The 144,179-nt window shown below is 43.9% G+C and overlaps 2 protein-coding genes across 6 annotated transcripts; one reads left to right on the plus strand and one right to left on the minus strand.

Annotated features, from left to right (window-relative positions):
• Positions 1-3,271: 3,271 nt before the first annotated feature.
• Positions 3,272-8,973, plus strand: LOC147897773 (glutamate decarboxylase-like). Its single transcript, XM_087379954.1, has 7 exons — positions 3,272-3,402; positions 4,024-4,228; positions 5,128-5,328; positions 7,332-7,546; positions 7,630-7,883; positions 8,083-8,135; positions 8,360-8,973. Exons 1-7 carry the CDS (start codon positions 3,323-3,325, stop codon positions 8,780-8,782), a joined length of 1,431 nt encoding a protein of 476 aa, XP_087236080.1. The 5' UTR covers positions 3,272-3,322; the 3' UTR covers positions 8,783-8,973.
• Positions 8,974-9,901: 928 nt separating this feature from the next.
• LOC147897774 (D-lactate dehydrogenase [cytochrome], mitochondrial-like) lies at positions 9,902-112,404 on the minus strand. Of its 5 annotated transcripts, none has more exons than XM_087380219.1 (18): positions 112,127-112,404; positions 111,942-112,017; positions 111,574-111,677; positions 111,421-111,469; positions 111,226-111,318; positions 111,023-111,137; positions 106,559-106,619; positions 90,996-91,032; positions 90,747-90,808; positions 90,554-90,650; positions 90,359-90,433; positions 90,101-90,209; positions 76,183-76,292; positions 75,976-76,038; positions 75,722-75,801; positions 48,291-48,421; positions 22,144-22,187; positions 9,902-10,211 (listed from the first exon to the last, which is right to left on the minus strand). In XM_087380219.1, the coding sequence occupies exons 1-18, from the start codon at positions 112,357-112,359 to the stop codon at positions 10,092-10,094; spliced, it is 1,659 nt and encodes a 552-aa protein (XP_087236345.1). In that variant the 5' UTR covers positions 112,360-112,404; the 3' UTR covers positions 9,902-10,091. The 5 variants fall into 5 exon arrangements, with proteins under 5 accessions (XP_087236345.1, XP_087236347.1, XP_087236344.1 ...); XM_087380218.1 differs by lacking the exon at positions 9,902-10,211 and adding an exon at positions 20,025-20,813; XM_087380221.1 differs by lacking the exon at positions 48,291-48,421.
• Positions 112,405-144,179: the final 31,775 nt, after the last annotated feature.

The following is a 144,179-nucleotide window of genomic DNA, read 5'->3' on the forward strand; positions in this document are numbered from 1 at the left end:
TTCCTACCCACATCTACTTTCCTTTGCTAGTGAACTTCACACAGGAGGAAAACTTCGAGCTTGGAGCTTGATAAAGGAGCTTCAAGGTTGATTTTTCCTTTTGTTGAATCCTCATCCTATCTTTATTTCTAAATTTTGAACTACTTTGTTTTCAATAGCTTTTGGTCTTCGATTTGACTTTTTTTAAGTTTTGTGAGATCTTTCATGGTTTCTTCACAAAGGAGTATCCAAATTTCCATTTCCTCTACCTCCCTAATCTCCTCTCTTTTTCTATTTTCATGTCGTCTAACTCTTTCATGCAAACTAGTCAACAACTCTCTCGTCTTCCCTTTTCATGCTTCTCACTTCTTCTCTTTTCATGCAAAAATGAAAGGAGATTGACAAATAGGAATGGAAGAAGCAAAGATGGAGAAGGAGAAAGAGGAAGCTTGCTTACCTCTAATGACCTCTTCTCTCCCCTTTTGAAGCTCCTCTCCTCTTCCCTTTTCATGCAAGAATGAAAGAATCAACGCCTTGCTTACTCCTTTTTCAATAATAGGTTGTGCTCTCAACTCATATAGGTTTGAGGGGGCAAAAGGTTACGGGTTCCAGCCACCATTGCTAGTTGAGACAGATATCTCCTAGTGAGATGTGTTTAGTTAGTGCTCCATCATGTAGACGAGGAGAGGATGATCAAGAGACAAAGGGAGTAATCTTGCTAGAGTGGGACCACTAAGGTTGTTGAGACAGATATCTCCTAGTGAGATATCATCAATTGGTGCCCCATCACGTAGAGGAGGAGAGGATGACCAGGAGCCAACGGAAGTGCACTTGCTAGAGTGGGACCACTGAGGCTATTGAGCCCATGCATGTCACTAAAACGCAGCCTACTAGTGGGGTCACCGCAACCCTACTAGGACCATCAACGCTCCCACTCCATCAGTTATCCCAAGACCATCACACACCATAGCATGTATCTCGCAAGGATTGAACCCGAGCCAAGGATGACCGAGACCTTAAGACAAGGATGACCGAGACCTTAAGACGTGGAATCAATGACAATAGACAACATAGGTCCGACAATAAAAGAAAGGACCTTCTCACCTTAGGAGCAATGGCAAAAGCCTAGTCGCTTCATAATATATTTTGTAAGAATCTTTATTACTTACTATCTTGTTAACCAATGCATTTCATTTGATATATACCCTTCATAGCTATTCTTGCCCTTTCTTTCCTCGTGGAAAACTTTTTATTGTTACAAACTCATATAGTAAGTCATACACCAACTAAGAATGAGTATAAATTTATTAAAGCAAACTACTCATGCTCTCTTTGACAAGCTTGAGTCAAAGAGATTGCAACTTGATTGGTTTGGCAATAGAGCTAATTCTCTATTTACTCTTACATTCATAATTTGTTTCTTCCTCCAAACATCCATGCAATCAGGCAATTTGTAGTCCAAAATCATTGTGCTTTAAACCCTGTACTTCTCAAAAAGATATCACTCCAATCTCACATAGTCATTCGAAAGCACAACATCCATAAATTTGCTCACAAATTAAGTATAGTCTATAAAGTAGTTCGAATTTAAATAGTACACAACATTTTTTGTGGCATTATTTTTCCGTTGTAATTTTGCAAGGCATTTTTCTCACAAATGACACATTCATTTCATTAGACATGTTAGTCTCGTGAAGTAAATTTATATTTTGAAGCTAAGACATTACCTTAAGAAGTCCATGCATAGAACAAAATTAAACGATAAATTAGATCATTTTCATGTGTCAATATGAGGCCATGAAGCACATTAGACATTTGATCACAACATGAAAGTATTGCATGTTGCCACGCACTAGATTTTAGTTAACAACCATAAGTTTTGGCATGCCTAAATATTAATTTACAGCATCACAATTCGTTCTAAACATTCAACATGTATATCCTATAAGGCTATGAAAGACGCCATTTTTGTTCAAATGCAACGTGAAAGTACTTTGTGTTAATAAGAACTATATTTTCATATACATTGTCATATTAATGGCATGCCTAAATGTTAAATTTGGGGGATCACAAGTCACATCCAAACATGTCGCTAGAAGTATTAAGGTTACAAAGGATGTTTTTTTGTGCTAGTGCAACCTGAAATACATTTTCATGTAAGTAGCAATATTCTTGGCATGCCTAAGTGCTAAATGTACTAAGTCACTAAGCATGTGGCTAAAACAAATTACAAGGCTATACAAGACATCATTTTTGTTCAAGTGCATCATGAAAGTAGTGCACATTAACACTCACTACATTTGCATATACAAACTCTGGCAACCTGTATCTTCTTATTGCCAAATTCAAATGGGGTCATCTTTTGTATCACATTAAATCACCAAAAATGATTTACATGAATATTGTTGCACCATTTGATAATTGTACCCTCATGAAAACAAGCATTTTTTGAAGTTATGGATCATTTTCTCCATCAAATTTCCCCAAAGATGCATTGCATATTATCAAGGCATCCAATCTATAGCTTGCCTCATGCCATTTCTTCTAACATGTGGGCAATATTGGGATATGCATACCCATGTCATTGTTCAGAAAGGTCTATATCCCACATCGACTTTAGTATATACATGTCATACACATGTTTGCTAGGAAATGTTCCACTAATTGTCCATGATTTGCAAGCTCATTTTCATGCAAGATGGTTCATGCCTCTCAAAGGATGTATGAAGCGTTTAGTGTGCAAATTCTTATTAAGGTTTTCTATTAGAGTTGTTGCATTCACTTTGCTCTTTCTCATAAGACATTTGTGAGAAGTTTTGAAGGGTCTACTTTGCAAATTCTGATTCAAGGTTTTCTATTCTCAATTGTTGCGTTTACTTTGCTCTCATAAGATTGCAAATTCTGATTCAGGTTTGTTTATTCACAGATGTTGCGTTAACTTTACTCTCGAAAGACATTTGCCAGAGGTTTATCTAGTAGGTTTGGTGAAAAAGACTAATTACTTGGAATAGTCTCTTCCCTTACGAAGATCAAAAACTTATTAGAGGAAAAGCCGAAAGACTTAAGGGCTAGCAAAGGGTTGATACCCATTTTGGAAAGGCGAAACCATGAGAATGTGCCTTGCGTATGGGCTGGAATGGTATGTAAGAGGCGTAACTACGACTTCCAAGCAAAGTCGATCGATCGAGAGAGAGAGAGAGAGAGAGAGAGAGACCGACAGACAGACGTCTATAAATTGAAATGCAGACATCCTCCTCGTTACTTACACAGCAGCTGATCAACGCAAGCATCCATACAGCTCACCTCCGTCTCCCTGGCTTACAGCTTTCGTCAACAGGCCGCCATGGTGCTCAGCCCCCTCGTGCACGACGAAGCCGCGCAACCCCTCTTCGCTTCCAGATATCTGCAGTCGTCTCTGCCCAGGTGCTTCGATCTACAAATCGTAACGTGCGCATTAAAATCACTAGGATGACTACCCAATTGACGGACTCATACCCTACTTTAATTGTGTGCTTCCGTGACTTCTACTACTTTGTCTGCCATCGTCCGGTTGCAGCCTCTGGGTACGCAGGTTACAACCTTACCATTCTGGATAAGGTTACAACCTCCCTGCCCCCGGATAAGATGTATGATAAATTTACGAGCGTGACAGGGTATAGCCTAGAATTGAAGGAATTTCGACAGCCCGTGCGCCGTGCCTCCGGAATGACTCAATGCGCTGCATCCCAGTAGCGTTTCTTAAAGCATACAATAGGCGCGGATAGGGCATAGCTCACGCATTGCATCGTTTCCCTTGACGGCAGCGATTGAAGAACATCCAAGACATCTACTTGTGAATCCATACCATCATTGGTTTCAATTCGATACACCCACCCAGCACATCTCCTCTTAAGCTCTACCCCTCGTGCATCCAGGCTCGAAGTAGTTGCATTTTCAGAAGTATAGACTAAAAATAGGAACTGAGGTGCTGCTGTTCTAAAGCTAAACTTATAATTTCTTTTAATATGCCATTAAGCACGACAACAACGTCGCTCGTTTTGACAGGTTTTCCCTGCCTGACGATGAGATATCTAAGGAGGCTGCCTATCAACTTATTCACGATGAGTTGATGTTCGACGGCAACCCCAGGCTAAATCTTGCATCTTTTGTGACGACCTGGATGGAGCCAGAATGCGATAAGCTCATTGTGGAGTCCTTGAACAAGAATTACGTAGACATGGACGAATATCCTGCCACCGTGGACCTCCAGGTTTGTCCTTGTTTATGAAATTTGATTGTTGCTCTTGGTTTATCTTAGAGAAATTAGTCCACATAATAGGTCCACGAAAAAAATCTATTAATTAATACAAAACAGAGAAGGGGGAGTAATTAATGAGGATGTCCCTCTCTTAATGAGGCTGAGAGAATCACTCTAGGTAAAAGCTATGTATTATGTGCTGTCAAAGTTATTATTTAAATCCTTTATCTATAAATAGTCTCAAATATTGTGTGATTAAAAGACACTTTTTCAATGCAAATGAGTAATTTTTCTTGTGATAATCCTCTATAAATTATGTTAAATACATGCGTTAAAAATATCCTTGTGTTGCATGTATGTGCTAATCACATTTTTGGCTTGCCAAAAGAAAGGACTAAGTGAAGGCGATTCACAACAAAGCGACAATAGCCATTTTCAATTTCCAAAAGAATCTGAAATGATTTTACGATCTCCTCCACAATTTTAGCCCCCCCTTCTCTCTCTCTCTCTCTCTCATGAGCTTTCAATTCATCATCTCCGCCCTCTTTTCTGCACTGCGCATCTTCTTTGCTATTTTGAATCTAGGACAAGCCTTATAAATGATTTATAATCATTCACCTTGTTTCTACATGGCCCCTCAAGCTATGAGCGAAGGGACAAAGATACTACAACCTTGCTTTTGAAAATCACTTTAAGACCAACAACTTCAAAAGAAAACAAAACTCCCCGAATAATGTGGTATGCCATATATCCACACACACACACACACACGCACATAGAGAGCATGCCCATTCAACATTATTTTCACTTATTAATATTTGTTTAAGATCATACTCGCAATTACTCTATGTTTGACACAAAGCATTTTCATTAGAAAACACAAATCTAATCAAAGATTGTCTAAATTGTAGGACAAATGTGTAAACATGATCGCTAGACTATTTCATGCTCCACTTGGTATTGGAGAGCATGCTATAGGTACTTCCACAATCGGTTCCTCAGAAGCCATCATGCTTGCTGGACTAGCATTCAAGAGAAAATGGCAAAATAGACGCAAGAAAGAAGGAAAACCATTTGATAAGCCAAACATCATCACAGGAGCCAATGTTCAGGTACTTAACATTATCTTCCTCCATCTAATTAACATGTTTTCCACATGATTTTTATTTATGTACCCTCTAGTGGAAAGGCTCATTTATGTGAGTATGTGCAATCGAATGTGCTTGCGTGTGTGCATCCATACACGCGTATGTGTCTATTGGCCCAAATGTGTGCACGCATGCATTTGTGGGTGAGCCATGCACACGCACGCACACACAGAGAGAGAGAGAGAGAGAGAGAGAGAGAGAGAGAGAGAGAGAGAGAGAGAGAGAGAGAGAGAAGCTTGCTTCCATGTGATAATAATATGTAAAATGCGATGAGAAGAAGCCAGATGTATTCTTGTGAGCTCCATACTATCATCTATAGCAATAGAAAATACATTGGAATGAAATTTACACTGTACTATAAATTATAAATTATGCAAAGGAGTTTAGCACTTTATGGCTCTTCAAGAAATAAAATGGCAGGTGGTGCGGGGACACACAAAGTAATCATATGCTATGCTATGAATGGATATTTTTGCTTGTCAATTCTTGCACTCTAGGTATTCCAATAGAGCAATGAGCAATTTGACTAACTTGGTGTATACTTTCCACTAAGGGTGGTGTAATGTAAATAAAGGGGTCCAAAGGGTGAGTAGCTATTTGTAGTGGTTGAATGTTCATGCCAATGAAACCTAAAAGAGTATGAAGAAAATTTAAAGTAGCTTCATGAATAATAGTATAGAGTAATGTCAAGTGGTTCAAGACTCCTAAAAGTACATATATAAGCCTATGTTATGATTGGATATCTTACTTATGAATTCTTGCACGGTTAGTTATTCCCATAGAGCAACGATAAATTTCAAAGGGTGAGTAGTTACGTGTAGTGATTAAATGTTGATTCCATTGAAACCTTCAAGGGCATCTAGCAAAACTAGCTTAAAATTTTTAATAATAGCCGATAATTCATGCCACCAATAATTCATTTGTTGAGTTTGAAGTCCATTTGGGTATTGAAAATCATTAAGCTTCATCATTTTATGCCATAGCAAAGAAGTGAAAAGAAGAAGGTGAAGGTTCATGATGGTTTGGGTTTTACATATATGCTTTGGTTGGATCTCAAAAAGGGAAAACCTAGTTCCCACAATTTTTTTCAATAGATGAAAAAGTTTTTAACGTAACCAATTTGATCATGTAAAGCATACTTGATGATGACTATTAGACTTTTCTTTAAATTATGTGAATCCTTGTGCCAAGTGTGGGATTACCTACACCTTTGAGCCAAGCAAGCATCAAGCCCTGTACTCACGCGCATAACCATATATGCCTCTCCCTATAGTGCATGTGTCACAAGGGACCCTTGGATAGCAAAGAATATTATAAGTCTTTGGACATAAGAAAATCTTGTATTCTAGGCAAAAATATGGAGGTAGAGCAATAGATCAAGAGCAAAAGTAGTAGTAGGGGTGGACCATGAAATTATCACAAAGTGTCGAGGGAAGTAGAAATTTTCCATTGCTATGATAGGCCTATCCTCTCACTTTAATGTTTCTCTAACAGACACCCCAAGGTAGCGCTACCCCAAGTGAGTCTTCCATGATGGTGACTTTTAGATATAGCTTTGTGCAATAGCATGTAGCATGGCCACTATCCACCCTAAGACATTTTTCACCTCAATAATTTAGATTACGAGAAAATCATCTAAAGGCTTGATTTTCAGTAAGGATATATAATTGTATTGAGAGAGAGAGAGAGGGAGAGTGTGTGTGTGTGTGTGTGTAAAGGCTTGAATTTCAGTAAGGATATAATTGTATTGAGAGAGAGAGGGAGAGAGAGAGAGAGAGTGTGTGTGTGTGTGTGTGTGTGTCTGTGTTTTTGTGTGAGGGGGAGAGAGAGAGAGAGAATGAGGTCTTCTATAGCAGACTGTCCCTTTCTTTGCGACGGTTTTTTGTAATATAATGACCCAAAAAAAAGAGTGTGAGAGAAATTTATTGAGAGAGAGCCAACTGTTTTTTGAAATTTGCTGACTGTAGGTGTGCTGGGAGAAATTCGCTCGTTACTTTGAGGTGGAACTGAAGGATGTGAAGCTAAGGGAAGACTACTACGTTATGGATCCTTATAAAGCTGTCGGGCTTGTGGACGAAAACACCATCTGCGTGTGTGCCATTCTCGGATCCACGTACAATGGGGAGTTTGAAGATGTCAAGCTGCTGAATGATCTACTGGCAAAGAAAAACAAGAGAACCGGGCAAGTACCATTGTTGATTTTCGCAGCTTCAAGATTTTGCCATTCGGCACAGTTCCAACAATCTGTAGAGCATGTTTGTGCAGGTGGGACACTCCCATACATGTTGATGCAGCCAGCGGAGGATTCATTGCGCCTTTTCTGTATCCGGGTCTACAATGGGATTTCCGATTGCCGCTTGTCAAGAGCATCAATGTTAGTGGCCACAAGTATGGACTTGTCTACGCCGGAATCGGCTGGGCGATCTGGCGTTCAAAGGAGGACCTTCCTGAGGATTTGGTTTTTCATGTTAACTACCTCGGAGGTGATCAACCCACTTTCACGCTCAACTTTTCCAGAGGTAAGCGTGCTTTGCTTGGCCACTGTTTCTGATGTTTTTCAAGGATCACAGACCCGTACTCTCTCCACTGTGTTGTAACCGGACAGTTTGAAGGTTGATCAAGGAAAGCAATTCTACTTCACTTTAAACTTTGAAACAATCCACTCTGTCAAGGCCCCTTGACGTATAAACTAATGAGCTTGTCAATGAACCTCTGTAGGTGCAAGTCACGTTATCGCCCAATACTACCAGCTTATTCGCCTTGGATTTGAGGTTCGTTTTTCTTCCATGTGGTATGCATCATCTGCTAGCTTGCCTTGAATATCCGTCATCTAGGGTGCAAACATATTTGTGCACCGCATGCTCACGTCGATGCATCCTGATCCGTGAGATAAACAACCATTTTCTGTTGTAGGGCGTGCACGAAACCCAAGAATCTACGTAATGTAATGCTTACTGGAATGACCTTGCTGTCTGATGATTGAATACTTCCGCAGGGGTACAAGGCTGTGATGAAGAACTGCCAAGCGAATGCGCGGTTTCTGACGGAGAAGCTAGAGGAGACGGGGAAGTTCAAGATTATATCGAAGAAGGTGGGTGTACCGGTGGTGGCATTCTCGTTGGTGAAGAAGAAGGGAAGGCGGGAAGTGAGCGAGTACGAGGTTGCGGAGGAGCTGAGGAGGTATGGATGGATAGTGCCAGCCTACACAATGGCACCAGATGCAGAACATGTGAAGCTTTTGAGGGTGGTGGTGAGGGAGGACTTGGGCAGGGACCAAGCTGAGAGGCTGGTCAACGACATCACGACCGTGCTAACCCACCTTCGTGAGAAACTTGACCATGGCCCTCCTAGGCCTGGTCCCACCCAACCCCACCACACCCCCCACCGCCCCCGCCGCCATAATAACCGTGTCTGTTGATGACATCCTCGCCACGTCTTCACTCCACAAGACCAACTCTCGATGCTAGCTAGGAAGAGCATCCTAGTGCACTTGGTTGTGTTGTTCCACAAGTCACCTCATATTGGCAATTGTTTGTGTCCCAAGACCATGTAACCTAGATTCAGTCAATTCTTTGTACTTAGGTTTTAAACACTCATTGTAAGTTTATATTGTAGAGAAATGTCTTACTAGTTATTTTAAGCTGCGGATAAGTGAGAGATCCTTGGTGAATGTGATTGTGTGTATATTATCCAATGCGCTAAGTTTGTTGTATGTAAATGATGCTATAATGTGTGGATACAAAAGATGCGTAAATCATTTGATTGATGATGTGGCATGATATGGGGCTACACTTCTTCTCAACTTAACTTTATTAAAATGTCCCATCAACATCCATAATGTTGCATAGGGTTTCTCAAGGTCTCATCTATCATACCATATTTCTAATAGCATAAGAATCCATGAGGTCCAAGGATTGCAAAAGGGCACGCAAATCAACACTATTAGCAAATCAACAAGTTTGAGTATCAAATTGTAACCCACTTGCAAGTATTACCTTTCTTCACATAAAAACCTCCTTGTAGAAACTTCCAAATATATGGGCACAAACTTGCATCTTTGAGAGCTTATAGACTTTTAGCATTTTGAATAGAAATGGGTTTTGTAAAATACTTGCGAATTTTGGATTGATTTCTTGACCTCCTACATCATTTAACTATTCAACAAGCCAATGTTATCATGCAAGTGTCTTATCCCTAACTTTGACATGCTAGGAATATTCCATATAATTTCACATACTAAACAAAGGCCATATAATGCTTTACTTAAATCAACAGTATAGTCTATAATAGACTAGCTTCAAAATCAAGATGGCTCCTCAAATGTAGCAATGTGAACAAAGAAATTTTATCCAAAAGTCATTTATGCCAAGAGTAAATCCCCATGCCATAGAAAAATGACGTTTTCAACTCACCTTATAAAACATTTTTCAGAAAAAAGATAAATAGACCTTGAGACCATACCATACTTGATACCTCTAATAAGAGCCATGATGAATAGGCATATATGCTCATTGACTAACTTAATAAAGCCAAACTAGTAAGGATTGGGCACAAACTAAAAGTACCCTACCTATTTTAAAAAAGCAAAGTTGGACATTATTGAGGCATACTTCACAGTCATTAAGGAGGTTAAAGTCTACTACATTCTAGAAAATAATTCATCATCTGGTGAAAATATTAAGCTCAATCTTGATTCACATGTAAACTCCCATTCGTTTTACAAGCAATCATAAACAAATATGTGGAGGAATTACCTTTCCTGGATTCATAATGTTACTTGGATCCAAAGCTTGTTTCAAAGATTTCATCGCCTTTAATGTGTTTACTCCGAGTTCCTTCTCTAGATACTGCAATGCAAAGGCACAAATACTTCAACATTGAGTTTTAAAAAAACTACACACCACATTGAGTTTTTTTTTCGTGAGAATCTCAAGAACTTACTCAAACAAAATCAAATGCACATACATGCACCCATATATGCACGTGCAAGGCAAGAAGGCATTGGCTAATGATTTCATTGCCATAGGTTTGGGGAAATTACACGACATGGACTTACAAAATTTGAAAGTGGAAGACCGCTTCGCAAACACTCATAGACCAATTGCTTGCAAAACTTGTGCCCACATCGGAGGGTTCAAAAGAAGATGATGCACAAGTGATAGAGCTTATACTTTCACATCATGAACATAAAATGGAGTTCATGAGAACATGATAAAAACGATGAGCGAAGGAAAGGGGACGTGTCCAAATATGACACATGATAAAGAAGAAAACAAGGCCTTCAACTTCTTTAGTTTAGAGGTTATCTAGAGTTGCAAAATCACAGTACCAACACTTCATCTTCAACAAGATCCACAAGGATGTGAAACCGGTTTTTGGTAATTTTTTGAACTAGACCAAAGTACTCTAGCAAGGAAGTTGTGTTATAAGAACTAATTTCCATGATTCTATTACAATCCTCCTAGATCAAAGGGCATACTTCAAGGAAACTGGCTTTTATTCCATCCTCTTTCATAGAAAGCGAGGTTTTATTTTCTAAAACAAAATTATTTAAGGTAAATATGATAAATAATTATTTGGTCCATCACCCAAATCATTTGCATTTTTCAAAAAGTCTAACTTCAAGCTATTGATGAGATGGTGGATTGTGAAGCAATGTGGGTGTGCTTACATTGACTAAGAATAAAAAACAGAAGACGACAAAAAAGATGTGCAAGCCTTATTGTAGCGAGGCTTTATTTTATAAAATAAAATTATTTTAGGTAAATATGACAAATAATTATTTGGTCCATCACCCAAATCATTCTAACTACATTTTCGGTTGCGTTTTTCAAAAAGAACTTCAAGCTAATAATGAGATGGTAAGGTTTGTGAAGCGTGCTTACATTGACTAAGAATAAGAAACAGAAGACGACAAAAAAGATGTGCAAGCCTTATTGTACCTCCAACTCCATCCCACCTTTTGCATTTGATTCATTCTCTCATGCTCGAACCCCTCTTCTTCCCTTCCAACCACATTACCACCTATGGCTAAGTTAGCCCTACAAAAGCTTCCTAATCGCCGCTCCTCCAATCCCTCACTCTATAGCCCATATGATACAATACCCTCTAGTGTGTGGCAACAAATTGCTATACAATATGCCTTTCACCCCATAGGGTGCTTCCATGTTGCTTATTTACCTTAATTCCCATGAGTGAGTACCTGTAGCATCTATCAACTTGGATCTAGCCATATTCTACCTCCATCCTCTAATAACTACATATACCTACATGAGAGTAGAATATATCCAATCTTACAAATTAGATTTTATGAGAGAAGATAAAGAACAAAGCACAGAGAAAATGAGACAAGGGAAGAAGGGAGTTATTAAGCTACATTAAACAAATTTAAGGATAAATGAGAAAAAAAGAATAAGAAAACTTCGTAAGTAAAGCTAAACCTAGTGCTTACCAAGCTCTAAAATCCCATCTGGTAATACTACCTTTGCCCCAATGATCAAATGCTCTAAGGCCCAAAAGCAATTTGGGCAAGCTGCACCATTGCACATTAAAGATATCTAGACAATAAGCTGCTCCAAAGACAAACCAATCTGCTCCATAGGTAATTGATTATACACATGTCAAGAGACCCCAAGAATATGCCCTCAAGGAGAAAGGATATGTAACATCTCAAGTGCCATGCCAATCTCATGCGAATGGGTGATGTTATCTGTTCAAGGAGAATGAATGAGATGCTATTTGGTTCCTCTGATGAACAATATGATTAAGCTTCTGGTCCGAAGGTAGATTTGCATTAAGATATTCTCTCCACATGAAGGGCTTGTTTAATTGGAGATTTTAGCCCAACATACTTAGATGTCCATGATCCTTTTCTTATTTGAAAAGTTGGACCTCTCAAGAAGAAGCAATAGTTTACCATAAAGGGGAAGAATGAGATGCTATATTCTCTTTGACATAAAAGGTTTGGTCTAAGCTTTCTTATTGGGTCTTGGTCGAGTTGGCGATAGAGTCATGGGTTATATTCCAAGGCAAGATAGTGAGATAACTTACCCCAACTTGTACAAGGAATATGTGGCATTGTCATACAATCATAAACCAGTCTCTTTGGTGTGTCTCATTGCTTGGAGCATTGTTAACATTGTTTGTACCTAAACAAACCACAAATTGCACCCAAAAGAGACTCTAAAGAAATTGATAGATCAGATCATATGTTCAATTCATTGGACCTCATAGGCACTATCAATTACTTTTCTAGTTAATCATACTTGAAACATGTGACTACCGAACCATGCATGACACATGGCTTGAGGATAACAATCATTGCTAAAATTTACTTGGTTGGATAGTTGTTTGTAATGGGAACGGAGGTAACATAACACATTGGGACTACCTAGTAAATTTTTCAAACAATGCCGCAATTGCGTATTCAACAAATAAGATACTTTTAATGTGAAGGTCCTACCACATAATGAACATATGAGCTTCTATCCCCCCCTCCTTTGCATATTGGAAGATACAATGTGATGTCTATGTTAGAATTATAGATATAATTCAGCAGTGACCAATGTAATATAATAAGCTAGTTAGGGGCACTTTTCCCTCTTTAAGAGGTTTTTCCCCCTAACCGCAGTTAGTTCACTAACTATGGTTAGTGACTACTAAGGTTTTGTCACTAGGACAAAACCTTATCTTTCTTACTTTGAGTTGTACACTCTCACACTCTATTCTATTGCAACTACGTCTTCATCTTCCAAGCTCCTGCTCTCTTACTCTCTCTTGCTCTCACTCACTCCGTCTCCTTCATTTGGTATCAGAGCGGGTTCAAGAGCCTCGGGCTCCCTGCTCCCTCAACGTACTCCCCCTGCTCCAACTCGTCCCGTACAGTCGTACGAACTGTACGGAATTCGCCGTACTGCCTCCGTACGAGCGCCGTTCTGCCTCCGTACAGCGTTGCTCTCAGCCGTACATCGCCGCCAGACTGTACGGTTAACCGTACAGTCCCGTACAGTACCTGCTCGCCGTACAGTACCTGCTCGCCGTACCAGTCGTACAGTATCTGCTCGTCGTACCTGTGCAGGAGTCCGTACATTTCTACCGTACAGCGCCGTACAAGTCGCCGTACTTGCGCAAGAGCATCCGAACAACTCTGTCGTACTGCCCATACAAACTGTACCGTACAGTCCGTACTGTACCGTACCACTTGTACCCTTCCTAGATTTGCGTGCACTTCTGTACTTTCAGATCTGTACTTGCAGATCTACACCGGTTGCCTTCACCCACAGGTGTTCTTGGGCAGGCTCATCTTGCAGAAAACCATAGTTTGGTGCAGTTGTTTTGGAGTAAATTTGGGGCATTTTGTATATTGCAGACATTGCAATCATTGTGCAGTTTTGGAGCTACATCTGGAGCAAAAATTGCAGATCTAGTCTGAAATTTGGGGCTTTTGTTTAAAAATTGCAGATTTGGGGCTTTTAGTAATTTTGCCCCTTTCTGGCTGCAATTTCTAGCCACAAATTGGGGCTTTTGTGTTGAGAGAGCATTTTTTGGAGTATTCAGTACATACTGCCTTTCTTGGAGTGTTTGAAACACTTTTGGCAGATTTTGGAGAGTTTTTGATGCTTGGACAGATTTCTGATAGCTCAAGTACAGAAATCTAAGTTGCATATACAGCCCGTGCTTGGCTGTGTTTTTGGGAGTCGTGCATTTTATTCCCAGTAAGGGAATTCAGCTTTGTATCTGCTTCAATCTCTTTCTCAGATATGGCCCATCAAAATCAGAATGAGTTCCAGTTCGGTGGTCTTTCACAGGAAGACAAGTTGGATGGTACCAACTACTCCCTCTGGAGTTTCATGGTACGTAATATTCTGATTTCTCGCAATTTATGGGATTATGTCAATGGGGATGAAATCCGACCAACAGATATTGCACCTGCTACCCCCCTCCCCAGCAAGGAGGTGGAAGAGGTCGTGCACAGGGTGCAGCTGTAGGACAAGTTGGTGGTGCAGCTACAGTCAATACTCCAGAGCAGAAGAGATGGGATTCACGGGATGCCTTAGCCTTGTCATGCATCTCTCTTTCAGTGAAAAGATCTATCATTCCGCATATCCGGTCGTGTAAGACCTCCAGGGCAGCGTGGGATATTTTGGAAAGCATGTATGCAGCACGGAATGATGCCAGGGTATCTTTCTTAAAAAGAGAGTTGAGCAATACACATATGGAGGAGGGTGACTCCATGTCAGTCCACCTCACAAAGCTACAGGATCTCAGAGAGCAATTGTTAAACATAGATGAAATTATTCCTGATTCAGAGATGATTACAACCACTTTGAATTCTCTTCCTGAGTCTTATCTCAACTTTCACACTTCGCTGAACTTATCATTGAGGGGGGGTGCAAATCCCCTCACTTTTCATGAGTTGATAGGACTTCTGCTTCAGGAAGAGCAGACCAGGAAAAATTTGGCTTCACGTGCAGGTGAACAAGCCATGCTCTCAAAATTTAAATCAAAAACAAAGGGACAGGCAAAGACAACAGCAAACCAGCCTTCCAGTGGGTCAGGACAGCCTTCACAAAAGGCTAAAAGTGATGCAAGTAAGCCCAAAAAGAAGGGTTTTTGTCACTACTGCAAAAAGCCAGGTCATCACATAGCAGAATGCAGGAAAAGGATTGCAAAAGAAAAGAAAAACAGCTCAGGTATGGCTGTTTCAGATTCAGCCCCTTGTGCATCTGACAGTGGGGATGCTGCAGCCAACTTTGTTGGTCAAGATTATGCCTTTTTATCTTGCATTTCAGATTCTAGGTTGGCTGTTCCAGATGCTCGGAATAGTACAGCCTCTTGCAGTGATGATACATATGCATTTTTGACTTGCAGCTTTGACTCTTCTACAGATGCATCTGCTTTCAGTGTTAATGAAACACTGAACACATGGTATTTTGACAGCGGTGCATCCAAGCACATCACTTCTAGGAAGTGTCTTTTTACTTCCTTGCATCCACCTCCTGTTGGTAAGAAAGTCACTTGTGCCAACAACTCCTCATATTCAGTACGTGGCACAGGAGAGGTTGAGCTCACTGCAATTGATGGCTCAATTTTCAGACTTTCAGATGTCTTATATGTGCCTGGCATAACCAAAAATCTCCTTTCAGTGTCCACTCTTAACAGAGGAGGATTTCAGGTCATCTTTGAGGATGACAAATGTGTTGTCCGAGACAGGGAAGCTAACTATGCCTTAATGTTATCTGGTACTCTGCTGCGTGGGCTTTTTCAGCTTGATATTTTTGAGAAAAGAGCAGCCCATGCTCTGGCAGTTTCTACCCCTACAGCTGCCATGCAAAATGCAGAATTATGGCATGCCAGATATGGCCACATGCATTACAACAGCTTGATGACACTTCAAAAATTTTCAATGGTTGATGCATTGCCACCTCTTGAGATACCTCCTCCACATGCCTGTGAAGGGTGCATTTTAGGTAAGATGCATAGATTCCCCTTCAAGAAGGATGGTTCAGTTAAAGTTGTTCGCAAATTGCAGCTTATACACAGTGATGTCTGTGGTCCCATGAGGACTCCGTCATTGGGTGGTCATCTCTACTTTGTCACATTTATTGATGACTACTCCAATTTTACTTGGGTTTATGGGCTGAAAAAGAAATTTGAAGTGTTCACGGTGTTTAAACACTTTTCAGCCATGGTTGAAAATGAAACCGGACTCGGGATACAGACATTACGCACGGATAGAGGTGGGGAATACCTATCTGCAGAATTTGATGCTTTTCTCAAGCAAAAGGGTATTGTGCATCAGCTCACAGTCAGGCTGACCCCTCAGCAAAATGGCAAAGCTGAGAGGAAAAATAGAACCCTCATGGAGATGGACAGATGTATGCTGAAAAGCAAACACATGCCTCATAAATTTTGGCTAGAGGGTTTGATGTGTGCCAATTACATTTTGAACAGGGCTCCCACAAAGGCTTTAAAAACAAAAACTCCTTTTGAGGTCTGGAATGACAGGAAGCCTTCAGTGGATCACTTCCGAGTCTTTGGATGCCTTGCCTATGCACATGTGCCAGTTGAATTTAGGCACAAATTGTCAGATAAAGCCATCAAATGCATATTTGTTGGATACAGTGCAGAAAGCAAGGGGTATCGTCTCTACAATCCTGCTACACGCAAAATCATTGTAAGTAGAGATGTGATATTTTCTGAAAATTCAGCTCACACTCAGGCTGAATTTCAAATGCCTTCATCTTCAGAGGATGTCTTTCACGGGTTGCTACCCATTGCTTTGGGTTCCCCTGCTGATTTTTCTGATCCAAATCAGACTTTACAGCAACCTCCTAATGCTTCAGTTCCGCCACAGGATGTCTTGCCCCCCCCACAGGCAGTGGAACAGGTGGGGCAGCAAGAAATTGCAGACATACATGCAGCAAAAACAGTCCCAAACTGGCTGTTACAGACTCTCAGGGAGAGTAAACTTGATGCTCCGTTACCTGGCAGGACTCGCAGTGCAGCAAGGCACATGGAAGGTGCTAATTCAGTGGAATCAGCATATGCAGGTACTCTCCTTAATGAAGAGGAGCCTGCCACATTTGAAGAGGCAAAAGGCAATGTGCATTGGATGAATGCCATGCACGATGAGTTGCAGTCCATTGCTAAAAATCAGACTTGGGATGTTGTGGACTTGCCACAGGGTAAACATGCCATTGGCACACGATGGGTATTTAAAGTCAAACGGAAGCCAGATGGCTCCATTGACAGATATAAAGCCACGCTGGTTGCTAAGGGCTATGCTCAGAAAAAGGGCATAGATTATGAGGAGACATTCGCTCCTACATCCCGGATGACCACCATCCGATCAGTAATTGCAATGGCTGCACATTTTGAGTGGAATGTTCACCAGTTGGACATAAAAACAGCCTTCTTAAATGGGGACTTGCTGGAAGAGGTGTATGTCAAACCACCTCCGGGCTTTGAAATTACAGCAAATGCACTTCAAGTATGCAAGCTCAATAAAGCTTTATATGGGCTGAAACAGGCCCCTCGTGCATGGTATGCCAAGATACATGCCTTTTTGACCAGCAAGGGGCTGCACAATAGTCCTACTGAGAGCACCCTCTACATCAAGATGGATGGGGGGGAAATATTAGTCATCCTTCTTTATGTCGATGACTTACTGCTCACAGGGTCCAATGAAGAAAAAATTGCAGATTTCAAAGCTGATTTGCAAACCAACTTTGACATGTCAGATTTGGGGCTGCTTCACTTTTATTTGGGGATCCAGTTCTCTCATGAGAGACGTGGCACTGTTATGTCTCAGTCCAAGTATGTACAGAAACTCTTGGACAGATTTAACATGCAAGAGTGTAAGCCCATAGCCACTCCTATGGAGCCGGGGCTGAAACTCACAATGCATGATGCAGGAGAATCAGTTGATGCCACACTTTACAGTCAAGCTATTGGATGCCTCATATATCTCTGCAACACTAGACCTGATGTTCAGTTTGCAGTATCTCAGGTGAGCAGGTACATGCACAGCCCAAAAACTATGCATTGGCAGGCAGTTAAGCGCATCTTCCGTTATTTGCAGGGCACAAAGTCTTTTGGCTTACTATTTCCCAGGGGGGGTGACTTGCAGATGCATGCCTACAGTGATTCAGATTGGGCTGGTGATTATGACACTAGGCAGTCCACTAGTGGCAATTGTTTCTTTTTGGGTAAATCTTGCATTTCATGGCTGAGCAAGAAACAATCTACAGTGGCTACCTCATCATGTGAAGCTGAGTACAGGGCAGCTTTCACGGCAACAGTTGAATGTGTCTAGCTGAGACGTCTATTTGCTGATCTTCATCTGTCTTTGGAGGGTCCATCTCCAATTCTCACTAATAGTCAGAGTGCCATTGCAGTGGCAAAGAATCCAGTGTTTCATGCTCGCACGAAGCACATTGAGGTTCACTATCACTACGTCAGAGAGAAGTTGCATGCAGGAGAGATCAGTATGATCTTTGTGTCCACACATGACAACGTTGCAGATATTTTCACCAAAGCGCTACCACGTGAAAAGTTTGAGGCATTTCGCAGTGCCCTGAACTTATATCCGTTTGGTGATTGATCAGCCTTGTACATGACATTGGCACTGCAGGGGGGTGTTAGAATTATAGATATAATTCAGCAGTGACCAATGTAATATAATAAGCTAGTTAGGGGCACTTTTCCCTCTTTAAGAGGTTTTTCCCCCTAACCGCAGTTAGTTCACTAACTATGGTTAGTGACTACTAAGGTTTTGTCACTAGGACAAAACGTTATCTTTCTTACTTTGAGTTGTACACTCTCACACTCTATTCTATTGCAACTACGTCTTTAGCTTCCAAGCTCCTGCTCTCTTACTCTCTCTTGCTCTCACTCACTCCGTCTCCTTCAGTCTATAGATGCTCTTTTAGTGTAGGCCTTACATGTGTATTATTTTGCTTATAGGCTTTGAGAAGTACAACATGGTTCTTTACTTTTCATCAACCTAAGTACTAGAACATAACAAGATGTCCGTCTTAAAAAATAGTTCAAAGCCGATTTTTTACAAATCCTATATTACCTCCATGTCAATCTCCTACTTTCTTGCCCTACAAGCAACTACTTGATGAAGTAGGGATTCAAGAATACAAATTCCTTAAGTCTCTAGATGACCGCTTAGCCTTCAAATAACACTTAAAAAAAATAAAATACAAGTTGCATGCTCTACCCAAAGGTGACAACTTAGGAAAAACGATCCTCAATGAAAACTAATCTCTTCACATCTAGCTTTAATTTATCGCACCATAGAAAGGATCAAAGGATTACTCGCCTAGTTTGTTCCCCGCACTATGATACCACTTGAGAGAAGTATAATAGCTATCCATGAGTCCAGGTTCTGTCTTCTCCTTCTTGTCCTCTCCTACGCCTCCTTCCTCTTTTTGTTTGGCAATCTTCTTCGGAGCTCGAGATGGCTCTGGCTTCTCTCGCAATAGCACTTTCTCTTTTCTCTTGCTAGAGCTGGAGGTTCGAGCTTCTTTCGAACCTGTTCTCTCTTGCGCTTCCTTCCCTCCTTGAAGTTGTGGAACCCATGCTCGCCACTCCTTCCCTTCCTAGCCATGATTATCAATTAAGTTGTGCAAGCACGTCGCTTATTACAAAATTTGCACTTTCTGAGCTACTCACTAAGGCTCCCAATTGTCGTTCAACTTCCCTTGGATTCAGGTGAGAGCAAGGCCATGCCTTGTTATGATTATTCACATACTCTTAAACATTATTTTATAAAATAAAAATATCAAATGAATATGAATCATTCTCAAATGAGCGGGTTAACGTGCTTCCCCATTATGGTAAATTAAGTCATGTCATAAGGTGCCCATGTCAATATCCACAATCTTATTGAACCTAACACATACCCTTGACACCTTACATTGGTCTCAAATGGGTATACTGGGTTATTATCTCAGCGTATTCGCTGCATTAGAGGCCAACGCTTCCCTCTGGAAAATCTCTTGCCAATGGCGTTATTGAGATTGTGTGAGTTTCCTAGCCCTCTATACAATGTTTGGAGTGTGTGAGGACAGGTTTTCTAGCTAACCTAAACAACAAGAAACAACAAAAATAGAAAAAAACAAGCAAGTTTGGACCAAAATGGAAGGTTTTCTTCCCAAGATGGGCTGTTTGTCATTCCCAAGACCTTGAAACTTCAACCCAATCATCACTTTTCATCTTTGGGACTTTGTCCAAGGTTTAGCAATAATTCAAAGCACTCCCTCCCAGGAATTAAAGAAAAGTGGATATTTTGAGAGCGACACCATAAAGTGGAAGAGAAATGATGAAGGAAGTTCTGCAATCCATGATGATGAGGAATATTACTTTCAGGATGATATCCCAAGAACAGATGAGAAGGGGCATCCTGAAAAAAACCCCTTATCAAGGAGACTGTTTACGGGGCATGGCAAGAAGAACAGGGGTCGTATGCTTGTTCGCCACCCACATGCAGAAGGAAAGATTGATCACTTGGACGCTGAGCTTAAAACTGTTGCACTGGAATTGGAGAGGGCAAACACTTCATTAACAGATGCAATGGTTAGAAAGAGGAATTGGGAAAGTGGAAGTGTCGTTGAAGCAACTTAGAACAGAGAAGGAGGAAGCGGAGGGAAGAAACAGAGGGGGATCTAGCAGGGAGGCTGCACGGTAGGAGGGGCTAGCTCCTCGAATGCAAAACTGTGTCCACACGTGTAGATTCTTGAGGGACAACCACCATCTCGTGCAGTTCAAAACCAAGAGGCAAGGGATCCTCCTCTGTATTTAAACACATTGAACTCCCTGTGGGGTCCTCCGCCTCCTATAATATATGCTTGGCATGATTTTGACCTTCCGTCATTCCATTCTTTGAATGTAGTTCCTTGATCAACCAACATTGCCTTTATAAAGTGGTCATGCCAATTCTGCATCGAATTGAAGTAAATTTTTTAGTTTCCTACTGTTGTGAAGTATTGTAACGGAGGTATATGAATTCTATTTATTCCATTCTAACTACCCTACTTCTTGTAAAATAATTACTACTGTTAGAATAGCAAAATCAATTTCCTCTATTTATTTGACTCAATAATGAGCCTCCTTGTTGGGACAGATGAAATTTTGGCCAATTAATGCCTCGCAATTTCCCTTCTTGCTCAAGCCTTCCCACCTCACCTTTTACCTTGCTTCATTTTCACTTTGGCTAGCAGGTCATAAAACTATGGATGGATTGGGACGAGAAGTTTCAGACGGTGATTATTTGGTCTAGCTTATGGAGCTCATATGGTAGGTCCCTTAATTTTCATCACCATCTGGATCTCCCGTTCCCTCAAGGACAAAAAGCTGGTCCAACAGGCTCTTTAAAAACTACATGATAGGGTTGTATCCAGACGCATTGTTGGTCTCAAGTCAAAATCCAAGGTTCAAGCTTGAGGTTGACCACATCCAATAGCTCACGATCTATGGGAGGAGGGTCTTCCTTCTTCAGCTCATCGCCATATACAACAGTGCCATGTAGCCCACACTAGTGTATCTTCGTCCATTGATACCATGGGTTTGCAGTGCATAATATAAACTCAACACATCATGCACCAAGGTTCCCAATTACACTATACTTCCAAAGCCATTTTCTCAATAACTGGAGGCTGCTTAGAAAGATTTGGAGGGCCCCATGAAAGCAGCCTTGGTGCTCACTACAGACGAAGTACCAAAAATATGCTCATTGTTGAGGACTCAAACTCTTGATGACATGATGTTGGGGAACCTTATTTGAGGTAAGTTCCGCCTTCCGTGTGGACGGAGATGGGCCACCTAGCCAAGGGCTATCTTTGCTTCTCTAGGTGCCCTACTATGGATAATAAAAGCTGGCAGCCCCCAAGCATAGACAGGATCCACCCATCCGCCCAAGAGTATGCCCTAGCCCCACCATGCATAGGTTTCCCCGAAGGGCCAGACCCTCACAAAAACTTCCACAATTAAGGCTTGGGGTCGACAGGGATCAGGACCGACACGAGAAGGGAAGGTGAAGGGCAGGCACACAAAAAAACAACAATAGGAGGGCTCAACAGAGATAAGAATGCAGAGACTGCCTTGTGATGAAGCCTATGGTTGGACTTGGATCAAGAGTAGGAGGTTCCTGATACAAACACGACCTCTGTACTTTATACTTTTTATTAGCGTTAAATTTACACAAAGATAAACTACGCAGACACATCTAGGCATAAAGACAATCCAAAATCAAAATCTAGATTGTCTTACTTTCATTTTGCCAACTCCAACTCCATGCTCCCCGGTACATGTACCTGCAATCCAATCCACATAAAATGATTTGTCGATCATACAACACTGTGAGACATATTTTGGAGCCAGAACTGATAGAGAAGATAGTTTCTTGAATCTCGGATTTTGAGGAATTTACTTTTGCTAATCAAAGAATGGTATAAGGTGGAATTACAACTACACCCTAGTTCTGTATATAAATATTGTGTGGAATAGACAACAATCCCTGTTGGATCTCCATCTATTATACCCTTTTTCTTAACCTTGCACAGCCCCTATGACTTACATGCTTTTGAATTGTGCATCTAGGAGTTTCCTCTCTTTTTCCTGAAATAACAAAATTGCATTCCCCCCTTCCGAAAATCAAAAATGAAAAATGGTAATTGCCTTGAAAAAAATACATTTAAAAAATCGAATTGCAGGAACAAATCATGATTTATAGACTTACCTCTGATGATTATGGTAGGAATACATAGTTTTGCCCAAAACTTTACTCAAAGCTGCTACATAAGATAATTCTGTAAATATGTAGTGCCCAAGACAACATCAAAAGGTCTAGGGACAATATTGGGACTAGACATCATGATGTCTAGTTTTGCAATGAAACCATGCAAAGATGAAGGGGTTTGATCGACATAAAAAGGTATCCAAAGCTCAAAGCATCGAAGCTTGAAGCTCACCCTTGAAGCTGGTTGAATTGACCACCTGCGTGTCTTTAGGTTTTCTAGCAAGATCATGCACAAATGCTGACTTTTTTAGGTTTCTGCAGTCGGACAATTCTGTAAGTATGTTGTACACATGTGAACATCCAAAAGGTCTATGGACAGCCACAAAACTATGATGTACAGTTTTGCAATAAAACCAAGCAAAGATTCTACTCCCAAGGGGTTTGATCTGTTAGAGAAAAAGGATTGCTTGCTACAGCCAACCCCTACGCAGCCAAAACAAAACATAGTGTTGAGATCTCACAACAGCAACTTCAAATGCCAAGGAGCTTGTATGTATAGAGACAGAACACTTGAGATGGGAAGAGAATACACATAGATGTACAACCGAACAGTTTCATCTATAGATAACATAACATTCTCAAAATATGTACCATCACCTACAGCAACCAATCGCTGAGATTGGGCACCAGTCTCAGACTTCTGTTTGCTGTTCACCTGATGTAGACCTCTCCTAGATCACCACATATCTCCATCAGGCTTCAGTGGAGCAAAGATTCTACTCCCAAGGGGTTTGATCTGTTAGAGAAAAAGGATTGCTTGCTCCAGCCAACCCCTACGCAGCCAAAACAAAACATAGTGTCGAGATCTCACAACAGCAACTTCAAATGCCAAGTCACACCATGAGCTTGTATGTATAGAGACAGAACACTTGAGATGGGAAGAGAATACACATAGATGTACAACCAAACAGTTTCATCTGTAGATAACAGAACATTCTCAAAATATGTACCATCACCTACAGCAACCAATCTCTGAGATTGGGCACCAGTCTCAGACTTCTGTTTGCTATTCAACTGATGTAGACCTCTCCTAGATCACCACATGTCTCCATCAGGCTTCAGTGGATGCTCTAGGTGAGTTGCCACTGATTTCCTGTGGATCTGTGTGCCACAGTATGGCTCTTCTACGGCCTCTAGACCTGCCCCTCTATGTGCACCCAAATGGTGCAAAAGCTCCTGAAAGCTGACTGAAGGAAGTGCCCACAATGGGCCTTTATATAGGGCTCCAGGCCCTGCTTCATCTGGCCGACCAGATCAGCCCACCCACCCGACCTGTTCTGCCTGACCTGAACGGCTCATGTCGGCTGACCAGGTCTTGCCATCTGCCCACCTGATGTGGCCCTGCCTCTCGCCTATTTCTGTACCTGACTGCACTGCATAATATCTGTTGTATATAAGAACAGCTTTCCTTAATGGACACTTGTTGGAAGAGGTTTATGTCAAGCAACCTCCTAGTTTTGAGGTGTCAGGTGCAGCCCATAAAGTATGCAAGCTGAATAAGGCTTTGTATGGGCTGAAACAAGCTCCACGAGCTTGGTATTCAAAGATTGATGCCTTTCTGACCAGCAGGGGTCTCACTAATAGTCCAACTGAAAGTACCCTCTACATCAAGAAAGATGGGGGGGATATTTTAATGTGTCAAATTTGGGCATGCTTCATTTCTATTTGGGGATCCAGTTTATATAAGAGAGACGTGGCATCATTATGTCTCAATCCAAGTATGTGCAGAATCTTTTGGATCGGTTCAAGATGCATGATTGCAACCCCATAGCCACTCCCATGGAGCCAGAGCTGAAACTTATCCAGCCCTTGTGCAGCCTCTAACTGCTCCAAACGTCAATGGTCACCGTATAGCTGCAGCCTGCAGCCTGCCTCTACGCTCTACCTGCTCCAAACGTCAAGGTTATGGCTATGGCTGCTCTCTTTTCCCATTTTGCAGCAGGTATGGTTGCTCAGTGCTCTCTTCTGAGTTCTCGGGTTTAGTAACCCCTTTAGTTGATGCCAAATATCAGGGCCTCAAGTCCGCTTTTGGAAATTGTTCCTTTGCATTATTTACCCTATTTGCAGCTTGCAGATCTGCAAATGGGAAGACCAAAAGGATCAGAATGGGAATTTGTAGAGGCTTTAAATCCTTTAGGGAAGGACCAATACACTTGTAAATGTAAATACTGCCCTCATTCATGGGATGGAGGACCGACCCGTATAAGGGCGCATTTTCTTGGGCTTGGGGGCTTGGGGGTTGAGAAGTGTACCGCTCCTCCCTAATGTGAAAGATACTTGTCGAAGATTACAGGCAAAGGCAGCTCTGAAAACGGCTGCAAAACAGCTTGATGAAGATGTGGCTGATTTGCGGGATGCCTCAATGAGTGGTACTACACGTGGAAATGCATCTGCCAGTGCATATGAGCCAAAACAAAAGAAACAGAAGATGTCAAAAGGAGCCTTGGCCAAGGCATGGGAGTCACATGCACAGAAGGATGCATGCATTGCTCTATGTCATTTTTTCTTTGCAGAGGATATTCCTCATTGGAAGGTGAGGAGCCCTTATTTTTTGGAGATGGTTCGTGCCATTGGCCACGTTGGGCCTACCTTCAAGCCTCCATCCTACAATGTTTTGCACACAAAGGAGCTAACTAATGAAGCAGTATGAATAGATCAAGAGATGCTACAGTTCCGGCATAAGTGAAAAAAATATGGCTTCAGCAGAGCTTGTGATGGCTGTCGGCAGCAGCGTATAATCAATATCATGGTCTCATGCATATTTGGCTCAGCCTTCTTGCAGTCCGTGGACACAAGTGGGCAGTATAAGTCAAGGGAGAACATCTTTGGGATACTGAAAGATGCCATTCTTGATGTTGGGGCTGAAAATGTGGTGCAGGTGTGTATGGCAATGCATCTAACTGTGTGCAGGTAGGAGAATTGGTGGAGGAAGAGTGGCCTCATATTTTCTGTACTAGATGCACATGCCATGGCCTTGACCTCTTGTTGGAGGACACTGGAAAGCCTACATGGGTGAACCCAATGTTGCTACATGCTTAACATGATTGTGACATTTGTTACCCAAAAACACACCATGTTAGCAATATATACAAAATTCAGCAAGGAATAGGTGAAACCAGCACAAACACAGTTTGCTTACATGTTTATCATGTTAGCAAACTTGTTGCACGAGAGGGTATACAATGGATTGCGCCGCATCGTTGTCAGTGATGAGTATTGTAAGAAGAAGGTGTCACACACTGTGAAAGCACAACATGTGTCTTCTATTATATTGGGTGCTTCATTTGGCAGAATGCGAGACTCATTGAGAAGCTTTGTGGACCTATTTTGAAGATCCTTCGCCTGGCCTATTAGGGAAGGATTGGATGGTTGAGAAGATAGAAACTATTGATGGGATTGACTCCTCAAAGCTGGCTGATGTTAGAGCCTTGTGTGTCGACAGGTGGAATGTGATGCACTCTCCATTGCATGCGGCAGCTTTTGTTCTCCATCCTATTTGGAGAGAAAAAAATCCAAATGGTGACAAGGAGAGGCATGATGAGTGGATGGATGACAGCCACGGCACCTTATGTGATGAGTTGCATATTTACAGGTCCATGTCAGGCACATTTGCTCATGTGATTGCAAAGGATGAAAAGAGAATGCACCAAGGGGTGAAATGGTGGGAGACATTTGGGGCTCCCACGCCAAATTTGCAGCGGTTAGCTCTTTGAGTGCTCTTGCAAGGCACATGTGCTTCTCCTAGTGAGAGGAATTGGAGCACATTCTCTCTTATCCATACTAAAAGAAGGAATAGGCTGCTTCCAAAGAATACCAAGAAATTAGTATACATCCATACTAATTTACGTCTCATCAAGGAAAGGGGATTTCGGAAGATAGAAGTGACCCTGGAAATTATCAACAAGCAAAAGGATGATGATAGGCTGCTCGCTTTGCAAGCGGATATAGAGGGAGAAGAGATTGCAGCCCCTATTGTTACACTTACAGGGAGGATGGATGTTGCTGCAAGCAGCTCTAGTATTTTGGAGTCCCATGGCGAGGCAAATGAGGATGATAGTGATGAGGAGGAGGAGGAGGAAGAGTAGTAGTGTGCGGGCATTGATGCAAATGATGATGAGGATGCAGATGATGATGATGAGGAGGAGGAGGAGGAGTGTGCGGGCATTGATGCAGATGATGATGAGGATGAGGATGAGCAAGAGGATGACGATGAAGATGAAGATGAAGATGAAGATGCAGCCTGAGGCTTGATCCTCATCGGTTGTGAATTGTCATGCATTTCAGGCTTTATTTCAGGGCTGTGGCAGCCTTTCCTTTATGATGTTTTGCCTTTCATGTTTCGGTGTAGTTACTAGTACCTACTTCCTTTGATCATGATGTTTTGGTGTAGTAGAGATGATTGATCTATGATTTATGATTCCATCATTTGACACTATGTATAAAAATCTAGAATCCAGATGACTATGGTCTTTGGAGGCTAGAGTCTTTATGAATGATGAATCATGACTCATGAGTAATGACTTTAAAATTAATACAAATTTCAAGTTTCAAGCTGACTAGCACTTTTGCATTTTGCATTGGTGTGCATACTCGTCTAGTAGCTCCACCCTCACAGTTTGTTTATATAGGATTCTCACGGTCTCATAGACCCATCGATCTTCCGAAGACTTTAATAAACTCTCTCTCTCTCTCTCTCTCTCTCTCTCTCTCTCTCAGCAGAGGGACTGTAGAAACATCTAGAGGCTCTAGAGATGTTCCGCAGAGAGAGAGACTTGACTAATAACCTTGGGAAAACCAAGGTTATGATCTTCGACACCTCGCAAGCAGTGTCCCGTCACCATAGTTTCACATAACGTGACGAGCCTAAGGAGATAGTGCAGTCTTACACATATTTGGGGGTGGTGTTCACCGTACTAGGTTTCACAATGACCCATGCATATTAGGCACGACTCACACGAGGATGGGCTGCTCTGGCCCCCGACTAGAGAGGCGATGCTTCCAAGCACACTTCCAGTGCCTTCTAACAAAGGGTTGGCTTTTTGACACGCTGGTGAGACCAACGGCCATGTATGCAGCACCTTTCTGGGGGAGTGATATTTCAGCGACAGAGTGGAGGAGATTCGAGAGGCTATAGGTGATTATCGGATCCAAGAGGATTTGGAGTAAGCCCTCAATCCCCAATCAAATTATACAGGCAAAGTTCGCCATGACCCCCTCCAGGTTGATGCAATCTTTCAAACAGTGGCGTTCCTCCACAGAGTCTGGGCCTTACCCCAGTGGAGATTACCGAGGTTGGCATTGGAGTCCTCCAAGCGACTAGCAAAGAGCGGTGTTGATACTACATGGTATGCATGGGTATCCACATGGTCTGTTAGTCACCACATTCAAATGGACACACTTCCCCCCTTTCATGCACCACCCAAGACGATCCCATGAGATGAGATCAACCGTATCATACAGTTGGACCTCCTCCAACTCCATACATCTAGGGCAAGGGGAGAGAGGAGTTCCCAACCAAGATCTAGTTCTACCATGGCCACCTCCTGAGGGTCTCAGAGCATGGTCTTGTCATCAGACCTCAGTATCTCAAGGACAAGAGAGTCTCACATGCATTGAGGATCGTCATCAGTCAGTTGCGAGCCTCGTCATATCAACTAAGGATTGAGGCAAGGAGAGCCACGGGCATACCCAAAGAGCAGAGGACTTGCACACTATGTCAAATGGAGAAGATGCACCCCTCGAGGCCTATCAGATTGGGTTGAGAGCACGATAGGAGTGAAGCAAGGACGCCCCCTCTCACTAGTAGTATTTGGACTTTATATTAGTGAGATCACGACTTTCATTGACCACTTAGGAGGTGAGGGATCGTTACTGTCCGATTTGATGATGCAAATACTACTATAGATGACATGGTCCGTCCATCCTCTTCACCAGCAAGCCTACAGAGACACCTAGAGGCCATAGAGGTGTTTTGTAGAGAGAAAGACCTGACCGTCAACCTTGGCAAAACTAGGGTTATGATTTTCAAACCTCATGGCCAGTACTTCACCAACACAACTTCAATTACAAAGAGGAGCCAGTGGAGATTGTACAATCTAGAGACAATCTTCGTCGCGGGGCCAATCTTCATGATGATCCATGCAGCCAAGGCACAACCTACACGAGGACATGAAGTTCTTGCTCGACTAGAACGGCAATCCTTTTAGGCACATTTCCAAGACCCTACGACAAAGTGCTGGCTATTTGATACACTCGTGAGACCGACAGCAATGTACGTAGCACCCTTCTGAAGGAGTGACCTATCAATGACGGAGTGGCAACGTTTCGAGAGGCTACATGTGATTATGGGATCCAAGATGATTCGGAGTAAGCCCTAAGTCGCCCACTAGATCATGCAAGAAGAGTACGCCATGAGATCACTCTAGATTGATGCAATCTTCCAAATGGTCACTTATCTTCACAAGGTCTTGGCCTAACCTTGAGGGAGACTACCGAGGTTGGCACTGGAGTCATCTATACGACTAGCTGAGAGTGGGATTCGCATGGCCTGGTATGCAAGCATATCCAAATGGTTTGGCAGCCAGGATATTCTGATGGACAGTCTCGCTCCCTTTCAAGACAGCTTGGATTGCCTTGAGCCCTTGGGCCACGGGATGAGATCAATTGTATTATATGGTTAAACCTACTCCAACTTTACACGTCATGGACTTAGGGACGGGAACAGGAGTTCCCTACCAAGGTCTAGTTCTACCGCAACCACTTCTTGAGAGTATCCAAGGATGGACCAATCATTGAACCCTAGCATCTAGAAGATAGTCGTGTCTGCTTCATACGTCATGGACTTGGGAAAGGGACCAGGAGTTCCCTACCAAGATCTAGTTCTACCGCAACCACTTCTTGAGAGTATCCGAGGATGGACCGATCATTAAACCCCAGTATCTAGAGGACAAACGTGTCTCACACGCCCTGAGGATTGCCATTGGACAAATACGGGGTCTCGTCCCATCGATTGGGGAGAGCCACATGTACGCCTAAAGAGCAATGGATTGGCAGATTGTGCATGTTGGATGAGGTGGAGACAGAGGAGCATTTTCTATGTACTTGCCCAATTTATTACGAGTTCCAAGGACGGCACAACTGGTTCTATGAGGAGGGACACGGTTTTGAGCTGCTCTCCTGGCTGATTCTCTTCCACACTCAAGTCTATGTTGGCCTCTATCTGATGGAGATGCAACGACATAGAGAGATCTTAGTGCGCCAGATCAGACAGCAGGAGGAGATAGTAACTCAGGAGACAGGCTCAGCGACACGCCACAGATTTCTACACATTCGAGTCTGCCCTTGGACATGGCAGAGTAGAGGAGGAGGAGATAGATGATATGAGGGCAGCATGGGTCAATGGAATAAAACTGACGACGACCAGAGATGCCACTAGAGATGCATGGGCCACACATGATGCACAGACGGACCAGAGCATGCACGATAGAGGTTCAACCCATCAAAGCTCTACTCGAAGGAGGTCGCCCGAGCAGACACATCACTCTCAATATGGCCCACCGAATACAGAGATCACAAAGACCGCACCCCCCAACACGGTGAGACACGATCCGGCAAACACAGACACAAGATATTTTTGCAGCTCATAGAGAGCTACCATGGAACCTAGTTATGTGTTTTGATTTTGAGAGTGAGTATTAGCTTTGACTTTTGATCTTAGTTTAGTATAGTACTCAGCAAAGGGCCTTAGTCAACGCTTTTGCCTCAGCCCACAAAGGCTTGTATGAGATACTCTGATTTAGTTTGTCTCATAGGCCCACGAGGCATCCTGAAGACGATAATACCTACCTCTCTCTCTCTCTCTCTCTCTCTCTCTCTCTCTCTCTCTCTCCACGGACCAAGGGGCTTCTTTTTTTCTCCTTGGTCCTTCTAGCGGGGAAGTATGGCAGCCCTTACCGCGGGCTAGACTTGTCGGATATAGAGTGGGCTCGTGTGGAGCGGCTACAGTTCTCATGCTATCGCGGATGATTCGCGGTAAGCCCTCCGTGACTCACAAGATCGTTCAGGCTGAGTTTGGGTCATCCCCATTACAGCTAGATGCTGCATTTCAGGTCATCATGTATCTGAGAGTCAGGGAGTACGGGGATTACACTTATGGGCGCAACAGACTACCTTGGCTAGCATTGTCCTCCTCTATGGCACTTTTGGTAGGAGGGACCAGAGATGCTGGTATGTAACTAGGGCTCTACATAGATAGACTCCCTCCCTTCCAGTACAATATGGATGCTCAGTTTTCTCCCCTCCTGTCACACAAGGTCAACCAGGTAACCTGTGCGGATCTCTTGCAGCTACACACATTCTCGACCTAGTTGGGACCGAGCGAACTCCCAATGAAGCTCAGCTTCTACAGAGATCACTGCTTGCACATCACAGAGGACGGTTTCATTGACCCACCAAGATATACGTAGATCCACCTACCCCACTCACTGAGGATCTCTATTGGGTAGTTCCGGGTCTGTTCACATAGACTTCGTATCGAGAGCGGCAGAGCAAAGGGCCTACCTAGGGAGAGGCGCATATGCACATTGTGTGACATGCAGCAGGTTGAGACGGAGGAGCACTTCATCTTCACGTGCCCTGTTTACTATGACGTCCGAGGGCGTTTCTACTACCTCTTTAGAGATAGCTTTGAGGTTTTCTCTCGATTCCTCTCCTACCTAGACCAGAGATTTTTGGCGCGCTTCATCCATGAAGTAGTCAAGCACTGCGACAGGATACTTCGATCACGAAGACAGGACCAGACTTCTTCCTTACCACATCCTTCTCAAAGCCCCATCACGGAGTTCTTCCTGTCAAATTACATGGACACCCATGAGACGAGGCCTCGACATGTTTATGGACCACAACCAGTGATCCGACAACTCAGACAGAGGCTTGACGCGTAGATTACACTTGGGGACATCCCCTCTCTGTTTAGAGTCGTAGCCCGGTGGTCAAGAGTTACTATGGCCCTTGTTAGACGCACAGCTATGACTAGGAGACGTCACAGAGCCGCACTCGTGAGCAGCCGACAACACTATCACTGATTTCATGCCTCCATTGCCTCATCCACCCTGATGTCCTGATGACGATGATGATGATGATGATGATTATGAGATTGATATGTAGTCGACCATTGGCATGACTATGTTGTACTTAGCACTATCATTTTGCATTTTCATTCTGCATTGGTGTCGATGCTCGTGTAGTAGCTCCACCCTTACAACTCGTTTGTACCAAGTTTTTCACAGTCTCATAGACCCATCGGTCTTCCGAATACTTTAATAAACTCAACTTCCCACCAGCATGGAGCACCACTACTATCGTACTAATACACAAAGCAGGAGACCTCATGGACACCGGGAACTATCGCACCCTCATGATTGGCCACACACTGGCCAAGATCTATGGATTGGTACTAGAGAGAGAGATCAGCAGTCATACACACACACGGGGGCAGTGAGCACTAGGGCAGGCAGGATTCAGGAGGCAGCACTCTACTCTAGACCACATTTCCACTCTGAGGGCTATCATTGAGGAGGCGAGGTCCAAACATCAGAGGGTCTCCACATGCTTCGTAGACTTTCGAAATGCCTTCGACATTGTTCCACAATCCCGCATGATCAAGAGACTACGCAAATCCCAGGGATGCTGATTTGGGGTATGATGAGCTTATATGAGTCGGTCAAAGGCAGGGTCTGTGCCCCAGGCAGTCTATTGAATTGGGTCGAGAGCACCATTGGGGTGAAGCAGGGCTGCCCTCTCTCACCGACTCTCTTTGGACTCTACATTGATGAGATCACATCTTTCATAGATCGCCTAGGTTGCGAGGGCTCATTACTAGGGGATCTCCTCATACAGGTATCGTTATATGCTGATGATATAGTCCTTATATCATCTTCAGTGGAGGGGCTGCACAGAGATCTAGAGGCATTAGAGGTGTTTTGCAGAGAGAGACATCTGACGGTCAACCTTGGGAAAACTAAGGTTATGATCTTCAACACCTCACGAACAGTGACTCACCCACTTAGTTTCACCTATCGTGGTGAGCCAGTGGAGATAGTGCAGTCATACACAAATTTGGGAGCAGTCTTCACAAGACCCATCTTCACGATGAAACATTCAGCCCAGGCACGGCTCACACGAGGGCGTAGTGCTTTGGCTAGACTAGAGTGGCAGTGCTTCTAGGCGCATTTCCAAGATTCACCAACGAAGGGTTGGCTTTTCGATACACTAGTGCGGCCGACTGTCATGTTTACAACACCTTTCTGGGGGTGCGATCTTCCGAGGATAGAATGGAGAAGCTTTGAGCGGCTACAGGTGACTATGGGATCCAAGATGATCCGATGTAAGCCCTCAGCTCCACATGAGATAGTACAGGCAGAGTTCGCCATGACACCTCTCCAGGTTGATGCCATCTTTCACATAGTGACTTTCATCCACGGAGTCTAGAACTTACCCCATTGAAGAAAGCCATTTCTGCCCCCAAGATTGGTTGTGTCTCCCGTCGAGGGGGGGGGCTCATGCTCCCGCTCCTGCACTAAGACCTACATCGAACATGGGACCAGCCAAGAAAAATGGGGAAAGGTGACAAAGATACGGATAAAGATGCCAAGAAAGACGACAACAAAAACAAGAAACAAACACAACTGAAACTCGAAGATGTGAACACACGCTACAACCGCAGTGGACTCGGAATTGACAGCAAAGCAAAGGCGGGGTCCACCTCAGCCTCAGCGTCAGCGTCAGCCTCAGCCTCAGCCTCAGCTCCCGCCTCAGCTACATCCTCATCCTCAGCTTCAGTGCCAGCCTCAGCTTCAGCTTCAGCTCCAGCTTCAGCCTCAACCTCAGTTTCAGTTTCAGTTTCAGTTTCAGCTCCACTTCCATCCATAGCCTCTACATCCGCAGCTACAGCCACTGGCACTGATATACCGCCCAGAGCACACTCGATTGAGGTTCGGCCTATCACCACTTTCCTCAGAGGGGACCGCCCGAGACGAGGGATCACTCTTCTCCCGCTACAGTTTCCTCTCCGATTATGACACCTACTTTGGAGGGGTCATACACTATTCCGCACTACTCGACCTTTTTCTCCCCTCTTCCTCTCAGTCAGCCCACGTTCCCACACCCTGCTGGGATCGCATCCTCCACACCACTATCATCTCCATACCGCACCCATCTCACCCAGTCATCACCCAGCCTCCAGTCTCATCCCCACACTTTCATGCAACAGTCCTTTCAGTTTCCACTGGGACACGGACGAGCTGACTCATCAGAGGCTTGGGAGACCTTGCTGATGGAGGTAGATAGCATTCGAGAGCACGAGATGGAGCTGTCACGCTTTGCACAGGAGCAGACACGCTTCACCCAGGGGCAGGCGCGTCTCATACAAGAGCAGGCTCAAGCTATCCGAGACCAAGGTGATCTTATTCAAGGACTCAAACAGGAGATCTCAAAACTCCAACAGGTCACTGCTATATGCACAGTCCCAGGGAGCACCCCAGTGGTGGAGACACAGACTGTGAGCATTGAATCTGCCATCGAGGAGACATCTAGATGGGTCGACATAGCCAAACCGGAACCTGCAAGGGTAACCGTTTCGGCAAGACTCTTGGAGCAGCAGTAGAGAGCTAGTAAGGCTCTCAACATCAGAGTACAGGGGATCCCACGTACTAAGGCTACACCGATGGCAGATGCAACGGCCTTCGTGGCCACTACTCTAGGGGCGACTGAGCACACGATTGAGAAAGCATGGCAGGTCGGGAGGGACCCCAACCGAGAGCAGCCCCTTATCATACGGTTCCATGACTCTCACGCACGACTCTCGACTTTACGTCGTAGGTAAGCCTTACGAGACCACCCAGTGATCTCTATGGATGAGGACCTTACTCCACTACAGGTTGAGGAGAGGCGCTTTCTCTTGCGGCAGCAGGATCAGGCCCACAAGGAGGGGAAGTGGACAGTAGTACGAGATGGACGACTCCTTACAGCCCCCGTCAAGCACCCACCTCCTCCCCACATAGAGAGGCAGGGTCTATGAGACTCAGATATCCGAGACCCTATCCTACACCATCTTGAACTGTAATGGTACCTTATGCTCAGAACCAAGGAATTTCTCAGAATTCTATACAGGTCATGTCATAGTCTTTTATACAGAGACACATTAGAGTCCAAAGCGCCCACTACAAGTAGGCAGCGGGTATACATGGGAGTCTGCCTACAAAGATGAGACGAGGGATACAGGAGGGTTCGAGGGTCAGAAGGAGTCGCAGTCCTTTACAGATCCACACTTTTGGGGGCCATCTCAATGGAATAGAGAGATATACATTCCAGGTTCCTCTGGATCCGGATTCGACACATGGACAACCGGGATCTGTTTATTAATGTTTGCTACTTTTCCCCCTGAGACCTCCCACTTTGCCAAAGATATTCGAGGTGAGGATGAGACATCCCCATTTGCTGCTCTTTATCAATCCATTGTTGACTTCTCTAGTCGTGGAGAAGCCCTCCTAGTTGGGGACTTCAACGCGAGGACAGGCGCTCGTTAGGCACCACTCCTCGACTTCAGGGATGATTCTACTCTACTGCCAAACATTGACCTTGAGGAGGCAGGTATGCTACGGGTTTCGGCTCACAAAAGAGGACCTTTCACATCCTATGGGCAGGCCCTATTAGACCTCGGCAAGATTTATATCCTCATTATTTATAATAGTCTTGACAGATGGCCCGCATCAGGTGGTTTCACGTGCTTTCCACATGGGGGAGGCTCCAGTGTTGTGGACTACATCATGGAATCCCCTGCCTTCACATCTCGCATCATTGACTTTACCGTAGCACCTCTCCCTCCAAGGGCTAATCACACCTATCTTTTCTTTAGCATTTCTACTCCCCGTCGCGCAGCACTCTCCACCTCGCTTAGCTCTTACTCCACCTACCATGCGCTTTTATCGCGATCACTCACCTACTTACTCTGGCCGTCTATACTTACTTCTTGCCTACATTGACTTTATACCCCTATTAGAGGACCGTGCTGCTCTAGTCACCCGCTCACTACATGAGGCTGCTCTCCACGCTTTCCCCCACACCACCCGCCCACCACCCCCTGGGACCGTACCCTGTAATAGCTTGTACGATCATGAGTATAAGGCTTTACGCCGTCAACTCAGATTCAAAACCAAAAACAGTCTTCCAAGTGAACCAAAGACACTACGCGAGTACTGTTGACTCGTACGCAAAAAGAAACTAGACTTTGTTCCCCAGAACATTTTGTTCAGTAACAACTCTAAGGACTTTTAGCAGAGATTTCTACAGGGGCGGTCCCCCTCACCACTCATTGACACTCAGGTGTGGTTTGATTATGCACGCACACTCTATGATATCCCAAATCAGCCAGTCCCTAACCTCTCACATATGCCACGCCCCACATCCTGCACCCTCTTCATTAAGGGGGGGGGGTTAAGGATGCCGTAATGAAACTTCATAATGACCGAGCGAAGGATCATGAGGGACTATGCACTGAGTTCATTGCATACGGGATTAACATCCTAGCCCCAATCTTAGCAAAGCTATTTAATGAAGCTATTTGTTTGGGGTTTCCACGCACCTGGACCATCAACACTATCTCACCCATTCACAAGGCAAGGGATCCCATGAGCCCGGAGAACTACAGGACCATTATGATTGGACATGTCATGTCCAAGATTTATGCATCAGTGCTTGATTCTCAGGTCAGAAAATTTGCGGGGTGTCGAGGACTTAGAGGAGAGGGTTTACTGTTGCTTTGTGAGGGTTTTCTGAGAGCATAGGGTTTTCTGAGATCATGGAGCAGAGGGTTTTCTGAGATCATGGGACCATGGACCACATTCTCACGCTCAGATGTATCATCGAGGAGGCGAGGGCACGGAAGCAAAGGGTTTACTGTTGCTTTCTGGATTTCCGCAAGGCATTTGGCACAGTTCCAAGAGCCCGCCTCATATGGCGCCTATAGGATTTGGGTTATGACCAAGAGATCATTTGGGCTGTCATGGCACTTTATGAGCGAGTTTCAGGCAGAGTCCGAGAAGGATCTGGGTGGACAGACGAGATCATGAGCACTATCGAGGTCAAACAAGACTATCCATTATCACCTACCTTGTTTGGCCTCTACATTGACGAGCTTGAGACAATGATGCAAACACAAAGGGGTAGGGTGCTCTCTTGCGGGCACGCTGATCTGGATATTGCTTTAAGCAGATGACGTGCCTCTCTTGTCTTCCTCGGCAAAGGGGCTCTAGAGACACCTTGATGTACTACAGTCCTTTTGTGAGTCATGATTTGAAGGTCAACTTGGGTAAAACCAAGGTTATGATCTTCAATACATCTCGAGCCATTATGCGCCTGGAGCAGTTCGCATTTGATGGGTCACCTGTTGAGGTAGTTGCATCATACACTTATCTTGGGGTCACCTTTTTCGGACCCATCTTCACTATGAGACCCGCGATGGAGGCACGCTTGGGTAGAAGATATGCTTCATTCGCTAGACCAGAGAGGCAGTGCTTCCGCTCTCACTTTCAGGATCCATGGACCAAAGGGTTGCTTTTTGACTCCTTGGTCCGCCCAGCGGGGATGTATGGCAGTCCATGTTGGGGGCCAGACTTATCGGATACAGAGTGGGCTAAGGTGGAGCAACTGAAGGTTCTCATGTTATCACGGATGATCCGTGGTAAGCCATCCATTCCTCACCAGATCATTCGGGTAGAGTTTGGGTCACCCCCATTACAGCTAGATGCTACATTTCACGTCATCACGTATCTGTACCAAGTGAGGGAGTATGGGGATTACACCCCTGGGCGTAGCAGGCTACCATTGCTAGCACTGTCCTCTTCTATGGCACTTGCAGTAGGGGGAGACCAGAGGTGCTGGTATGCACGCACAGAGACATGGTTTGAGGGGCTAGGGCTCCACATGAACAAACTACCTCCATTCCAGTACAGTATGGATCTCTGTTTTCTCCCCTCCTATCACAAGAGATCAACCAGGTTATTCGTGAGGATCTATTACAGCTACACACATTCCGGAGCTGGTTGGGGGCCCGAGTAATCTTCCAGTGAAGCTGGGCTTCTACAGAGATGACTTCTTACATATTATAGCAGAGGGTTTTATTGACCCACCAGGATACACGCAGATTCACCTACCCCACTCGCTGAGGATCTCTCTTGGGCAGTTCTGGGTCTCCTCACACAAACTTTGTATCGAGAGCGGCAGAGCAAAGTAACTACCCAAGGAGAGGCGCATATGCACATTGTGTGACATGCAAGAGGTTGAGACAAAGGAGCATTTCATCTTCAGGTGTCCTGTTTACTATGAGATCCAAGGGCGTTTCTACTGCCTCTTTAGAGATCGCTATGGGATTTTGGCCCATTTCCTCTCCTACCCAGACCAACGATGTTTGGCAGGTTTCATTCAAGAGACACTTAGACACCGCGAGAGGTTACTCCGAGCATGGAGCCAGGATCAGACTTCTTCCTCGGCTGATCCCTCTCAGACCTCTATCACGGAGTTCTTTCAGCCAGACCACGTAGACCCCCGCGGGACGAGACTTCGACATGACCGTGACCCGGAGCTGGTGACTCAACAACTCAGACAGAGGATTGACACACAAATCATACTGCGGGACATCCGCTCCTTGTTTAGAGTCGGAGCCCGACCGATGGGGGTCACAGTGGCCCTGGTTAGACACAGAGCTACGACCAAGAGACGTGCCAGGACTGCACCTTTGAGGGGGCGATAGCACTCTATTGCTGACCTCATGCCTCCACTGCCTCATCCATCCTGGCGTCTTGCTGTTGATGATGATGATGCTAAAAGTGATATATAGTCGACTATCGATGTGACTATGTTGTACTTAGGACTTAGTACAGCCATTTTGCATTTTTTGCATTACCACAACTTATTGTATCAGGTTTTTCACAGTCTAATAGACCCATCGGTCTTTCGAAAACTTTAATAAACCCTCCCTCCCTCCCCCCCCCTTCTCTCTCTCTCTCTCTCTCTCTCTCTCTCTCTCTCTCTCTCTCACACACACACACACACATCCAAACATCCTAGATTTCTCGAGCCGTATGCATGTCTTCATCCAGACATCCTGGATTTCTTGAGCCGCAGGGAAGTCCTTCTAGTTTGGGACTTCAACACCAGGATGAGCATACGTCAAGTACCGCTTCTGGACTTCTAAGATGATGCCATATTGTTGCCAAACATTGACCTTGATGAGGTAGGCTTGGCACAGATATCCGCTAACAGATGGAGACCAATCAAATCATACGATCAAGCATTTTTGGATATGGGCAAGATGCACGATCTTGTCATATATAATGGTTTTCAGCTATGGTCCTCCTCAAGTGGCTTCACTTGCTTTCCACATGGGGGAGGGTCTAGCGTGGTTGACTACATCATCGGATCCCCGGCCTTCACATCCCACATCAATGACTTCTCCGTTTCACCACCCCCCTAGGGCAGATCACACCATCTTTTTTTCAGCATCTCCATACCCCGTCTCACGGTACCATCCACCACAACGATCACACACACCACTTGTCATGATATACACTTCACTCACGAGCTTGCACCCACATACTTTGCACAGCAATATACATTACTCACGTATATTGATCACATACCCCTACTAGGGGACCGTGCTGTCTTGTTACCCGATCTTTCCACGAGGCTTCCCTTCACGCCTTCCCATACACAGGCCCTTCACTAGACCTCCACCTCTTGGTTCTGTGCCTTGCAATAGTTGGTAGAAGTGTAAGGCTCTTCACCAAGCTCCAACTAGAGGGTTGAACATAGCATTCTGAGTGAACCAAAAACAATAGGCGAGTACCGTCATCTAATACGCCGAAAGAACCATGCACTTGTCGACCAAAATGAGGAGCTGTTACTGAACATTTTGTTCAACAACAACTCCAAAGAGCTTTGGCGCAAGTTCCTAGAGCGGAAGTCACCTTCACCTCTCACCGACACTCAAGTTTGGCACACATGCACACAGCCTCTATGATGTTCCTCACCAACCCGACCCTAACCTCTAGCACTCACCCTGCCCCACCACTTGCACTCTGTTTACCAAAGAAGGTGTCAATGATGTGGCATTAAAGCTCCACAATGGCTGAGTGAAAGATCACGAGGGACTTTGTACTGAGTTTATTGCATATGGGATTAACATCCTAGCCCCGATCTTAGCAAAGCTATTCAATGGCGCAGTCATAATTGCTAGCCGAAACGAAAACGGAAGAAACGGAAGAAACAGAGTTTCCTGCCCCCGTCGAAAGGAAAATGGAAGAAACGGTAATATGATACAATTTATGTATAAAAATTTATTTTTTATACATAATATAATTTTTAATAGAGTGTAAATCATACATAATACAATTATCTATACTCGAACCATGGAGAGGTGAGAGGGAGGATGGAGAGGTGAGAAAGGATGGAGAGGTAGAAGGAGGATGGGGAGGTGAAAGAGGATGGAGAGGTAGAAGGAGTCGAAGGAGGAGGATGAGAGGTAGGAGGAGGGAGGTAAGAGAAGAGAGGTAGTGGAGGGATGGAGAGCACGCTGAGGATGGAGAGCAACTGCCAACCTACAGGATGGAGAGGATGGAGAACAGGCTCCAGCCTGTAGGGTGGAGAGCAACTTGCAAAATGCAGGGATGGAGAGGAGAGCGGCTGCGGGTGCGAGGGCCCAGGAGTCAAAGATGGAGAGGCTGGAGAGTAGCAGCACAGGAGGCGGCGGAAACGATGACAGGAGGCGACGAATCGGCAAAAAACGTTTTAATCAAAAGAGGGCAAAAAACAATTTAATCAAAAGAGAGCAACCACCCCCCACAACAACAAAACAACCCCCCCCCCCCTCCCTACACAAAACCACCCCCCAAAAAAAAAAAAAAAAAAAGGTATTACGAAACAGCGTTTTTTCAAGAAACGTTGTTTCCGTTTCGCCGTTTTCGTTTCTTGGCAAGAAACGGCCGTTTCTTGCAACTATGGACGCAGTTTGCCTTCGCTTCCCACACGCATGGACCCTTAACAATATCACTCCTATACACAAGGCTAGGGATCCCATGAGCCCGAAAAACTACAAGACCATTATGATTGGGCATGTCATGCATCTGTACTCTTCACAGAGGTCAGTCGGTTTGCAGAGATGCAGGGACTAAGAGGGGCAAGCAAGATTCTGAGAGGACCATGGGACCATGGACCACATACTCACACTCAAGGGTGTCATAGAGGAGGCCAGATCACAGAAGCAGAGGGTGTATTGTTGCTTTGTGGATTTTCACAAAGCTTTTCACACAGTCCCACGCCTTTGTGAGTCACATGATTTGAAGGTCAATCTTGCCAAGACCAAGGTTATTATCTTCAACACATCTCAAGCAGCCATGCACGGAGCTGTTCACATTTGACAGATCTTCAGTTGAGATTGTCTCCTCATATATTTACTTAGGTGTTGTCTTCTTTGGCCCGATTTTCACGATGAGACCGACAATGCCTCACTTGCCCGACTAAAGAGAAAGTGCTTCCACTCACACTTTCAAGATCGTGGGACCAAGGCTCTTCTCTTTGATTCCTTGGTTCGACCAGCCGGCATGTATAGTAGCCCTTATTGGGGACCCAACCTCTCAGACACAGAGTGGGATCGAGTAAAGTGACTACAAATTCTCTTGCTCTCATGGATGATCTGTGGGAAACCATCCGTGCCACATCATATAATTCAGGTCAAGCTTGGCGCTTCTCCATTTTAGCTAGATGCAGAATTCCAAACCATTACTTATCTGCACCATGTCAGACAGTATGGAGATTGCACATCGGCGGGGAGACGTAGGATGCCATGGCTCATCCACGAGTCTTGCAAATGGAGGGAACGAGAGAAGCTAGTATGCACAAACACGTAGGTGGTTCGAGAGATTGGGGCCCCACATGGATAGATTACCCTTCTTCCAATACAACCTAGACAACCCATCTATCCCACTTGGGTACCACGAGATCTTTTACAGCTACACACATTCAGGACCTGGTTGGAGCCAAGAGAGATTCCAGTGAAGCACAGCTTCTTCAGAGACCACTGCATAAGCATCTCTGAGGAGGGCTTCATTGTCCTCCCAGAGTACACTCGGATTCACTTACCGCACTCATTGAGGATCTCCATCGTGCAATTTCGAGTATCATCACACCGACTTTGTATCGAGAGCCGACGAGCTGAGGGGATACCCAAGGAGTACCTTCTATGTATGCTATGCGGCCGGCACGAGATTGAGTCAAACGAGCACTGTGCACTTCATTGCCACGTACACTACGAGATCCATGGTCACTATCATTGTCTCTTTAGAGACGGCTTTGGGCCCCTCTCCAGGCTCCTTTTGTATCCTGAGTAGTGCCTCGCTGCTTTCATTCATGCGGCGGTTCGACATAGAGAGCACTTACTCAAGATATAGAGGTACGCCTCAAACACACTGCCCGACTCTTGTGAGCCCGGTCGACGGGAGTCACAGTGGCCTTGGTTAGACGCAGAGCTACGACCAGGAGACGTACCAAGATTGCACCCTTGAGGGGGCGACAGCGCTCTATTGCTGACCTCATGCCTCCGCTTCCCCAGCCTCACCATCCTGATGTTCTGTTGCTGACGATGATGATGATGATGGTTATGATGGTGATGCCGATGATGATGCTCAGATTGATATATATATATATATACAGTCGAGATATGACTATGCTGTACTTAGGACTTAGTACTGCCATTTTGCATTTTATTGCATTCTGCATTGGTGTGGATGCTCGTTTAGTAGCTCCACTATCACAGCTCATTGTATTCAGGTTTTTTCGCAGTCTCATTGACCCATCGGTCTTCCGAAGACTTTAATAAACTTTCTTTTTCTTTCTTTCTCTGTCTCTCTCCGAGAGAGAGGAGATCAAAACCAGGGGAGAAGGAAGAAAAGGAAGAGCAAGACGAGGGTGAATTATGACGGTGTCGGGCCAAGGGGACACAAAGTGGACTGAGAATTACAGTGTGGAATTGCAATGGCACACTCTGGTCTAATCCAGGTGGTTTCTCGGAGACATACACTGATAGAGACATGGTCTTCTATACTGAGACACATGAGAGCCTCGAGAGAGCTGTGACAAGATATCCATGGGAGTCATCTCATAGGCAGGAGACGAGGAGAGACACTGGTGTGCGGGGTTCGGGGGCAGTGGCTATCCTCTTTAGATCACACATGAGACCTCTCATATCAGTGGCACAGAGAGAGGAGCATGCACAACACATGTGGATACGAGTGTGTTATTTCCCCCCACGTGAGGTCACCAAAGAAGGGAACATCCCGTATGAGTCGATTCAAGATGATATCACTGAATTCTCCAGGCAAAGCGACATCCTCCTTCTTGGTGACTTCAATGCACGCACAGGGAACAGGCAAGTGGGCCTACTAGACTTTGCATTGGATTCCCTCATAGTTCCAAAACTAGATGCAGTTGAGCTCGGGATAGTGAGACATTCTACAGATGCACCACACGTAGGGTATGGACGACATCTACTTGAGCTAGGGGCTGTTCATGATTTGATCATTTACAATGTTCTACAGAGATGGCCATCATCCGGTGGTCTCACTTATTCCCCACATGGCAGAGAGACAAGCACAGTGGACTACTTATTGGGTCCCTTGGCCTTTACCTCACAGATATACGACTTTATTGTGCCCCCTCCCCCACTCTATGCTAATCACTCGTACTTAGCCTTTTGTATCCCTACCACTATGCAAGTCACAGGGAGGGTCCCCCCCACGCCCACTCGTGTATAGGTTCACTTTGATCGTGCCCTAGACCCCATCTATGTGAGCAACCTAAGGGACTTCCAGCCCTACTACTTGGAGATGTTGTAGACCTCGCCCACACCTCAAACACCCTTGCCACAGTAGTCATGGATGCAGCCATCAAGTCTTTCCCCACGACTCGATTTGCACGTGCCTCACTAGGGAAGATGCCACAAAATCCTTGGTATGATGATGAGTCCTTGGTATGATGATGAGTGCAGAGAGATGAGAGCTCACCTCACGTGAGCGAGCCCTTGGCCACTTGACATCACCCGAGGCACAGCGAATCTTACGACGACTGACACGTCATAAGCGGCGGGCCTTCCTCACCCACAGAATGGACGAGGTGATCAGTTCATTTCGAGGGAGGGAATCCCACCGTTGGTTGGGGACTTCTATTGGAGGGGAAGCCACCTATACCCATCACAGACCCAAGTGTTTGGCACACTTATGCATGCTCTCTTTATGATGTCCCGATGCAGGCACCACCTGATATGTCCACTATGCCCAGGCCCACCACTTGCCACTTGTTCACTGCACAGAATGTGCAGGCTGCACTCAGCTGGCTTCATAACCGAAGAGCACAAGACCATGAGGGGCTACGGACTGAGCATTTCGATCATGGATAGGAGGTTTTGGCTCCGGTACTAGCATAGATGTTCAACCACGCCATATGTCACGACTTCCCACCCTCATGGAGTACCACCACCATAGTACCGATACACAAGGCAGATGACCCCATGGATACTAGGAACTATCACACCCTCATGATTGGCCACATGCTGGCCAAGATCTATGGATCGATACTGGAGAGGGAGATCAACAGCCATACAGAGGAACATGGGCAGCGTGCTCTAGGGCAGACAAGTTTCCGGAGACAGCACTCCACTCTAGACCACATCTTCACCCTGAGGACTATCATTGAGGAGGCGAGGTCGAGACACCAAAAGTCTATGCTTGTTTTGTAGACTTTCGGAAGGCCTTCGACACTGTCCCACGATCCCGCATGATCAGGAGACTACAGGATATGCAAATTCCAGGGGTTCTGATCTGGGGAGTGGTGAGCCTATAAGAGTCCGTCAGAGGGAGATTTCGTGTCCCAAGAGGCCTATCAAACTGGCTTGAGAGCACAATCGGAGTAAAGCAGGGATGCCCTCTCTCATCGACTCTCTTCAAGCTCTACATTGATGAGATTACATCTTTCATAGACCATCTAGGAGGCGAGGGAGCACCACTAGCAGACTTGAGGATACAGATTCTACTATACGCAAATGACATAGTCCTCTTGTTATCTTCAGCAGAGGGACTACAGAGACATCTAGATGCCCTAGAGGTGTTCTATAGAGAGAGAGACCCGATGGTTAACCTTGGGAAAAGACCAAGGTCATGATCTTCAACACCCCTTACACAGTGCTTCACTGACATAGCTTTACATACCAGAGTCAGCCAGTGGAGATTGTGCAATCCTACACATACTTAGGTGCAGTTTTCACAGGGCCAATTTTCACAATGACCCACGCAACCAGAGCACGACTCACACAAGGGCATGGTGCTTTGGCCCGACAAGAGCAACAGTGCTTCCAAGCGCACTTCCAAGATCCACCGATGAAGTGTTGGCTTTTCAACACTCTAGTGAGGCCGACTGCTATGTATGCGGCATCTTTTTGGGGGTGTGATATTTCAGCAGCAGAATGGAGGAGATTTGAGCGGCTACAAGTGATTATAGGTTAATGCCATTTTTTAGACAGTGACTTTCCTCCACAGAGTTTGGGACCTACCTCGCGAGAGACTTCCGAGGCTGGCACTAGAGTCCTCCATACGACTAGCAGAGAGTGGGGTAGGTGCAGCATGGTTTGCACGCATCACCGCATGGTTTTCCAGTCACGGCATTCAAATGGATCGGCTTCCCCCATTTCAGTATAGCATGGATGCACCACCCGATTTGATCCCACAGGATGAGATTAACCGCATCATACCGTTAGATCTCCTCCAGCTCCACACATCTCGCACTTGGGGGGGGGGGGGGGGGGGGGGCAGGAGTTCCCCACCAAGACCTAGCTCTACTATGACCACTTTCTCAGAGTATCGAAGGATGGGGCTAATCATCAAACCTCAGTATCTCGAGGACAGAGGAGTCTCACACGCACTGAGGATTGCCATCGGACAGATGCGGGTCTCGTCCCATTAGCTGAGGATCGAGGCAAGGAGAGCTGCACACATACCCAGAGAGCAGCAGACTTGCACCTTATGCACGATGGGGGTGGTCGAGACAGAGGAACACTTTCTATGTGTTTGCCCAGCCTACTATGAGATCCGAGGGCGCTACCACTGCCTTTTTCAAGAGGGGTACGGCTTTGGCCCACTCTCACGATTGATCCACTTCCAAGACCAGGTCTGTATTGGGCTCTACCTAATGGAGATGCGTCGACACAAGGAGACACTACTACGACATATTAGAGAGCAGCAGGATTGGACCACCGCACCATAGGTAGACCGAGCGCAAAGATAGGTCACGGATTTCTATGCATTTGACTCAGCTCCAAGGCACTCTAGGATAGAGGAGGAGGAGCTAGCCTACATGAGAACTATATGGATCAGTGGAGGCGAGGGACACAGAGACAGTACACGGTGCGACAGGCGACCAAAGCACACATGATTGAGGTTCGACCTATTTCAGCTCTCCTTAGGGGAGATTGACCGAGGCGAGGCATCACCCTTGACATAGCCCATCGGATCTAGAGATCGAGGAGATCACGCCCTCCACCACCACAGCAGACATCCCGACAGATGCAGATACGTGAGCTCTTTGTATCTCATCAGACAACCACCATGGAGCCTGGATACGTGGAGCCGATTCATGCACTTGGGACTCTAGCTCTAAGCACTTGATATTTTCATGCCACCCTCATGCTATTTTGCTACGTTTTTGCTATTTTATACTAGTATAGCATTTTAGTACCCAGCAAGGGCCTTAGTGAGCCCTTTGCCCCGACCCACAGTGGTCTGTATGAGTTATTTAATTCCGTACTTTGTCCAATAGGCCTGCAAAGCCTCCTGCGGACGTTAATCTCTCTCTCTCTCTCTTTCACACACACACAATCATGTAGCTAAACCAAATAGGCTACTTCCTTTGGCATTGTTTTTCACCTCCCAGCTCACCAAAGAAGAGTGGAGCAAGGAATATTGGTAGGCATGAGATGGTTCTCTAGATTCTGTCTACAAATGGACAGCTTACCCCCATTCTAGCACAACCTAGATGCCCCTACCATGTAACTGTCTAAATAGAAGAGGAACCAAGTCATATGATGAGAATTTCTACAGCTGCACACCTCCTGGTCTCAAATTGAGTTCCCTTGCACTTTCTATGAAGTGCAAGTTCTACAATACCCACCATCTTAGATTATAGAGAATGTTTTATTCACAATCCTAAAGACATTCTTATTCACTTGTCACATAAGGCTTTCTTTCTTTCCTTGTTTCTCTCTACATCACTGTATGTAATCTCTCCTCCTTTTGTTACATTCGAGCAAAGAACACTAGGAGAATCATCACGCTCCAAAATTAATTGTTCACTATGACGATGGGGGAAGGAGAGTTAGCCCATGACTTCCTTCTGAAAGTGAAGATTTTTAGGGATCAACTTGCAGCACTTGGCTACGTAGATAGCAATTAGTTGGCCATGCTTCTACTCAGGAAGCTTCCAAAGAGCTATTGAGGGTTGGTGACAACTCTCATCGCTTGAGAATGGACAAGGCCGATCACGTTCAAGGACGGATAAGGCTGATCATGCTCAAGGAACTGGGCCCGCTGTTGCTTCAAAAAGAAGCTAGATGAAGGTGTATGAAGGAAGTGACAATGGCAACGAGAAGGCTCTCATGGCCAAGAGCAAGATTGGCAAACGAAAGCCACTGAAATAGATGGATGCCAACAAATCAAATGGGACAAGGAGTATTCCGATGGGGCAAACAAGAAAGAGAAAGAATAAGAAAAAGTGCTTCTATTGTAACATGCCTAGACATTATGCTGAAGATTGCAAGAACAATAGGGTGAATAGGATCAATGCTTAGGCATTGACCAAGCCAAGGAGGATGACCAGTCCCCGACTTTGGTTTGTTCCTATCTTCTGAGGGGGACGACTGGATAAATCTGTTGGTGCCTTGGGATATTGGAAACTCGCAATGTTCATCACTTGAACTAATAATTGTACCAATGTTCCAGACTGGACCCAGTTGTTCGTGAATGAGTATGCATTGTGCTCTCTGGGCATGTGGAGAGGGAGGTGGAAAGACTGCCACATGGGCAGCAACAGATCTTCCTGCATATGTTCAGTTTAGAGCAGCCAATGAAGACACCCTTGTCAGCAAGTATGGCTGACGGTTCAAAGAGTGGGCTGGTTGTGGGCCGTGTTCATCCCAACCAAGAGCCCATGGTTAGGGTGGGAATGGACAGGCTCCCCTTTCTTCTCAGAGTCCTCTACAGGGTTGTGTGGGCTCAGCCTAGGATTTTTCCTACCTCTTTTTGAGGAGTTTTTGGCCATCTTAAGGCCTTATTTCATGCACTGCATGTTGTATTTCCACTTTGAGCTTACTCTTGCAGGTTTTGTTTATACTGAGTTAGAAGTCTTTTTCTTGGCAGGGGAAAAATCAAAAGATACCATGATCTCTTCCATGAAGAGGGCAACCATCCAATGTTACATTTATATTTGATGCATCACACAAGGGAAATAATAGCTAAGTCAATCCAACCTTCCATTTCAAGAGCTATATCCACCATGAGTGATGTGAGGCGTGTAGCTTCTTGTGCTTCCTTTTCGTTTGATGAATCAAACAAGATGAGAGTGTGGAAGTTACCGTCACCTGCATGTGAAAGAGTAGCGCTGAAATACCGAACTTAGTATCGTTGTATAAACAAACAAACTCACTCATGACTAGTACATTAGCTATGGGCGAAAATCTCATCTCAAATAAACAAAAACATCAAGAGGAACAAACCATGTAATAGCAATTCCAAACACGGTAATCCTCACTTGTAGGAAGAAACAAACTAAGTAGAACAAAAGGTATAATCAAGGACCAACCTTGCAGTGGCATTTACAGACGAGGGTTGAATGGTTGGCACTTCTCTTGCTTCCTTCGCTATTTAGTAGATTATAAGATTACTTTAGGTCACAACCCCAGTTCCAAGTAATATGTTCCTTCATGATGCATGTGCTTCAAAGTCACGTATTCACTTGTCACATACATGTTGAACAACATCCATAAACATCATGCCTGGAAGGTTCTTTGTGGATAACTGCTATGACAAGGATGTTGGATGGCACTTCTCTATTGTAGATTCGAGATATGTATTGAACCCCAAGTTGGTGACATATGTCCTTCACTCAAAGTCCACAAGGTACCTTGCTTACTCATGCAATGCCAATGTCACCGGAAAACGTGTTTTTGGGCATCCGAAACGCATGTTAACGTTTCTTAGAAATGTGTGAAACGTGGCATTTAGGACGAAATGCCTTTGGTACAAAATGGCACGCACGGCTGTTTTTCTGCGCCGATTCGATTCGCCTCTCCCTTGCTTGCCTTGCTGCCTGCAAAACACTCTACTCTACCCAGTACTCCAACCTCTATTCCATGCTCCAGCCTCTACTCCAACTTGCTGCCTAAGCCCTCTACCCCTTGCTAAGCTTCTACTCTACTCCCTTGCTAAAACCTCTACCCTACCTTGCTAAAGCCTAGCTGTAGTGTTATTTATGAAGTATATATAATATACATAAAATATAGTATTTTTACGCTTGTCTAGGCGAAACGCCAGCCAAAATCTAGAAACACATGTGACACTGAATGATCTATAAGACTAAAGAAAACCAGACAAAAGGCTGAATGATCTATAAGACTAAAGAAAACCAGACAGAAGAAGCGAAGGGGTGGGGCCACTAAAGCGGGCATTGACACCCAAGGCTGATGTTTGAGATGAGAATGTCAATAAAAAGAGATATACCGCAATGTCTCTACGGGAAAGTAACAAAGGCGTGTGAGAACCAAAAAACTAAACCAAAACATCATAGGATGGGGGGAAACCCCATTAGTGGACTAATCTATTATTTGACCATCTAAATGACGGAGTCTTTGTATGTTGTGAAGAGAATTGTGAAACTGAATATCAAGTTAGAAACAATGGTTGCTACAACACAAAGTTACAAAATGGAAGGGTTGGTGCAAGATTCTGCACTGCATGGACAGCCCCCATCACCAAAGGCCACGTCCGCATGGGGCCCTACCCCCCCTTCCCTGACAGGCCCTCCATTGCCATAACCTCTAATAGGCCCGCCATCCCCCCCCATGCCCCGTCCTTAAGCTACTTCGGGGCATCCCCTCTAATGGAGCTAGTCTCCAATCAACTCCCTTTCCTCTGAAGTCCTAAAGGGTTGGGCTGTGAAACTACATAGATGTTCCCTCTTACTATCCCCATAGTCTAGACGTTTCAGTCATTTGTATTCACCCCGAGAAAGGGGGTTTGTTGAGAGCCTTGGGCAAGAAGGTCCACCCTGCTCGGGTTTCCACTTTTGCCACAACAAGTAACAAGCTGTGGTCTCCGTAGCCGTTCGTGCAGAGTTCTAGTGACGAAATGATGTTCTTCATGGGACGCTAAATACAAATGGTATGACACACCATGTTGATTATATATAGGCACAAGGCAAATTGAGACCTGACCATTTCCCATACATGCCCAATACAATAGATTGCTAATTCCCTTAGATTTGATGGATCCTCCCCAAACCTCTCCTAATGGCAATTTTTGGCTCCTACGAAAACAATGGCTTCTCAACATGGGATCGAATACACGGATCTGATGACTTGGGCTCACAAGTTGGACACAACATTTCTGATGCATCATGAAGAACTAGATCCCCCGCCAAGGTGGACCGCTCAAACCTTTCAACACATGCCTCCGACTCCAAGAGGGCTCAGTTTCCCACCTCCCCATGGGTTGGGCAGTAGTGAGTTGATTGTATGCGTCAATAGAAAAAGAGGCTTATCATCAAATAGGAGTTGGCAAAGGAGGTCCTCGTTGGGTGCTCAGTAAATGTTTTGATGTTTCATGAGCATATGTTCTCACTAGTAGATGTTAGGTGACACAACATCGTTGGCTCTTTCCCATAGCTTCCATAGGAAGAGCAAGTATTCTCAGTATGACCTACAAATATATCGGGATTGTCGTTTGTAGTATACGTGTAGCTTAGGACCTCAAGTCGTATTCCGATGAGAGACGTAGGCTTAAGTGTGGTAAGTAAACATAGTGCATACATGTGTAAAAGGAACGTGTATCATCATGGTTGAGGTAATGAAGGCTTTCGTCTTCATTGGGGGTTGCAGGATTTAGGAGAAGTTTAAGGATTAAAAGGAGGTTCCAAGGTTTAAAAGAAGGTTCCAGAGTTTAGAAGAAAGTTCCAAGATTTAGAAGAAGTTCCAAGGTTAGAAGGAGGATCCGAGGTTCAGGGTAGAGTACATGGCGGAGAACTCGTCTCCCTCGTAGATCATGGAGGTTAAGGGTTGAGAAACTAAGGGTTTAGGAGGAGCATAGGAGTGGGAGAGGAAGAAGGTATAAGGACATGGGGGAAAGAAGAGAGAGGAGGGAGGAGGAGGACGGACGAGAAGGGAGGATGAGGAGGAGAAGGGAGGAGAGAAAGAGGATGGGTTGCAAGGTTGGAGGAGAGGGGAGGAGGAGTTGCAAGATTAGGACATGCTTTTGGACATGGAGTACAAGGAAGCATGGACACTTGAGACAATTGCTTGGGATACCAAAGTAGAACTCAACACAATGCCCCAAAGAGTGTGGGCTTCATTCCATTATGGGGTATTTATACAAGTTGGAGAGCTTCTCTCTCTGCATGTAGGAATTGTAAGACATTCACTCTCTACATGTAGAACTCGCATGTAGGAGTTGCATGCAGAACTCGCATGTAGGAGTTGCATGTAGAACTCGCATGTAGGAGTTGCATGTAGAACTCGCATATAGGAGTTGCATGTAGGAGTTGCATGTAGAACTCGCATGTAGGAGTTGCATGTAGAACTCGCATGTAGGAGTCGTATGTAGAACTTGCATGAAGAACATGCATGTTGAATTTCTAAGAGGGATTATTTCTAGCCTTATGCAAGTACAAGCAAAGCTTTGCGCTCTAAATCGGGCAAACTGCTTTCAAGACATACCTTCTGGTCGCCTGCTATGGACACAAGGGGAGATACTTGCATTTCGGTCTCTCCCTCTATTCTCCCCTTGGTTGCTGGTCATGATATTATTTCCCCCTCTAGAGCTCAATGGATCATTATTTTGATTTGAGAGCGTAAGATTGGTCTTCTCAATCTTTACGCTCCCAACAACAGAGGGAAGCAGCAGTTAGCGTCCCTTCAAAGGGAAGAGCAGAAGAGGCCCACAGATGCTTGGATTCAGGAGCGCCTTGCTGCAGCAAGGACTCATTTGCAAGCATTGTTGAACCAGAGAGCAGAATATGCCTTTCATGCACGAAAATCCTTTTGGATTCAGATGGGTGGCAAGGTCAACAAACACTTTTTCTCTACTCGTGGGCCCAAACATAGTAGAGATAGTGTCTCATAGCTTGTTGACTCAGACGGGCTATTACAGTCAGATCTTGATTCTGTCATGCGTGTAACTTCAGATTTTTTTGCATCCCTTCTTACTGCAGATCCGGGCACACAAGCTATAGATGATGCCAGAGAGGTTATTTGGCAGTGTATCCATGTACTAGTGAAGGATGAGATGTATGTTTCTCTGGATGCACCTTTTACCAATGCAGAATTCAAGACTGCATTACTTGCCCTTCACAAGGGCAAGTGCCCAAGTTCGGATGAACTTACCCCTTCCTATTTTATTACTTTTGGCAACAGATTGGTGATCACATTACATCAGCCCTGCAGGGCGTGTGGAACTCTGGTGAGATGCCAGACTCACTTACAAACATAGTTGCCAGCCGAAACGGAAACGGAGTTTCCGGTCCCCAACGGAAGAAACGGCAATATGATACAATTTATGTATGAAAATTTATTTTATATACATAATACAATTATCAATAGAGTGCAAATCATACATAATGCAATTATCTATACTTGAAGCTTCAAGCATCCATGCATCATTCATGCTTCTATGATTCTAAATTATTGAATGATGCTTCAATAATCTGAAGACTGAAATTAACATGTATCATGACTAACAAGTTTGACGTTACAAGAATCTGAAATTTAGAAGTTTGAAGTACTTTAAACTTAGCACACAAGTTGAAACTTGAAACTTGAAAGCATCCAATGTCCAGACTCCATAGATGATCATGATTCATGATCCACAAATTCCATGATCATGACTCATGAGTCATGCAAGACTCAAAATAGAAGCACCCATGGATGATATAAAAAAAAGCAGCTGCCACTTGGCACCAAGGTCCAAAGTATACTCAATAGTAAGCATTGTATCTACTATCATAAAAAAAGAAATAACATAGTCTAGGAATCAGGATGCATCATGTTGCAGCCGCAGCCTACAGGCTGCATGCATGATGCATCTGAAGTGTCATGACTAGGGGTAGGCTAGCACTGTAGTCTGTACAGTCGTAGTCAAGTGACAAGGACCAAGGTACATCACTACTGATCATCTGCATCATCCATGGACTCCTCATCATCGTCATCCTCTGCCTCCTCAGATGGGCTTGAGGCATTTGTGTCACTGTCTGAAGAAGAATCATCAACATCAAGATCAGGACCATCGGGTGTAACTGAAGTACTAGCACCATCTCCATATGGTTAAGTGTATGATCGTGTGTGGTGTGCTGGTGCTGACAGCTCCTCATATAACATGGTGTATATGTCCAGCTCCTCCCGTGGGATATCTGGTATGGCCTTCATCTTCTCCATGTCCACCTTGTCTACATTCACTTGGCGAGGTTCGGGGCAACCGGCGGCGAACTCAAGGAGACGGAGGTTGCAATGACAAAACACCGATCACTCCAATTGAGCCGTGCTCAATCTCTTCCTCTTCTTTGTGTGAAAGAGGGTCCAAGTGCTCCAGTTCCTCTCACAAGGACCGGAACTACAGTCCTGTGAGAGAACACGTATAGCAAGGCGTTTTTGCCATAAGCCAATTAAGCAGAGATAAGTATCAGGAACTTGATAATTTTAAACATATTTGTAGTAGATAAAACTTCAAATTACTTAACGACTTAGCTCTAACTAGTGGCGTTGTAACTTGTCTCTTACCAAAGTAGGAGTACAGTTGCCATATTTCTCCCACCAGGAGACAGGCTGCAACTGTGTCTCTCGGAGCCTAGCCGTAGGTCGACCAAAGAAGAGGCTGTGATTGCGGAACAATAGAAGTTCATCCTCCATTCTTCATTGCATCTTCAAGTCACCACCCGTCCAATTTTGTAGATACTGTTGCATCCCCTCCTCCAACTCGTCATTCTCATATTGCTCTTGACTGCGCTAGAGGGGATGCAATACATGTGCCACCGCATAAATTGGGTGGTGGAACCAATTCCACCACTTATTCCATATAGCACGGATGGACTCAACCCTAAATCATGCCACAAGAAATTAGAATGCATTATGCATGCAAAATTCATAGACTATAGATAATAGTACATACTACATACATAATACATATCTGAAAATTCCAAGCTTCATGATAACAAATTGCAATTTAGTAACTGCAATAATTATACATATTACAAAAGTAAAAAGTCTTACTTATCAAGCAATAGAGAAGTGTTTTTGTTGAGGGCCTCTCCAATCTTGTCCATAAACTCGTACAAGAGCCCTAATGTGCTTTCCTCCATGTCCGTGATGCGAAGCACCGTGTAGATTGGATTAATCGATTTGATTAATGCCTCCACCTGATTCCACTAAGACTCATCCATGATCATGCGGACAAATTTGATAGACTTTGCTTTATCTCTATCATCCCAATCTCCCCACTCCCAAGACACAACCGTGCGCAACAAGCCCTGGCACACTCGCACAAGCCTCTCCACCACTATGAACATGTAAGCAAACCTTGTGGCTGGAGGTTTCAGTAGCTCAAGGTCACTGTAAGCCCGATAGATGCTAAGGACTTTGGGTCTCTTCGTGATAAACTTCACGATACTGCGGGCTATGGAGAAGATGGCATCAATCCAAGGTATCTTCCCTAGGTCCTCGATCAAAAGATCAAGGCAATGTGAGGCACAGGGTGTCCACACAATCTTAGGGAACTCATCTTCTAACATGGCACCCATTGACACACAATTGCTCCCATTATCTGTCACCACATGCTCAACACCTATCTCCATAATGGTTGCCTGTATATACAACCATGTAATCACTATACCTGCAGTGGAAGCATCTATGCGTCTCAAGAACATGGTTCCCTTGCAAGAAGACACTAAAATATTATACACACTCCTCTTGCGTGTATCTGACCATCCATCGCATAAGAGTGTACATCCATGTTTTTTCCAAGTCTCTTTCAAGGGCTTCATTTAGTCTTCCACACATTCCCTCTCTCTTCTTAACTCTCTTGTCCGCAAGGCCTCATATGTAGGCCCTTCCCATTCATATCCAATGCGGCTCACGACTCTCATGGCCTTCCTCCATCGTGTAGTCTTCGCCACATGAAAGGGTATTGCACACTGTATGAAGAGCTTTGTGAGCTCACTAGTGGCCTCCTTCACTGCTTGCTTTTGCAAGTGTGCTTGAATGCTAGATCTTTGCAGTGATTCTCTTTTTCCCGCACGAGCATCCACACTAATTGATCCATGTGGCAAGGGTGTTCTTGTAGCACTAGGACCCGCGCTCGATGTAGTTGATGCCCCTCTACTTCTCTTTGCAGAACCCAATGTGCTCGCATCTTCCAATGGCTCAATGTCAGCATCCTCTTCTTCATCTTGCAGCCCTTGCCCTCCACTTTTTGCAACCAAGGTTGCCATGTGCACACGCTTCCATTCTGTTAGGCCACCTTTCACTAGAGCAAGCACAAACTCACAAGCTCCTACATCCTTGCTAGGAATACCTGTTGGATGGTCTTTCACCCGTGTGACAGACCCCATTTTGCTTATGCTGCAATACTTGCATCTCCACTTCTTGGAGCCACCGCCTCCTTTATAACTACCCAGGAGGGAGACATGGACCCAATAAGCATCTCTCGGCATTGAAGAGCATGGAGAGGTGAGAAGGAGGATGGAGAGGTCACGAGTGAGAAAGGACGGAGAGGTAGAAGAAGGATGGAGAGCTCAGAGGTAAAAGAGGATGGAGAGGTGGAAGGAACCTGGAGGATCAGAGGTAGAAGTGAAGGAGGATGGAGAGAATGAGGATGGAGAGGTTACAGGTAAGAGAGGATGGAGAGAAGAAGGATGGAGGAATGGAGAGCAGGCTGCCAAGCTGCAGCTTGCATGATAGAGAAGATGGAGAGAAGGATGAAGAGGATGGAGAGAGAAGGATGGAGGTCCGAGGAAAACGGGATGGAGAGTCCAAGAGCGAAGGATGGAGGGATGATCTTACAGAAGGTGGAGAGAGCAGCAAGGATGCACAGAAAGAGTGCAATGGGCAGGAGGCAGCGAAATCGTGATTTTGGGAATCTAGGTCAAAAACAAGTTTTACAAAATGGCGTTTCTTCAAAAAACGCCGTTTCCGTTTCTTGCCAAGAAATAGCCGTTTCTAGCAACTATGCTTACAGATAGTCTCATTCATCTCATTCCAAAAGTTTGTGCATGGCAGAAGTATTTTTTATAATATTTTCTCATTTTGGGAGACCTTAGAATGGGCCATGCAAAGCTGCCAGAGATTGGCCATTCTACTCTTGGACTTTGAGAAAGCTTACGACAGAGTAGACTAGGATTCTTTAGAGGGTGTTCTATCTCGCTTTGGTTTTTCAAATGCATGGATTAGAGGAGTATCCTCTCTCTATAGGTCGGCCCATAGCCAGGTGCTCATTGGGGGGCTAAGAGGGGACAAGTTTCAGATTTTCATATCAGTCCGCCAGGGATGTCCTCTTGCCCCTTTTCTTTTTCTATTTGTGGCGGAAGCTATGAGTATCTACCTTAGATCTCAAGCTCATAGTTATGGACTGAGGCTTCCTATCCGCCGGGAAGAAGAGCTCCTGGATAGTGAGCTAGCAGATGAAACAGCTGTCTTTTTTGATGCCACCCCCAAGACACTCACTTCCTTCTGGACAGCCTTGGATTTATTTTGCACGGCTACAAGTACACACATTAATTGGCATAAATCCAATGGTTTTTGGATTTGCGATGATGACACCCCGGATTGGGGTAATGATATTGGCTTCACTTGGGTACAGAGGAGCGTCTCCGTCAGATATTTGGACTGCCAGGTTGGGGTGGGCATCTCTCCCTCATAACAGTTTGCTCCGGTGTTGGAGAGCATCAGAAGAAAGCTCCTTTTTTGGAGCTCAGCCAAACTTGACTTGGCGTCCAGGGTGGTGGTAGTTAACCAAGTTCTTCTAGCCACAACATGGTTTGTATGCTCTTGTTGGTGCCACTCTAGGCATTGTATCACTCAGCTTAAGAGGCCCGTACCAAACTTTTTATAGAGTGGTCTAGATGGCACAACTGATGTTACAGCTAGGGTGGCTTCGGAGACCTTGATTCTTCCTACAAGAGAAGGGGGTTTGAATATCATCGACCCAGATCTACAGTGCACAGCCTTACTCTACAAGGTCGTTGTGAGAGGACTTATGCCCAGGCAAGAGCCTTCGAAGGATTTCTTTATCAGATGCATACAATCTCGCACACCCACTTCAGGAGAGGATACACCCTACCAGATGGGTTTTCACCACAGCCCACCTCAGATCTCCCTCTTCCCCTCTTATGGTTGCTATCCTGAAAACATGGGCCAGCTTCAGGAGTACACTTCGCAAGATTCCCCCATCCACACGCGAAGAGATTGAAAGGCAGTATTTTGAATGAGCATGGCAGACCACTTGGAGCTTCTCCTTACATGCAGTGGCCAAGATGGGAGAGGGGCCCTGCATCTACCGTGGGAGCATGGAAAGCATTCAAGAAGCTTCCTACAGACCGACAGGCCCAGATGGTTCTTAATCTCAGAGGAAGTGCAAGGAGAGTCCAACAGATTGATGCAGCCTTGCCCTTGGATTGGGTGGACACAAATAACATGCCTATTACTTGCTCTACCTGGATGGGGGCGTTTGGGAGTTCCTTTACAAATGATTGCTTTTCATGACACACACGAGGATGCCTTAGTCTTTGATATTTCTTCGGGGGGCAGGCTTCCAAATCCACAAACGATATCTTGTTATAGGTACCGTTTCAGCCAGTCAGGATAGTGGGCTTCATGGAGCACGGCTCTCTTTCATAGTGGTACTTGGATCTTGACCCGCTTCTCATCGCCCTGGGCTCATGGAGGCTGTGGCTCTATGGAGGTGTCCCAATTAAGTTTTTGCAGTGGGACCCTGGGGAATGGGAATGGATAGATGAAGGGCACCGAGAGAAGGGCATCCCCTTCTTTCATTACACGGTCAGTGATGCCAGGAAATTCCAGCTCAGCTGTAGGGGTTGGAGGCCTACCAGAGCTTCTCATTGGAAGAACCTTCATATTTTTGCTGACTTGCAGAAAATTTTTTGGCAGAGGCTCTGAAAATCCCACCGGAATAGTCTCTTCTTTTGGCTTTCTATCCATGGTGGGATAGCAGTGAACCAATGGAGATCCAGGTTCGGAGCTGACCCTTCTTGCCCTCGTTGCCTTTCTGCTTTGGAGACAATACAACACTACCTTTGGCATTGCAGACAGGCGAGAATCATATGGAAGGGGATGGCAAGACTTCTCAGCACTTTTATTCGCCTACCTTTCTATATGACCTGGGGATCAGTGGCTTGGCTCACTCCTTCAGGGCCCCAGGTCTTCTTTGAGAGACTTGACTCCTCTTGGGCTCTTCACATCCGACGACACCTTGTGGAGTCGTGCTCTCTAGAGGATGTTCCGGCCACTCCCTTCAGGGCTGCTCATTCCTCGGTTGACTCTCCATGGTAGGTCTTAGCTAGCTTTGCAGCATGGCACATTTGGAGAGCCAGATGCACTGAGGCTTTGGAGGATTCTCAAGTTCACCCTTCTCAGATCTTGGCCAGTACTTGGACAGGTACGGTACATACTTTGATGGCCATTTGGGCGACCATGCAGGGCTCATCTCGAGTAGCCTCCTCCAGGAGAGTTACTTTTCTCAGAGATTGGAGACTCTCCCTTCTTTGCTGAGACTTCTACAACGTTGAGTTGGCATTTTCAACCTCAGCCTTAGTTTCTTTCTACCTCATTCCTCTGAGATGTTTTTATTACATGCTTAGCATGTTGTATTTCTGCACAGAGCTTGCTCTAGCGAGTTTCTTTCTTACTTAATAGAAGTCTCTTTTTTGCAAAAAAAAAAAGCAGAGCTTTGCCCCTACTCTACACACATTCTGTTCTACCTAAGTCCATGTTGGCACAGAGACAACATACTCCCGGATCCATTTTATTACCCGTCCTCGGGTTATGGCTTATTGCAAGCACGTACCTGGATTGCCATGCCTTTAGTCCAGTGGCTGTGAAATTGTCGTGCGAGCCAATCCTGCTGTAAAACCTTGGCACCATACCAAAGTTTCCTCCCTCGTTGCACCGAGACTCTACCTCCACACAGAGTCCTAAGCCTAGAGGGGTGTTCTCCCAACTCACAAGTTCGAGAGCTTGATCGGGGCAGCCTCTGGAGGCTAGGTCCTTGGAACTACCTCGAGATTCCAAATAAGTATCCCCTCTCACTCAAGATGACATTTCAATCCTCAGAAAGGAAAAAGAAAAAACTCACCCTGCCGAGAAAAGAGAGAGAGGTGGGCAAAAAGAAAAGGGGATACATGGACAAAAAGGGGTGGTCAGGCTGCGTCACCAAAGAGGACACCACTGGCTGCAACAAAAGAGCTCTCAAACTAAGCACAAACAGGGCACGTGCACCAATATCCAGAGCAGGGATCCTTGAGACAGGCACTGAGACAAACCCCAACAAAAAAAACTGACTGAACATGAACCACACAGACTCGGAGAGACCCAAAAGACTACACAACCCGAAACAGATAAACTTAGAACTGAACTTTCCCCCAAAACTCAGAAAACAGCCAGCCTCAGAATTCTATGAACCCACAGCCAAAACTCCTAAGCTTCCATCAAGGACAACAGCACGCAACTCTCCCCAAAGTTGCAGTCAACGACCAAAGAGTGAAAGGGACTGGCATAACAGATCACATCAACCATCTCTGCATTACAAATCCTCTTCCAGCGTAAGTATTCTTCTCCTGCCCACAGAGTACTCCACGCTCATACTTCACGTCGCCAACAGTCCTTCAGATGATTTGAACCAGCCCATACATTCTTTGTATCAGCTCACGTGCAAACAATGACCGTCCTGCCTGTGAGGTAACCTTGCTCAGCCAACTACAAACAGATCGCCATCTCTGGGAACCTCCAGCGCCAAGGTCTTCTCAGCATCATCAGGCATCTACTTGGCCAAAGCCTTTATACGGTCAGCCTTGAAACGAACGTGTACCCCAAATTACAGTCAGCCCATGCCTTCAGATTTCATGGAGCTCACTGACATCCGTCGCCCAACCTCTCCTTCAACCACACTATCAACACATAGCCAAAACTCAGAAAACAGGACCTCGGTAAGCACCACCTGCACCACCAAGCTCATCATCACCGAGCACCTAGAGTCCATTTGTGCCAAGCATGCAGTTGGAGTTCCACCCCCCCGTCCCGTACGTATCCTTCACTCGAAGGGTGCTCCATCTTTTGCTTACGCACAACCTCTCTTTCTCTCCCTCCTTTCATATGGTCGTCCAGCCTTTTTTTCAAGGGTGCAGCAGAGATCCTTCCAGCAAGCATCCCATCGATCCACTCCACCCGTCAGCCAGAGCATCCTTCTTCTAGATCACGTAGCCACCTTGCATGCAATCCAGAAACGCCAATATCCTCATCACGTAACACCTCGCCATCCAAAAAGCTTGAGACGAGAATTCACGTAATCATGTTCACATGCACACCCTCCTTTCCAAATCAATTCGGCCAGCTCAACAATGACATTTTACCACTCTCAGAGATTTTCCCCCAAATTCATACACCAAGCATTAAATGCTCATTTTCCAAACTTTAGATGTTGATGCACGCATGGTTCTAGTTAGGCATTCAATCACTTGCATGCCACTTCTAATCTCCTTAGATCAAACCAACTCGACTCATGGGAAGTTCACATGACTCAAGACAAAAGGAAAAACACTCATGACATTATAAACATGTGACACAGGACAACATTTCGGAGCACATGGTATCACGTCACCACATAGACAATGTTGGAAACCATGCTCTGGATTATCCTGGTGCTTCCACATTGCATTTCATATCCCAGGAGCCCCTGCAAAGATATTTACAATCTCAAATAAATATTTACATAAATACAAAGCCTTTTGATGAGAGTACCCATTGACTCAAAACCATCACCCACTAGCTATGTGCATACCTATGTGCCTTCAAACATGCAACAAGTGAAAAAACTATTGACATTTTTTGGCATATCACTGGAAGCCCTCGATCAAACTTCCGATCCAACAGAGGAAGAGTTAGTAGTAATGACGTGCCAAAAAAAAACCTATAATGCAAACCTTAACAATGTTGTCTCCTAACCCAAGGGAAAGAAAGTTTAGCCTGCTATGCCCCGAGGTGTAATCCCCATATTCCCTAACTCACTACAGATACATGGTGACCTAAAATGCAGCATCTAGCCATAAAGGAGGTGACCCAAACTCAGCCTGAATGATCTGGTGAGGAACCGATGTAGCCGCTCCACACGGCCCACTCTATATTCGACAAGTCTAACCCCCAACATGGGCTGCTGTACATCCCCGCTGGGCGAACCAAGGAGTCCAAAAGCAATCCCTTGGTGCGTGGATTCTGAAAGTGCAAGCGGAAGCACTGCCTCTCTAGTCTGGCCAAGGAAGCATACCCTCTACTCAAGCGTGCCTACATCACGGGTCTTATAGTAAAGCTAGGTCCGGAAAAGATAACCCCAAGATAAGTGTATGATGAAACTATCTCAACACGTGACCCCTCAAATGTGAACTGCTCCTGACGCATGATGGCTCGAGATGTATTGAAGATCATGACCTTGGTTTTACCCAGGTTGACCTTCAAATCATGAGACTCACAAAAGGACTGTAGTGCGTCTAGGTGTCTCTGAAGCCCCTCTTGACCTTGGTTTTACCCAGGTTGACCTTCAAATCATGAGACTCACAAAAGGACTGTAGTGCATCTAGGTGTCTCTGAAGCCCCTCTGCCGAGGAAGACAAGAGGGCCATGTCATCTGCGTAGAGCAATTTATGGATCAGCGTGCCACAAGAGAGCAACCTACACCCCCCTGTGTCTACATCACTGTCTCAAGCTCGTCAATGTAGAGGCCAAACAAGGTAGGCAATAAAGAACACCCTTGTGTGATCCTGATAGTGCTCATGATCTCGTCTGTCCACCCGAATCCTATCCAAACTCTGCCTGAAACTCTCTCGTAAAGTACCATGACAGCTCAAATGATCTCCTAGTCATAATCCAAGTCTTGTGGGCACCGTATGAGGCGGGCTCTCGGAACTGTGTCAAATGCCTTGCAGAAATCCACAAAGCAACAAAAAACCCTCTACTTCCGTGCACTCGCCTCCTCGATGATACATCTGAGCGTGAGAATGTGGTCCATGGTTCCATGATCACGCCGGAATCCAGCCTGTCCTACTACTCTAAGTCCTCGATACTCTGCAAATCTGCTAACCTCAGAATCAAGTACTGATGCATAACCTTGGAAATGACATGTCCAATCATAATGGTCCTGTAGTTCTCCGGACTCATGGGATCCCCTGCCTTGTGGATGGGTGAGATAGTGTTCATGGTCCGGGTGCGTAGAAACCCCAAACAAACAGCTTCATTAAAGAGCTTTGCTAAGATCGGGGCTAGGAGGTTAATCCCATATGCAATGAACTCAGTGCATGGCCCCTCATCATCCTTCGCTCGACCATTATGAAGTCTCATTACGGCATCCTTTACCCCTCCTCTAGTGAAGAGGGTGCAGGATGTGGGGTATGGCATGTGTGAGAGATTAGGGACTGGCTGATTTGGGATGTCATAAAGTGTGCGTGCATAATCAAACCAAATCTCAATGTCAGTGAGTGGTGAGGGGGACCGTCCTTCTACAAATCTCCGCCAGAAGTCCTTAGAGTTGTTGCCAAACAAAATGTTCAGTAGCTCATCCTCGTTCCGACGAATGAAGTCTAGTTTCTTTCTCCGTACAAGTCTACGGTACTCGTGTAGCGTATTTGATGCGCTCGAAACACTGTTTTTGGTTTCGAATCTAAGTTGAGGCGTAAAGCCTTACACTAATCATCGTACCAGCTATTACAAAATAGGGTCCCAAGGGGTGGTGGGCGGGTGGAGTGGGTGAAAGCGTGAAGGACGGCCTCGTGTAGTGAGCAAGTGACAAGGCAGCACGATCCTCTAAAAGGGGTATGAAGTTAATATAAGCAAGAAGTATGTAGAGACGGCCAGAGTAAGTAGGTAAGTGATCAAGGTCAAAGCGTATATCGTGGTAGGTGGAGTAAGAACTTAGTGGGGTGGAAGGTGCTATGCAAAGGGAGGTGGAGATGCTAAAGAAAATGTATGTATGATCAGCCCCTGAAGAGAGAGCTGCTACAATGAAGTCAGTGATGCGAGATGTGAAGGCCCCTCTTGATCCTTCGCTCGGCCATTATGAAGTTTCATTACGGCACACTTTACCCCTCCTCTAGTGAAGAGGGTGAAAGATGTGGGACGGGGCATGTGTGAGAGATTAGGGACTGGCTGATTTGGAATGTCATAAATTGTGCGTGCATAATCAAATCTGAGTAAGAGTGAGGGGTGGGGGGGATCCGTCCTTCTAGAAATCTCCGCCAAAAGTCCTTAGAGTTGTTACTAAACAAAATGTTCAGTAGCTTCTCCTTGTTTCGACGAACGAACTCTAGTTTCTTTCTCCATACAAGTCTATGGTACTCGCGTAACGTATCTGATGCGCTCGAAAGATTGTTTTTAGTTTCGAATCTGAGCTGACGGCATAAAGCCTTACACTCATCATCGTACCAACTATTACAGAGTACGGTCCCAAGGGATGGTGGGTGGGCGGGCGGGCGGAGCGGGTGGCGAGGGGGAAAGTGTGAATGGCAGCCTCATGTAGTGAGCGGGTGACAAGGGCAGCACGATCCTCTAAAAGGGGTATGAAGTCAATATAAGCAAGAAGTATGTACAGACGGCCAAAGTAAGAAGGTGAGTGATCTCGGTCAACGCGTATATAGTTGTAGGTGGAGTAAGAACTGAGTGTGGTGGAAGGTGCTATGCGAAGGGGAGTAGAGATGCTAAAGAAAAGATATGTATGATCAGCCCTTGGAGAGAGAGGTGCTACAGTGAAGTCAATGATGCGAGATGTGAAGGCAGGGGATCCCATGATGTAATCAACAGCGTTGGAGCCTCCCCCATGTGGAAAGCATGTGAAACCACCTGAGGCAGGCCATCTATCAAGACCATTCTAGATAATGAGATCATGTATCCTCCCGAGGTCTAATGGGCATGTCCATAAGATGAGAATGAACCTCGCCCATCAGCCGAAACCCATAGCATACGTACCTCCTCAACGTCAATGTCTGGCAGTAGAGTGGAATCATCTCTGAAGTCGAGGAGTGGTACCTGACGGGCCCCTGTCCTCGCATTGAAGTCCCCCACTAGGAGGACTTCTCCATGACTAGAGAAGTCAAGGATGGAGTGATAAAGAGCAGCAAATGGAGATGTCTCATCCTCACCTCAGATCTCTCTCGCAAAGTGGGAGGTCTCAGGGGGGAAAGTAGCAAACTGCGACAAACAGATCCCGGCTGTCCATATGCCGAATCTGAATCCAAATAAACTTGGAATGTGCATCTCTCTGCTCTATTGAAATGGTCCCCATAGGTGTGGATCTGAAAAGGACTGCAACTCCACGTGAACCTCCAACTCCCCCTGTATCCTTCATCTCATCTCTATAGGCACACTCCCATGTATATCCGCTGGCTACTGGAAGAAGGCGCTCTAGACTCTGATGTGTCTCTGTATAAAAGAATATGTCGTGACCTATATAGGATTCCGAGAAGTTCCCTGGTTCTGACCATAAGGTACCATTACAGTTCCAAATGGTGCAGGACAGAGTGTCGAATATCTGAGTCTCATAGACCCCGCTTCTCTATGTAGGGGAGGGGGCAAGTGCCCTACGGGGACCTGTAAGAAGTCATCCCTCTCGTACCATTCCCACTTTCCCTCCTTTCAGGCCTGATCTACCCTTGCGGGTTCCCCTTTGGCCACGTCAACCCATCTGGATGTCTCCTCAATAGCAGATTGCATGCTCGCAATCTATGCCTCGATAACAAGGGTACTCCTTGGGACTGTGTATATGGCTGTGACCTCCTGCTGGAGTCGCATGATATCCTGTCTGAGTCCCTGAATGAGACCAGCCTGCTCCCAAATGGCCCTAGCCTGCTCCTGTATGATGCAGCTCTGCTCCTAGTTGAAGCGGACTTGCTCCCATGTGAAGCGATTCAGCTCCATCTCACGCTCACAAAAATTATGTATCTCCATGAGCAAGGTCTCCCAAGCCTCGGGTGTATCAGCCCACCCATGTCCAAGCTGAAACCGTGATGATTGTGGCATGAAAGTGTGGGACTGAGTCCGAAAACTAGACGGTGACTCGGTGAACTCGGTGAGGAACGGAGATGACAGTGGAATGGATGAGGCATTCCCAACGGGGTGTGTAGATGCTAAACGAAGAGAGAGAGAGAGAGTGTGCAGTACAGGACAAGTCGAAGAAGAAGTCACCTCACATCAACTTAGATAGATAAGGTTCCTAAACACAAGTACAAAGTACTTGTATCTAGGCCTAGGACTAAGTGTCCTAGGTGTCATATAGGACTAAGTGTCCTACATGGCATAGTAAGCACTAACACAATAAGTGCCTACACTTATGCCTACAAGGCACATACCATGGCCTATAGGGCATCACTAGAACCATCAAAAGATGGCCTACAAACCCCCCTCCATGGGATTGGCTGAAGTACTCTGGAAACGTCTCAGAATACCTGGTAGTTTCTGGTCATGGTGGCACATGTTCATCCAAAAGGATATAGCCACCTATGAATGTACAAGGAATGTCAGATCATGTAACAAAGGGAACCAAGTTTACAGCCTGTCGGAAGACTTCGAACTTGGGACGAGGAAGTGCCTTTGTAAACATATCTGCGATGTTGTCCTCTGTGGGAAGTTAGGACAACTCTATGTCGCCTGCTGACAACCGCTCCCGAACATAATGATAGTGAACTTCAATATGCTTGGTACGCGCATGAAACACTGGGTTACGCGCAATGGCCAAAGCACTCTGGCTGTCAGTGTAGACAATAGTGGAGGATGCCTGGCAAATACCAAGATCTGTAAGTAACTGTCGAAGCCAAACACACTCTACTGTAGCGGTGAAGGCTGCCCTGTACTCAGCTTCACAACTAGACGTGGCAACTGTCGGTTGCTTCTTGCTGAGCCAAGAAATACATGAATTGCCAAGCAAAAAACAATTGCCAGTATGTGACACTCTGGTGTCGAAACATCCTGCCCAGTCACTATCCGTGTAAGCATGCATGGTAAGTGAACCCTGATCACCATAGAAGAGGGCTAAATCCTGAGTGCCTCTGAGATATCTGAAGACTCTCTTCACTGCCTGCCAATGCTGTGAACTGGGCATGTGCATGAATCTGCTGAGCTGAGATACTGCATACTGCAAGTCAGGTCTGGTGTGACATAAATAAATAAGGCATCCAACAGCCTGCTGATAAAGAGTGATATCACATGGTGGACTCCCATCATGAGCTGAGAATTTGAAGCCAGGGTCCACTGGAGTAGAGATTGGCTTGCAATCCTCAGACTAAAAACGATCAAGGAGCTGTCCAATATACTTGGACTGAGACATCATGATACCCCCCTCAACATGAGCAAACTGAATGCCCAAATAATAATGGAGCTGTCCCATGTCTGACATGTCAAAAATCTGCTGCAAGTCAGCCTTGAAAGCTGCAATTTGCTGAGTATCTGGACCCGTGAGAAGCATATCATCCACATATAAAATCAGCACTAAAAAATCAGATCCACTCCCACGGAAATAAAGAGTGGGTTCTGTGGGACTATTCTGAAAACCAAGGGATAGTAAGTGTGCATGAATTTTGGCATACCATGCCCTAGGTGCCTGCTTCAAACCATAAAGGGCTTTTTCTAGGCCGGCATACCTTATTTTCAGAATTAACAACCTCAAAACCAGGAGGTTGAGTGACATAGACTTCTTCCTGCAGATCCCCATGAAGAAAGGCAGTCTTGATGTCAAGTTGGTGCACTTGCCAATGATGATGGGCCAATGATGATGGGCTGCAATGGCAATGACACATCGAATGGTAGTAATCCTGGATGTGGGAGCAAATGTCTCTTCAAAGTCAATGCCTTGTTGTTGGGCATACCCTTTTGCAACAAGACGGGCTTTGTATCGAGCTATGCTGCCATCAGATTTTCTTTTTAATTTGTAGACCCACTGCGTTCCAATGGCATGCTTGCCAGGTGGGAGATCTACTAATTCCCAAGTGTCATATTTGGCAATAGATTGTAACTCAGCTTTCATTGCATCCATCCACTCTTTGCTGTCAAAAGCATCTTTATGGCACAAAGGCTCTTCATTGCAAGCTGTAGCAAGGAGTGCAAACTCAAGAAAGTGACCATGCTGTCTATTCCCTGATCTTGTCCGGGCAGCAAAAGGCTGATCTTGTTTGCTGTCCCTCAATGTATCAAGAAGCCATCTGGGAACTTGCCTTTGCTGTCTATTAACAGCTCTTTCCTCAATGACTACATCATGAGTAATGGGATCATTTTGTGTCGGAAGAGAAACCTGTAAATCAGCATGAGGTTGAGGCTGAGTATTGCTTTGTGGAGGGCCTGCAGGAGGCACATGTTGCTGCTCAAAATCCTCTTCTGATGATGGTAGAGGTAACCAAGATTCAAAGGCATCAAACATGTCAATATCTGGCTTTGCTTTGCAATCCACAAGAGGAGAAGCTGAATGTTCAGCAAAGATCACATCTCTACTGACAATAATCTTTCCAGTATTTGGTTGATATAACCGATACCCTCTGCTCTCCTGGCTGTAACCAATGAATATGCATTTGATTGCCTTGTCATCAAGCTTATGTCTCAGCTGAGATGGTACATGAACATATGCAAGAGACCCAAAAACTTTCATGTGTGAAAGTGAAGGCTTCCTGCCTTTCCATGCTTCATAAGGTGTAATAGTCTTTAATGCCCGTGTAGGTGATCTATTCAGCACATAGTTGGCACACATTACTGCATCAAGCCAAAATTTATTGGGCAAAGACTTGGCCTTAAGCATGCATCTGGCCATCTCCATTGTGGACCTGTTTTTCCTTTCAGAAACAGGATTCTGCTGAGGAGTGTAAGGAGTAGTGCATGAGTGAATAATGCCCCGTGAGGAAAGAAATGCATCAAACTCCTTTGACATATACTCACCCCCCCTATCTGTGTTGAGGGTGACAAGCTTGCATCCTGATTCATTCTCAACCATATTCAGCCATCTCTGAAAGCATAAGAAAACTTCAGATTTGGCCTTTAAAGGATATACCCAGCAATACCTTGTGAAATCATCAATGAGAGTCATGAAATACTTGTATCCTCCAATGGCATTTGTCCTCATTGGGCCACAGACATCACTGTGTACTAGCTGCAATTTCCTTTGTGAGAGTTTTGGACAATTCTTTTGAAAAGGAAATCGATGCATCTTACCCAAAAGACAACCCTCACACACATGTTTAGAAACTGTGTGAGACTGAGGTACATCATTAGCCATCTGCTGTGAATGTAGCTTTGCAAGGGCTCTATAATTGAGATGGCCCATTCTCTCATGCCACAGATGAGTTTCAGCAAGCTGTGAATCTGAAATAGCCAATGCTTCGGTATAAAGTGCAGCTGCATGATGATCAAGGTGATAAAGCCCTTTTCGCAAAGTGCCAGTGAGAACTATCGCATTGTCATCACGAAGATCATATACTAGGCATCTGTAGCCATCAAAAATTACTCTGAAACCTGAAGTAGCAATTGCTGAAATTGAAATCAAGTTGACTTCAATTCCAAGCACAAAAAGAACATTTGTCAGAGAGACAGGATGGCTGGAAATGGATGTGAGCTGCACATCTCCAACTCCTTTTACAGCATATGAAGCATTATTGGCACATGTAACAGTCCCCCCTCGAGGTGCATCAGCTAAAGAATGAAACAACTGTCTGCAAGATGTGACATGCTTGGAAGCACCACTATCAAAGTACCAGGACTGAGCATCATTAGAAGTAAAAAGTGCATCAGCTTTGGAGGGATCAAATGAGCAATGGACAGCCCATGCCCAATCATCCTGAAGAGCATGTGCATGTGAAGCATCTGATGGCTCATGGGATTCAATGGCATGTGAGGCATTAGCTGTCAATCCTGCTTTCTTTTTCTCCGAAGCAATGCGCTTCCTGCATTCTGAAATGTCATGTCCACGCTTGCGACAATAGTTGCATCTTTTCTTCTTTCCTTTATCTACTGTATTTTTAGATGCAGGGGAGGAATTACAGTTGCTATGTGTAGAGGAATTGCAGCTGCTATGCGCAGATTTTGGCTTGTTCATAGGCTTGGAAACCTTGCCTCTTCCTGTTTGCTGTGAAGCAAATGCATGATCAGGAATAATGGCTTGTCTGTTAGCTCTACTTTGCTCTTCCTGCAAAAGCAAAGTAACAAGCTGATCAAAAGAATAGTGGTCTGGATTACCCATGGCCACTAATCGAAGGGTTGTAGCAAACCCTTGATATGTATCTGGTAGTCCATTCAATGTAGTACTGACAAGCTGTGTATTTGGCACCACTTCATCAATGTTGGCAAGCTGTTCCATGAGGTCCTTGACCTTTGTCAAATATGCATCCATTGACTCACCTTCATTCATATTCACTTCCTGTAATTGCCTTCTCAAATATGCAACATGAGCTTTATTGCGAATTTGATATAGAGAAGCCAATTATCCCAAGCATCCTTTGCTGTCTTGCAAGAACGGATGTGTGGAATAATGATTCTCTTGCATGATAAAGCAATGCATGAATGTGCATTTGCATCTCTTGCATCCCATCTAGACTGTTCTTGAGTTGGAAGAGCAACAGCTGGAGTGCTAGAGGAAGAGGCATCAGGAGAAGTACCACCTGCAGAAGGTGCAGCAGTAGAAACAACCACTGAAGGATTGGCTGGCCTCAGATCTTGGGCAGAAACAATATTCCACAAATGCTTTGCAACAAGAATATGTTTCATGAGATAAGACCACATCGGATAGTTGGTGCCATCCAACTTATCATCTTCACGAAGAACTCCAAATAAATCTTGATTGTTCCCAGCCATAGCAACTGTGATAACTTGTAAAAGACCTGAAAACCCAAAAGCCTCGAGGCTATCACTGCAATAAGCTGGCTGTCCCAAAAATGACAGCAAATATCTGCAAATTTTTGACCCAAATCAAAGGGCAAATGCAGATCTGACCCAAATGTGACTGTGACAGGCAATATTCACTGCAAAAACAGCAAATTTGGCAAAAGCCCCAAATTTATTGAGGGCAAATAAGCCAAAAAGAGGGCAAATTCAGAAAAGCCCCAAATTTTGCTGAAATTTTGCAAATGTGACCCAATGTATGCAAATCTGACTCAATGTCCTGCAAATGTAATTGAATGTCCTGCAATCTGATTTAATGTACTGCAATCTGATGCAAAAACAGCAAATTTGGCAAAAGCCCCAAATTTATTTAGGGCAAATAGGCCAAAAAGAGGGCAAATGTGTGAAAGCCCCAAATTTTGCAATGTCCTGCAAAAGCCCCAAATTGCAAATGTAGATTCGCACTTCGAAATTGTACAAAACACTCGGAGCAGGTACAAGCTGTACGGTCAGCTGTTCTCAAAGTACACGTGTACGGAATGCATGTACAAGTTGTACGACGGCTGATGTGCAGGTGAACGTACGGAGCAGATGATCGTACGGAGCAAATGAACCTGTACAAAGCAGGTACGGTGCGAGTACACTTGTACGGAGAAGAGCATACGGCTGTCACAGGTACTTATTCCGTACGGCGACGGGCAGTACGGTGTACGACGACGGGCAGTACGGTGACGATGTACAATACGTAGTAGAACCGTACGGTTGTACGACGCGAATACCACTGAAGGTACGTTGTACGGCGATGCAACGTGCAGGTACAACGCAGGTACCACTGAAGGTACAACGAAGCAAATAGCGATGAAGAGCCTCGAACCAGATCTGGGAGAGTGTCGACCAGCAAGGTAGAAAACTCTCCAATGAGCAATGGAGTACTCGGGGCTGAGGAGAGCTGGAAGGCTAGAGCAATACCTGCTCTGATACCACTGTAGATGCTAAACGAAGAGAGAGAGAGAGAGAGTGTGCAGTACAGGACAAGTCGAAGAAGAAGTCACGTCACATCAACTTAGATAGATAAGGTTCCTAAACACAAGTACAAAGTACTTGTATCTAGGCCTAGGACTAAGTGTCCTAGGTGTCATATAGGACTAAGTGTCCTACATGGCATAGTAAGCACTAACACAATAAGTGCCTACACTTATGCCTACAAGGCACATACCATGGCCTATAGGGCATCACTAGAACCATCAAAAGATGGCCTACAGGGTGTGGGAGCGTGGGCTGACTGAGAGGGAGAGGGGAGAGTGAAGCGTAATTCGGAACAGTATATATGACACCTCCGAAGTAGGTGTCATAAGTGGTGCGATAGCTCTAACAGGAGAGGAAGGAAAGGAAACAACTGGCGCAATAGGCATGAGTATGTCACTGATCGTGGATGTAGAAAGAAAGAAAGAAAGAAATTTTATTAGAGTCTTCGGAAGACCGATGGGTCTATGAGACTGATACAAATCACAATAAGGGTGGAGCTACTGAAACGAGCATCATCACTAGTGCTGAATCCTAAGTCTGATCATACATAATCAAATACATCTGGATGTAACAATGAAAAGAAAAGCACTGGAGCGGAGCGGAATTCTCAGTACGGCATGTCGCCCTGGCTAGTGCATAGCCGATGATGGAACGCTGGTGCCCGTCAAGGGGTGCCGTGCATCTCGATCTCCTGGATGAGGCTCGACGCAAGACTAGAGCCACCATGACTCCCGTGGGACGTATCCCGGGTCTAAACAATGATGGGAGGTCCCCCAAAGATCTGTGTGTCCCCTCGATGTCTCGTGTGTCGTGCTGCAATCGTCGGGTCGAGATCTCTATCACATCTGCGGCTAGAGATTAGATTATCAATGTCACTCAATGGGAAGAACTTTGTGATCCTCCTCTGAGAGGTGTCTGATGATGTGGCCAAGCCCCGTCACCTGAGTAAGTACTCTCTGTGTCGGACCCCCTCGTGAATGAAGGCCACGAGGCATCTCTGGTCTGGGTAGGCGAGGAATCCAGAAAGGAGCCCGGAGCCGTCTCTGAAGAGGCAATGGTAGCGACCTCGGATCCCGTAGTACACTAAAAATAAAATGCTCCTTCGACTCAACCTCCTGACAGTCGCACAATATGCATAACCGATGCTCCCTAGGAATCCCCTCTGCTCTGCCGCTCTCTATGCAAAGGCGGTGTGATGATACCCGAAACTGTCTGATGGAGATTCGTAGTGAGTGAGGCATATGAAGCTCAGTGTACCCCAGTGGTGTGATGAATCCCTCCTCAGAAATACGAAGACAGTAATCTCTGTAGAAACTCAACTTCACTGGAAGCTCCCTCGGCTCCAACCAAGTCCTAAAGATGTGTAGCTGCAGGAGATCCTCTCGAATGACATGGTTGGTGTGTGGCCCGATCGGGATGGTGGGTGGGAGTACCGGAGGGGCATCTAAACTGTACTGAAAAGGAGGTATCCTATCGATGTGGAACCCTAGTCTCACAAACCATCTGTGAGTTCGTGCGATAGAGATAGAGATAGAGGGAGCTGAGGCTGGAACTGAAACTGAAACTGTAGCGAGGGCTGAGGTCGAGGTAGAGATAGAGGCTAAAGAAGCTGAGGCTGAGGCGGGTCCTGCCTTTGCTTTGTTGTCTACCCCGAGTCCACTTCGGTCGTAAGCTAACATGTGAGTGTGAATATTTAGGATGTTCAAACCCCCCATGCATCTTAGGTGCACAAACAGAACTATACTTGAGGAGGCGAAGCACCTAACGATCAGTTTTCAAGCACCAAAGACACTCAACCTCAAACGTAAATTTCTTAATGTCCAAAGAAGACCAAGGAATAAGCGGCAAATAGGCTATCATAATGGACTGCACAATCCAAAGGCAAACATGAACTGGCCAAGGAAACAATTTCCAATAATCAATCTTATGTAAGAGCTTTTGAAGCACCCACTGCCTCTCTTGTGGACGGTGTACTACATGATCAGAGGGCAGCAAGATATCAGGCCACAAAAGGCAATGCCACTAGAGCGTCCTCGAAGTAGGCGCCAACAATGGATCATCTCGCAAGATTGCTTGGCAGTAGTAGATGAGCATATTATTGAAGTTATCCGTGTTGAAATTGTTGGATGATTGACGCATTTATTGGACTATCCATGATCATGTCATATAGTCTAGTCTACAGTAAGTTGTCTAATGAAATCAAAGCTACGCAATGGTGTGTAACATGTAGCACAGAGATGGAAGGTATTGAATGGAATTTAGGGACCCATAGAATCCCGATTGTTCAAAGAATTGAGAGCATTAGAGAAGAGAAGAAAAGTGCGAAACAACCTGGAGACGGGTCCAGACCAAAGGACAATTTCTCAATTTGTGCGTGTCATAGAAAGGGCAAGAACCGTATGGCACTAATCGTGGGAAAACGAGGCGACACTTTGACAGATTTTGCACAAGACGCAATGGCGATTTAGCATGGGCTAGATCCAAAGAGTTGAAGGAGACATCATGTCTTGTTGTATTATGTTCTATGGCGCTAGATTGAGAGAGAAGTGCACATATACCAAGAGTACTAAGCCCCCCCCCCTTTGTAGAGATTCATGGTTAGGATGTCTCTCTTTGAAATGTTCAACCAATTCTTCCCTTGGATGAGGCACATGTTGGATTTACTGATAAAGAGATGAAAGCGGCATTGTCTCGGTTGGGATGCTCCAAATCCACGTGGTGGGATGTCCTCACTGTTGAGTTCTTTGCTGACTTTTGGGATCAATTGAGCCCAATTCTTGTGTACTTGATCAATGATGCTTTGCGTTTTGGCACTATGCCTGTGTTGTGGAAAAAGGGATTGCTGCATAAACCATCGTGTGAACATTTGTTGGACTGGCAACGGTCGATTACACTCATGCTTTTCTTGTATAAGCTGATTTCTAAAATGCTAGTATTATGCGTATCCGATTTCTTGTACATTGTGTGAAGACGTGAAGTGGAATGAACATCAAAGGTATAGATCTTGTGGCTACGTGGGGGGGGCTGCAAACATATCAGCCTAACAACGCTGCACTACATCATCAAGGTGCTCCTTATTCTCTATCCACAACCATTGGGGCGTAGCACCCAATCAAATGAATGCATCCACCGGGAGGTATGCACCCACCAAGAGGCATTCAGAGTAGCCATTGGAGCAATGTCTTTGGGGCGTAGCACCCGATGCAACGAATGCATCCTCTTGGCCCATCTACATTAGTCAGGCCATCTTCCAGCTATTTCCAAGATCCAGAGGATGGCCTGACCAATGTAGATGGGCCAAGAGAGCTGCTGCCAATCCTAAATCAAGTGAGCCAAAAAGGCACACCCAGGAATACAACCATGTAAATGCCCAAAAATGACATCTGATATAGCAGGAATCCAATGGCCAAAGGCATCTGTGCGAAGAGAGCCATCACACAAGCAAGTATAACTACCCATGGTTGGTATTGCTACAAAAAGATGAGCAAAAGCATAGCCTTGCGAGCTAACATGTGTATGAATGTTTAAAATATTCGAACCTTAGGCGAACAAACATAATTGTATTTGAAGAGCTGGAGTGCCTTACGGGCACCAAAGACATGAATTTCTTCATATTCGAAAAAGACCAAGGAAAAAGTGGCAAGCGAAACTGCACATAAGCCATGCATTGCACTATCCGAAGACGAACATCAGGCAATTTCCAATACTCTATCTTATGATAGAGATTTTGCAATACCCAACATCTCTCTAGTGGCAAAGAAATATGCCATCCAATAGGATAGCCCAAAAGATGCACTATCTAATCAAAAGGCAGCATGAGGCCGCCACAAAACGTGATGCTAGTCACTCTCATGCGAAGGCAAGAGTTTGGATTTAGTGAAATTCACTTTCAACCCAACCGCATGAACAAACAAATCAAGCGCTTGCCTAGGATGCCGAACATCTGATTTCTAAATTTCTTAGTAAGAAAAAGAGTCATTTGCATAGGCCTGGCTGTCAAAAGGAGCACGTCTAGGAAAATCAATGCCATGCAAACACTGTTGGAAAACTAAGGAATCCATATGTATGAATAGTGGATGAGTAGCAATGGCAAAAGGCAAGGCACTGAGAGGACATCCTTGACAAGCAGAGCATCCCAAGGTCCATGGAGAGGAAAGGGAAGCAGACAAGTGCAAGATGCCTCATAAATATCCTAGTAATCTTGTGTAAGACTTGGGAAGTGAAGCATCACCGAAAAATGAGGGATGTGTATTCTATTTCAGAACAAGGCATTATAAGGCACCACTACCTAGGCACAGGTTTATTGCATCACTTTATAAGGGTCCTCTGGTCTTCTTTCTACTTAGTAACCTTGCTTTGCCATGCTCTTATTATGGTTGTTGCACATCTTGTTGACATGAGCATTGTTCCTCGTGTATTTTCTTCAATACTAAGAACGATCCTTTTAGGAGAAGAAAACATGTGTTTCTAGCCACAGGTTAGGGACCTGCATACAAAACTTTTATTCCTCTTATGTTCATATTAAGTGTGAGAAGGTAGGACAATGTGCTTACCAAGTAAGGAAAGATGCATCGGTCTCCTCTTTAGCTCTAGAGATACATTCAGCAAGTCTCGATAGTGGAACACAGACATCCTACGGTTCGAGAACAAATCAATGTGAGGGAGCCAAGACCAAAATAGGTTACGGATAACAACAACAAAACCTGAGGCTGGCAAAATACACTTCTTGACATTGAGATCCAATGTTAACGTTTATCTATGTTCATTTTGTTTACGCAAAAAGAATGCTTGGTAAATTATGGCCTACTGTGGTAACAGCATCCGCATTTGGTTTCAAAGATAGGCATGCCCATAGTGCCTCCTTGCGCATCTGGAACAGAAAGATTTCAGCTCAGTGTTGTCCATGCTTCAAAGAAGAATGAACAAATCAGTACCTTATGACTAGCTTCTCAAATTCTTCATCTTTGTGACTAATCTGAAAAATGACAAAAAGTATAGAAACTTTTGAACACACCCTCCAGAGTTGTTCCTTTTCCTCGGGACTTTCTGCGAAAAGAAAGCCACCACCATTGTATTTCTCAGCAATCTTATGAACGCGCAAAGTTTGTTCAATGGCATAAGCCTCTGGAAGCAAATGTCAGAGCCTTCAGTATTTTGTTCCTAACATCCAAACATCCCAAGGTTTCAAGGTCCTATAGTTACTATCATGCTAGACCCAACACAAGGTTGCTTAACTGCTAATAAATATAATGAAAACATTAAATTTGCACATTTCTAAAGTAATACAGAATATTTCCTGCCATGCCACTTCTCTGATTCAATACCTATGCACAAACCCAAATGACCACAAGCTTTGACCTAGTTGGGAGTTGTCTCATCCTTGAAGCTGAAGAAGATTTGTGCTCAAATCTAAATGTTTAGAAACAATATTAATGCCTTTGAAACAACGATCAAATCTGGAACATCGTCCAAGGGTAGTAAGGACTTGTCTATGTTAAATATTTGAAGAAGTTTGAAAACATTGTTTAGCATGCAATGCTCGAGTAGTGTGCATGCGTAGAAGAAAAACATCACGTTTCAAAAAAAAGAGTCGTTTTTTGTGTGCATGTGCATGTGCACGTGCATGTGTTTAAAAAAATAGATTCGCACACAAAAAAAGTGAGTGCTATTTTTTCTACTTTTGTTCTCTTTCATCGTTCTTTGCAGCAATCACTCTTTGATTGTCTGCAAACTCACTACATAGACTACCATGTATATTTGTCCTACACGGAGATTTTCTCTTGATGTACTTTTTCAACTTCACTATTTTTGGACAGCTACCTTGTAATATAAAGCAAGATAAAGCATTCAAAGTTTTCACCCAAAAAAAGTGAGTGCGTGCGTGCGTGCGTGCGTGCGCATGTGTGTGTGTGTGCGTGTGTGTGTGTGTGGGGCTGATGTGATTCATGATCATGGTACCATGATCTCTTTTCCTTTGGGTGCCAGACAATATGGTTTAGGGATGCACTATCACCCTCTATGGCAAAATACTACTCAAATGCTTCAGCCATTTCCGCCGGTGCCACCACTTGAGCTTGAGGATAGGCTTGAAGATTGGAATCTTCATTCCCTAGGTTCATCAGCCCGTCCCTTGAGGCTGTCTCACATTATGGTACATTCCTTGTATAAAGTTTTGATGCCCCCACCTTGGGTTTCAGATAAGGCAAATCAACTTTGGCACATGAATTGCCAGCAAAGTGGTGGCGGAAGAGATTGTGGCAGCTTTGGAGTTCCAGAGGTCCTCTTCGACACCAACAGGTTAGCTTTGGCACCTGGACATATTGCTCCGAGTGTTTGTCACAAATGTTTGGCTCCACGGGAATCTGTGCCTCATCTTCTTTGGCATTGTCCACACACCTGTGATTTCTTGGATCTCCTTACGCACGGTTTGAGAGCTATACAAGTAATTTGGTCCTTGAATAATACTGCCAAATGGTAGCATAAAAGATTGCAGCAGCTCTGCTCTTGCAAACTTCCTCTTTGTCAAAAGATTTTTCCATGGCGAGTGATGCTTGGCATTATACCCTTTGGCCAACTCTTGGCACATAGGAATATTGCTCCTCCTCTATGTCATAGATGTCTTGCTCCCAGGAAATTCACACTCCATCTTTTCTGGAATTTCCTTGTCACCCATGACTTCCTGCTATTTTTTCAGCAGCACCTTCAAGCCCACTTTCCTACGACTTGCTTTAGCAAGCTTTTTTGAATCTTCAGCATTCACCCACGAAGGGCGGAGTTTGATCTTTTTTTCACATAGGTTCCATATTGGGCACATGTGCAATGGCTACAGGTTCTCAAGCTATCGCAGATGATTTGCGGTATGCCGTCTGTTCCTCACCGGATCATTCAGGCTGAGTTTGGGTCATCCCCATTACAGCTAGACACTGCATTTCAGGTCATCACGTATCTGTACCGAGTCAGGGAGTACAGGGATTACACTTCTGGGCGCAACAGACTACCTTGGCTAGCATTGTCCTCCTCTATGGCACTTTCAGAAGGAGGTATGGAGATGACAGTGGAATGGATGAGGCAGTCCCAATGGGATGTGGGAGCGTTGGCTGACTGAGAAAGAAAGAAAGAAAGAAAGTTTATTAATGTCCACTGGAGACCTAAAAGGTCTATGGGACAAAAGAGACCTGCTTATATATCAGTACAGAGAGGGCCATAGGCAACCTCCCTGGGAGTATCATCAGGTTCCTCCAAAAAACAAAACACATAGAACCTAAAAACATAGAACATATAACATAAAACATAAAAAGAACTAGGTACTAGGCTATGGGGTGGCCATTACATTAGTTTAAGACTGAGGGTCTTTAGGTTTTGTCTTAAATTCTCTAATCAGTGCAAGACCGTCACGATAGACTGCCCATTTTCCTGCTTCCCTGGCTGCCCGAACCTTAGGAAGCTCGGTAGCTTTGTCCTTCAATTGGGTTCTTGTAAGCTCCTCAGCAATCCCTATCTTTGTCCCCTTCAACTTATAGGATTATCGTAGAATCCTCTTCCTGAGTGTCTTCGAGTTGAAGGTGATGACAGCGTGTCCATTCCTGGGCGATAAATAAACTGGGGAAGACTCCTCTTCATCATCATTCTTGTCATCAGTTGGGCTTGCTGACCAATCAATGGCCGCAACTGCTGCCTTGATTCTTTCGATTGCCTCATCGAAAGTGTCATTCTCATGCTGCCAATCTGGTGTTCCCCCTATTCGAATCTTCATAGCATTCTCTTTCCGAAGGTGATGTTCTTGGATCTCTGTTTGGATGTCAACCTTGGGTTCAGCTGTCACTTTCACCTGGATGAGCTCTCTAACCGTGGAAATCAGCTGTGATGTTGGGGGCTCAGCTTTACATGTTTGTACGGCTGCTGCAATAATCTCCTGCTTCCCTGGGCCTTCCAAAGCTGCAATACGAGCTAGGGCTTGGGTGACCTGGGACCTCAGGTCTCGCACTTCTCGCTGGAGATGGTAAATTTGCTCTTGCGGCTTGGTCGGCATCGGGGGAGGTTGAATCTTATACCTACAGTACGTCCTGTCGAAGGGAGCAGGGGTTGTGACTGCCATGGCAGAGTAAAGCTTGGGGGGATGAGGGGAGGATGGGCTGGCCATATCGACTATCCCCCCTTTTGGCTGGACTAACCCCTTGGCTGGGCCTGGGGTACAGCCCAGCCAAGAGTGGGGAGAGGAAAAAGAAGAGTCTCGACGACCTGTGCGGCGACGACTTGAAGGGCGGGCTGAGCAACGACGGGCTGAGCGACGACGGACTACGGGCTGAGCGATGATGGGCTACGGGCCTACTACGAGCGACGGGCTACGGGCGACAGGGAGAGAGAGCTAAGAAATAGAAGAGAGAGAGAGAGAGAGAGAGAGAGAGAGGGGGGGGGAGAGGGGAGAGTGAAGCGTAATGCGGAGCAGTGTATGACACCTCCGAAGTAGGTGTCATAAGTGGTGCGAGAGCTGTAACAGGAGAGGAAGGGAAGGGAACAACCGGTGCCACGGGCATACGTATGTCACTGATAGTGGTTGTAGCTGTAGTTGGGGATGTGGGGGCTGTAGCTGAAACTACCACTAAAGTGTAAGCTGAAGTCGAAAGTGAGGATGTAGAGGGAGCTGAGACTAGAATTGGAGCTGAGACTGAAGCAGGGGCTGAAGTCGAAGTAGAGATGGAGGGAGTTGAGGCTAGAACTGAAACTGAAACTAAAGCGGGGGCTGAAGTCAAGGTAGAGATAGAGATTGAAAAGGGCCCTGCCTTTGCTTTGTTGTCAACCCCGAGTCCACTTCGGTTGACACGCGTGTTCACATCCTCAAGTTTCAGTTGTGTCTGCTGCTGTTGTTTTTTTTGGTCGTCTTTCTTGACTTTATCCGTCTCTTTCTCGGCTTTTCCCATTGCCTTGGATTGATTCGTGTCCCCTTGATGCAAGTTTTAGTGCACGATCGGGAGCAGGAGCATGGGCTCCCCCCCCATGGAGGGAAGCACACCCAGGGCGAGGAGGGTAAGGAAGTCGGAGGAGTCGGAGGTGGAGAGGTGAAGGAGGGAGCTGCCCATGAGGGGGGAAGGGGGGGTGGAGGGCTGTGAGGCGTGGCGGGAGAGAGAAGCAGCCGGAGGTGGGGAGGTGAAGGGGTGAAGGTGAAGGTGAAGTGAAGAGGTGAAGGAGGGAGCGGGTGGGAGGCCCAAAGGCCTAGGCGGAGGGGTGAGCAGAGCTGCAGCAGAGGGGCGGGGCTGCAGCAACTGCAGTGCAGCACGGGAGGGAGGAGCAGCACGAGAGGGAGGAGTAGCACGGGTGGAGGGGCGGCGGAGTGGCAGCAAGAGCTGCAAGCGGAGACGCAAGCGGGGACCAGGAATGGAGGGCAAGAGTGGGAGGGCGGGAGCAGGAGCTGCGAGCAGGGGCGGGGAGCTGCCGGCGGGGCAGCAGTGAGCAGGAGCAGAGGGGCGAGGAGCTGCAGGCAAGGGCAGCAGCGAGCAGGAGCGGAGGGGCGGGGAGAGAGAGAGAGAGAGAGAGAGAGAGAGAGTCTCTATTAAAATTTTGTCTTCGGAAGACCAAAGGGTTCATGAGACTAAAAGAAACTGACACAATGAGCTGAGGGATGGAGCCGCTAAGCACGCATCAACACCCATGACGAATACAAAGGAAAACCCATAACCTCGATCATAACAATGTTGATACATACAGAGAGTAACCTTGATCATAACAACATCGATACATATAGAGAGAACTCTCCAAGCTCACGAAGTGGGAGGCATTGGGGGCATCGATTCTGGGAGGGGGCGTCAATGTGCGAGGCTGATGTGGTGGCATAAAACCAGAGAGAGAGAGAGAGAGAGAGAGAGAGAGACATCATCAGGCCATGCCGACTCTGGCCAATACAATGCAGCCTCACAAGGTGTAAATGTCAAGGGGAGCTCGAGAGGGGGCGAGGTCCTACTGATGCATAACCAGTGATGGAGAGCTGGCGACTGTCTGTGGGCATTGTCCGTCTTGATCCTTTGGCAATGACTCTGCTCCTAACCAAGGCTATTGTAACACCTGTGGGTCGTGTCCCAAGTCTGAACAAGAATGAGAGGTCACCCAATGTGATCTACATGTCTGTCCGTTGTCCAGTATGGCGTGTCTCGAGCTCCAAGTTCCTACTACGTCTGCAGTCGATGACTATGTGGTCCGTATGAACCAACTAGAAGAACTCTGTGATCTTGCTCTGAGAAGAGTCGGACAATGTGTCTGAGGTCTACCTCTGTATCTTGAGTAAGTGCTCTCTATGTCGAACCACCTCATGAATGAAAGCAACGAGGCACCCCTGCTCTGGATACGAAAGGAGTTTGGAGAGGGGCCCAAAGCCATCTCTAAAGAGACAATGATAGCGACCACAGATCTCGTGGTACACGGGGCATCAAGGTGCGAAGTGCTTTTCTGACTCAACCTCCTGTCAGTCGCATAGCGTACATAGGCTCCCAAGGTATACCCTCAACTTGTCTGCTCTCGCTACAGAATCGGTGTGACGATACTCGAAACGGCCCGATGGAGATCCTCAATGAGTGCAGTAAGTGAATCCGACTATACTCTAATGGGACAATGAAGCCCTCCTCAGAGATGCAAAGGCAGTGATCTCTGTAGAAGCTGAGCTTCACTGGAATCTCTCTCGGCTCCTCAATGAGTGCAGTAAGTGCATCCGAGTATATACTCAGGCAGGACAATGAAGCCCTCCTCAGAGATGCAAAAACTGTGATCTCTATAGAAGCTGGGCTTCACTACAATTTCTCTAACTCAACCTCATGCCGGTCGCATAGCGTACATAAACGGTACCCCCTGGGTATCCCCTCAACTCATCCGTTCTCGATATAGAGTCGGTGTGACGAAACTACCCAATGGAGATCCTCAATGAGTGCGGTAAGTGAATCGATTGTACTCTATCGGGACAATGAAACCCTCCTCAGAGATGCGAAGGTAGTAATCTTTGTAGAAGCTTAGCTTCACTGGAATCTATCTCGTTCGGCTCCAACTAGGTCATGAATGTGTGTAGCTAGCTGTAAGAGATCCTCTCGAATGACCTGGTTGACCTCGTGGTACCCAAGTGGGCTAGATGGTGCGTCTAAGCTGTACTGAAAGGAGGATAATCTATCCTATCAAACATGCTCGCACTAGCACACCTATTAAGCCACAACCCCTTTCACACAAACACACAAAGCTATAACCGTGTTCACACTAGCCACAACCCCTTTCACACAAACACACACAACTATACCATGTTCACACTATGACCCTATTCACACCTCATCATGTGGACAGGAGATATAGCTTTGTGTGTATGTGTGAAAGGGGTTGTGGCTTAGTAGGTGTGCCAATGTAATCATGTTTGGTAGGTGTAAGTGGTTTGGAGAATGTCACACCATCTATGATGTAAGTGTGATTCTCTCAGCTGACATCATCAATGGCGTATGTGTGTGAGAAGATAAGGCGCCCTTTGCCTATAAAATGAGGCCCCCTTGTACTTGCAATTATCTCAATTGATTCAATACTTTGCCTCCATACTTGTGTCCATCATGCAGTCTCACTCATCATTCCCAACACACTAGCCAGCCAGACTCGAGCATCAAAGCTTCCAATAACATTTCCAAGGGCCTAAGACAAAGTCTCTTCTCTTCAATACACTTGTCCGTGCAGCTAGGATGTACAGCAGCAGTCCTTTTTGGGAGACAAATCTATTGCAAGCAGACTCATCCCGCATAGAGAGACTATAGGTTTTGCTTCTTGCTCGAATGATCCGTTGATCCGTAGCAAGACATCGGTCCATGCCATACTCTACTGGCAAAGTTTGGGGCTATTCCCTACAACCCAATGTAGTCTTTCAATTGGTTACTTATCTCCATAGAAGCGGGGACTTTGGTACCACAACATCAAGATGAAGCAGATTGCCATGGCTCGCCTTGACTTCATCTATGAAAATGGAGGTAGAGGAGTATTAAGGAGCTGGTAGGCTCTAACTAGAGAGACTATAGGTTCTGCTTCTTGCTCAAATGATCCATAGTAAGCCATCGGTCCCACACCATAATCTACTAGCAAAGTTTGGAGCTACCCCTCTACAGCCCAATGTAGTCTTTCAAGTGGTTATCTCCATAGAATCAGGGTCTGTGGTACCACAACATCCGGAGGGAGCAGATTACCATGGCTTGCCTTGAATTCATCTATGGCAATGGAGGCAGAGGGGGATCAGAGGAGCTATGTATGCTCGCACACACAAATGGTTATCTCCATAGAATCAGGGACTGTGGTACCACAACATCCGGAGGAAGCAGATTACCATGGCTTGCCTTGAATTCATCTATGGCAATGGAGGCAGAGGGGGATCAGAGGAGCTATGTATGCTCGCACACACAAATGGTTTGTAAGCTTGGGGCTATAGATGGACACACTGCACTAAGCACAATGGAGTGGAGCTTTTAGAGTGGGAAAAGATGCTCAAGACACACCTAGACAAGTGGTTACTAAGGGAAAAAGATATTGGTCAATCACGATCTAACAAAAGAGCAATATCTGAAGAGAAAAATAAAAAAGTAAAGGAAGCAAGAAACAAGGCATGATAACAAACTTGAAGAATGGAGAAGCACACGTGGGAGGAAAGTAAAAAACAAGAGATGAGAAAGGCAAGTGGGTTCCTAAAAACAAATAGGGATGGGAGACCCTAAGGATATGGATATGAATATGAATATAGATGGTATTCATATAGACAAAATTGCTGCAATTTCAGAAGAGCTAAAAGAATAGACATCCTTATTGCACTTGGAACTTGGAACACCAGGGTTATGAGGTTCCCATCTTGAACAGTAAGATTATATAGGAGGAGGAGGATACGGAGGGATAGCTTCATGCCCTCTTGGAACAAGTATCCATTGTCAAACAAGACCCTTTCAAGTGTTGGAGACATCATAGTCAAAGAGTGTGTTGGTGTGTGGTACTAGGTGATCTAGTACTAGTCTATGTGTGTGTCTTGTGTGAGTGCCACGTGTCTGGGGCTTATCCCATATGCACCAGGTGCTAGTGTGTGAGTGTGTAGCCTATATAAAGGCTTGTACTTCAGTCTTCACTTGTCATTATATACTTGATGAATGAATGAAAGCCTTCTTCATGTCTTCATTTAAGCATCATTTCCTCACACGCTAACTCTCTCTCTCTCTCTCTCTCTCTCTCTCTTCTCACCATGTTTCTAACATGCTATCAGAGCACGTCAATCCTGCCCTAGCCCACCCTGCCACATCATCATCTTCTCCAACAAACCCTAAATCCTAACACTGCTCAGCCGCCTCTCCTATGCAGCCTACTCATTTTCGCCTCTAGCTGCCTCTTCCTTTAGCCATTTGCACCTGGTTTTGCCTCCACAGCCTGCCGCCTCTACTCTCTTCTTCCTTTCGCCTTCATTCAGGTAATTTATGCACGCATTACCTGCTGGTTGGCGCTTCCTTCAGGTCGCATGTGCACGTGTGCTTCCCCAAAGATGTTTTGGAGCATTTCGCCGCCACAATCTCCATCCCGTGTGCTGCTGATGCATAACCGCTGATAGGATAAAATCTGTATATATTTTTCTCCACATAGATTGTGCATGAGGGTAGACACTGAACACATGATAGTGTTAATTTGCGGGTTGTGTGTGAATAAGCCAATGTAACTGGCTGCACATGTAAAAGACCTTTTTATTTTGAACTTGAAAGACTAAAAGTTTTTTGCAGGGACTTATCAGGGAGATGATGAAATGCAATGTGGTTGTACCAGACTTCCAGAGCAAGGGTATCCAGTGTGTGGTCAAGTGAAATGTTTTTGGGGTCATGTAAAGTCAAGTCATGAAGGGTTTTTTTTTAATATTTTCCTGAGTCAATGTGCACTTGTATGTTACGGGAATTCGATATGTTTTGGTGCCCACGTCAAGGGGCTTTTCATATGTGTATATGGAGAAGCATGCAAGCTTTAATGTGCATGCTAATGTGTGTGGGAATTGTGTGACTAAAGGTCCAAAATGTGCATTTAATGTGATTTGGGGGAAATGTCTTGAGAGTGGTAAAATGTCACTAGTGAGGTGGCAGATTAGGCTGAGGTGGCTGGACAGATTGAGAAGGCATCGTCCTCATACATGTGGCTACGTAATAGAAGAGGGAAGCTTCTGGTTGATGAGCGAGCATGGTACGTGGAGTCCGGGAGCTTGCAGATAAAGGAGAAGAGGAGGAGTCGGTGGGGGACGGACGAGCTGTTCGAAAAAGCTGTGTGCATAAACAAAGGGCTGAGCGCCTATGAAAATATGGGCTACTACGTGATGAGAAGGGAGCTTTGAGAACAAGGGCAACCTTGCATCGGGTGACGTGCGTGGGTTGAGGTCTGGAAAGAACCGTACGGATGGTACGGACTGAAGTGTGGATTTTTGTACGGGCTATAGTACGAGATTGTACGGAGGTGTTTTCGTCGATCAGTACGGTGCCTTGATCGCAGGCTGAACAGGCACATACGGGTCATTGAAGATGGCTTCTACGAGCTGTATGGAAGATGGTCGTCATTAAATGCAGACTGTACGGATTTCTGTGTAGTTGTACGGGCCTGCTGTCGTACATATAATTGTACGGCTGTTTGTACGGTGAATATACCTGCAGGTTTTCAGATGATGGTATCGGCTAGTTCTTCTTTTGAACAGCTTGTGGCCTTGGGAGTCGTGCTGGCCATTGAGCAGTGGGCTGTGGGTTCATAGTGTTTGAGGCTGACTGCTTTCTGAGTTTTTTTTTTGGGGAAACGTGCAGTTTTAAGTTCAGTTTGTTTCGGGCTGTGTAGTCTCTCCCCTCTTTCAAAGAGTCTGGGTGTGTTCTAGTCAGATTGTGTGGGAAGTTGACTTGTTACTTGAGTGCTCTGGATACCCGCTCTGAAAGTTAGGCTCTACCTTAAGAGCTACCATATTACAGTACTGATCCCGAAGAAGTCCTGAAAATACGACTTTGCCTCTAGAGTTGGATTCTGAAGAAGTGGATAAGATTGTATGGGGGCCAGCAATAAAGTACTGTCATTTTGTGTTTGTCTAAGGATAGTCTTGTGTTTCTTTTTTTTTCACATCACCGCCTAGACAGAGGTGTTTTCGAGCTGTCTTGAAGCCTCTCGCACCTACAGCAGTCGATTTTCAGTTTGGTGCCTTGCTGTAGCATTTCGGAACTGTTCTAGGGAGCCACCTTATACATTTCATACCTGTTGTTGCACTTTGGAACACCTACACACCTGCTGCAGCACTTCAAACAGTGCTACATCATTTCAGACTGTCCTATGGAGCCGCCTTGCTCATTTCAGACCTGCTGCAGCATTTGGAGCTGTTGTCTCGACCACAAGGGCTCCTATTCTGGTTCAGTTCTACATTTCGAATCATTCTCTTGCTGTGTCTTCATTAGGTTTAGCATTTTGAAGCCTCCAAGGTCATCGACTGCTGGAAACGTTTATTCACACATTGCTTCAACTTCCTTGCATTTGTGAAGGCTGCTAATCCATTTCAGAGCCCTAGACCAGCCCCTCTATTTGCTGGTTATTCATTTCAGCTTGCTGGCTCCTAATTTACTGATGCAAAATCTGTTACATCAGTTTGCTACTATGGAGCCTCGTCCTCGTGGTGAAGACTCATCAGCACAACTCTCAGCTAGGGATGAGCAGAATGGCAAAGCATTGGTGCTTATTGGTGTGAGGTTGGCTAACAAACTATTTCATCATCTTGGCCTCACTACTTCAGCCAAGGAGACACTTGACAAGCTCGAGAATATATATGTCACATCTAATGGACCTGAGGAGCAAGCTTTATCTGCTATATTACATGATCTATTCTGAGGTGGTAGATGATGATCAGTGACGCTATCTGTGTTTGTGTTGAGTCAAATAAAGGTTCTCAGCCTTGAGTTATCCCTCTAAAGTGAATGTTTTGGAGTCAATAAGAGGTACTCTGCCTTGGGTTGTCCCCCAAAAATGAATGTAATGTCTTTTACTTTGGTTGATGGTATTGACCACCCAGTTTAGAGAGACTTATGCAACAGACATTATCAAGAATACAAAGTGCACCACCTTGGATTTTACTATAGGGGACACTTTACAAATGAGATCATTTGCAAATAATACTGTAGCAGAAGGTGAAGTATTGGGATTTGAACAAGTGGAGCAATGGTCATTTGCACAGATGAGGATTCTAAAAGTCACTAATGATGGTATGGTTGATAACATAACATCCTTATGTGATCCCTACTATGAGGTAGGCAAGAATATGAGATGGAGCATGCAATTTTTAAACATGAGAAAGAGGCACGTGGTTTTCAATGATAAAGACAAGGTATACTACAATATCAAAGGACCTAAAAAGCATGTGCCAAGCTCTATCACTTTAAATGTGGATAATTTCAATGTACTCAATTATAGAAGTGACATCTTATCTGAAGTGGATGAGTTCATTGGTTTCGAGAAACAAAATGATTTTAGAAGGGAAGCCTTATCTGGGGTGGATGAATTCTTGCTCCGTGAGAAGGGCAAGGGTTTCAATAGCGATGTCTTGTCAAGTGTGGATGAGTCCATGCATATTAACAAACCTGGTGTCAATCAAGCTTGTGGATTTATGAAAGCCATGCAAGATGTCCCAATGAGCAATGTTCTCTCAGGAGTGGAAGAGTTTCAAGGTTCTCAATACTCTCATAATATATTGAATTCATTGAATGATCCTACGAGTATGTTAAAAATGAGGATGAGATCAACAGAGGATTATTCAGTATTTAACTTTGATTGTGATATGGCCAAGGATGCAATGACCAATCATGGATGCTTGGTTACAAAAAAATGTGAGGAGAAGAAGCGCATAAATACAGATAACAATGTGCACGAGAAACAAAAATGGTCATACATATGCATGAAGAGAAAGCGAATCCAAGCAGATCCACAAAAGCAACCAAAGAGGAAGAAAGTAATGGAGGAGGAGAACATGTTAAATGCATTGGGATATCTATGTTGCAAGTGAAGATGTATGCGCTTCATTGATCTTGCAGACATTAGGGAATGTAGAGGACACGTGTGGCAAAGAAGAGGAAGCAAAAGAAATGAATACCTTCTCACAAGTTTCTCTTGCTTTCTTAGAATGGCAATAAAAGGCTAAGTTCAAGACAAAAGATAAAACCTCTCGTAAATGGAAAAAAGATTTGCAATAAGGCATATCGCAATATTACTGGATTATCCCATGGTACATATTGGGATTTAGTCACCAAGGCAAAGGGCGGCAACAAATTTAGCATTCACGGTAATAGAGGAAGGTCCAAATCAAGAATCTCAACTGTCAGGGCAGCACCAATTTTGCAAGACTTCATACATGAAAATGCTTTACCTCAACCCCATATATCTACCAAACTCCCTAACGGTGATGCGATCACTGAAATGCACCTTCCACTGGGCTTGATAAAGCTTGAAGTATTTGACTCTATTGTAGTAAAGCAAAGGCAAAGAGGGGATGCCGTGGCTTCTTCTCATACTTTGTATACTCTTTGGAAGAAGAACTTTGGATATGTTAAAATCCCAAAGAGGCAAAAAATGTCAAAGTGCAATGTCTGTGATGATTTAAAGTGAGCGATTGAGAGTGCAACATGTCCAAATCAAAGGGAATTATACAAAAAAAACAGAAAATCTCATCATGACCTTATTCGACATTCTAGACAAAAATATGCATTTTGGAAGGAACAAGCTATTTCACATCCTGATGACTACATGTGCCTTAGAAAGGAGGGATGACAAGTGATGGTTTGCCCTTGCCGGTCGCAAGCGGACTGAGAAGTCACTATCACACGGGAGGTGTTGAATAGTTGGACTTGCTCTTTGCAGTATTGCGGTGGAGGAGGGATCGATCTACTCTTTGCGTGTTAGGTCTCACACTCTTTGCTCTGAAGGGGGGTGACAGGTGTTGGAGATATCATAGTCAAAGAGAGTGTCGGTGTTTAGTGTGTTGGTGTGTAGTACTAGGTGATCTAGTACTAGTCTATGTGTGAGTCTTGTGTGAGTGCCACGTGTCATCATGGGACTTAACCCATATGCACTAGATGCTAGTGTGTGAGTGTGTAGCCTATATAAAGGCTTGTACTTCACTTGTCATTGTGAATGAAAGCCTTCTTCATGTCTTCATTTAAGCATCATTTCATCACACCCTAACCTTCTCTCTCTCTCTCTCTCTCTCTCTCTCTCTTCACCATGTTTCTAACATCAAGATATATACTTCAAACAGACACAGGAAGGAAAAGGTTTACTTGGCAGCCAGCTATCCTGCCCCCCCCCCCCACCCCCGGTTTCCTTTCACGCCCCCACCCCAAATCACCTATCAACAAAAATCAGCACATATCAAATGAAGATTCCTACTTTTCAAGTAAGCAAGGATATTGACAATTTCTTGGATTGAGGTAAGGGGTTTCTGATAGGAGACATTAATGCAGGAACACAATCAATTCAAATCAAAGCACCAAAATAGGCAAAGACCTCCTATGTTTGGAAGATGATGAAGACGAGTTGAAAAGGGTAAGAAATTTAAAGGATATAAGTGACATCACGCAATTGGGCAGACATCTCTTGTCAAACTTAACCTTAACACCACAGCAATTTTTGAATCCCATTCCATGTTTTCATAAGAAAATTTATGTATGACCCATCAACCTTTAGAACAATTGTGAACGATGAGTTTAAATGTTTGTTGGCTGCTGTTTCTTTGACCCTTAAACTAAGCTACTCAACAATATGGATGGTGCTTCCAAGTTTCAAAATGCTGCCATAGTTTTACCTCGATTTCAAAACATAACCAGCGTTTGTATTGTTTCTTATTGTATCAACATTACATCAAGCCATATCACTTGAAAATTCACCATGCAAAACTGGAAATGAGGAAATACCTGTGCCTATAAACTCAAACAAAAGGGTTGTCTTTTCAGCAAAACTTTTCTGGTTCGCATTATTTAGGGCCTTTATAAATACTTCATCTAACAGCTCCACTCGGCTTACCTGGCCAGCTCAAATCAGTTTAATGTACAAACAAACGTCAGTAAGTTTTGAGAAAATCTAACACTCCGTGGGCGCTAACTCTGTATGGTACACTACTTATCACAAGCTTAAAACGCCCACAGCTTCGGCATTCCCACGTTTCAAGTTACCTGAATGCCGGAGTGCATCGTAGCTATTGCAACATCAGCAGCATCTTTGATGCTCTGGAAACTGCAAATTGCTACCTACAAGTTTCCAGAAAATTTCGAGTCTCACAATTCACACCAAGCAGAAGCAAACCAAAATTTGTATCTCCCCTGTATATTTGAGATAACAGTATCTTATACACAACCCATGCTCCTCACAACTGATGCTTCTGGAATTTTCTGGAGTCGAAGTGTGACTTCTGTTATGACTCCTAATGTTCCCTCGCTCCCTATCAACATACGTGTCAGATCATACCTGCAATAAATGCCAAAAAAACAGGACATTGATGCTCAATTGAAAGGATAAGGAAAATCCTGCAAACATAGAGAAGCAGTAGGTGTTCACACAAACCCTGCTGCACTCTTCCGTGCTCGGTTCGCCGTTTTTATCACATCGCCATTTGCAAGAACAGCCTGAAATGTACAAACCAATAGCTGGGGTTATTGCGAAAAGTCCTATTACTCCCTTTTATAAAAAAAGTATGATAGGCATATATGTGTTACAAGTAAATTTGGACTCCCTCGCTAGCGATGAGACTATTTATTAGGCTTGACATGGAGCTCCATGAAGATCAAATTGCTAGCAAAGTGGAAAGCAAACCTTTAAAGCAAGAACATTGTCTTTCATAGTGCCATACCTGCAACAGGATAGCTAAATTACAAACGTAACCCAGAAGATTGCAATATAATGGACCAACAGAATATATACTTTCTCCTAAGATTCTACACATTGGCAGTGCTAGCAAGTATATAGTCACTTGAATCAGGCTAATAGTAAATAAATACATAAATATCTCAATCGGACAGATTGATTGGATTGATAAAGTGCCTACCTGATAATAAGGCAAGATGCCCCTGATATTTGGACTTCTTCAATTTATGAACAACAGAAAAGCAATAGAGGTGCCTTCTTTGCAAGGTTGATATTTCTACGACCCTTGCCTACTACTTTACCGTGGGGTCTGAGCATGGCGTTTGTTCTTCTGTGTAATTCAGACACCAGCTTGCAAATGAAATTCCTAGGCACCTTTTGCTGCAACATTTTCTTCTCATAGACATGTGGGTTCCATATGCATATGGAGCCTTTTTCTCACAAAGAAGATGCTGGCAACAAGATTGCTATTCTGACTGCAATAAATGTTGGAACACAGCTAATTTAATAAGATATGACAATAGAAATAGTTGTGTTGTCTAGAGCGAAACTTTCCCCCATAAAGATATCAGCTATCGAGGAGAGTCTACTTGTAACTTGCTCATTCAAAGCAGATATAAACAAGTGACTTATTTTCTCTCTTCCAACAAGAAAGAAAAGATCATCACATCGCACAGAACAACCATGGGCTCTGATCCAAGATATGAAACAGCTATGAAAGAAGGATTCACAACATGAACATAATCAAGAAAGACTTACATTACCAAAGAAATCTTGGATGGGAAGGCATGCCCAACCATGAAGTCACATGACAGACTTTGAGCAAGCTCAGAACAGCTTCTAGATAACATCGAGCCTAGGAACTCATAATGTTTTAGAAGCAGCTTGGTCACATGACAAATTGACACTTCGCATGTTGACTCTCCATGGCCCCCTATCATGTCATCATATCCAATCATTAATGCCATCCAAAATCCCTCAAGAACGTGATATGTATGCTGCAACCTCAACATTGTGTGGCATATTCTTTGTGAAGCACACGTTTGCACCTGAAACCATTGATACTCATTACCTTTGGTGTCTAGGCTGGCTGTTTTAACTTTGGACAGCCACTTGCTTGAAGCGTCATCATTCCAATCCCTCCCATCTTAGTCCCTCCCTCCTTCAACTCTTCTCTTCTTCCATTGAGCCCAATAAAAAATTATGGCACCTTTGGTAGAAAGAAGATGGTGAGCTTGAGTTCAAGCCCACTATTTATTGGAGGAAGGCCATGGTACGAGGAGTTATGAATGCAAATCAAAAGGCAATATTCTTAACATACGGAGTAGCCACATCAATCCATGCAAAGATTCAATCCCTCCATCCTAGAGTCACAAATGATGTGGACCGTGGTCGAGGCCAACATGTTAATGGAGTAGCAAAGAGACCGCATAAAGGCAGGGATTACACCATTGCATTCTTTACAAAAGAGGTTGAGGGTTTACGTGTGATTCCTTAAGAGCTGGAAGCATAGTCCATCATTGTCATAGATACAGACTACATCTATTGTGCCTCGCCTCGACAATTCCCTAGTTTATGCCATGTATTTGCTCAATCCATATCTGTTAGGCTTTTCCACTATGATAGCTGCTCCTCCACAACCTCTGTCAAAAAGGCACTGTTAGATATTAACACTCAATTAGCGTACTCTTTGATGTCATTTATGCACCGACCAGTGGTTGGTTTTAACATCTGACATCAGTTAAGCTCAGCTAGAGCAGTAGCCAGCTTATTATTACAATGGGCCAGTAAAAAAAATTTGTCTACCACATGGAACTACCATCTCATCATCCGGTAGTTTTGTATCTACATCAGTTTGTACAGTCTTGTCAATGTGTGTACTTCTCACACAGATTTTGTATGTTGTCATTGTGAGAGAATTATCGATACAAGCCGAATATTTTCTCAATCTAGAAGCTGTTCTGAGCAGAAATTGTGAACCATTCACAAATTTGCAACTCGTTTCTGCTGTAAGCGGACAAGACAACAGCACCACCAATTGTGTGGCATCTGCAAGCAGCCTACAAGATTCTTAAACATACTTCTGCAAAATTTGTTGAATTTTTTGCGGGTTACTATAGTATTTTTGAAAATTTACTAGCCTAATTCTGCATTGGTGCAAAGCTAAGTGCATATGCAGGTGCCTACAGCTGATATCACCTGTTAGGAGCAGGTGAAATTCACACGTGGACATTTTGGGCTGCAGACAGCTCGTTTTTGCAGATTTCATCTGTTTGAAAGTCCAATAAGCATCTGCCAACAGGAGAAATTGTACATGTGTGAAATCTGGAGCATTGAGCAACAACGGTTGCTGGAAAATCAGTCAAAATTCACAGACATGTGAATTTCATGGCAGATTCTGCAGAAATTTTGTAGAGTCCAGCACATATGTTTGGCGATTTTACAGATTGGGATATCTGTCTTCAATGATTTTGCAATCTAAGCAAATTGGACAGACAATTGTTTGGGGCATCTCTTGCAAACTATTTGGCATTTGCATCAGTGTTTGCAGAGAAATTTGCTGGTGCATGCTTGCAAATCGTGCAAAGAAAGATGCATTTGTAGTCTGTGAATGCACTATTGCACTGTTGTGCAGAAATTTGGGCAAAATTCAGCTAAGATTTGCCAAATTTTCATGCCTAGAGTTGTGTGCCAAGAAAAAAACAGCTGGTACAGCTGTGTATTGCAGTGTTCTACAGGTTGGAACTGTTTACGCTGGTTTGGACAGCAAAATGCAGCTTTGTTTGCATTGGGATGCGTGCAACTAACAGATTTCAAATTTTGCAGTAAATTGCAGTAATTGGGGCATTTGCTTTTGAGTAGCAAATTGTGTGAGATTGTCCCTTTTGCAATGTGAAAAGGTTTGCACTTTGTTTGGGCAGTTATGTGCAAATTTGATCAAGTATTAGAGGATGACTCAGGAGGAACCCCCCCTGCTACTCCTAAAAAGGAACTTGCAAAATCGGATCCTGAAGTATGGGAAACTCCATATGAGATGTAGCATGCATCATTTGTGGGAGGGATGCGCAGTGACAGGTAGGAGCCTACAGAAGCCACCACACGCCACAAATGGCAAGATGCAATGGAGTCTGAGTATAACTCCCTCGTGAAAAGTTAAACATAGGCAGTATGTCAGATACCACAAGGTAAATCAGCCATAGGCAATACGTGGATTTACTGAAACAAAAGGGACTTTCGTGGAAATTTCTAGAAATACAGATTTGACACAACCATACCACTGGATTGGCTTCAAAGATAGATGTTGGAGAGTGCCAACATGTCCATTGGCTAGGTGTGTTTTGATGCACAGTATTCCTTTACCGATTATCTGCATTCTATGAATGCCAAGAGGAGACCAATCCTGTATGAGGTTGCAGAGAGTCTCAAAGCAGACACAAGACGCTATACTTCACAAGATCAGAGTGATCAATTTCAGCGATGACAGATGGTGGATAGACCCTCGGCTTTCCCTTGCCATAAATCATCCATGGTGTCTCTCGCTTTATGGTGGATGCCCCTGCCAACACCTTCCATGGGATCCAAGAGAGTGGGAGTGGACTAATGCAACCATTCCCTACAAGACACTCCCTTTGTTCAACTGCACAAACAGGAATGCCAAGCAAGGCCATCTTCAAAGTTTACAAAGCATATCCACCCGGAGAGCACTCTAAGAGTCCCTTGGTGTCACTTTGCTCCTATAGATACGCTTTTGGAGATGGCTTTTGGAGTTCCTACCCAAAGAGGCAGATTTCCATGTTCTTCTGACTCTTTCGACATGGTGGACTCTTGGTCAAACACGTGAAGACAGACTTTTGGAGCAAATCCCAGGTCTTCGAGTTTCTTTTCAACTTTGGGGGCCTATTTATAGGCCAGGCCAAGTAGGCCTGGTCAGCTACTGGTCAGCCAAAATGGCCGACCCATTGTCTCTAGAAGAGGGCACCCTTGTAGGTCGGCCATGCGGACTGGTCGGTTTTGACAGCCCTGGACAGGGCATATATAAAGGGCACCTCACTCCTCCATTCCCTCATCCACTGGACTGAAGCCTCTACCCACGGGCAGCATTCTTTGAGGGAGATCTCTGAGATACTCAGCAGTTTTGGGCAGCACCCTTGCTGCCTACTTTGTGTTCATCTGGAGCTTGTTTATCCCACACTCTGTGGAAGAATATAGTCTGAGTTTTGTCTGTCTCTCTCATGTGCTGGTCGAGCAAGGTTTCATAGTATATGTGTGATCATCTATCAAGTGGTTTCTGAGTGTTGTATGAGCTGATATCAGAAAGAGAGGTGTGAGAGATTCTATCCTCCTATTTCCAACATGGAATCAGAGCGGGGAGGCAATCAGAGCCTTCCATATAGACAGAGGAGGGTAGTTCACGTCTACCGAGTTCAATGGATTTTGCGAGAAGCACAGGATCAAGCGGCAACTTACTACAACTCGCACATCTCAACAAAATGGAGTTGCTGAGCGAAAGCACAGGACTGTCACAAAGATAGGTTTGACCATGTTGCAAGGGAGACATCTTTCGAAATCTTGTTCCAAGGCTGTTGATGATAAGACCCCATATGAAGCTTACTATGGTAAGAAACCTACCATTTCCCATTTGCGGATTTTTAGTTCTAATGCATTTGTTCATGTGCATAAGGATGCGCGGACGAAGCTTGATTCCAATTAGCAAAAGATGTATCTTTGTGGGATACAGTGAAGAATCCAAGGCTTATCACCTTTACGATCCGATGAAGAAGCAAATCCTCATCAACAAGTACATGATCTTTGAAGAGTCAGCTCCCTAGATTGAAGAGGTTCAAGAACTTCCGACATTACCCCACCCAGGGTCACCATCAAGGAGGTCGAGAAGACTGAAGAACCGGTGAAGAAGCAAATCCTCATCAGCAGGGACGTGATCTTTGAAGAATCAGATCCCCACACTGAAGAAGAGGTTCAGGAACTTTCGACATTACCCCTAGGAATTTCCGACATTATCCCCAGCCAGGATCACCATCAAGGAGGTGGAGAAGACTGAAGAACCCGAGGAGGAGGAGGAGGAGCAGGACGTCCTAGTGCCGGCTCCAAAGGCATCTCCAGCAAAGGCACCTCCATCAGAGAAGAAGCTACCTCAGTGGTTTTGAAGACTTAAGCAAACTCACGAGTCACTGACATTCTCAAGAGCAGTTTCGGAGCATGACGGTCTCAACGCAACGTGAAGACTCCCTCCGAGAACTATGCTATGGTGGCTCAGCTTGAGGAGCCCAAATCCTCAGAGGAAGGGAGGGATCTTCCAGAATGGCAAGATGCTATGCAGGCAGAGATGGACGCCATTCTGAAGAACAATTTGGTGGACAATCCGCCCAAGCGGAAGATCATTGGTACCAAATGGGTGTACAAGCTGAAGTTCAAGTCTGATGGAGTTCAAGTCTGATGGGGGGACAAATACAAAGCTCGATTAGTGGTGAAAGGTTACGCACAGTCAGAGGGACTTGACTTCGATGAGACCTTCAGCCCCACAACCGGGATGGTGACGATACACACTATTATTGCCTTGGCTGCTCATCATAGTTGGCCTATCTTTCAGATGGACGTAAAGTCCACATTCTTGAACGGAACCCTAGAGGAGGAGGTATACGTGGATCAGCCACCACGCTTTCAGGTTCTAGGGTCCACATCCAAGGTATGCAAGTAAAAAAAGGCGTTGTACGGGCTGAAACAGGCCCCAAGGGCATGGTACCAGCGGATAGACAAGTTCTTCTTGAAGATTAGGTTACAGCGGAGTCCATCCGAGGCAAACCTCTATCTCTTCACTGAGAGGGGGTTGCGGCTGGTAACTTATCCTATAAGTGGATGATCTTATCCTTACAAGAGACCACTCGAAGAAGCTTTCTCGAGTCAAGAAACTACTTTCTTGGGATCGAAGGCAAGTAGGAGAAGGGCAACATATTTATCTCTCGGGAGAAATACTGCAAGGAGTTACTGAAGCGATTTCAGATGGAAGACTACAAGGTGGCAATCACTCCCATGGAGGTTGGTATGAAGCTGAGCATCCATGATACGTCTCAGCCAGTTGATGCATCACAATATCAACGATGGTGGGAAGTCTACTTGATCTCACTAACACCATACCAAAAATTTCATTTGTAGTAGGGCTACTCTATCAGTTCTCAACCAAACCTAGAAAGGCCCATTGGGACGCAGGCATGAGGGTGCTGAGGTACTTGAAGGGTACATGCACCTATGGCATCACATACAGTAAAGGCGTCGAACTAGGTGGATTATGTGACGGTGATTGGGCAGGTGATGGTGACACCAAAATATCTACTACATTAAAATCCTGAAAATAAGTTGCATCTGAAGGCTGCGAGATAGTGACTTTGAGCTAGTTGTCACTGCCACCTGTGTCTGGCACTGGTGCATGTGACATTCCCTACTTCTGAAGTTGTTGCTAGGTGGATACCTCGCAACACTTTGCCTTGGCGACCTCAACTGTTCCGCCATGGCTTGTGACTTTGGGAACCGGGAATGATGGGGTAAGATTCGCCCATTGACCTACAGTGTCATAATCTTGTTCTCTCCTTAGTTTTTACCCTGCCTCCCTCCCTCCCCCCCCCTGCTCTCTCGCACTTGAAGGAGGGGGGGGGGACCAGGAGTTCCCCACCAAGACCCAGCTCTACTATGACCACTTTCTGAGAGTATCAGAAGATCATCATCAGGCAGTATCTTGAGGACAAAGGAGTCACACGCACTGAGGATTGCCATCGGACAGATGCGGGTCTCATCCCATCAGCTGAGGATCGAGATAGGGAGAGCTGCACGCATACCCAAAGAGCAGCAGACTTGCAGGTTGTGCACGATGGGGACGGTCGAGACAGAGGAGCACTTTCTGTGTGTCTGCCCAACCTACTATGAGATCCGAGGGCGCTACCACTACCTTTTTCAAGAGGGATACGACTTTGGCCCACTCTCACGACTGATCCACTTCTAGGACCAAGTCTGCATTGGGCTCTACCTGATGGAGATGCGACGACACAGGGAGATACTACGACATATCAAAGAGCAGGAGGATGGGACCACCGCACCACGGGGTACTGAGGTAGACCGAGCGCAGAGATGGGTCACAAATTTCTATGCATTTAACTCGGCCCCAGGGCACTCTGGGATAGAGGAGGAGGAGCTAGTCGACATGAGAGATATATGGATCAGCGGAGGTAGCCGACACAACATTGCCAGACGAGGGACACACAAACCATACACGGCGCGACAAACACCCAGAGCACACACGATCGAGGTTCGACCTATCTTAGCTCTCCTTAGGGGAGATCGACCAGGGCGAGGCATCACTCTTCACATAGCCCATCGGATCCAAAGATCGAGGAGACCACGTCCTCCACCACCACGAGAGACATCCCGACAAATGCAGATACGTGAGCTCTTTGCATCTCATCAGAGAGCCATCATGGAGCTTGGATACGTAGGGCCGGTCCACGCACTTGGGACTCTAGCTCTGAGCACTTGATATCTTCATGTCCAATCCTCACGGCAATACCTATTCTCAGGAGTTTTTATTGAGCTGCCGTGTTATCATAGTAGAGCATTCGTTCCTCAGCCTCTTGGAGCGATACCAAATCAGTCCCCAGTTCAAGACTGTTCCGCGTTCTTTGGGAGGGCAGTCAAGTTTTGAGCAGTAGTTGGTGGTCATCACGATCACATTCGCTTGGCAGATTCACTCAGTGCCCCTCAACAGCTATCATCATCTAGAATTTCAGCAAGAGGGAATATCACATGCACCCCTACATTAGGGAACATTATGAGAGAGAGAGAGAGAGAGAGATTAACGTCCGCGGGAGGCCTCACGGGCCTATGGGACAAAGTACGGAATCAAGTAGCTCATACAGACCACTATGGGCCAGGGCAAAGGGCTCACTAAGGCCCCAGTTCAAGACTGTTCCGCCTTCTTTGGGAGGGCAGTCAAGTTTTGAGTAGTAGTTGGTGGTCATCACGATCACATTCGCTTGGCAGATTCACTCAGTGCCCCTCAACAGCTATCATCACCTAGAATTTCAGCAAGAGGGAATATCACATGCACCCCTACATTAGGGAACATTATGTGAGAGAGAGAGAGAGAGAGAGAGAGATTAACGTCCGCGGGAGGCCTCACGAGCCTATGGGACAAAGTACGAAATCAAGTAGCTCATACACACCACTATGGGCCGGGGCAAAGGGCTCACTAAGGCCCTTGCTGAGTACTAAAATGCTATGCTAGTACAAAATAGCGAAGTAAAAAAGCAAAATGAGAGTGTTGCTTAGGCCAGTCATCCCACCACATTACTACTACGAACCCCTGATCCTCGAGTGGTATGGCACTCTGATAGGCTCCTGGACATATGAATTGCATGCTATCCCCGTGACCTTCCGAGGACTGATTGAACTGTTGATGTAGAGCATTGCACTCTAGAAGTGCATATGAACTACATGCTATCCCCGTGACCTGCTGCTGTGGACTGATCGGACTGCTGATGTAGAGCATTGCACTCTGGAAGTCCAATGGCATGAAACTGACTATCAACTGTCGGCATGCATTCTCCCCATTGCGGAAGATCCACCAACATAGAAATGCCGGTGCTACTCCAAGAACTGCTGGGGTGATGACATCCACAGAGGCTAGGCAACCAAGACTGAAAACGTGGAAACTCCAGAATACTCACATGCACTGTTGGGCAATGTGGTACTACTGTCTCCATGACTTCGGTGAGGGAAAGTTGGTATGCACCTGCCTCCTCTGCTGGTGTGATGACTAATGAGGGTAAGAACTCTACCACCCTGCTGGAATCTAAAATTGTGGATGGAAATGTCTCCTAAAGAACCTGAGTGATGCCGGGAGCTGCACTCGACTCTCTCTGAGAAAATCCAAGAGAGATGGAACTATGGCTGTCTCTCCAAGGAGCTGAGCGGTGATTGGGACTATAGATCACCCCTCCAAGGAGAAACAGTACTAGATGCTCTCCGAAGGAAAAGAGGAGCTATTGAGTGCCCCTCTAATGAATCAACTAAATGGGATGCTGCCAGAAAGAACTGTGAGATGTCCAAAACTGCTGAGAATACCCCGTCTACCATGAATGATTGGTATATCTCTCGAAAGGAGTGAGAGATGGCTGGCATAGCTTCTTCCTGACGACATACTGGGACTAAGCATGTCCCCCTGAGGTACTAAGGAAGAACTAAGGCTGATGAGCACGCCTCTGATGAATCGATCGAATTGCTGTCATCACCAAGGGAACTGCCGATGTAGACATTGGTCAATGCTATTGCTGGTGGCTCGCAATCTGATGGAGAGGACACTGTATGACTAACCTCCCAAAGAGAAGGAAACAATATTGAAAATGCCTCGTCAACCCCTCTACTGACTGGTACTGCAGCTGCTACCTCCCTAAAGAACTGAGAAAGGGGAGCTGCGGAGGGGTGTCTAGGTAGTACCATACTAGTGGTAGTACCATACTCCATTAGCCTCTCCCTCCCAACCTTCATTGCGCATCGGGCCGGCTCCCGTCTTCACCCATATGCGTTTACACCTTATGGGGCAAGGTTGTTAGAATTATAGATATAATTCAGCAGTGACCAATGTAATTTAATAAGCTAGTTAGGGGCACTTTTCCCTCTTTAAGAGGTTTTTCCTCCTAACCGCAGTTAGTCCACTAACTATGGTTAGTGACTACTAAGGTTTTGTCACTAGGACAAAACCTTATCTCTCACTCTTTCAGTTGTACTCTCACACTCTTCTATTGCAACTAAGCTTTCAAGCTTTCAGCTCTAAGCTCAATCTCTTGCTCTCTCTCTCCCCCAAATCTTACATTTGGTATCAGAGCATATCGTGCTCTAGGACCTGCTCTAAGCTCCCGCGAGCTCTCTTTGCTGCTCGTACCTTCGTCAGCTGCAGTCTTGTCGTCAGTACCTACCGTACTTGCTCGCATCTGCCATAAGTGATGCATCCATACCTGCTTGTACCTGTCGTACCTGCTGCTTCCGTACCTTTCGTACAATCTTGCCGTACCTGCTCGAATCTATTGTTTGTCGTCCGTACCTGCGCTTCTTTCCTGATCGCTCCGTACATTCGTCGTACAACTTCGCTGTCCATACTGTAGTACCCGTACTGTACCTGCAACAGTGCCATACCAGCCTTACCTGCGCTGATGCCCGTACCAGCATACCTGCAAACTCGACGTCGGTACATGCGACTGTACTATTCCCCGTCCGTACCTGCGACTATACGATTAGTCGCCGTACCTGCTGTGGCTACAGGATCTCAGAGAGCAATTATTGAACATTGATGAGATTATTCCTGATTTAGAGATGATTACCACCACTCTGAATTCTCTTCCTGAGTCTTATCTCAACTTTCATACCTCGCTGAACTTATCATTGAGGGGGGGTGCAAATCCTCTCACTTTTCATGAGTTGATAGGACTTCTGCTTCAGGAAGAGCAGACCAGGAAAAACTTGGCTTCACATGCAGGTGAACAAGCTATGCTCTCAAAGTTCAAGTCAAAAACAAAGGGACAGGCAAAGACATCAGTAAATCAGCCGTCCAGTGGGTCAGGACAGCCTTCACAAAAGGCTAAAAATGATGCAAGTAAGCCCAAGAAGAAGGGTTTTTGTCATTACTGCAAAAAGCCAGGTCATCACATTGCAGAATGCAAGAAAAGGCTTGCAAAAGAGAAGAAAAGCAGCTCCGGTATGGCTGTTTCACATTCAGCTCCTCATGCATCTGACAGAGGGGATGCTGCAGCCAACTTTGTTGGAAAGGATTATGCCTTTTTATCTTGCATTTCAGATTCTAGGCTGGCTGCTCCAGATGCTCGGGATAGTACAGCCACTTGTAATGATGATACATATGCCTTTTTGACTTGCAGTTATGACCCCTCTACGGATGCATCAGTTTTCAGTGTCAATGAAACACTGAATACTTGGTATTTTGACAGCAGTGCCTCCAAGCATATCACTTCTAGGAAGTGTCTCTTTACTTCCTTGCATCCACCTCCCGTTGGTAAGAAAGTCACTTGTGCCAACAACTCGTCATATTCAGTACGTGGCACAGGAGAAGTTGAGCTTACCGCCATTGATGGCTCAGTTTTCAGACTTTCAGATGTCTTGTATGTACTTGGTATCACCAAGAATCTCCTTTCAGTGTCCTCTTAACAAGGCTGGATTTCAGGTCATCTTTGAGGATGACAAATGTGCTGTCTGAGACAGAGAAAATGATTATGCCTTGAGATTATCTGGTACTCTGCTGCGTGAGCTTTTTCAGCTTGATCTTTTTGAGGCAAAAGCAGCCCATGCTCTTGCAGTTTCTACTCCTACTGCTGCCATGCAGAATGCAGCATTATGGCATGCCCGATATGGCCACATGCATTACAACAGCTTGATGACACTTCAGAAGCACTCTATGGTTGATGCATTGCCACCTCTTGAGATACCTCCTCCACATGCCTATGAAGGGTGCATTTTAGGCAAAATGCATAGATTCCCCTTCAAAAAGGATGGTTCAGTTAAAGCTGTCCGGAAATTACAGCTTATACACAGTGATGTCTATGGTCCCATGAGGACTCCATCATTGGGTGGTCATCTCTATTTTGTTACTTTTATTGATGATTACTCCAATTTCACTTGGGTCCTTGGACCGAAGCGCAAATCAGAAGTGTTCATGGTGTTTAAACACTTTTCAGCCATGGTTGAAAATGAAACTGGACTCAAGATACAGACATTGCGCACAGATAGAGGTGGGGAATACTTGTCTACAGATTTTGATGCTTTTCTGAAAGGCAAGGGTATTGTGCATCAGCTCACAGTGAGGCTGACCCCTCAGCAGCTGAGAGGAAAAATAGAACTCTTATGGAGATGGACAGATGTATGCTGAAAAGCAAACACATGCCTCACAAATTCTGGCTTGAAGGTCTAATGTGTGCCAACTACATCTTAAATCAGGCTCCCCCTAAGGCTTTGAAAACAAAAACTCCCTATGAGGTCTGGAATGGGAGAAAGCCTTCAGTGGATCATTTCCGAGTCTTTGGATGCCTTGCATATGCTCATGTGTCAGTTGAATTTCGGCATAAGTTGTCAGATAAGGCAATTAAGTGCATATTTGTTGGGTACAGTGCAGAAAGCAAGGGGTACCGTCTCTACAATCTTGCTACACGCAAGATCATTGTCAGTAGAGATGTGATATTTGCAGAAAATTCAGCTCACACTCAGGCTGAATTTCATATGCCTTCTTCTTCAGAGGATGTTTTTGAGGGGATGCTACCCATTGCCTTGGGTTCCTCTGCTGATATTTCTGATGCAAATCAGAATTTACAGCCACCTCCCGATGCTCCAGTTCAGCCACAGGATGTCTTGCCACCTCCACAGGCAGTGGAACAGGTAGTTCAGCAAGAAATTGCAGACATACATGCAGCAAAAACAGTCCCAAACTGGCTGTTACAGACTCTCAAGGAGAGTAAGATTGATGCTCCATTACCTGGCAGGACTCGCAGTGCAGCAAGGCACATGGAAGGTGCTAATTCAGTGGAATCAGCATATGCAGGTACTCTTCTCGATGAGGAGGAGCCTGCAACATTCGAAGAAGCAAAGGACTATGTGCATTGGATGAATGCCATGCACGATGAGTTGCAGTCCATTAAGAAAAATCAGACTTGGGATGTCGTAGACTTGCCACCAGGTTAACATGCCATTGGTACACGATGGGTTTTCAAGGTGAAACGGAAGCCAGATGGCTCCATTGACAGATACAAGGCAAGGCTAGTTGCCCAAGGCTATGCTCAGAAAAAGGGCATAGATTATGAGGAGACCTCTGCTCCTACATCCCGGATGACCACCATCCGATCTGTTATTGCAATGGCTGCACATTTTGAGTGGAATGTTCATCAGTTGGACATTAAAACAGCCTTCCTAAACGAAGACTTGTTGGAAGAGGTTTATGTCAAACAACCTCCAGGCTTTGAAATTACAACAAATGCACTTCAGGTATGCAAGCTAAACAAAGCTTTGTATGGGTTGAAATAGGCCCCTCGTGCATGGTATGCCAAGATTCATGCCTTTTTTACCAGCAAGGGGCTGCACAATAGTCCTACTGAGAGCACCCTCTACATCAAGATGGATGGGGGGGAAATTTTAGTCATCCTTCTTTATGTCGATGACTTACTACTCACAGGGTCCAATGAAGATAATATTGCAGATTTCAAAGCTGATTTGCAAACCAATTTTGACATGTCAGATTTGGGGCTGCTTCACTTTTATTTGGGGATCCAGTTCTCTCAAGAGAGACGTGGCACTGTTATGTCTCAGTCCAAGTATGTGCAGAAACTCTGTGACAGATTTAACATGCATGATTGTAAGCCCATAGCCACTCCTATGGAGCCGGGGCTGAAACTCACAATGCATGATGCAAGAGAATTAGTTGATGCCACACTTTACAGTCAGGCTATTGGATGCCTCATATATCTCCGCAACACTAGACCTGATATTCAGTTTGCAATATCTCAGGTAAGCAGGTATATGCACAGCCCAAAAACTATGCATTGGCAGGCAGTTAAGCGCATCTTCCGTTATTTGTAGGGCACGAAGTCTTTTGGCTTGTTATTTCCCAGGGGGGGTGACTTGCAGATGCATGCCTACAGTGATTCAGATTGGCCTGGTGATTATGACACTAGGCAGTCCACTAGTGGCAATTGTTTCTTTTTTAGTAAAGCTTGCATTTCCTGGCTGAGCAAGAAACAATCTACAGTGGCTACCTCATCATGTGAAGCTGAGTACAGAGCAGCTTTCACAGCAACAGTTGAATGTGTCTGGCTGCGACGTCTATTTGCTGATCTTCATCTGTCATTGGAGGGTCCTTCTCCAATTCTCATTGATAGTCAGAGTGCCATTGCAGTGGCAAAGAATCCAGTGTTTCATGCTCGCACGAAGCACATTGAGGTTCACTATCACTACGTCAGAGAGAAGTTGCATGCAGGAGAGATCAGTATGATCTTTGTGTCCACACATGACAATGTTGCAGATATTTTCACCAAAGCATTACCACGTGAAAAGTTTAAGGCGTTTCGCAGTGCCCTGAACTTATATCCGTTTGGTGATTAATCAGCCTTGTACATGACATTGGCACTACAGGGGGGTGTTAGAATTATAGATATAATTCAGCAGTGACCAACGTAATTTAATAAGCTAGTTAGGGGCACTTTTCCCTCTTTAAGAGGTTTTTCCCCCTAACCGCAGTTAGTCCACTTATGGTTAGTGACTACTAAGGTTTTGTCACTAGGACAAAACCTTATCTCTCACTCTTTCAGTTGTACTCTCACACTCTTCTATTGCAACTAAGCTTTCAAGCTTTCAGCTCTCAGCTCACTCTCTTGCTCTCTCTCTTTCCCAAATCTGACAAAGGTTAGGGGGGAAAGTTTTTTTCCTCTAGCAGTAATTGTTGCAGCGATTGATGGATTTACCAATCTTCCACATGGAGCCATTGTCGGTTATGAGTCACACTACAAATCAGCAGGTTGCCTATATTTTCACAAAGCGATTGGGTGGCAGGAAGTCTCAATGGTGGAGGGACATGCGTGGGCTGTAGGACATCAAGTTGATTATTAAGGGAGAGTATTAGGTGTCATCTTAAAACTTACATTTAGTTCCGTAGTCATTCCTCGATGCCACATGATACATTTGGAATCCTCAACCCCTCGTTGTGGAAGTTAGCTCTCTACATCCTCTCACAAGATTACACCTCCAAGCCTAGCTGGCATCATTGCATAGTATTAAGAGTGCTGGCACAGACCCTAGAGTAGGTCCACAGTTCTAGCCTAGGCTCTAGAGAGTTATCGGAAAAAAACCTGAGAGTTATCGAAAAAAACCTGAGAGTTATCGGAATCGGAAAAAAACCTGAGAGTTATCGAAAAAAAATGTATTTATCTTTCTAATGATTCATGAATCATTATATCAGATATGGTCCTTGGATATCTCATACCTAAGATAGTAGATGTCACAGGACTCAAGAGTACACATTAAGATACAAATTACAATGTACATATATCTAGATGAATCTAGCAACTCATCCTTTGAAAACCTGCTGCTTCAATCTCATGATAGTACTCATAAGGTAAAAACCATAAACTCCGTCACAAAGCAAGGACTAGCTTCTATAATCTATAGAATGTAAGCATATAGGTTGATTATTATTATAATCCATAGAACTTAAGCATGCATTAGTATATTTCAAACTTTATATAAACTTAAGATAACATAAATTAATTAAGTATGTTCCATGAAACTTTCCTGTTGACACTAATCATAAGCTTTTTTTTAGAAAAACATCCAATTTACATGGGTTTAAAATGCACCACGCATGCGATATTTTGGAGCTACACACAAAATAATGGGAGAAACATAGTATCTAATTAAATCAATACTTTGAACCCCGTAAAAGTACTCATGACTTGCAGTACCGTACTGCCAAAGAACCAGAGCATCGAGTTGCACACATTCCTCCAATAGACGCTCCAGGGCCTAAAGTATCATGAAAAAGCAAAAACCATACCCAACACATCCAAAAGTTAGTGTTTCACGTACACTAGTTGTGAATGCTGTAAAACTTCCACATTAAATGGGACATATCCTCTTTTTATCTTGTTAGGAAAAGTAAAGATTTTGAAATGCATCAAGTATGACAAGACCTTTTCTTACAAATTACCCTAAAAAAGACCTTAAGAATAACCTAGCTCTCCATTAATCAAGCAGAAACTATTTTTCTTACAATGCATCATAGGATAATTCTTGAAGATTATGTATGATAAAATCATGCAATTATATTCTCATGAGCAGTCCTCCTCTATGAGCCATTACTGTCAGCATAGGACATGGTATTGACTAGGATCTCATGACGTTGATGGGAGGAAAATTGTAAATATTTTTTCGCACTTCAGAGTTACATGAGGGTAGGCACTATGCACATATTTGTATAGGTATGGGGGTGTTTGGTTTCACCAATGTGACTGGCATCACATGTAACAAGGTTGGCTTTGTGTTTAAAGATACTAGCCACGCACTCCAAAGCATAGTATCCCATATGTTTCGGTGTTGGTTGTAAATGACATATGTTTATATCATTGTTGTCTTTTGCCATGTGTTCATGTGGTCATGAGTGATTCGTGTGTCGTCATCATCTCATGTGGGCAGCATCTCTGAGTGGGTTCGGCTATTTTATGTGTGATTATAAGTGGCATGCATGCATTGAAAGCTTTGCATGCAGTCTTTGTGCAAGAAGTGTGCCTAAGGTTGGGATTTTGGGCATTAATTGCCTTGGTGTACGATTTAGGGAAAAGGAATTGAAGAAGGGTAAAATGGAAGTGGTGTGATGTGGCTGGAATTTCTGGAAAGGTTGGCATGTGCATGCAAGGTGGTTGTGTGAAAAGAATCATGGCGCTTCTAGATCGACGACTTGGCAAGCTACGTGGAATGGCGGCTACTGGAGAGTCCTGGAAATTGATAATCACCATGAAAAGGATAGTCGCAAAAAAAAAGAATGATGGGCGGATGAGCAAAAAGCTTTTTGCTGGCTGAAGAGAGGTGAGAGCTATTGGCTGGTCGACGCATGGACTGCCTACGACTGCTGTACGGATCATGAGTGGAGAGCTGGGGGTGTGAGGTGTGTGGGCTGTACATATGCAGGAGTTCCAAATCTGAAGAGAGAGAGAGAGCCGTTTTGGATGGATGAAACTGTATGCGCTAGTGGGCCTTTTGACGAGCTGCTGCGTTGAAGGCTGGGGGGTGTAGGCGCCGTTTTTTTTTTAGGTTTAGGGACAGTGTTGAGAGTGCTGCAGGAGCTGTACGTTGGCTGAAGTGAGGTCCTAATTGAAAAGCCAGGCTACTTGGTTGGCGATGCAACTAGCGACTGGAGAAGCTGTGTCACTGGATCTGTTTTTGGAGGTGGTTGGCGAGCTGATGTACGGGCGGACCACTATTGTTTGCACGAACTGTTACCAGCGTGATGGTAGTGGAAAAGATGACTTTTTGCGGGTTTACATTAGCTCAAGAACGAGATTCCTTTGATGCTCAGAATGGCTATGCATTCACAAGCACTTCTCAAGCATGGCTCTTGGCTGTGAACTGTTTTGGAGAGCTTATACAGGCTGAGAAATACAAGGTGGTTGTTATCAGAGAAATGCAATTGCGGTTTCTTTCCTCTCTTTTTTTGCTTATCATCTTTTGGGAGTTGAGTGTTCCTATGAGATTGCTTCTAGGCAACCTTGTGTAAGTTTGCCTTGAGTCTTGTAAATGGATACGTGCTCTAGAACTTGTGCATATGCTCTATTCCATGAGCTCTACACTGCTATCTGATCCCATTGGAGACCCGGCTTCAGTTTGCCTCTTAGATGCAGTTAAAAGAATGATGATTATCCCTTGAGCTTGGGCCAAAGGTACTTGGTGTTTTCTTTGATGGTTTCCACATAGAGGTTGTGCTATCCTTGGTTCATGGTGATTATTGGTCTCTGCTTTTGCGTGTGGTAGATGAAGAGTGGATGCTTGTGACACTTCTAGATGAATAAGATCTTCCTGAGTGTACCCATCATATGGAGTTTTGTGATGAAGATGATCTCAACTGAGTGGGTGGGTGTGTGTAGTGCTTAGTTGTCTTCTCATATTTTCACCCATCATAGTTTTGGCGATCTTGCTTGGGACCTTTTTTTTTTTTAGTTGGTAAGTGAAGACCCACCCGAATCAAGAAAGCTCAAAAGTTTGAAAATGGCACAAGATTTTGCAAGATTCTATGGCCTGCCCAATGAGGACCCTGAGAGGTTCATTGAAGGCATGGAGTTTACAGCCCTTATTAAGGATAGGAATGCTCTGGAGGTCTTGTTGCGGATATTGTCTTTTTGTATGATGGGAGAGGCCCAATCTTGGTTGCAGAGGGTTATGGCAGTTTGCCAAGATGAGCAAGGAGAACGTAGGAATCCCACTTATGCAGAGGTGAGAGCAGCATTTTTGGCCCAGTTTGCTCGTGCAAAGGATGCAGATGGTCTCTAGAAGGAGATGTGTGGTCTGCAGCAGAAGCCTGGTCAAACTATGGATGGCTATGTGGGAACCTTCACAATTATGTGGAATAGATGGCAGTCAGCCCTCTTGCCAGAGGTGCCACCTTGTGTTATTAAAAAGGACATGTTTATTGCACGATTAAGGCCTGACATACGGATAAAATTGAGTCTTAATCTTATGGTTGGGAGAAGACGATGTCGTATTCAGAATAATAGAGGAGTAGGTAGCATGCCTAATTCAAATGCTCAGGCTTTATTGCCAGGGGGACAAGGACGAGGGGGTATCTCTCCTTATGTGCATTGTTTCAAGTGTTTGGACTGGAAACATTACAGTTCACAATGTGACAAGCCTCCCAGGGTAAGTGGGGATGTGTATCCTCTTCCACCTAGTTTGAATAATAGGCAAAATGATCATCGAATTGAGATAAAGGAGCCAGGACCTTCAACCAGTAGTGGGGCAAAAAAAGTCACATTTGAAGATAAGGGGGAAGGTAAGGTTGTTAGCATGCTGGGAATAGTAAAGGATAATGCTGATGTGTCACCTCTTACATTAGAGGAAAGTGATGCTGATGTTTTTCCTCTTAGGAAGAGAGATAGGGATGAAGGAGCTGAGCCAAGTACCAAAAGGAGTAAACAGACAGAGCAGGTGATTACTTACTCAAGGAAGAAGGTAAGGAAGCCCATACATAAGTATAAGACAGCTGATTATCCTTTGGGTAAAGAGCAGGCTGAGTATGATTTGATAGGTGATCTATCAAGAAGGAAGGCTGATATTACGTTTGCACAAATGGTTGGCCTGCTTAAGAAAGAGTGGAGAAGGGCTGTAAATCCGGGAAGGAAGAAAACAGCACATAGAGAAGTTAAGAAAATTATGTCAATAACAGAACCGCCAGATGTATGTCCTTTGGTGGAGGTATGGCATAAGAAGTTTGGCCTTGGAGAAGCATATATCCACATAGGATGATTGAGAGAATTTAGGAGCAGATTGAGGAGATGATTGTGGAGCTCAGAGGTCATCAGTGATGTCAGTGATCATGTAAGAGGTGCCTACTTAAGGACCTCACCTTTCTTCATTCCATAAGCAAGAATTCTCAGTTTGTGTTCACTCCATGCTTTCCTTTCAGTTTACCAACAATGATGCATTAAGGAGGGACCCTAGAATGAAGACATGTGGCATACTAGATCCATCTAGGGAATGTTGGGGCTTGGTGGAATTTTGTAAGCAAGAGCTTTCACGTAACGAAATTTTTTCATGAGAGAGCTTACTACCACTGAAATCGGCTGGGAGGTGAATTCGTGTGCTTGTGCCCGTGAATTGATGAAAGGCTAGGAGTTAGCAGTTTTGGACGTTTCATTTTGGTATCAGAGCGTGCAGGTGGATCACGAGAGTTGGAGCGTGACTAGTTGGAAGAGTGGCGTGTAGAGGCAATTGGCTGAGCTCGCTAACAAGACTTTGGTGAGGTTGTGCACGTTGCTTAGGGTCGTCATATTTGGGCTTGTCCCTGAAGAGCAGTTGTTGGAGTTGCCCGTTGTATTGCTCGCAAGGTCGTTTGTTAGCAGACGCTGTCGCAGATTGGTGAGTGCGTGGAAGATACAAGCAAATAGCACGAATAGAAGGCTCTCTCCGAGTCCATGTTATCCACTTTGGGCTTTCGTGCTTCAATAGATTAGTAGTTTTCTTTGAAGGTGTGCTAGACACCTCTAGATTCCCCCATCGACGTGTATTGGATTTCGGCTCCTTGGTCTCATAGCCTTTTTTGGCCTTTCAAAGACGTTAACAAAACTCTCTCTCTTTCTCTCTCTCACACACACACAATCCCACCATTATTACCTTTCGCTATTATGTTATATTGTTATTGGATAGATATACCTTCTTACCAGGGTCCAAAGGGAAAAACAGACCATAAGGCTTGAGATACTCGTTAAGTTCTATCCAGCCGAGCCCAGGCTCCACCACCACGTCCATGTCCTCAACATGGAGAGCTTTGATTTGCTGCAAGGAATGTGAGATTTACAACCAACGCTCGATCGCACTTGCATGTAAACTTTCTCACAAATGGAGATTGACGTATATACCTCACCTTCATTAGACTCATATCAATGCTCACACCTCCATAGGGAGACAATATTTGCCCTTCCGTAGACGTGGCTCCTCCAAAGGGCACAATTGGAATCTGGACACGAGAGAGCAATCAGAATACATTTGCCCCATTTGAGTCAAACATGCGATCTTAACCTTCCCTGTTCAAAGATAGAGTCAATAGCTTGTGCTTCACCTTATACTTGTTACATGCTTTGACAATCGCAACCACTTCTTCTTGGGATCTGGCAGGCATCAAAGTCAACGAGAACAAGAGTTACGATGGCTTCTAGATAGAGTTTCCTCTAAGTAGCAACGGGACAGTCATAGAAGTCCTAGATTCACCAACCGCGGATAAACTACCACGTCAGGAATGTTTGTGGGAGGGTAGAAGCTGCTGACAGGCTTTGAATGAACGATTCTCTCGTCGACATCCAATACAACTCCCTCCTCCTACAAAAGAAGGTTTTGTACATAGTCAATTTAAGAGTTGGGAAACTTTGGAGGCCTTGACAGGACCAGGCCTTGCTGGCCTTCAACCGTGGCCCCCGACCGAATGCAGTGCTTGGTAACATCCCCACATAAATTTCTTGGAACAAAAAAAACATCCCCGCATAAATGGTGCAATTAGCTAAGTTTGTATTTGCTGAGTCGTAGTACATTTCACATAATAACAACGATGATCAAAACTGTAATGGTACGATGGTGATCACTTACACCACAAGCAGCTCTCAACTGTTCAATGAAAGAACTTGGCAGCACCCTGGAACGACCTGGAGCTAGAATTTCAGGGCTGGCAGGGGAGAGCAGCTTTCATGTGAGAGAGAGAGAGAGAGAGAGAGAGAGAGAGAGAGAGAACATCGCTTATAAATGCAAACGAAACGATGTGGCAAGAATGACACCTCGAACTGCGAGACTCCTGGGAACACAGTAGGTCTGAGGCAACTGATCCGGCGGCAAGAAGCAAGGAGCAAGGCCATAGCCAAGGAGCGAGGAACTGTGAATCAGAGCTGGAGGAAGCACCGAGGGGGAGGGGGGCAAGGGGGGGAGGACGGAGACGGCACAAAGGGAGGGTTGCCAGGGGAGCCAAACGTTTAGCAGCTGGGAGGAGACGAGATACAGAAACAGCAGCCATAGCTGAGCTCGGACGGAGCCCATGAGCAGGCAACAGTATCTAGATATACACACACACACATAGATATATATATATATATATATGTCTTTTATTCCACACGTGCGTTTCAAAATTTATTCTCTCTTGTCGAACGCTCCGTTTGTCCACTTGTGATCATATGGTCAGGCCATGGGTCAACCGGTTTTTTGGCTGGCCCCTACTCAAGAGCAAGGGCTCAAGCAACAACCAGGTTTTCCCTCCAAAACCAGTTCGCAAACCACCTCTCGCACATGAACATTAAAAGGTGATGTCAAAAATACACTTTTTGGTAGTGTGCCCATTCTAAAAAGTAGCATCTCCATCTTGATGCTTCATATTAAATAATTGAGGGTATGAGGCCAATTGACTTTTGAATATTACATGATTGTGGACTGTTGCTTTAAAAAGTCATTGTGCAAATCTCTTTCTCCTCAAGGTTGAGCATAAGCTTGCAACTCCTTATGCTTTATTCTACCATGTTTTATTTACAACTATCTCACACCAATACATGAATAGAAGTGTGCACACACAAGGATTGTAACCACCATGTAAAGTTGAACCACCATGTATTCAACACTCGTAATAGTCTCAAACGTTCAATATACATAGTTATGATAGATTTTTAATTTTTAATTTGCAATTGTATATTTAGTCTTTTTGATTGGTGTTTCATGCTTAAAGAAGTAGAAGATGAGAAAATCAAGAACTCCATGTGTCATAAAACACTTCTTCTCCTTCTTGAAGCAAGAGGGTTTTGTGGACAATGTAGCAAGTATTGCCAAAGCATTTGAGCCTGGGCCCTGAAGCTTCCCATTTCCTTGGACAAATCCAAGCCTATGTCGATCACCCTTAGTTTTAGTTTGATTACATCTTCTAAGTGTTTGCCCATCACTTTGCCTCATGCTTCGAGTCCAAGCACCTAAAAAAATCCTCCTCCTGTTACTTTTTTCTCAAAATCTCAAAATTCTTGTAGCTTTACTTTTTCCACCTCACATTTAGATCATCTAAATGATTGGTTCAACAATAGTTTCTTTTAATTGATAAGTGAGATGACCTCACCATACAAGCAAAATTTACATAAAGCTAGAGTCGTGTCATCTTTGCACAAAACCCACATTTCACCTCTAGCCATGCCTTCATCACCATGAACACATAATTGCTCACTAGGTTCCACTCATAACTTGGAACACATTAAGATCTAAATGTGGGGGTTAAAGGTCACTGTGCCTTTACCCCAGTTATGTACAATACTCAAACACATATATAAATGAATGAAAAAGAAGATTAGGGTAACTGCACCCACCAAAACTTATGTGGCTCTCTATTTCTCTCTCTCCCTCTTCCGTTCTTGCTTCCGTTGAGAGCACTCTCAACTGGTATCAGAGCCCGGTTGATCTAGTTGAGCGTGCGTGAATGCTCGAAGCTCAGCAGCTCTATGAGAGGAAGGAGAAGTTCTATGGGAAGCTTTGTGGGTGACTTTACTTGCATCCGAGTGTGTAGAGACCTTGGAGGAACCTTTGGAAAAGTCACTTTGGTTTTGCGAAGTGGTTTTGAGAGCCTATTAAGTGTTTTCAAAGAAAAAGTCGTTTTTTAAGCTTTTCCCTGTTCCGTTCGATGACAGAGACTCCGTATTAACTTGTAGAGGCAACTATTGCTTGCTTTTGGTGTCCACTTCACTTCAGAAGCTTGGAAACACCTTCATTCTTGAATCTGGGATCATTTCATTGGATTTCTAACTCATTGTGTCAGTTTTTACGTTTTTCTGCCCGGGTGTTGGAACTCAAGTTTGGAGCAACCATTTGCAGATCTCTCAGTTCCGATGGACTCAGGAGGTCCTAAAACTTCTATGTTGCTCATCATTCGCACTCCGGTGGAGTTTACAAACAGCTCTATTTTCAAAAACGTTTTTCAGTCCGTGTGTTGGACCCAGTGATTGAGACCACGGTTCTGTCCCATTGCGTTCCGGACGCCCAAAAACCCCTACCTGTCAGTTCTTACGCAATTCGGTGAAGGATTTTCAGAGTTATAGATCTCTGTGTATTCGATTTCATCTCTCTGTTATGCATTTTTCATTCTAAAGTTTTGAAACCTTAGATTTATACCACATGGCAATGAATAAGTGTTGACTCCCATTTCTCACTCATCGGTTGGGATTTTGGAGTTCCGGCAGAAGAGAGATACTTGCAGATTTTCTTGTTAAGTCCGATTATGCAATGGCGCCCATGTTTTGAGGCATCTCAGGTTCTATTTTCAGTAGCGGTCATTATCGTGGGACTATCATTTCTTGAGCATACCTTATGCAAATCACTCTAGTTGCAGTGTGCGCTCATTCGTGGTGTGCATTGGGTTGCAGTGGATGATTTATAGGCCATTTGGATGCATTGCGGTCCTTATTGGATGCGCTGATAGGCCCAAATTGCCTTGTGGGATGCTATTTTTATGGACGCTTGGCACATGGATGCTATTTTATGCTAAGGGACAGCTTTGACACATTGCAGGTGATGCATTGATAGTGCTATGCTCTCTTGGATGAGATATTATTAATGCATATGCTAGTGGATATGGTGTTTATGCTTGAGTCATTTGGCACTTATTGGCATTTTGGATTGCCATTGCAGTTGGCATTTTCTTTTGGGCCAGATTTGCTCATATGGATGCATAGTATATGCACATGAGTCAGATGCTTTGAGACATGAGTTTTGGTGATATTTCACTCTATTGTGGCATACACATTTGGGTGCACCTGCTATTTGGTGTGATTCTCTCTTGTAGGCACTAGCATTTGGGATTTTTGCTTCATTTGCATCATGGCATCCTCTTCCATATCTGAAAAGGAGTTTTTTAACATTAAAACGTTTGATAGAACAAACTTTTCTTTGTGGAAAGAACAAATAAGGGATGTGCTTATTCAAAAGAAGCAGATTAAACCCTTGGTAGGGATTGAAGCTAAGCCTGCAAATATGTCTAAGGATGATTGGAATGAGTTGGATGCATTAGCAAAATCTATTATTAGACTTCATCTTGCAAAGTCAATTTATTTCACAGTAGTATAAATGAGCAGACTACGGAAGATTTGTGGAACAAACTGTGTGCCACTTATGAAAAGGAAACTGCCTCTAATAAAGTTTACCTCATGAAGAGGTTGTTTGAGCTACAGATGAAGGAAGGGGTCTCCATTGCTTCTCACTTGAATGAATTCAATATTACTTTCAGCCAGCTTCAGGCTCAGAAGATGAATTTTGATGCGGAGACTAAGGCAATATTTCTCTTATGTTCATTGCCATCCTCATGGGATACCTTCCGTACAGCTGTCAATAACTCTGCACCTAGTGGAGTACTAAAATTTGATGATGTTGTGGGTAGCTTGTTGGCCGAGGAGACTAGACGGAAGTCTATGGATGGCAACAAGCAGGATGCACCCTTAAATGTGCAAAGGGGCAGATCACAGTTCAGGGGGAAGTCCCAAGAAAGAGGGAAGTCTCGTAGCAAATATAGGGCATGGAACATTGAGTGTTACCATTGTGGCAAGAAGGGCCATATGAAAAAGAATTGCTACAAGCTGAAAAGAGAGCAAAAGGATAAGAAAAAGAATGCAAATTGAAGTGCAAATCAAAAGGAAGAGAGTCCAAGGGAGGACAAAGGAAAAGTGAAGATCGAGGAGATCAATGCAGTCACACATGATAGTGACAATGACGTTCTCTTCATGTCTAGTTTATCTGCAAAGTTGCTTACCACTTCAGATGATGCATATTTACAGGATTGGATTTTGGATTCTGGTGCTTCATTCCATGTTACTCCCCATAGGGAATGGTTCTCCACTTATGACAGTGGAAAGACAGGTTGTGTGCATCTTGGAAATGACTATGCATGTGACATAGTGGGAGGAGGTGACATAAAGTTTTCTTTTGCAAATGGGTTTGCATTTATTTTGAAACATGTGAGACATGTGCCTAAGTTGACCAAGAGTCTTATTTCAGTGGGTCAGCTAGATGATGTTGGTTTTCACACCACTTTTGGTTTTCAAAGTTGGAAAATTCAGAAGGGCTCTATGCTTTTGGCCAAGGGTGCCAAGTGTGGGACTTTGTATCCCTTACATGTATCAGGGGTATTTGATCATGTTGTTGCAATAACCGAGCAGCCAAGCACTTCTTTGTGGCATTGCAGGTTGGGGCACATGAGCCAGAATGGAATGAAACTCTTATGCCGTTTGGGTTATGTACTGCATTTGAGTTTGTCTGATTTTGAATTTTGTGAGCACTGTCTCTATGGGAAGCAGACTAAATCAGCCCCTAAAAGAAGGGGAAAAAAAGAGTTTGAAAAGCTTGATTTGGTGCATTCAGACGTATGTGGTCCCATGCCTACACGGTCATTAGGCGGGGCTGAATACTATGTGACATTCATTGATGATGCAACTAGGAAAGTGTGGGCTTATGCTATAGCTCAGAAGAGTGATGTGTTCCAGGTATTTCAGAAATGGCTGGCCTTGGTTGAGAATCAGTCAGGTAGAACGCTTAAATGCCTATGGACTAACAATGGTGGAGAGTATCTCTCTCATGACTTTCAGTATTTCTGTGATACACGTGGGATTAAGAGGGAGCTCACATCCCCTCGTACTCCAAAGCAAAATCCAGTTGCAGAAAAGATGAACCGTACCATTTAAGAAAGGTTGCAATGCATGCTTTCCAATGCAAGTCTTTCAGGTGGTTTTTGCGCTGAGGCAATGAAGACTGAGTGCATGTGATCAATAGATGACCTAGGAAGAGTTTGGATGGTGGTATTTTTGAAGAGGCATGGAGTGGCAAGAAGCCCTGTTACTCTCATTTACGTATATTTGGATGTGAGGCATATGCACATGTGCCAAAAGAGCTTCGAAAGAAGCTAGATTCTAAGTCTAGGAAATGCATCTTTCTGGGTTATGGTGAAAGTGGAGAGATGGGCTATCGTCTCTGGGATCCAGAAGCAAAGAAGATTATACGTAGCCATGATGTACTCTTCAATGAGAAGAAGATGCATAAGCCACCCATGAGGGATGTGGAAATGAGGAGAATCACTTTCCAGGATGTGAATGCACATGCATATGTTGATAGACAGCAGCTGTCCATGCACCAAATGTGCAAGAAATGGTGCCACCAAGTACTCCCACAAGTATAAAATCAAGGGTAGGTGATGGATCATCTAGGACCGCGTTTTTTGACGGTTGTGCATGACACTAAGGCCAAAATAGTGTTTAATGCTTGTTCGACAATGCAAAGCATATAGGGTGCATCCTACTTGTTGCCATCCATAGACTTCCGTCTAATCTCCTCGACCAACATGCTACCCACAACATCATCCAATTTCAGTACTCCACCAGGTGCAGAGTTACTGACAGCTGTACGGAAGGTATCCCATGAGGATGGCAATGAACATAAGAGAAATATTGCCTTAGTCTCCACATCAAAATTCATCTTCTGAGCCTGAAGCTGGCTGAAAATAATATTGAATTCATTCAAGTGAGAAGCAATGGAGACCCCTTCCTTCATCTGCAGCTCAAACAACCTCTTCATGAGGTAAACTTTATTAGAGGCAGTTTCCTTCTCATAAGTGGCACACAGTTTCTTCCACAAATCTTCCGTAGTCTGCTCATTTACTAATGTGAAATAAACTGACTCTGCAAGATGAAGTCTAATAGTAGATTTTGCTAATGCATCCAACTCATTCCAATCATCCTCAGACATATTTGCAGGCTTAGCTTCAATCCCTGCCAAGGGTTTAATCTGCTTCTTTTGAATAAGCACATCCCTTATTTGTTCTTTCCACAAAGAAAAGTTTATCCCATCAAACTTTTTAATGCTAAAAAACTCCTTTTCAGACATGGAAGAGGATGCCATGATGCAAATGAAGCAAAAATCCCAAATGCTAGTGTCTACAAGAGAGAATCACACCAAATACCAGGTGCACCCAAATGTGTATGCCACAATAGAGTGAAATATCACCAAAACTCATGTCTCAAAGCATCTGACTCATGTGCATATACTATGCATCCATATGAGCAAATCTGGCACAAAAGAAAATGCCAACTGCAATGGCAATCCAAAATGCCAATAAGTGCCAAATGACTCAAGCATAAACACTGTCCACTAGCATATGCATTAATAATATCTCATCCAAGAGAGCATAGTACTATCAGTGCATCACCTGCAATGTGTCAAAGCTGTCCCTCAGCATAAAATTGAGAGTGCTCTCAACGGAAGGAGGAACAGAAGAAGGAGAGAGAGAGAGAGACACACACAGAGAGCCACACAAGTTTTGGTGGGTGCAGAACCACCCTAATCTTCTTTTTCATTCATTTATATATGTGTTTGAGTATTGTACATAACCGAGGTAAAGGCACAGTGACCTTTAACCCCCACAACCTCTCGCTTAAAGGACAATTTGCCTTTAAGGGAGAACAACCAGTGAGCATACTATCTAATGCCCATCAATACATGACAATACTCAAACCGCTGACTAGGTAGACTCTTCGTCAGCATATCTACAGGGTTATGATCTGTATGAACCTTGACAAGCTCTATGCGCTTATCCTCAAGTACCTCCCTGATGAAATGGTACCTGACCTCAATGTGTTTGGTCTTTGCATGAAAGACCGGATTCCGTGCTAGCTGAATAGCACTCATGGAATCACAATGCAATGTCGGTACACTTGTATGAATCCCCAAATCTCCCACTAGCCGATCAAGCCATATAGCCTCCTTGCAACCCTCTCTGGCTTCAACATACTCAGCCTCTATGGTAGACAAAGCAATGCACTTCTGTGCGGGAGACATCCACGACACTGCACCACCTGCAAAGGTGAACACATAACCAGAAGTGGATCTCCTACTATCCACATGCCCTGCATAGTCTGAATCTGTGTACCCAAGTACACGCATGTCTCCTTTACCAAAGCAGATGCACATCTCCTTGGTACCCTTCATGTACCTCATGATGCACTTAACTGCCTCCCAATGCCTCTTTCCTGGATTAGCCATATACCGGCTAACAACTCCCATTGCAAATGCAATGTCTGGTCTAGTAGCTATCATAGCATACATAAGACTCCCAACCGCTGATGGATAAGGAACCTTGGCCATCATGGCCCTGTCCTCATCTGATTTAGGATTATCTGTATGACTTAGTTTCACATATGGAGGCAATGGAGTACTCACTGACTTCCCCCCCTTCATATTGAAACACTGCAATACTTTTGTAACATACTCTTTTTGTGAAAGCCAAAGGAGTTTCCTACTCCGATCACGCGTGATGCGCATACCAAGAATATGACCTGCAAGTCCCAAATCCTTCATATCAAAGGCCTCATGCAACTTGGCCTTTAATGCATCTAGCTCATAAGTATTCTTGCTAGCCAATAGCATATCATCCACATATAGTGCCAGGATTATCAGGCTATTATCCTTAGCCCTTTCAGTGTAGAGGCAGTGATCAATTTCACTCCTTCTAAAACCCTGGGACCGAATGAAAGCATCAAACTTCTGATACCATTCTCTAGGCGCTTGCTTAAGACCATAGAGACTCTTCTTCAACTTGCAAACTAAATGCTCTTTGCTCTTTTCTTCAAAGCCTTCCGGTTGCACCATGTAAATTTCCTCATGCAAATCCCCATGCAAGAAAGCTGTCTTGACATCCATCTGCATAAGCTCCGTATCCTCTACTGCCACTAGTCCAAGCATGCATCTAAGTGTGGTCATCTTCACAACCAGAGAGAATATCTCATCAAAGTTCACACCCTTCTCTTGCTTGAACCCTTTAGCAACCAAACGGGCCTTGTACCTAGGCACATCATCACCTATGACCTTCATTTTGTAGACCCATTTACATGGCAATGCTTTCTTTCCATGTGGCAAAGAAACCAAGTCCCAAGTCTTATTCTTCATAAGTGAACTCATCTCTGATTGCATATAGCATACTCCCACTTGCGTTGATCCTCACGCATCATAGCCTCTTTGTAGCAAGAAGGCTCCCTGCAATCTCAGTAAGCATCACATAGTCTACTCGTGGAACAAACTTATCAGGCAGTCTAGACACTCTAGAAGATCTTCTCAAGGGCATTTCAGCTTGCTGTCCCACCTGCATATCAGCCACATTTGGCTCATCATTTCCACCAATAGATGATCCATCATCTACCCTTGATTGTATACATGTGGGAGTACTTGGTGGTACCATTTCTTGCAAATTTGGTGCATGGACAGCTTGCTGTCTATCAACATATGCAGGTGGATTCACATCCTGGAAAGTGATTCTCCTCATTTCCACATCCCTCATGGGTGCCTTATGCATCTTTTTCTCATTGAAGACTACATCATGGTTGCGTATGATCTTCTTTGCTTTTGGATCCCAGAGACGATAGCCCATCCCTCCACTTTCACCATAACCCAGAAAGATGCATTTCCTAGACTTAGGATCTAGCTTCTTTCGAAGCTCTTTTGGCACATGTGCATATGCCTCACACCCAAATATATGCAAATGAGAGTAAGAAGGCTTCTTGCCACTCCATGCCTCTTTAGGAATACCACCATCCAAACTCTTACTAGGTGATCTATTGATCACATGCACTGCAGTTTTCATTGCCTCAGCCCAAAAACCACCAGAAAGACTTGCATTGGAAAGCATGCATTGCAACCTTTCTTGAATGGTACGGTTCATCTTTTCTGCAATTAGATTTTGCTTTGGAGTACGAGGGGATGTGAGCTCCCTCTTAATCCCACATGTACCACAGAAATGCTGAAAGTCATGAGAGAGATACTCTCCACCATTGTCAGTCCGTAGGCATTTAAGCGTTCTACCTGGCTGATTCTCAACCAAGGCCAGCCATTTCTAAAATACCTGGAACACATCACTCTTCCGAGCTATAGCATAAGCCCACACTTTCCTAGTTGCATCATCAATGAATGTCACATAGTATTCAGCCCTGCCTAATGACCGTGTAGGCATGGGACCACATACGTTTGAATGCACCAAATCAAGCTTTTCGAAATCTTTCTTTCCCCTTCTTTTATGGGCTGATTTACTCTGCTTCCCATGCTCACAAAATTCAAAATCAGAGAAACTCAAATGCGGTACATAACCCAAATGGCATAAGAGTTTCATTCCATTCTGGCTCATGTGCCCCAACCTGCAATGCCACAAAGAAGTGCTTGGCTGCTCGGTTATTGCAACAATATGATCAAATACCCCTGATACATGTAAGGGATACAAAGTCCCACACTTGGCACCCCTAGCCAAAAGCATAGAGCCCTTCTGAATTTTCCAACTCTGAAAGCCAAAAGTGGTGTGAAAACCAGCATCATCTAGTTGACCCACTGAAATAAGACCCTTGGTTAGCTTAGGAACATGTCTCACATGTTTTAAAACAAATGCAGACCCATTTGCAAAAGAAAACTTTATGTCACCTACTCCCACTATGTCACATGCATAGTCATTTCCAAGATGCACACAACCTGTCTTTCCACTGTCATAAGTGGAGAACCATTCCCTATGGGGAGTAACATGGAATGAAGCACCATAATCCAAAATCCAATCTTGGGAATATGCATCATCTGAAGTGGTTAGAACCTCTGCAGATAAACTAGACATGAAGAGAACGTCATTGTCACTATCATGTGTGACTGCATTGATCTCCTCGATCTTCACTTTTCCTTTGTCCTCCCTTGGACTCTCTTCCTTTTGATTTGCACCCCAATTTGCATTCTTTTTCTTATCCTTTTGCTCTCTTTTTAGCTTGTAGCAATCCTTTTTCATATGGCCCTTCTTGCCACAGTGGTAACACTCAATGTTCCGTGCCCTGGATTTGCTACGTGACTTCCCTCTTTCTTGGGACTTCCCCCTGAACTGTGATCTGCCCCTTTGCACATTTAAGGGTGCATCCTGCTTGTTGCCATCCATAGACTTCCGTCTAATCTCCTCGGCCAACAAGCTACCCACAACATCATCAAATTTTAGTACTCCACCAGGTGCAGAGTTAGTGATAGCTGTACGGAAGGTATCCCATGAGGATGGCAATGAACATAAGAGAAATATTGCCTTAGTCTCCACATCAAAATTCATCTTCTGAGCATGAAGCTGGTTGAAAATAATATTGAATTCATTCAAGTGAGAAGCAATGGAGACCCCTTCCTTCATCTGTAGCTCAAACAACCTCTTCATGAGGTAAACTTTATTAGAGGCAGTTTCCTTCTCATAAGTGGCACACAGTTTCTTCCACAAATCTTCTATAGTCTGCTCATTTTACTACTGTGAAATAAAATGACTTTGCAAGATGAAGTCTAATAGTAGACTTTGCTAATGCATCCAACTCATTCCAATCATCCTCAGACATATTTGCAGGCTTAGCTTCAATCCCTGCCAAGGGTTTAATCTGCTTCTTTTGAATAAGCACATCCCTTATTTGTTCTTTCCACAAAGAAAAGGTTGTCCCATCAAACTTTTTAATGCTAAAAAACTCCTTTTCAGACATGGAAGAGGATGCCATGATGCAAATGAAGCAAAAATCCCAAATGCTAGTGCCTACAAGAGAGAATCACACCAAATACCAGGTGCACCTAAATGTGTATGCCACAATAGAGTGAAATATCAGCAAAACTCATGTCTCAAAGCATCTGACTCATGTGCATATACTATGCATCCATATGAGCAAATCTGGCCCAAAAGAAAATGCCAACTGCAATGGCAATCCAAAATGCCAATAAGTGCCAAATGACTCAAGCATAAACACCATCCACTGGCATATGCATTAATAATATCTCATCCAAGAGAGCATAGCACTATCAATGCATTACCTGCAATGTGTCAAAACTGTCCCTCAGCATAAAATAGCATCCATGTGCAAAGCGTCCATAAAAATAGCATCCCACAAGGCAATTTGGGCCTATCAGCGCATGCAATAAGGACCGTAATGCATCCAAATGGGCTATAAATCATCCACTGCAACCCAATGCACACCACGAACGAGCGCACACTGCTGAAACTGCAACCAGAGTGATCTGTATAAGGTATGCTCAAGAAATCATAGTCCCACGGTAAGGACCGCTACTAAAAATAGAACCTGAGATGCCTCAAAACATGGGCGCCATTGCATAATCGGAATCAGCAAGAAAATCTGCAAATATCTCTCTTCTGCCAGAACTCCAAAATCCCAACCGATGAGTGAGAAATGGGAGTCAACACTTATCCACTGCCATGTGGCATAAATCTAAGGTTTCAAAACCTTAGAATGAAAAATGCATAACAGAGAGACGAAATCGAATACACAGAGATCTATAACTCTGAAAATTCTCCACCGAATTGTGCAAGAACTAATAGGTAGGGGTTTTTGGGCATCGGGAACGCAATGGGACAGACGGTTTTGGAAACCTCGGTCTCAATCACTGGGTCCAACACACGGACTGAAAAACGTTTTTGGAAACAGAGCTGTTTGTAAACTCCACCGGAGTGCGAATGATGAGTAACATATAAGTTTTAGAATCTCTTGAGTCCATCGGAACTTACAAATCTGCAAATGGTTGCTCCAAACTTGAGTTCCAATACCCGGGCAAAAAACGCAGAAACTGACACAATGAGTCAGAAATCCAATGAAATGATTCCAGATTCAAGAATGAAGGTGTTTCCAAGCTCCTGAAGTGAAGTGGATACCAAAAGCAAGCAATAGTTGCCTCTACAAGTCAATATAGAGTCTCTGTCATCGAATGGAACATGGAAAAGCTCAAAAAACGACTTTTTCTTTGAAAACACTTAACAGGCTCTCAAAACCACTTCGCAAAACCAAAGTGACTTTTCCAAAGGTTCCTTCAAGGTCTCTGCACACTCGGATGCAAGTAAAGTCACCCACAAAGCTTCCCACAAAGCTTCTCCTTCCTCCCACAAAGCTACTGAGCTTCTAAGCATTCACGCATGCTCAGCTAGATCACCCAGGCTCTGATACTAGTTGAGAGTGCTCTCAACAGAAGCAAGAACGGAATAAGGAGAGAGAGAGAGAGACAGAGAGCCACACAAGTTTTAGTGGGTGCAGAACCACCCTAATCTTCTTTTTCATTCATTTATATATGTGTTTGAGTATTGTACATAACTGGGGTAAAGGCACAGTGACCTTTAACCCCCACAAAAATAGCATCCATGTGCAAAGCGTCCATAAAAATAGCATCCCATAAGGCGATTTGGGCCTATCAGTGCATCCAATAAGGACTGCAATGCATCCAAATGGCCTATAAATCATCCACTGCAACCCAATGCACACCACAAATGACCGCACACTGCTCAAACTGCAACCAGAGTGATCTGCATAAGGTATGCTAAAGAAATCATAGTCCCACGGTAATGACCGCTACTGAAAATAGAACCTGAGATGCCTCAAAACATGGGCGCCATTGCATAATCAGAATCAGCAAGAAAATCTGCAAATATCTCTCTTCTGTCGGAACTTCAAAATCCCAACCGATGAGTGAGAAATGGGAGTCAACACTTATCCACTGCCATGTGGCATAAATCTAAGGTTTCAAAACCTTAGAATGAAAAATTCTAAGGTTTCAAAACCTTAGAATGAAAAATGCATAACAGAGAGATGAAATCGAATACACAAAGGTCTATAACTCTGAAAATCCTCTACCGAAAAGAACTGACAGGCAGGGGTTTTTGGGCGTCTGAAATGCAATGGGACAGACGGTTTTGGAAACCGTGGTCTCAATCACTAGGTCCAACACGGACTAAAAAACGTTTTTGGAAACAGAGCTGTTTGTAAACTCCACCGGAGTGCAAATGATGAGCAACATAGAAGTTTTAGGACCTCCTGAGTCCACCGGAACTGAGAGATCTGCAAATGGTTGCTCCAAACTTGAGTTCCAATACCCGGGCAAAAAAACGTAAAAACTGACACAGTGAGTCAGAAATCCAATGAAATGATCCCAGATTCAAGAATGAAGGTGTTTCCAAGTCTTGAAGTGAAGTGGACATCAAAAGCAAGCAATAGTTGCCTCTACAAGTCAATACAGAGTCTCTATCATCGAACGGAACAGGGAAAAGCTCAAAAAACGACTTTTTCTTTGAAAACACTTAATAGGCTCTCAAAACCACTTCGCAAAACCAAAGTGACTTTTCCAAAGGTTCCTCCAAGGTCTCTACACATTCGGATGCAAGTAAAGTCACCACAAAGCTTCCCATACTGGAACCTTTATTTCTATTTGTTTAAGAGGAAGAAGGGGTGCATACAAAGCAAAAAATTCAAGCTCGTTACTGTCTAGGGGTTTTGGTGGTTGAGAGAGGGACTAAGAGAGTGTTTCAAAGGAGGCTTTGTCTTCAGGGGAAAGAAGGTCAAGATTAATAAAGTTGTGAAAACTAGAATTAGCAGGAGCTAATGTGGCAGGGATGGGGAGCAGGCACCGTTAAGGACGAGGATGTCATTGGCAAGGCTAGGGATGATTGTATGGTAATCATTTAAAGCTTTTGTGTCATTGAGATTGATAGCGGCTAAGTTTGAAGTAAAATTTTTAAGTCTGGCAAGGGCGCCATCACTTTCACTTTGCGAGACTTTGAGAAGCCTAATCCAATCATTAAAAAAAAGCGTTCTAATGAGCAAAGGAGTGCTCTTTGCAAGAGCCTCGAGATCGTGTGTTCTAATGAAAGAGAAGAACTCAGATTTTGGAAAACATGACAGTACCGCTTGCATCACGGGAGAGGGAGTGGGGAGAGGAGTGTTGAGTGACTTGGGCTGGAGTGTAGTATCCCAAGAGTATTTCTACAAATATAAAAAGTGAATTAGCAACAATGTTTTATAAAAAACAATTTAAAGAAAGGAGTTAAGAGGCTATAAGATTAATAGGACAAAGGGGAAAATTTTCTAATAAAGTAATTGCAAGAACCAATGAAAAAAGGGGGGGAATTAAAATAGTTAACCTAAGTGGGAGCTTTAGAAAAGCTAGAGCAGTCGAAAATGGTGGTAAAAAAAGTATATATAAAGAAATCAAATTGAGGGGGTTACAAAGATAAGAGGGAAGGGGATGGGGTTTAAAGAATTAAGCGGGGGAAAGAGGGGTTTTAAGAACTAAGGGGGGAAGAGAAGGGGAGGGGGTTGATGAGGAATAGATTGTAGGGGGGAGAGAAGATATATTAGAAAGAAAAGATATAGTAAGAGGGGGTTAAATTTTAAAAGATATATATAAAATTTTGGAGAAGGGGAGGGTAAAAAGACATAGAGAGGAATTAGTAAAGATAGCAAGAGGGGGGGGGTTAGGAGGGTGGGGTTTAAATAATTAAGGGGGGAGGAAGGGTTAAAGAACTGAGGGGGGAAGAGAAGGGGAGGGGGTCTAATAAGGGATAGATTGTAGGGGGAGAGAGAAGATATAGTGAAAAGAAAAGAAAGAGGGAAGGATGGGGGCAGAGGGGGGTGATTTCAAGAGAAAAGAAAATGGGAAGTATTAGGGAAATAAGAGAGTAATTAGAAAGGATTTAGAAAATAGGGGGAAAATAATAATAAGAGAGTGGTCCATAATTAAATATAAATTATAGGTAAGTTTAGGAAACTAGAATGAAAGAGATAATTTCAGCAAGGGGTTAGCAAACTTTAAACGAGGAGGGAAGATGTTTTTAAAAATTTTTATTAAAAAGGGAAAAGAGCAAAGAGATAATGGAAACTAGTGAGGTGAAGGGGGGCAAAGATTAGATTTAAAAACCCGTGAACTGGAAAGAGGGAAGGGGGGTTTTAATTTTATAAAGAAGGGTATAAATGAGAGAAAGTGAGGATTAATGCATGGAAGGGACCTGTGAGTCCATCGAGGGCTTGTGGCAGTACAACCGATGGAGTATTCCACACAGGGCATGAAGCGTAGGTCGCAATGTACATGCAACCGTCACACAGAGAGTCCACTGTCCAGACTCCAGAGTATGCGGGCGGGTACATCGACGAGGAGTAGTGGGTTGGCGCTGTAGCATTGAGGCTCAAAGGGATAAAGAGCACACGGGTGGGGGGAAGTGAAGTCTACGAGGGCATTCAAGGAGTCGGGTAGGTTAGAAATAGAGAGGTGGGGAGACTAAGGAGTGAGGAGGTGTGTAGTGCGTCAAGGGTAGTGGAAGTAGACTGGAGGGATATTGGAAGTAGACCAGCTGGGCAGGGGAGATTTGCATAGTAATTAGGTTAGGTTAGGGGTATAATTAAAGGGGTTTAGGATTAGTTTAGGGGGCTTAATTAAGCTAGAACCAATAAACAAGAAATGAAATTAAGAAATAAATAAGAAGTAAACGAAAAAAGTAAGGAGTTTTGCAAAAATTAATGAAGTCGATATAATGAAGGACATTAAAATAGAAGATTAAAAAACCAATAAAATTAGAAGGTGGAAAAGACGGACAAATGAAAAAATTAGAAAATTAAGAAGAAGAAAATTTAGTAAGAATAAGAAAGCAAAAAGGAGAGCCAAGAAAAGAAAGGAAAAATGGAAGAAAGGGAAATAGGGGAAGAAATGGGAAAAAGGGGAAATTAGGGGAAGGAGAAAAAATAGGAAAAATAGGGGAGAAATAGGAAAATAGGGGGAAAAAAGGTAGGGTGGGGGGGGGGGGGGATTAGGAAGAAATTAGAGACAAATAGGGAGAAATAGGGAGATGAGGAAAATACTTAGAATTAGGAAAATTAGGGAACAATTGTAATAAGAAGTTTTTTGGAAAAAAGAGAAAAATATAAATTGGAGAAATTAGGAACAAATGTAATAGGGAGATACAAAATTAGTGACAAATAGGAAAATAATGGAAATTTTTTTAAAAGGGAAAAGTTAGGAAAATATTGAAAAAAAGGAAAATATTAGAAAAAATTGGAAAAAATGGAAAAAAAGGAGGAAAATATTTGGAGAAAATGATAGAAAAGATAGGAAGAGGGGGTTGGGGGGGGAGGAAGATAATTAGGAAAAATTTTAGGAAAATTTTAAGAAAAAAATAAGAAATAATAGAAATAAATTGGAAAACTTAGGAAGAAAGGGAATCGGGGAGGGGGTTAGGAAAGCAAGGGCTTAAACAAAAGGGGGGAAAGGGTAGGAAGTGTGTGTGTGTGCATTATGTGGTATTTTTATATAAAGTTCGTAGGTGCATACACATACACATAGCAATTGACTTGATGGTAACAATAAATTGTGAGTCCTAATGCATCTGTGTGTGTGGAAACTCTCTCTCTCTCTCTCTCTCTCTCTAAGTGGGTGGATTCTTGCTATGTTTTAGTAGACAATGAACTGATGAAGACAAAATCTTGGTATGATGTATGATGCAAAACTCTTTTACACAACATCCCACCCAAGCTCAGTAGACTCGAATGTCTCTATTTCTAGAGTAATAGGATAACGGGGGATATCTCTATAACATTGGGACATTGCTTGGTCTAAGGTTGCTTCATCTCAACTTGAATCAGCTCTCCAAAGTGATTCAATAGGAGCTTGGTATGATGAACAAAGTGTGATGGCTTGCTCTTGGTAGAAATAATTATTTAATGGGTGATGTATCAACTGCTTTGGCTAGTTATTTAGCTCTGCAACATATTGATCTACCCATCCACCATCTCTCCGGTATCATCCCATCTTAGCTCAACATGTCGAATAGTCTGGCATGATTTTCCTTGTTAACCAACAAATTTATGGGTAATGCCCAACAAATTTGACAAATAGGACGGCTTTGCAATACCTTGATCTTAACTCCAATAGAGTCACCAATAGTCTTCAAGTTCTCTATGAATTTCCAAACGTCCTTAGATGGTTGTATCCTTTACTCTTAGGCCATTGTAGAGAAGTAGATAAAGTTTTTGCTACAATTATTTCTAGCACTCTCTCCCCTTTGATTATATCCTTCAGATTCACCTCTAGAGTTACAGACACTCTTATGAATCATTATAATGAAGCTTTTTACTTGCCACTAAATGCCCATGAGACCTACACCCCTACTATACTTGCATCAGTATATGCACTGTGCTAATGAATCTTTTTATTTGTCCCTTGAGAATGAATATTCTAGCTACTCCCCAACTTTTCCCATTAGGGGCACACACACACACACACTTACTATCCCTTTCCCACTTTACATTCAATTTACTTTTTATCCCTTTCCCCCTATTTATTTCCATCTTTAATCCCCCCCCCCCCCCGCCTTCCTTTTCCCTTCCCTCCCCCCATCCCCTCTCTAATTTTTTCCTAGTTTTCTCCTTTTTTCCCCTAATTTTGCTTAAATTTCCCTTTTTCCTATATACTTTTTCTATTTGTTCTAATTTTCCTAAACCCCCTTTCCCCCATTTTCTCCCTTAATTTTTCACCTAGTTCTTCTCCCATTTCCCCCTATTTTTAGCCCCCAAAAATTTTCCCAATTTCTTCCTTTTTTCCTGTCTCTAACCTTTTTTATCTCTCTCAACCACCCCCCTTCTCTCTCTCTCTCTCTCTCTCTCTCTCTCTCTCTCTCTCTCTCTCACTCTCACTCTCTCTCTCTCCCTCTCTCTCTCTCTCTCTCTCTCTCTCATTTTTCTTATTCTTTTCCTTATTTACCCCCTTTTTCCCTTTGATTTTGCTTTTAGTTTTCTTGCCTGTTAGTTTTTCTTTAATTTATTTTAATTTATGGTATTACTATTCCCCTCCATTTTTCTTTTTTCCTCCAAACCCCCTTTTCTTTCTTTAATTGCCTTTATTCTCCCTTAATTAATTTATTTCTCCCTTAATTGCCTTTATTCTCCCTTAATTGATTTCTTTCCTTAACTACACTCCCTAACCTAACTACCCATGACCCCCTGACTGTCTCCCTAACCTAACTACCCACGACCCCCTGACTGCTGTCCTTGACTGTCTAACTACCTCGCTCCACCATTCCCTTCTCCTACACTATATAATGTCTGGCACGTAGTTGTAGGATCATTAAAACACGCCTTTTCATGCCCTTATTATAATCCCCGATGCTCTACTGAACTCTAAAATCCCGACTAGGCTTGCCGATTTAACTAGACTCCATGGCTACAGTTGACCTCCCACTGCCTTTGTTGCTCTGCGGCTTAGCCTGCGTGCCCATAATTGCTTCTTTTACATACATTCTCTACTGGCTCCCTATCCCTATGCTCACTGCCTTTTGGCCCGTACTCCCTTCTTCTACCTCTGCACCGCGATCCACGCTACTTTGGCCCAATTAAAACTTGCACTGCCCATTGTTTTGGCCCCCTACTTCCTTGTTGCCCTTCCATTTCGGTCCCCGTACTTGATTCCTTGCTTTGGCTCCTCGAAGCCCATGCCTTTAATGCCTTCAAGTCCTTTAGTGATGCAGTACCGCGATTCGGTTCCTCCAGAGCACATTACACAATGTCTCGAGACGTTCCTACGAATGTCAACTCTCATCTTGGTTCCTTTTTTTAGGACTCTCAAGTTGATCATGACCATAGATTCACAGGTCCAATCACCCCCCCCCCCCCCCTTTTTTCCTTTTTTCTCATTTCTAAAACCTTTTTCCCTTTTTTTCTCATTTCAAAAAAACCCCTCCTCTCTTATTTTGTTAATTTGTTGCTCTAATTACCTTGTCAAATTTAGTTTACTTGGTTCCTTCTCCCCCCCCCCCCTCTCCCTCTTTTACTCTCTTTTCTCTATGCCTTTTTCCCTCCCCATCCCCCTCTATGACTTTCCCCCTCCTTTTATTTAAGGAAAAAAACCCCACTTCCTGTACCCCCCAATTTAACCGCTTTTCTTTAACCCCCCAATTACCCCCCTTTCCTTTAATTTAAAAAACCCCCTTTCCTAATTATTCTCACTCCCCACCTTTATTTATCTCTTCCTCCCCTCTTCTCTCAAATACATATTTACCTCTCCCCCCTTTCCTTAATTCTCTTTATTCCTTTCTCTTAATTTATTAATCATTTCATCATCTTTATTTTCCTAATATTTTAAACATTTCATCATCTTTAATTTCTTAGATTACCTTTACTTAAATTAATTTTCTCTAACCCATTCCTTAAACCCTCATTTTCCCATTATTAATAGTCTATTAATCTGTGTCAAAAATCCCCCCCCCCCTTTTTTACAAAGGTTCATTATTTTCTCTCCTTTACACTTGCAAGTTCTCATTAAGCTTGATTAGTCTGAGGCTAAGTGTTAAATTTATTGTGACCCCGATAACAAGGGAGGGATGTTTATGACACCTATCTTCCCAACTTAAGTTAAAGCTGGTTCTCGCTGTTTTTCTTGTTGGATGGTGGCAGGTATGCAGACTCCCTTCTTCAATAAAAGTGATGCTTGCCCCACGACTTATCAAAGCGCAACCTTTTGAACAATTGTGCATTCTACAATTTTTTGGCCTTTTGACAAAACATTAGCGTTCAATATTTTTCATTAATGACAATTGCTCTCTCTTTTGAGCTACATTGTTTTCATCTCACTATGGAAAGGGGTCATGTCAAGTCTAAAACACACACACACACACACACACACACACACACACACACACACACACACACACACAGATACACACACACACACACACACACACACACACACACACACACACACACACACACACACACACACACACACACACACACACACACATACACACAAGCACACACATACATAGACTATTCCTTCTTCCATTTGTCCCCTTAATTTTCTCCCTAATTCCCCCCCCCCTTTTAAAATTTTTTTTCCTAATATTTTTCTTTTTTTCCCTTATTTTTAATCATTTCTCCTATTACCTTTTTTCCTTAACCCCCCTTTATTTTTCCTTGCTTTCCCTAATTATTTATTATTTTCCTTAATTATCTCTTATTTTTCCTTATTTTCCTTATTCCTTCCTTATATTTTTCTCAGTAATTTTTTCTTAATTTCTCTTTATTTTTTCTTATTAATATTTACTTTTTCCTTCTTGTTCCTATTTTATTCTCTATTTCTATAATTTATCCTTAATTAATTGTACTATTTTTGCTTATTTTTATTATCCTTCATTCATTTTTCTTATTTCCTTACTTTCTCTTTTTTTCATGGCTCTTATTTCTTCTAACTTGTCTCCCTCCCTAATTTTTCCCCAAACCCCCCTCTTCTCTCCCTAATTTTCTTATTTTCTAGCTATTTTTTCCTATTTTTCTATTTATACTACACACCTCAAACTAAAATACATGGAACTTATCCTCCTTAACTAAACCCCCCACACTACGTCCCTAACTAAACTTATTTAATACTTAAACCTTCCACTAACTACTCCCTAACCATCCCTAAACTTGACCTCTTAATCAAACCCCTAACTAACCCCACCCCCCAAACTAAACATGACCTTCCTGTCCCTCGTCTTTCTTACGATTTACACCAATGTTTTTTTCTTCACTCCCTAGGTATTCTCCCCCGACTATCTAGAGTTTGTTGGGTTGAGCGCTCCATCTACTCGCTTGGAGGACTTCTCCGACTCATTATACCCATCTATTTAAACCCCCTCACTAGATGTAACCCCTCACAGTCCTCTCAAATTCCCTGTCTTCTCCTACTCGTAGTACTCATCTGTTGCCTTCATGTTCTCGGATTCCTGCTGTAACTTCTATGAATCCTGATGCTCATTGTGGCTTGCCAAACTTTGCCTGCCGCGATTGTGCTGCCTCTATCCATGCAGCTCAATAAGCCCCTCGTGGCTCATATAGACTCACTGCGCCTTGATCCCACACTCTTCTCTCATCGTGCATTGCACTTTGTGCTCCCTCTCTCTATTGCAACCAAGCCCCCTCTGTGTTCTGCTACTTCTACATGACTGTGACCTGTTGCCACTGGCTTTCTTAACATTACTATGTGCTGCTATGCTTCCAGTTCCTTCCCTTGCAGTCACGTCCCTCAACCCACGTGCTCTCTACAAGACTGCGCTGGCCTTCCAACGATGCTACTACCTCCAAGACTCCATCTAGGCTACATTAATGGACTCATAGGTCCTTTGTTACTTCTTGAACCCCCCCACCTTCATAATTACTTGTAAAACCCCGTCCCCCCCCCAATTATTTTATTCCCCCCTCTTTAGTTTATTTCTAATTTTCCTTTTAGACTTTTCTAGCATGTTTCTTTACCTTATTCTCTTCCCCCCTCCCCCTTAATTTTATTTATCTTCCCCCTCTATTTCTAGCATGGTCTCTACTTTATTTCCTTTCCCTCCTTACCCTTAATTTTCTTTAATTTCCCCCTCTTTTTCTCTATAATATCCCACTCCTCTTCCCCTTCTCCCCACGCTTCTTCCCTTGACTCTTCTTCTGCCCTTACCCTTAATTTTCTTCAATTTCCTACTCTTCTTCCCCTTACTCTTTATAAAATTTTATTTTTCCTTCTCTCTTCTCAAGTTTTAATTTATGCCCTTGTTTCTCCCCCCCCCCCCCCTCCCCCCTTCTCTCTTTTATATAATTCTCTGCCCCCCTTTTCCCTCCCCCTTATCTATTTATTTAAGTACCTCCTATAATCTTCCCTTATGATTCCCCCTGTCTCTTCCCTTAAAAATTTTCCCTTTACAATTTCCCTCAAGTAAATTTTTTTCCCATCTTCCACGTCCTTGTTACTTTGATCAAGTTTTTCTAATACATTTCCCCTTCCCATCCCTTTCTACCACAAGTTGATTCACCCTACCATATTCATCTTAGTTGACTCACCCCACTCCACAAGTTATAAACCCACCTTTTTACACATTTAATCGAGCTGTTTAAGTCTGTGTTTAAGCTACTTTTTTATTGTGAACCCGATAACAAGGGAGGGGTGTTTATGACACCTATCTTCCCAATCAAAGCTAAGCTAGTTCTTACCATGTTTTCTTGTTGGATGGTGGCAGGTAGGCAAACTCCACTCTTCAATAAAAGTGATGTTGCCATCGACTTATCAAAGCTCTATTGCTCACATTTCCTCTTTTAGAAAAAATTAATCATCCTTTAATGATGCTACTTCATTTTTTGCGGATGTGCAAAGTTCATCTATTAAACATTTCTCTTTCTTACTCCGAATTTGTCTACTCTTCACTATGGAAAGGGGTGTTGTTAATGTCTACTAACACACACACACACATAGAGAGAGAGAGAGAGAGAGAGAGAGAGAGAGAGATGTGTCTGTATGTATACAGGTATGTATATACATATTTATATCTTTAAATGTTTATATAAATATGTGTGTGTGTGTGTGTGTGTGTGTATACATATTTATAAAGTCCTGACCTTTGACTTCCTCCATGATAGTGCCTGACAAAGAAATCATTGTCCAGTCCGTTTTCTTCAACATTAAAAGCTTGAACCATTGATGAGTCCTTGCTCTTGCTATGAAGATTTAATAGAAAAGAACCAACGAAGAATAGAGATGAAAGATTCTCTCAACTAGCCATCTACGGGGAGGTATGGGTGAAAGGATGGGTACTGTGAAAGCACCACGAGGGAATGGCACAGTAAGGAGAGTATTTCGTCAGAGAAAGATAGGGTATGGTCAAGGAGAAAGGAGAGAATCTTGCAAAAGAGTGGAGACGATAAAGGAATAGGAAATGTAGCTCAACAGAGAAGAGAAGGGATGGTCAAAGGAGGAAGAGAGCCTTAAGAGGGAATACAAGAGAAAGAGCAATAAGCACGAGGGAGAGAAAGAGGAGCGCTCAGAAAGAGGTGGGCTTGCCGGAGTAGTGTGAGTGATGGAGACATGAAGAGAGGAGCATCTATATTGATGCACGACGAGACAGCATCCATCATCATTCTACAGAAACACACAAAGGAAAGAGTAGGAGAATAGCCACAAGAAGGGAGGATAGGGGGAATTAGGGAAAAGGGGAAGACGAGAGGCTGGTAGAGAAGGGTGGATGAAGGATAAGAAAGGAAGATGGATGAGCTAGGGAGGTAGTAGATGACGAGTCAACATGAAGCTGGCCAAGGGAGATAGCTATAAATGCTTATTTCATGAGGGAGGAACCTATGGGAGGAGGTACACAGTTGTAAAATCAGGGGAACACATTAAGAGTTAAAAATAGGTTAGGGATTGGTACTAGGGGGGAGTATTTTTAGTCCTACTAGTTTATCATTGGATAATGAGTTTTGGAGCCATGCCACCGCTCTAAATGAATTTGGAAGGTATGCATGGCACTGTGTATACCTATGGTCTTGTCCAAATCTTAATGATCATTCGGCACCATCCTCCAAACTATCTATTGTACTACTAGGGGAGGAAGATCTATAATGGAAGATTAATTAAATTTGCCATGCTACTTTTGTGAGCTCAATTCTTCCTCATAAGATTGGGTAAACGTCCTTCTATAAAGTAGTCCTATTTGGAAAGAGACAAGGGAGGTACCAAGAGACAAAGGTTGTGACTTAGAAAGCTCATTAAAGACAAAGATCAACTGCTATGAAGTGTAAAACCATGAGATAGTGTACTTTTATACTCTGGCATGTGTGCAAACATGGGTAAGAGAATAAGTCTATGTGTATGTGTGTGTGTGTGTGTGTGTGTTTAGATTTAATAATCCCATCAATAAATGAACCATACAATTAATTCAATCATTTGGATAATTAGAGGATAATTATAAAAAGGCAATGGATTGAAACTAAAAAAAAAAAAGTTAAATTGAAGGAACCTTTGATAATATTGAAATCCAAAAATTTGGTAAGGAATGCAAGAGGATTGGCAATATAATTTGGTAAGCAATGCAAGAGGATTGGCAATATAGTTTTTCTTTATATTGAGTTTGCAAACTTTAAGCAAACAATTGGTACAAAAGTGTCAAATCCGTCAGGTAGTCTAGGCTCCGAGGTCAAGGTCCACTTACCTGTGACCATCCACAGAAAACCATTTGCTAGAATAAATTTGGCATCATGGAGGAAGACAGGTAACGCTTGTGCTCCCCAACTTGTTATCGCTTATACCAAAAGAGACAAAGAAGTACAAATAGATTCTACATGTATACCAAAAAATGTATGCCATAAGTGATATATCATTTCTTGAATTTTGTTTTACGAGGATAGAACATTCTAGTTCTATTCTCTTGTCCAATTGTTTCCCTTGAATTTTGCTTTACGAGGATAGAACATTCTAGTTCTAGTCTCTTGTCCAATTATTTCCATTTCCCTTCGAGCATCCTCCAACTTTTGAGAAATAATGGCCATTCTGGCACGGTCTATCCTAGCAGTTTTGCGGGCCTTGCTTGAGTTTATCACCAAAGTTTCCTATCAAATTTGGTTATCAACAAAATCAGATAAGGTTTACTAACAAGAGGTTGCATAACTAGATAACCATCAAAAGAGGGGGTTATTCTACACCAATGTGAGACAAAAGGTATAATAAGAAAAAAGTCCTTTTGAGTCTAAGTGAAGGAGCAAAACAACTTAGGGGGGGAGTCCATACCGATGTAAGAAAAGTTCAAAAAAGAACCAAACATAGGGGGGTAGTCCACACCCTTGTTTGAGAAATTAGAAAAAATGATAGCATGAATAGTGAAAGAAGGAAAAAGTGCTCAAGGCAGGTAATCCACACCCTTGAGAGTCTTACCTAGCCACAAGCAAGGAGACTTAGACCAAACAGTGGCGGCTAGGAGAAAGAGCAATAGAGGAAAAAGGGAGAGAGAAACCATGCAGTAAACGGACTTGATCGAGTTGGGTTGCCAAAGGAGAAGAATGCAAATGAGAGGCAGCTAAGTGGGAAAAGTCACGCCATGCCTTCAAGTTCAATGTGAAGCAATCTTAAGTGTGAGCACCATTGAGTGAGGATATATATACATTCGTTCAAAAAGGCTTTTTCTAGTGGCAACAAGAGGAAAAACCACTATGTAAGCCTTCATCTACGTAGCTCGTAAGGCATCTACATAGCATGTAAGGCAAGGAGGAGAAGAGTAAGTTGCCAGGGGGACGTGTAGCTATGGAGAGAAGTTTGAGAACTTTGGATGCCCTTCTACAAAGAGCCAAATTAAAAGAATGGGTGAAATACAAGTGAGGGCTAAGGCCAACCTTGAATACAAGCCAGTGCTCAAATGGCATGATCATCCGTTCCCGCAAGAAATCAATCCGCAAGTAAGTTTAAGGCAAAGCAAAAAGTCACAACTACTACAGTGAGGAAAACAAGAGGTGAAGAGCAAAGCGTAAAAGAAAGGGAGTTGCACCTAAAAAGGGGAAGTGACTAAAAGGGTGCAATACGGGAGTTGAGTATTGGCCATGAGTGAGATGATGGCAAGGAGGCAAGAAGTGGAAGTAGCGTGTAATCACAACGAAGCGAGGAAGTAAATTGTAGGCTTAGTAGTTGTAGCTTATGTACAGGGAGGGGTTGTTTATAAAGGTGGAGAAGAAACAATGTTACAAAGATATAAGTTACAAGAATGGGCAGTGGCACTCATAAGGAGAGTGGTCTAGTACATAGGCTAGACTTAGAATCATTTACTATAGTTAGGTAGTTTGGTTGAGCCTTTTAGAGGGTTCTAATAGACCAAATGTAAATGCACCAAGCAATGTATAGGGAAAAAAGCTTTATATTAATTTAAAAACTAGGGAGCCATTAAAAAAAGGGGGGCGTTATTAGTTAGGAATGCAAAGATTAAAGGGGGTTTAGTTAGAAATAACAACAAAAAACATTAAAGGGGTTTTATTAGACAAAAGGGGCCATTTTATCAAGGGTTAATACAACTTATCATGAACGATTAAGGCAGGGGAAATTTTTCCCAGAGACTAGTTAGGGCAAAGTTGAATTGGTCTAGGTATAAAAGAGCATATGTGTGTAAGAGTAGTGATGGTGCCAAAAAAAGGTATGTGTGTGTGTGTGTGTGTTTTCTTTTTATCGAAGGGGGGGATCTATATAAAACAAAATGTATACATGGGGGGGGGAAGGAAAGGAAAAGTAAATTAATGTCAATTACAAGACACAAGCATCAAGTAACCATCACTATATTAGAGCAAGGCTCATGGTATTCCAAAAGGAGCCATGTAAAAAGGTAAGACCAAAATGATTTTGAAGAAGCTACAAAAACTGAATAATATTCTAAATACACCAAAATTCGAGGATCCATAAAATTGATAGCCATCATATGTCATTCTTCCATTAAAGAGACAGTTCCCTGCAGTCATAATCATGAAAAAGTTGATAAATGTTACACTTAAAAACTGTTAATAAATTTGTGACTACTATGTGTGCGTGCGTATGTTGAGAACTGCTTGTGTGTGTGAGTAAGTTTGTGTTTGAAAAGTATAATTGTGTGTGTGCGTGCACACACACGCGCGTGTACACATATATACACATATATAATTATAGTTTGGTGACCATAATCACACAAATTATTGGAGGAGGGTAATCCACACCTCCATCAAATTCCATTAATTTATCTATACACAAATTGTTCCATACCCTTAACAAGGACAAAAAGGGTCAATAACATGGGGTCATGCATGCATTTAAACAATAATAATCCGTTATTAGATAAAAGAATTAAGCTCCAACTAAATAGCCAAATATAAACACCCATCCTCTATGAAGACATAAATTAGTTTAGTAAAATGCGAAGGACATTGCGAGTTAACCAAGGATGGAAAGAAATTCATGGATTTTAAGATGGAAAATTTAGAAAAAGAGCAATAAATAGTGGTAAAAGTTAACTAAGGAAAGAAAAAAAATATATCAAACAAGGTGTTACGATGAAAGCACGCCTATTTTAAAAGCAATAAAGTGTAGGTTTAGTAAATTAGTAGAGTTATAAATAAGTATATATACAATTAGAGTAATAAAAACATAGATGTACATTTGGGGGTTAAATCCCTCACTTTTTGAATATTATTTCTTAAAAACCATATTAAATAGCAGACCAAAGTCATTAAGAGAATTACGGACTAAGATATGTTACATATATATATATATATATATATATAGGTGGAAAAAACGTTGATCCTTTTCATTGCCTCTTGTATGTTCTCGTATGTTTTAACATGTGAGAATAGAAAAGATTAATAGAAAATGAAGAAAGTAAGGTTGACTGACCAAAGCATCAAATGTAAGGTTGGTTATCAACAAGGTATGTGTCATTGGCAAGCACATGCAATAGTGGTCATCATCCATCATAAAGCAGAAAGGATCCATGTTATTTATGTTGACCATAAGGAGCCATCACTGATGTTCAAGCAGAGAAGGGACCAAGTCAATCAACCTATCGCTATAAGGGGAGCCAATCATCCCTAGAGGGCTTTGACCAATCAGTACAGCTAGGCATGAAGGAGTTAAGAAGACATCAATGTTCCACAAGAAAACGACGAAGTTGCACAAGTAGAGTAACTATGCAAAAAAATCACGGCTAGTAATGGACTAGAAAAGAGAGTCTTACCTAGCCATAAGCAAGGAGACTGAGACCAAAGTTCAGTGGTGGTTGCGAGAAAGAGAAATAGAGAAAAAGGGAGAGAGAAACCATGCTATAAATTGACCTGATCGAGTTGGGTTGCCAAAGGAGAAGAATGCAAACAAGAGGCGGCAAAGTGGAAAAAGTCATGCCATGCCTTCAAGTTCGATGTGAAGCAATCTTAACTGTGAGCACCATTTAGTGAGGATATATATTCATTTGTTCAGTAAGGCTCTTTTCAATGGCAATAAAGAGGAGAAACCACTACGTAAGCCTTCATCTATGTAGCTCATAAGGCATCTATGTAGCATGTAAGGCAAGGAGGTGAAGAGTAAGCCACCAGGGGGATGTGTAGCTACAGAGAGGAGCTTGAGAAATTCGGGTGCCCTTCTATGAAGAGCCAAATCAAAAGAATGGGCAAAAGAGAAGTGAAGGCTAAGGCCAACCTTGAATACAAGCCAGCAAATCAAACGGCACGATAATCTGTTCCCACAAGAAATCAATACGCAAGTAAGTTTAAGCCAAAGCAAAAAGTCACAACTAATACAGTGAGGAAGCCAAGAGCTGAAGAGCAAAGCATAAAAGAAAGTGAGTTGCACTTAAAAGGGGAAGCGACTAAAAGGGTGCTGTATGGGACTTGAGTATTGGCCATGAGTGCAGTGATGGCAGCTTGTAATCATAGCGAAGCAGGGAAGTAAATTGTAGGCTTAGTAGTCGTAGCTTATGTACAGGGAGGCGCTACATCACATGTCCATTCCAACCCATTTGTACAAAAATAAAAAGTACATAATTTGGTGCAACAATACCTATTTAAGCATGCATATGGCATTGACATTCAAATTGTTACATTAGCATACAACAAAATATGTTCTTGTTTATATAGCTAGATGTGCCCATGCAATACCATTGTGGAACCCCGATGGTCTACAAACATGATACAATAGCATGTCTTTATACCATTGTGAAACTCCCATGATATACAATTTGATAAATAACATGTATTACCGATTGACACCTTGCTATAGCCTATATTGATGCTCTATTATATCTACATAAAAGCGAGCAATTCCCAAGTTGGTACACCGTCTATTCATGGAGGCATTATATAGTTTTTGTACTGCTTTAAAAGTTTCTATAGTACTTTTCAACTCATGAGAATACATGTGCTACACCATTTGATTTAACATATGTATGTAGGTTAGTGCATTACTACCTAGTATGGATAGACATTTTGCTATGGCATACAACTATGTCATTATACCTACCCCAAAAGTTAGTAGTTTGCATAAAATTCTTTAGTATTTTGCAAGCTATTATAAAATTCTTTAGTATTTTGCAAGCTATTATAAAAGTAGTCCAAACTCCTTTGTGAGAATACATCAAGAAAATATAACAATGTATAAGATTGCTTATATAGCTTCATATGCCCTTGTTTATACATTTAATAAAATATCCTTGGTCTATTATTTATTATATCCATATGACTCTAAGTTTACATTAGTGTATAACAATGATTGAGATTTGATAGCTTGATACAATATCTACCATCTATCACTTATTAGTAGATGTCATTTGGTGTTGTTGTGATTAGAAAATGTAATGAAGTGAGCTTGCTTATTGAACTTGTCAGCAACTATCCCTATCATGTTGCCAATGGGGTCCTAGCCTAGTGGGAGCTTGGTGGTTAAGGTAGGTGGATGTGTGTGAGTGTGCATCAGTTCAACCCCTAGCTAGGCCCTGGCGGCACTACAATACAAAAACTATCCCTATCATGTTGTGCCCTTAAGGAGACCGTGGAAAACTTGTGAATTTTGGAATTAACTATGCTTTAAAAACCCTTATGTACCAGAAAACATCGTTCCAAATGTGAGGCCAATAAAATTAATGCTCAAGTTGAGGTAATGTGGGAGACATACCTCTATGACTAGAAAAGCGTGGACTATGGCATTTCTCCAGTACCTTCTCTTTATGTTCCTAGTAACATAGATATGATTTTGATTCTAAAGATATCCATCATCCAAATAATAATTGTAATATCTAGTGCCTTCACTCAAATCTCCAACACAAGAGAAATCTAGATCTTCTTTGGATGCATCTTTCATGGCACCCAATTCTTCACGATGATGTTCTAAGATGCCGTGAACATAGGCCTTTGAGATAGAGAAAAATTCTTGTGGAATCCATCTTTGCTACTGAAGCATGCATCTCATCATAGTCTTGATCATATTGCTGTGCAAAAAGTTTTGCAACTAGTTTGGCTTTGTATCTTTCAATGCTTCCATCTGGATTGTACTTTACTTTGTAAAACCATTTGTTTGCAATGGCCTTCTTTCTTGGTGGAAGGTCACATAAATCCCAACTATTGTTTTTGTACAAAGATTTCATTTCTTCATTCATAGCAGTTTGCCATTCTAGCTTGTCGACTGCATCCTTAAAGTACATTGGCTCTACTATAGCCATGACGGTAGTCATAAGAGCATATCTCAACCTTGTTGGTCGTCTAATTTCTCTAGTAGACTGTCTGAGTTTCTGCTCTATTGGAGGATCCTTTGGCAATTCTTTGTCTTCTTTATCAACCATCTCTGTAGGTGACTGACTAATCGGTGTGACCATCTCCTATGTATTTGACGTTTTCCATTCTTATTGTTCATAAAAAATTACATCATGGAGATTATGACCTTTTAATTGATGGGATCATATAACTTATATGCTTTGCCCTCTTCATGTAGCCAACCATGATGCATTTATGTGATTTGACATCCAATTTTCTATGATAATCGTCATGTATATGGACACATGCTATCCAACAATTTGCAATAATTGTCATGTATATGGACACATGCTATGCAACCAAATATGTGGAGATGCCCAATGCATGGCTTGTATCCTATGAATATGGTCTCCTATCTTAAATTGTCTCGGTCAGAAGCCAAATAAGCATAATCAAGTAGTTTGTAGTGGCAGTTTCTTCTGCCCAATACTAATTCGAAAGATGCTTCTCACTGAAGTCTGAGCATTGCTCTAGCACTGTCTACTAAAGTCCCATTCTTTCTTTCAGCTAATATTAGCATTTTCCTGAGAAGGATTTGCTTTAAATGCCATTACTTTTGCAACACAGCTTCAAGTTCTAAAATCAATCATGAAAAAATAGGGATGCTCAAAACTAAGGTGGCTCCTCGCCAAGTCCTCATAGATAAAGGATGTAAGATCCTCAAGGAGGGTGAGATCTTTCATCTCCTCGGGATTCCAATGGGCTTCAGATGCACAAACAAAGACAGATGGGATTGGATAATTGACAAGATCAGGGGAAAAATGAACAGATGGCAAGGTCTACAACTGTCATTAGCCAAGAGAAAGTTTGTGTTGAATCACTACATTTACCCATCCATTTTGTATTTTATAGCTTGTTGGTTCCCAACAAGAAAACAGTATGACCAATTCAATAGACTGTTCAAAACTTTCTTATGGGGGGGCTCCCTAGAGTAGAACAGAAGCTCCAAGGTTAGATGGAACTTTTGTACCCTGCCGAAGATAGAAGGTGATCTAGGAGTGGTGGATATCAAAAATCATCAGCAAGAAAGATAGCTCATGGGAATGGATGGCGTAAACGTTGCAATAGAGTGTAGGAGGATATTCCACACTTGTTTCTCAATTGCTCTTTCTCCAAGGAATTCTGGGACCTTCTACACAAATGCATTGCTCCCTTCCCCCTTAGATTGAAAAGACCCAAGCATTCTCTTGCGCCAGAGGTGACATGAATGAATTAGAAGCTTCTTTTGACTTATCGATTTTGGAGAAAGTATTTTAACATTATGCCGTGGAGAGAGAGAGAGAGAGAGAGAGAGAGAGAGAGAGAGAGAGAGAGAGAGAGAGAGAGAGAGGGAGAGAGAGAATTATGTCTATGTGCAAACTATGTATTTTTACAAGATATTCTATTTACTCCAACTCTTTTTAGTTCCACGATTATTCTATTGATGCAGCTACATGGACATGTTTGAAATCAGGTGTGATCTGAGCTCCAGTGTGCTTTCTTCAAGAGCATTTTTTGGCTTTAAGTTCTCTTCTCTTACCAGGTATGTAAACAATTGCTCTACTCCATTTATTTTGCATTTGCTAAAGTTTACATTTATGTAGCACGCTTTGCTATATGATGTACCTCTTCTTGCACTATTGGAATTGCACCCTTTTTTAAATTTATGCGGTGTACACAAACTCAGATTGATGCCCTTCAAGCTATTGTACTCCCAAGAAAAAATGTCTTTAAATTCCATCAATAATTGCACCAATTCTATTTTGAAAAGTTCCTTCCACATGTAGCCCTTGTCTTACTCTCTGTGGCTTCTCTACCAATACCAAATTCAGTTCTTCCAACTCATCTTCCTTTACTCTTGCTGTTTTCTTCATTTGCTCCTCATAGGCATCTGCTGCTTTACAAATAACTTTCTTGTCCCATTTTTTGTGGGCGATTTCTTCTTCCAGATTTGCTTCAAGGTTTGGATCCACCC

This window comes from Dipteris shenzhenensis, chromosome 10 (assembly GCF_047967505.1).
Source record: "Dipteris shenzhenensis isolate YYH24624 ecotype China chromosome 10, Dip_SZ_1.0, whole genome shotgun sequence".
Taxonomy (NCBI): domain Eukaryota; kingdom Viridiplantae; phylum Streptophyta; class Polypodiopsida; order Gleicheniales; family Dipteridaceae; genus Dipteris; species Dipteris shenzhenensis.

Bases quoted from the DNA above. Each gene is read 5' to 3' on its own strand.
- LOC147897773 (XM_087379954.1), top strand. From the start codon at position 3,323: ATGGTGCTCAGCCCCCTCGTGCACGACGAAGCCGCGCAACCCCTCTTC. The intron at 4,229-5,127 runs GTTTGTCCTTGT...TCTAAATTGTAG, and splicing joins CTGCCACCGTGGACCTCCAG to GACAAATGTGTAAACATGAT. The intron at 8,136-8,359 runs GTTCGTTTTTCT...ATACTTCCGCAG, and splicing joins TTATTCGCCTTGGATTTGAG to GGGTACAAGGCTGTGATGAA.
- LOC147897774 (XM_087380218.1), bottom strand. From the start codon at position 112,359: ATGGCTGCTGTTTCTGTATCTCGTCTCCTCCCAGCTGCTAAACGTTTG. The intron at 112,018-112,126 runs GTGTCATTCTTG...CTCCCCTGCCAG, and splicing joins CAGGAGTCTCGCAGTTCGAG to CCCTGAAATTCTAGCTCCAG. The intron at 75,802-75,975 runs GTAGGCCATAAT...CTCGAACCGTAG, and splicing joins ATGCGGATGCTGTTACCACA to GATGTCTGTGTTCCACTATC.